This window comes from Amyelois transitella, chromosome 25 (assembly GCF_032362555.1).
Source record: "Amyelois transitella isolate CPQ chromosome 25, ilAmyTran1.1, whole genome shotgun sequence".
NCBI classification, from domain to species: domain Eukaryota; kingdom Metazoa; phylum Arthropoda; class Insecta; order Lepidoptera; family Pyralidae; genus Amyelois; species Amyelois transitella.
This window is the reverse complement of record NC_083528.1, coordinates 1,252,606-1,373,650: the sequence shown is the minus strand read 5'-3', so window position 1 is coordinate 1,373,650 and position 121,045 is coordinate 1,252,606. Positions and strand designations below refer to the sequence as shown.

The 121,045-nt window shown below is 36.8% G+C and overlaps 3 protein-coding genes across 3 annotated transcripts; 2 read left to right on the top strand and 1 right to left on the bottom strand.

Annotated features, from left to right (window-relative positions):
• Positions 1 to 13,156: 13,156 nt before the first annotated feature.
• Positions 13,157 to 22,978, top strand: LOC106142752 (sodium- and chloride-dependent GABA transporter 1). The gene is made up of 11 exons (XM_013344628.1): positions 13,157 to 13,227; positions 13,680 to 13,951; positions 15,985 to 16,086; positions 16,849 to 17,023; positions 18,921 to 19,111; positions 19,701 to 19,881; positions 20,359 to 20,483; positions 20,948 to 21,192; positions 21,729 to 21,932; positions 22,250 to 22,417; positions 22,883 to 22,978. Exons 1-11 carry the CDS (start codon positions 13,157 to 13,159, stop codon positions 22,976 to 22,978), a joined length of 1,830 nt encoding a protein of 609 aa, XP_013200082.1.
• An 8,946-nt stretch (positions 22,979 to 31,924) lies between these two features.
• LOC106142782 (fibrillin-1) lies at positions 31,925 to 58,343 on the top strand. Its single transcript, XM_013344686.2, has 28 exons — positions 31,925 to 32,131; positions 35,464 to 35,638; positions 36,631 to 36,709; positions 39,612 to 39,740; positions 40,559 to 40,637; positions 41,313 to 41,446; positions 42,732 to 42,855; positions 43,374 to 43,538; positions 43,902 to 44,084; positions 44,450 to 44,599; positions 45,223 to 45,325; positions 46,376 to 46,431; positions 46,997 to 47,125; positions 48,000 to 48,143; positions 48,453 to 48,612; positions 48,788 to 49,464; positions 49,804 to 50,013; positions 50,389 to 50,502; positions 51,168 to 51,344; positions 51,700 to 51,849; positions 52,675 to 52,832; positions 53,304 to 53,399; positions 54,097 to 54,224; positions 54,729 to 54,868; positions 55,170 to 55,314; positions 55,559 to 55,679; positions 56,035 to 56,159; positions 57,207 to 58,343. Exons 1-28 carry the CDS (start codon positions 32,080 to 32,082, stop codon positions 57,370 to 57,372), a joined length of 4,269 nt encoding a protein of 1,422 aa, XP_013200140.1. The 5' UTR covers positions 31,925 to 32,079; the 3' UTR covers positions 57,373 to 58,343.
• A 104-nt stretch (positions 58,344 to 58,447) lies between these two features.
• LOC106142766 (NACHT and WD repeat domain-containing protein 2) lies at positions 58,448 to 90,193 on the bottom strand. Its single transcript, XM_060951595.1, has 33 exons — positions 90,036 to 90,193; positions 87,570 to 87,688; positions 84,740 to 84,828; positions 81,029 to 81,174; positions 80,050 to 80,224; positions 79,371 to 79,515; positions 78,843 to 79,068; positions 77,850 to 77,960; positions 77,305 to 77,480; positions 76,782 to 76,936; positions 76,142 to 76,345; positions 75,416 to 75,555; positions 74,693 to 74,804; positions 74,160 to 74,258; positions 73,601 to 73,770; positions 72,845 to 73,008; positions 72,467 to 72,630; positions 71,484 to 71,653; positions 70,599 to 70,818; positions 69,734 to 69,946; positions 68,768 to 68,828; positions 67,161 to 67,313; positions 66,214 to 66,401; positions 65,011 to 65,140; positions 64,427 to 64,542; positions 63,853 to 64,004; positions 63,070 to 63,288; positions 62,467 to 62,671; positions 61,951 to 62,095; positions 61,364 to 61,526; positions 60,817 to 60,948; positions 60,155 to 60,379; positions 58,448 to 59,751 (listed from the first exon to the last, which is right to left on the bottom strand). Exons 2-33 carry the CDS (start codon positions 87,670 to 87,672, stop codon positions 59,607 to 59,609), a joined length of 5,016 nt encoding a protein of 1,671 aa, XP_060807578.1. The 5' UTR covers positions 87,673 to 87,688; positions 90,036 to 90,193; the 3' UTR covers positions 58,448 to 59,606.
• Positions 90,194 to 121,045: the final 30,852 nt, after the last annotated feature.

The window sequence follows — 121,045 nt, the reverse complement described above, 5'->3', positions numbered from 1 at the left end:
GCCATATCTATCTTATCTTAGAGATTTATATTTGAAAATTGACGTCCGGTGTAAATGCTGCAGTGTAGTTTGTTCCGCCGCTTCTTCTACACATGCGCATACATGGAAGCGGTAGTAGTTATAATTCGATTTAATTATTGTGACGTCAATTAATGATAACTTGTATCCAATTTTGAAATAAATCATTCTATTCTATAGATGTAAATTTTGAAAGAAATTTATTATTAATGTACATTATTTGTGCATAAATTAATTATACTATGAATAGGAAAGAGGCGTGATTTTAAATACGCCAATCCATAAAAAAATATATTTTTTATTATTTAAAAATCGTATAAGTCAATTTATCTTAACAATGTATTCTCTCGTCCACATTTCTTTTCTAAGTAGGTATGGATAATTGCGGAGTTGTCGTTGTTGAAGTAAATGCTGCAGTGCAGTTTGTTAACGCTACTTCTGCACTGACGCTTTGGAAGCGACAGTAAACTTAGTTTTAATTAGGTACTTAATTTATTTAACATCAACCAATGTTGTAAAATAAAAAGTTATGATATTGAAATGTCCCATAATAATGAACAAAAGTATTGAATGTGAATTATGAATATAACTAGTAGGGGAACCTTCATCGGAGCCCTATTTCGCGCCTTGGAGCCCTAGCAGCGGAAGGGAGCGCTCCCGACTTCCTACACATAATAACTTCCTATGTTGCGAGGTGCGAATCACGCGCGTGATGATGCAGGTATAAGTTCTGGCGATATATCTTGAGATAAAATTATTGTTTTCAAACGTTTGAATCTTGATATATCCCTTGCGGGGTAGACAGAGCCAACAGTCATCAAAAGACTGAAAGGCCAAGTTCAGCTGTTTGGCTTAATGATAGAATTGAGATTCGAATAGTGACAGATTGCTAGCCCATCCCCTAAAAGAGGAATCACAAGTATATAAGCCTGTTCCTTAGTCGCCTTCTACGACATCAAAGGGAAAGAGAAGAATCTTGATATGGGTGAAAATAATGAATTTTTTTTTTTCCAGCCTTTATATTGTATTTACTTATGACCTTGTTGTTAAAGCGTCGTTTCTCATCGAATGGCGACCACCATGATTAGACTTCTGCATGAAAGACCGTCCGGGCATATACCAGTTAAACCTCTTAAATTCTTCAGCCACGAGGTCTTTCTTCCAGGTTTAAGTAAACCCTGGATCTTCTCTTGTTGAATAAAACGGTAGGTATCTTTCCCCTCTCATGACTTGTCCAAAATATTGGAGCTTTCTCACTTTGATACAATCCAACACTTTTTACACTAGCCTGAAAGAATCTCAACAAAACTTAATGTGGTATTTTATCGCCATGTTCATCTATTTTCTATTTAGGTATCTTATAAAAAAAAGCTGACTGACTCATCAACGTCCAGCCTTAACTGTAAAAGTTATGAACTTCAAATTTGGACACTAGCTTTATGTTATCACGTAGTGCTGAAGTAAGATAGGATTTTTCCAAATTCACCCCTTAAAGACAAAAACAAATATAAAATCTTTGTATCTAGGGATTAAAAAAACAAAAAAGTTTCTCTGAACAATACCACCTTGGGCGTGAGATTAGATAGATAGATAAATAGATAATTCATTTATTTGATTTGCTACACATAACTTACAATTACATATGGAATACAAATTAATTAGGGTGTGAGTTGCAGCAATACAAAAAGCTCACAATTCAACGAATGTATTGCTATAGAGCAATACGCTGATTATCAGTTATGGCATAAGTGCTAGCGCAGATCAATCTGCGCACGTAATAAAAGAAACAAACAAAGACTATTACGCATGTGAAACCGCGCGCGGTAAGCTAGCGAGGAAATAATCTACGGATTTATCCTCGGATGCGGATCAATGTATGCGCGTCCGGGCCGTCATATCCGTCGCGGGAGCTCCCGTGGGATCGTCCGCCCCCTCGCAGCCCAGGTGAGACGGCGAGCCTAGTCATAATTTTACTTAAACTCAGCTGATAGTTTCAGTTTTTGATAATTCTCTTAGAGGTAGTATGTACGAATGAATTTTCTGCACTTCAAGAAATACGACATTACATTACATATGGTCACGTCTTTAACCCTTGCGGGATAGACAGAGCCAACCGTCTTGAAAAGACTGAATGGCCACGTTCAGCTATTTGACTTAATGACAGAGACATCCATGGGAAAGAGATGGAGTGAAGAAATTAGAATAAAATTAAATGTTTATTGTTCCCAATATAAGTCTTATAAACACATTGCCGTTTGCTAATTCGGCAGTGTACACAATTCTTAGGGAAAGTGCGAAAATATTTTTAAAAACTATCGCTGTTACACTTTTTATTATGAAGTGAAACGAGACAGGGATAGGTTTTCGCGCGATAAAGATGGCGTCGCGCGTGGCTAAGGAGTTGCTCGCTTTGGGCATTCTATATATTGTCTAGGTAGATAATGTAAAGAATGCAAGATTTCAGTTACATATATATTACTATGTATTAAAAGTGTAGGACAAATAGAGTGGGAAGGCCTAGACGAACGTACCTTGATCAAATCGGAGACATTGTGGCAAAAGGTCAGGTCAAGAGTACCCGAAACGACAAAGTGAAAGAAGCATGCAGGGATTCTGACACGTGGAAAGCGGTCTCTGCCTACCTCTCCGGGAAAAAGGCGTGATTTATGTATGTATATATACGTATTATGGGACTACTCATATTTAACATTCTTTATAATACAGCTTTGCCAAATCTTTTCACGGAGTAGACTTACATGCATTGTCAGTCGGCATACAACGAGCCAATCTCTTAACAAAGATGTACCCAAGTACTCATAAATAAACAAGAAATGCCAAAGAAAATAGAAGGATAAAAAGTTAATACGAAAAAACATCACAATGTACACAGTCATGGCGGCATTTTCCCGCCAAATTACAACATTCTGACGACTGTTAAGGCGACGACCGGAGGAATTGCGCGGATTTGGTTTGTTTAGAGAAGAGAGGTTAACTGACATTAAAAATAGGAGGTTTCTCATGGCTAACTAAGTATTTAACTTAGTATGAGTACATAGGTAAGTTAACTTAGCACACATATGAAAATCTTGATAATTTCCGCTCCAGCCAAAATAAAAAAGAACTCCATCTCTTTCCCATGGATGTCGTAAAAGGCGACTAAAGAAAAAGCTTACATACTTGGGATTCTTCTTTTAGGCGATGGGCTAGCCACGTGTCACTATTTAAATCTCAATTCCATCATTAAGCCTAACAGCTGAACGTGACCTATCAGTCTTTCAAGACAGCTCGCTCTAGCCGGGATATAGACGTGATTATACGAGTATGAATTAAAGAATAGTAACCGTATGTTACAAACTGTACCTTAACACGTTGACATAAAGACAAACAACTCTCAACCTATGAACCGCAGTGGTCATAAAAAGCCGTAAATGCAATAACATTAACCCTTAAGAATGTCCTGTGGTGTGCAAAGAGAAGTAGGTCAGGGATCGATAACAGCGAACTTGAAACTTAGCTGTTAGGGTGACCATCCGTAATGGCCCAGGGGGAATTTTTAAATTAAATGTGGTAATTCAGTTGTTCATACCCTCTTAAGACGGCCTCTGTGGCGCAGCGGTAGTACGCTTGTCTGTGACACCGGAGGTCCCGGGTTCGAATCCCAGCCAGGGAATGATGAGAAAAGAACTTTTTCTGATCGGCCTGGGTTTTGGGTGTTTATCTATCTAAGTATTTATTATAAAATATAGTATCGTTGAGTTGGTATCTCGTGACACAAGTCTCGAACTTACTTCGACGCTAACTCAATCCGTGTAATTTGTCCCGTATATATTTATTTATTTTATTTATACATCTATCTTCTGTGTAAAAGCGAAAAGTTATTTTTTTTTTATTACTTTTTTTTCTCACTGATCCCGAAATGTCAAAACTACTGAGCCAATTAATATTAAATTTGGCAAGAAGGTAAATTGTAACTAAGAAGAGGAGACATCAGCTAAGATATTTATTTTTGGAAAATCCCGCGGGATCGTAAGATTCGGGATTTTTCGTTTATGGACGGTGCCTCGGGTGCTCTCTAGTACTTATATAAACAAAATAACGCCTCTTTCCCGGAGGGGTAGGCAGTGACTTCATTTTTTTTATACGCCCCGATCCCTGCATACTTCTTATGCTTAATCTACACTCATAACTCTCTTCTTGTGAGTTTGTCGGTGAGTACTATTGATCTGATCATTTTCCAAGGTGTCCACGATTTGAACGAGGTGCGTTCGTCTAAGATTTTACATTCACACGTTTTAAGTGGTTCATAAAAGATTTTTTCTGCGCTGCAAATTCATAATTATAACTAGATGTTGCTAGTTCACTGACAATCTCTCATCCCCTCTTTTAAGCCCTTCTCATCCTTTTATCGCAATAAAAATGTCTCGTTATTTTAGTTAGCCTATGTTCTACCTCAGGGTTAACGCTTTTTCTGCACCAAATTTAATCAAAATCGGTTCTGTGGTTTAGACGTGAAAGCGTAACAGACAGAGTTACTTTCGCATTTATAATATTATGTAAGGATTTTCCTCATTTCATATTTTAAGGGAAGCTTACCTACTATACTTATAACTTTACTACTTATTTCAATGTCAGTATAAAAATGAAACTCAACCTTACAAATTATCCCAGACATACCTAACGTGTGGTCCCTCATCATTTCTGGGACATGACAGCGGCCGGGAGCAGCTGTCATCGGCAAACTCCCGGAATTAATGCTCATTCTGGATACGCGATCGGGAATACATACATACATACATACAATCACGTCTATATCCCTTGCGGGGTAGACAGAGCCTACAGTCTTGTAAAGACTGATAGGCCACGTTCAGCTATTTGGCTTTAAGATAGGATTGAGATTCAAATAGTGACAGGTTGCTAGCCCATCGCCTAAAAGAAGAATCCTAAGTTTATAAGCCTACCCCTTAGTCGGCTTTTACGACATCCATGGGAAAGAGATGGAGTGGTCCTATTCTTTTTTGTATTGGTGCCGGAAACCACACGGCACTGTATTGGTGCCGGAAACCATACGGCACTCATATCGGGAATACTGTTAGGAAATTAGATGATAAAAGTTAGGGAATGTTGGTTGACTTATTGGCTTTAATAGTTGTGTTGGTATAATCAAGATGATGGTACTGTAGCGGGAGCGATGATTATGGCTCGACCGCCACCAAAGGGAAGATCTTCCGTCACGCTAGGTGTTATACTTGGGGAATCGCGCGACAGACGATGTTGTTTTGGAGGTTGTATATAAGTATGCTCCAATCCGTGAAATCTTTGCTTGCGCGATTCAGACTTTTCGCTGTTTTTGACTAACAGCGTCGCGTGTTGGCTGTTGTGACGTGTGGCGTAGGAATATCGCAGGTCCTTAATGAAACACTTATTAAAAAAATCATATTCGATCTCTTAAACTCTCAACAATAACTTATTTATAAAGAATCTCCCTAACCTTAACTCACTTATCTAATCAAAGAACAACTACGTTAAGTTAGTTTGTTTGTTTGTATAAGTTAATCAGGGGTAAGTACGTACACCTATTTTATTATTGGGATTTTTCTTTAAGGCGATGGGCTAGCAACCTGTCACTATTTGAATCTCAATCATATCATTAAGCCAGACAGCTGAATGTGGTTTTTCAGTATTTTTTAAGACAGCTGACTCTATCTGTCTTATCTATGTCTATCTGATTATGTAGCCGTCGAAAATCTTTTGGTTTTTTAAGTTAATTATTTCAATGTACAGATAAACTTCAGTTTTATTATTATATGTATGGATACGAGATATGTTTGTGTAGGTAAGTACTTACCTTGCCAGACGGGAGCTTAATCTAACATCAAGCTTCATCAAAGCTCATAAAGTTACCGCGGGAGATAAAACTTGACAAAATGAGCTTAAATTTTCACCAAACTACACACAAGTCTGTAAGTACTTTAAAGTGAAATTTCTTGGTAAACTTAAAATAACTATTTATAAGTTCTTTACAATAAGTAGGTACATATACATACATACATAATAGTCACGACTTTACTCCTTGCGGGGTAGACAGAGCCAACAGTCTGGAACTGAAAGGCCACGTTTAACTGGATGACACTACGAAGATGGAATCGAGATTCAGACATTGTGACAGGTTGCGAGTCGCCTAAAAGATGAATCCCAAGGTTACTAGCGTTTCACCTGATTGACTTTATTTTGTTACAGAATATGTCTTTGATATATAGGTAGCGATGAGACGTACCTATTCTGTAAGTGAGCGACTTACAGAATAGGTACGTCTCTTCGCTACGAAGCCTGTTAGGTGTCTTTCACGTGTTTAAGATAGGAGTTGGATTATAGAATCGTGGTCAAAGCCGGACCCCGGGCTCCTCATCAGAGAGATGTGATGTGCACCCAATCGGGACTTACCCCAGAAAGATAATGAAAGTAGTAGTTGGTTCTAAGTAACCACATTCATAACGCATCCTCAATGCTTTTTATGTGCGTTGCATATTTGGTTACGGATTTTCCTTTATATTTTGGTTGACTGGAAGAAATCCCAATTGGGATTAGTCCGCCATTGTACGTACATGTTATTTTTTAAACACTAGCTGTGCCCGCGACTTCGTCCGCGTGGAATAGTTATATTGGGCATCATTGAAGCCCTCAAGGATGAATAAATTTCCCCGTTTTTTTTCACATTTTCCATTATATCTTTGCTCCTTTTAGTTGCAGCGTGATGTATATAGCCTAAATTTTTCAATTCGAACCAGTAGTTACTGAGATTAGCGCAATCAAACAAACAAACTCTTCAGCTTTATAATATTCATAAGTATAGATGTATAATATAACAAACGTGATTATATAGTACTGACTAGCAATTTTTCTCTTCTCTACCAAAATGCAAAAAACTAAGATTATCCTTTTAAAAGCAGACCCTTTTACCAGACAAAACAATAAACAACAAAGAGACTGAACAAATTGCATTCACGGTAAACATTCGACAAACTCAACACTCACTAATTAATGAAATTAAATCTTAATAGCTTGGAGACAAAGTCTAAAATTAATTGGTAAACAAAGAACAGCTCTTAGGTAAATTAGTGTCGTTAAACTTTGAACATTGATTACAGGTTTAAATTAGGTTTTAATTTAATGGGAGAAGGTTGACTTTCGCTTGAGTTTGAAATGTTACAAAGACTTTTTGGTGGTGCGACCCTTACCACGAAAGGAAAATAAAAAATTTAAATAAAAAAAATACTCACTTTCTTCTCAATCTTTAAAAGATAAAAAATACTCACTTAAATGTACTAATTATGATGATTAGCTATATTAATGAGGTTTTCGTATGTCGCGGGACGAGCTGCGATATTAAATGAATGTATTTATTGAACAAAAAAAACGCAATATTTTCTACATGCTACATTACATACATATAATCACGTCTATATCCCTTACGGGGTATACAGATCCAACAACTTGAAAAGAACGATAAGCCAAGATCAGCTATTTGGCGATTGAAATTAAGTTTCAAATAGTGACAGGTTGCTAGCCCATCGCCTAAAAGAAGAATCTTAAATTTGTGAGCCTATCTTTTAGTCGCCTTTTACAACGTCCATAGGAAAGTGAGGGAGCGGTCCTATTCTAAATCACATGACCTAGACAATATTTTGTACGTGAAACATTCTCTCGTGAGGATGAACCTCATGGCGTCACCTATTGCATATTCACGTCTCTAGAGAAAGCCAGTGTGACCTCCTCTCCGCCTCTGACCACAATCCTGAATTGGGTGAGTCGGGTTTTTACATGAACCCAACTACTGTCAGAATATGCCAGTTTCTTACCGTTAGGACTCTCTGACCGCCGCAACTTTTGCATTAACCGTGTGGTTCCCGGCCCTAACAGAAAAAAGAATAGGCCCACTCCATCTCTTTCCCATGGATGTTGTTAAAGGCGACTAAGGGATTGGCTTATAAACTTGGGATTCTCCTTTTAGGCGACGGGCTAGCAACCTGTCACTATATCTTAATCTCAATTCTATCATTTAGCCAAACAGCTGAACGTGGCCTATCATCTTCAAGACTGTTATTTTTTTGTTGGCTCTGTCTACCCCGCAAGGGATATAGACGTGATTATATGTATGTATGTTACATTAACAGTCTTCGTGAAACATTAGTAATGGTTTAAGGATAAACCTCCCACGCATGCGCCGTGAAGTCTGGTCCAGCCACCTCCGTCCACAAAGGAAGACAGTTTGCCGCCATCCTAACGTACACTCGTTCACATTCCACACGTAAGTCAAAATTTGAACTGAAATAATATTATTTTGTGAAATTTGTTATACTTATGTATGTTTTAATTTGATTGTTGTAATTAATTAATGTAAACATCAATAATTATGATGAATGTGTATTGTGTTGTGTATAATTGTGTAGTTTTTGTATAATTTTGCATGCCTCAATCGAATTGTATTGTGTCTTTTGTCTCAAATCTCTTTCATGCCTTGATTGTTGGTTTTGTGAACGTTTAATAAATGTATTTTTCTTTTTTGTGTATTTTCTGTGTTTTTTTCTATCGTTTTCTCGATGTTGTTTTAGATAATTAATATGTATTAAAAAAAATAAAAAAACCCAAACTATGTTGAGCGTTCCTGAAATGAGATGAGTTCTCAATTGACGATAGTATGTTTTATATGTAACTAGCGACTCGCCCCGGCTTCGGGCCCGGCTTCACACGGGTAGCATTTATACATACTTATAAACATTCCTCTGAAAACGCTCTTTCAAACATTTTAAACAGGAACGAAATCCTTCCACTACTTTATGGGAATAGCGCATACATAAATAAAATCACGCCTCTTTCCCGGAGGGGTAGGCAGAGACTACATCTTTCCACTTGCCACGATCTCTGCATACTTCCTTCGCATACATACAGATAGAGGAAATAGGGGGACTTTATAAATGTGTAGTGATTCACATATTCTTGACGTGATCCAGTGTGATAAGGAAAAGTTTGGTTTACATCATGGCCTGACTAGGAATCGAACGTAAGACAAATAGATTATCATCCATTGCGGATCAAATTCAAAAATTGACCTATCTAGCGTTTACCTTGTAGCTACTTTTTCAACAATAACTTAATAAAAATAACCTACTTATTTATATCTAGGTCTAGGTCCTGGTTACAATCTATCGTTCTATCAAATTTCATCTTCATTGGCTTAGTAAAGAGTGGCTTAGTACAAAGTGGTCTATCAGTCTTTTCAAGACTGTTGGCTCTGTCTACCCCGAAAGGGATATAGTCGTGACTATATGTATGTATGTATTGGCTTAGTAGTTTTTGAGTTTTCGTGATCAGTGAGTGAGCGTTTTTTCACCGTTTATATAATAACTGGCTGTTACCCACAATTCCGTTTGCGTGTTATTGAAAATGTTAAGGTTATTAAATTTACTCAAATCCACCGAAATAAATTTCAACGAAATTGAAGCATTAAATACCTAGGACACAATTTGATTATCCTACTAATATTATAAATGCGAAAGTTTGTGAGTATGTCAGGATGTCAGTATGGATGTTTGTTACTCTTTCACGCAAAAAAACTACTGAACCGATTACGATGAAGTTTGGCATGTAGGTAGCCGAAGACCCAGAATAACATACCTATAGGCTACTTTTTATCCCGGAGTTACTGCGGGATTTGTTCCACGCGGACGAAGTCGCTGGCGGCCTCTATATCGGTATAATAATAAAAAGATTGCTTTTTTGCTCCAGAGAAAAATAGGTATGAGCAATTTTTAAAGACATTTCCGTGTTCACGTCCAAAGGCTGTTAAAAGTCTTCTATTCCTGTCAATGTTTCTCGAGTTCGACAAGGGTAAGGTGTTTATCGTTAATGTAACATCAATTTCGGGTAACATGAGACAGGTTTGTAAACGGGTATTTTATGAAATGTACATACATACATACTTACACATGGTCACGTCTATATCCCTTGTGGGGTAGACAGAGCCAACAGTCTTGAAAAGACTGATAGGCCACGCTCAGCTATTTGGCGTAATGATAGAATTGAGATTCAAATAGAGACAGGTTGCTAGCCCATCGCATAAAAAAATAATCCAGAGTTGGCGTTGTCTTTAACAAAGTCAGTTTCTGTCTACTCCATCAAACATAACGACTGCAAAATACCCGTAATCTTTGCTAATTCGTTTGCTGAACTAGAAGAAATGAGCCGGCTCTCAAGAAAAATAAAATGGCATCTGCGTTTAATAACTCGATGATTAATCTATACTAATATTATTAAGCTGAAGAGTTTGTTTGTTTGAACGCGCTAATCTCAGGAACTACTGGTTCAAAGTGAAAAATTATTTTTCTGTTTAAGTAGACCATTTATCGAGGAAAGCTTTAGGATTTTATAGTCACGCTGCAACTATTAGGAGCGAAGAAATAATGGAATATGTGAAGAAAACGGGGAAAATTATTCATCCTTGAGAGCTTCAATGACGCCCAAAATAACTTTTCCACGCGGACGAAAACGGATGAAATATATATAAAATTCTGAACTCAATGTCGTTTGAATTAAACGCCACCTACAAAAGAATACAGGTTTTTCGCAAATCCCACGGGAATTATAGTTTATGCCGGGATGAAAGATACCCTACGTCCTTCTTTAGACTTTTAGTTATATATAAGCCAATTTCAAGAAGATTAGTTCAGTAGATAACGCGTGAAGAGATAACAAACAAACGAATTAACTAACTTTCGCATTTATAATATTAGTCGGGATTCAGAAAGCATTTCGTTGCCCAGTGGACAACACTTAATCTTTTATATCGTGACAATCGTCATTATCTTGCCTTTTGTCACGGTTGTATCCTCCTGGGCGAAAAGACCTGGAGCTTTGACCACAATCCATTTTGTTTGACGTAGTTACGATCATCATCAAATAATTGGAGAACCCCGTACTTCAATTATAAGATGATCTCGATTTAAAAGTTGGGAATGTCGACTACGGGACTCTGTCGAGGGAAACTTTATCCAACTTCTAATCAAGTTCCCCAGGGTTCTAGCTTGGAAAACGGCTTATGATTCAGTTGGCTACATAGGTTAGGTTTCTCACTATATTTTGTGTAACCTCAAGTGCATCGATTAGCATTCAAACCTAACTGCTATTAAAGATTATAACCTTAACCTGTGAACGCTTTGAAGTCTAGAGTTTCATCACGCGACTACCGCCACTGTGGTATCACGCGAATATACTCTGACAATCTCCATTACGGTATCCGCGGATCGATCCCCTTGCTTCCGGAGGGTCCCAATTGTCCCCCAACTAGGATTCAAACGTCCATAAATTCTTTCAACCACTGACAGTTGTGCCGTTCACATGTTTTAGATTCTGTAGTGGATGCAATGTTAACATTTGTCACCACATTCGCGCCGAAGCATGTGGTTTGGGCGCACGCGTGCGGCAGCCATTTTTGTTCCGCCATCTTGACGCCGCGAACCGTTCGGATACGCGTCCAAAACTTTTGTGTACGAAATGTTTTTTATGTGTAGTGCTGTGTCGTTATAGTGTTGTGATGCTGCTTGAGTGATTGATTTTAGTGAGTTTTTTTTTATTTTCATAAACGATTTGGTTTTTTTTAAAGTTTACTGTTTTTGAACACGTATACCAACTTTTCAAGTTGGAACAGAGTAAGAAGGAAGAACGGAAACGATAAACTTGTTGAGTTTAACTTCTTTCTTAATGGAAATTGCTAAGTTATGAAATTTTCTAAAATTTTTCGCTTTTAATAAATTATAGGTATTTCTACCCGCAGTTCCAGTCGCGCAAAAACGAAAAGTCTCGTTAAACTCCCATACAAATATTATTTTTTGGAATATCCTCTCTTAGGGCGTCCTCCTCCATTTTCCATAGGCAAACATACCTTCAAGTTTCATACGCACTATCCTACGCAACTTATGTACGTGCCAGTTTTTAAATATTACTTCAAACATCGGAAGACTTGACAATATCTATCTACTAATCCTTCGCACCTATGGTTGTTCTAGCAAATCTAATATCATAAAAAATATAGTTTGGGGCTATCTCAATCTCTGTGATATGTTTTTTACCCCATGGCGTTAGTCCGGGTTACAACCTCACCACCCTTGAGAGAAGTCCAGGGTTCGCCCTTGCTCATGGATCCTGGATTAGGTAAATCAGGTTTTTACACGAAGCAACTCCTGTCTTACCTCCGCAACCTTTGCGAAGAACCTTTTCTGAATCAAAATCCATTCTGGATCATGTTTACATATCCAGTTGCATGAATGTGCAAATTTGCTCATGATGTATTCAAACTAATGTACATACAAAGCTTCAAAAATAGTCACTGGTGCATGGCTGATGTGGGTGCTCACTAAAGTCCTTTGCAAACAAATGCAGTCTATAACAGTAGTTATGATATATATTTGAAAAACTAAAAATATATATTTACAGAAAATAATAGGCGGAATATAGACTAGGTACTAATTGATAAGGAATAAGGGTCTCAGTTGGGAGCCCTGGGGCACTATAAAAGGCTCCGAAAAAAATTCTTCAAGAGTGTCTAAGTGACTACGACTTTCCATGTATTAATATGCCCATCTGAGAATAAAGTGATATATTAGTTGCTGACTCTATCAAAAGCCTTTTGAAAATCGGTTTCACTTGGGCCTTAAAGGCTATTTTTGAGATTAAATGTACTAGGTATCCATATGTTGTCTAATAAGTTGTAAAGCTGATAATTAAATATTACAACTGAAATGCCTTGACCACAAAATGGTGTTGCAACCTGTCAATTCTGATGCCCCCTCATTCACCAGTACATCTTCCTCCTGGCGGCTGCATCCTCAGATTTACTGACTCCTTCAATATTCCAAATTCTACGTAAGTGCTCATATCTGCTTGTATTATTGTTGATATGTATGTATATGTTGATTTATATTTGTTTCAGATTGAAAACTGGCGGCGATCATCTATTCTAGTCCAAAATTATCACAAAAATGTTAATACAGTTCTCTTTACTTAAGTAATAATTAATCTTAAACGAAAAGGAATTGGTTAGAGAAAAAAGTAGAAATTAGAAGAGTTTAAAGATACTCAAATAGAGATGGACACAAAGAATGATGGACGTACGGATGACATCGAACTTAGCGCACAAGGAACTAGTAATAAGCCGAGGTAAGATGTAAAACCATTTGTTTTTAATCAAAAAACTCGTAATTGATATTTCAAAAAGCGAATAAAGTTGAAAATAGGACCAAGAGGCCTGAAACATTGCGATGGAGGGTGAAATAAGAGAGATTCGATATTCATTCTTTCAAAGTTACAGGCGAACCCCGGGCTCCTCTTTAAAAAGAGCATCCTCTTTATCTCTTAGGTGGCACCAGATCCAACAGTTTTGGAACGAATGAAAGGCCACGTTTCGCTAGAAAGTTAAGTGATAGAATTGAGTTTCAGATAATTACAGATTGCTAGACCTTCGCTTCAAAGAAGGAACCCAAGTTTATTGGACTTTCTCTTGATTGGTTAGTATCGCGTTTAGAACAGACTTCGAGGCTAACTTAATCTGTGCAGTTTGTCCCGTATTATTTATTTTTAGTGCAGTTCGATTTACATTATTTCTTTTTCAGTGATGTGGCCATCAAATCCGATCTGCCCGAGCGAGGAACCTGGGCCAGCAAGCTCGACTTTATCCTCTCTGTCATCGGGTTAGCCATCGGTCTTGGCAACGTCTGGCGGTTCCCTTACCTCTGCTACAAGAATGGAGGAGGCGCCTTCCTCATCCCCTACTTCCTCACGCTCATCCTGGCTGGTATACCGATGTTCTTCATGGAGCTGGCCATGGGGCAGATGCTTACTATCGGCGGATTGGGGGTGTTTAAGATTGCTCCCATTTTCAAAGGTATTTATAGTTAAAATTTCAAATTATCAATTTCGATTTCATGAAAATTTAATGTCCTTGTGAAAATTCTTCTTCTTGTTCTTAATGCGATAAGGTCGCCTTTTGTTCAATACTTTAGCATAAGTAAAGGATAAAGTTTTATTTTTCTAATTTCCGTGAAATAAAGGGTATTATGTCTATATATGTATATATAATCACGTCTATATCCTTTGTGGGGTAAACAGAGCCAATAGTCTCGAAAAGACTGAGAGGCGACGTTTAGCTTACGTATATGATATATTATAGTCTACAGAAATATTTGGATGGGTACATTATATAAGTGTTGTAAAAATATTTTCCTACGAACGACTGCAGCAGAAAATTATTTTTCTTTTCAGGACTTACTAATATAATGTATGTTTGTTCACCTATCAAACAAAAACTACTGTATGATATTTGATGCGGTTTTCATAATTTTAAAGTTGTAATAAAACGAGTGTTAATTTTATTAAAACTTTTACACGAAACTTTAATAAAAGTATGTTTGAAAAATACAAATTAAAGAATTCACTTCAATATCGCCTGACGCGAAAAACATATTTTCACTTGAGGGCTTACGAATGTAAAATATGTATATAAACAAAGCTACGTCTGTCATTTGTGCGGCGGGAAGTGGGTCAGGAATGTCGCCCCTTTTATGTAAATTGTAACTTTGTGAGCTTAGAGCTTTTAGGATTTCGGAATTACAAATTATTGGGTCAGTTTCATTTAGATTTGCGGTTTGGGAGACCTGTGTCAGTTAAGAGAATTCGTTATCAATATCTGTATTAAAATTGTATCTGAGTTATGTCTGTACTTAAAAGATATTTCCAAAAATGTTATATGGGGTAACTAAAGAAATTAATAATAACTTTCAAGGACCAAATTTCGAATGTCTTGAAAAAGGGAGATGTTAGGAGTACCCGTAATCGTCGAATATGCATGAAAAAAGCAACGAGTGTAGAAGAAGCGGGAGTATAATAATCCCAAGTTTATCAGCCTATCCCTTAGTCGCCTTTTACGACATCCATGGGAGAGAGAGGGAGTAGTCCTGTTCTTTTTTTATTAGTGCCGGAAACCACACGGCAAAAACTAATACAATAAAAAAAAGGAACATCAATCTCTAAACATTCAAAGATAACTATTTATAAAGAATTTTATAGGTATATGTATTCATCGTAGTGACAGAAAAAACGTTTAGAAGTACATAACGTTTATTGGAAATTTCAAAGGGAGCGGAGCATCTCGCTAAAATTAGTTGGTTAAATGAACACACATATCACGCTTTTATACTTAACGAGGTAGATAGAGCCAAACACAATACTTAAGTTAACGTTTTCTGTTTGATAATGATAACGTAATTGAAACTCGAAGTTAAAATTCAGGACGGAATAAATTTACTTACGATAAATTAATAAATAACATTGTTTTTGTTCTTTCAAGGGTCTCGAATACAATTTCAATAAAACTTCTAAGAGAAACTTGACAACGTAATGTAATGAAATTTCGTTAACTTTGTGCTCTTTGACAATGTACTTAACTCAATGTAAGCTCAAAGTACCTATGAACTAAATATCTTTCCAAGGCCTTCTTAGAGCTTCTTTTTAGCCTACATAGCAATGAATGCCGTGTGGTTCCCGGCACCAATAGAAAAAAGAAAAGGACACTCTTTGTCTTGGATGTCGTTAAAGGCGTCTAAGGGATAGCCTTATACCTACACTTGGGATTCTTTTTTTAAGCGACGGGCTAGTAACCTTTTACTATAAGAATCTCAATTCTATCATTATTATGCGAAGTACATAAAATACATACATACGTATAATACCGTCTAAGTATATACCTTGCGGGGTAAACAGAGCCAACAGTCTGGAATAGACTGATTGGCCACGTTCAGCTGTCTTAGAATTGAGATTCAAACAGTAACAGGTTGCTAGCCCATCGCCTAAAAGAAGAATCCCAAGTTTATTAGCCTATCCCTTAGTCGCCTTTACTACGTTCATAATAATTGTGTGCAGGTATCGGGTATGCAGCCGCGGTCATGTCCTGCTGGATGAACGTGTACTACATCGTCATATTGGCCTGGGCCATCTTCTACTTCTTCATGTCCATGCGATCAGGTGAGTGTAGGGTGACTTTTGGGTGACTTTTTAGATGACTTTTATGTGAATTTGCGGTGACTAGGTGACTTTCAGGTGACTTTCAGGTTTGGGTGACTTTTATGTGAATTTGCGGTGACTTTCAGGTGACTTTTAGGTGTCTTTTGGGTGACTTTTAGGTGACTTTTTGATGTTTTTTAGGTGATTTTATGTTTTTGAATACGATCTACACTTAAATATTTATAAGGAAAATCTTGTCTTTAAGGACATACATACATACTTTCACGTCTATATCCCTTGCGGGGTGGACAGAGCCAACAGTCTGGTAAAGATCAATAAGCCACATTCAGTTGTTCGGCTTTATGATAGAATTGAGATTCAAATAGTGACAGGTTGCTAGTCCATCGCCTAAAAGAGTAATGCAAAGTTTAAATGCCTATCCCTTAGTCGGCTTTAACGACATCCACGGGAAGCAGACGGAGTGGTACTATTCTTTTTTGTATTATTTAACGCGCAACAGCGTTTGTGCCGTGTGGTTCCCGAAGAAGAGGAGACTACATCATCACTACATAATATAAAACAAAGTCGCTATTTTAGTCTGTTTGTCTGTATGCTTAAATCTTTAAAATTACGCAACGGAATTTGATGCGGTTTTTTGTAACAGGTAAAGTGATTCAAGAGGAAGGTTTTTATGTATATTTTTTTCCGAATTTTGCACCCGTGCGAAGCCGGGGCGGGTCGCTAGTAGGTACATTAATAAAATAATGATTTTTATATCCACAGACGTGCCGTGGCGGACTTGCGACAATTACTGGAACACCGCAACCTGTGTCAACCCTTACGACCGACGGAACCTGACCTGCTGGTCATCACCAGTCGACATGAGCACCTTCTGCATGCTGAATGGGAAGAACATCAGCAAGGCGGTCTTGTCTGACCCTGTCAAGGAGTTTTGGGAGTAAGTACATACATACATACATAAAATCACGCCTCTACCCCGGAGGGGTAGGCAGAGACTACCTCTTTCCACTTGCCACGATCTCTGCATACTTCCTTCGCTTCATCCACATTCATAACTCTCTTCATACAAGCTCGGCGGATTCGGGTACTTTTGGGAGTAAGTAATCTTACACAAGTTTGTTTGTTTATATACATACATACATATGGTCACGTCTATATCCCTTGCGGGGTAGACAGAGCCAACAGTCTTGAAAAGACTGAATGGCCACGTTCAGCTATTTGGCTTAATGATAGAATTGGGATTCAAACAGTGACAGGTTGCTGGCTCATCGCCTAAAAATAAGAATCCCAAGTTTGTAAGCCTATCCCTTAGTCGCCTTTTACGACATCCATGGGAAAGAGATGGAGTGGTCCTATTCTTTTTTGGTATTGGTGCCGGGAACCACACGGCACATCGTACGGATACGTAATATCTTTATTGCATAGAAATTTATACAGTAACAAGAATATAGTAAGTACCTACCTACATAGTTATAAAAGAAACAAATCTCTTGCAATGGCGGACTTATCCCATGAAGGGATCTATTCCAGTCAACCGGCAAACAATAAAGGAACAAGATAATTCAGTAAAAAACGGCAAGTCAAGTTTTGGTAAGTCTGTAATTTTTGATACGAATAACACAAGTGGAGGTTAACATTCCCTGAGGGGTTAGTGCTAGTTTTAGGCACCCGATCAAACAAGTAGGTATAGAATAGAAAAGATTTATTTTCAAAATTGGATACAAGGTATCACTTAAAAGCGCAACGTGTAAAAGAAGCGGCGGAACAAACTACACTGTTGTAATTATCAATTTATCAAAATTAACATTTTTTTTTTAACTAGAAATTACTTAAAAATTATAAATATGGCAAAACAACGTTTGCCGGGACAGCTAGTGATAAATAAAAAAAAACAAATGATTTTGAATTAACCAAATTATGGGGAGATATTTTCTTTCGTGTTTTCTCATATTGAATTAAAAAATTATCGAGCAAAAATACATTACACCTCTGTATCAACCATTCTATTGATTTGCCATAAATAATATTCAATGGTGTATGAATAATTAATATATTCAAAACGTTATATTAATAATGGATGAGGCGAAGTGAACATCAATTCATCATGGTATCCTGAGCTTATCTGATTGTTTTTATATAAATAGGATAACGAGCCGTGTGGTTCCCGGCACCAGTAAAAAAAAGAATAGGACCACTCCGTTTCTTTTCTATGTCGTAAAAGACGACTAAGGGATAGGCTTATAAGCTTGGAATTCTTCTTTTAGGCAATGGGCTTAGACCCTGTCATATATGTGATAAATAGTAAATGTATCGTCACAACGTTACCAGTCACCATAACGTTTTATATATTAAATCTCAATTCTGATATCAAGATGTTTGTCAGATAAACCGTAAAGAAACTTGCTTATTACTGCAACACAACGAATTAAAAATTTCAATAGCTTTAAATACAATGTGGAATTTATATTGACTTAAATTATACCAAATTCTATACAAAGCATATGTTCTTGTTGGATTTACATTGAAAAATACCTCAAAATTTGAGAGCATAGGTTTACAAATACTCGTAGTTAACTCGACGCATAAGAAACATAGTTTTTGGGTACCAAAGAAACATAGTATTTGGGTACTAATCTATCGAGATTTGTACCCTGATCATTGGATCAGTTTCTCATGTGAACAAGTAAATAAAGATCATACTAAAATCGTTCTAGATGGACCCGGGGTTTCTCCAAGAAGAGGATGAACCTCGGAAGAATAATGATGATGTTACACTATTTTAAAGAAAGAAATTTACTGGAATGTAACCTAATTTAATTTGTGATTGTTTTTAGACGCCGCGCCCTCCAAATCTCGAGCGGTATAGAAAATATCGGTAACATAAGATGGGAGCTCGCCGGGACTCTGCTGCTGGTGTGGGTCCTCTGCTACTTCTGCATCTGGAAGGGCGTCAGGTGGACTGGGAAGGTCGTCTACTTCACCGCCTTGTTCCCTTACTTCTTGCTGACCGTTCTTTTGATCAGAGGTGGGTAGTTTCATCTTTATCAAGAGTTGTTTGCGGTCTCTTGGGAATTTCCAGAGATTTCAGTAGCTTGAGTTACTTTTGATATATCCTCTGTAATTTCGGGTGTGAGGTGGTCTTTTTAGCCACATTATTACCGTTAGTTTCATCTTTATCAAAACTTTCTGCGGATGTCACTTGGGAATTTCCAGAGATTACAGTAGCCTGGGCTACTTTTGATATATCCTCTGTGATTTATGCATCTGGAAATGCATGAGGGGGACCGGTAAGGTGGTCTTCTTAGCCACTTTATTACCGTTCTATTTGTTAACTGTTTTATTGATTAGAGGTTAGTGCCGTTGGTCTTTTTTGTGCTAGTTCTTTGCCGGCATAATCTAATTGGTTTCTCAGTTTGTTTTGGTCTTTCCAAATACTTAAAGGTAACAGAAGTCCATCATTAGGAGTGCCAGATAAATGCCTTGCTTAAGTATACAAAACTTTAGAGTTTATTACAATCTTTAAAAAACACTTGTTGTTAGAAGGAATTACTAGCAAACATTGCTAAACTTGATATAAAGAGCGCTCAACAAATTATTGCACAATTTCTTTGCAGGAATCACTCTTCCTGGAGCTTTGGAAGGGATCAAGTTCTACGTGATGCCCAACATGTCCAAGCTGATGGAGTCAGAAGTGTGGATTGACGCCGTTACTCAGATCTTTTTCTCGTATGGTCTGGGTTTAGGCACTTTGGTCGCCCTGGGCAGTTATAACAAGTTCACTAATAACGTTTACAAGTAAGTTTGCAATATCTTTAAATTTACTTTAGTCAGATACATACATACATAAAATCACTCCTCTTTCCCTCTTTTAGTCAGATAGGGAAAATTTTTCTATATCTTTGTCATTTTGTACAAAAACCAACACGACAATCTTGTCGTACAAAGTATACCTAAGTTCTTAATTTTGGAGTTATTTTTTAATAATATCTAGCAATAAAAAAAATTTAGTCCTAAATTTTTTATTTCCAAATTTATTGCAAAGTTCACTATGTACATCGTACATAAGTTAGGAAATAAGATTAGATTTTTAATATACATTTTACGGTTAAATTAAAAAAAATGTTTTGTAAGTAGGTAAGTATCCTAATTTTTAGTCCCGAAGAAGGCGTTCCTAATCGAGTTTTTCACAAAATTGTTAAGGCAAAGACAATATATTTTTGTTACTTAGCTCACTCTATGTAATTTTTCCGGTATTTATTTATAATTTTCCAGAGACGCGCTGATAGTGTGTTCAGTGAATTCCAGTACCTCAATGTTTGCTGGGTTCGTCATCTTCTCTGTCGTCGGATTTATGGCTCATGAGCAGCAACGACCAGTCGCTGAAGTGGCTGCTTCAGGTAATACTTTGCACCATTTTGTGTTGTTCCGTGTTTTGCATTTATTTATCAAACAATCTTAAAAAAAAAAACTTAAACTATTGTGGTAGATGATACTTAAACAGGTGTGTGCTTTTTGTGTTGCAGTGCAAATATATAAATAAAAAAATAACCTTTTTTTGGATACTGTACAGCGCCGACCCCAAATCTGCACTTCAATTTAGTTTTCCCTTCTTTCAAAGGTATCTCGGAAGAGATCATTGTCTAGTGATAAAGTTAACTTTTGCCATGTAATTTCTTAACGAACGTATTTGTAATATTTTGGAGATAATAAATATATTGTTGTTGTTTTCCAAACAATCTGACTCGGTCTTCTCCGGATCTCAGTTATAAAAAGTTACGGAGTTGATCACGTGTCACACACACGTAAGCAACAAAACTGCAATTTCTATTACTATTATCTTCACTTATATCATTTCTTTTAGGTCCTGGACTCGCGTTCTTGGCGTATCCTTCAGCAGTGCTTCAATTGCCAGGCGCCCCTCTCTGGTCATGTTTGTTCTTCTTCATGCTCCTCCTCATTGGTCTTGACAGCCAGTTCTGCACCATGGAGGGCTTCATCACGGCTGTAATTGATGAGTGGCCAAAACTGCTCAGGAGGAGGAAGGAGATATTTATCGCCATTACCTGTTTTATATCGTATTTGGTTGGACTTTCTTGTATTTCTGAGGTGAGTTGCAAATGGTTTTGTGTATTTTAAAGCTAAGAAAGAAAGATTTAGTTTTGCTTTAGATCTCCAATGAATGTAATATAGAGTTAAGCTATGGTGATATTTCAAATTGATTTTGAATTAAAGTTTTATAATTTGCTATTAGATTAAATATTATCTACTTTATCTCTAACTAATGAACTAGTAAGTATTATGTTAAACTCGTATACCCTTGATTATTTATTTATTTATGTATACAAAGTATATACGGGAGCATTTAATACAGTAATTATAGTACAACGATGCTACTTATTTCAAAAGAAATTTCTTCCAGAAGACCCATGAGAGGAGAGATGATTTTTTTTCATAGACTATCTTACACACTTACACACTTGCAATCCCGTTACAAATTTGTCGGAAACAAAATGTTTGTGAAATATTTACAATAAGCATATAAAATCTCTGCTCATAGCTAAAGCCTTCATATAATTTTAATTACAAATTATCTGTTAGGATAGTGTCAAGATATTTGTTAAAACAACACTCATTGTTTCCAGGGCGGTATGTACGTTTTCCAAATCCTCGATTCCTACGCTGTGTCCGGCTTCTGCTTGTTGTTCCTCATATTCTTCGAGTGCGTCTCCATCTCCTGGGCCTTCGGCGTCAACCGCTTCTATGACGGCATCAAGGAGATGATCGGCTACTACCCTACCATCTGGTGGAAGTTCTGCTGGGTCGGATTCACGCCTGCTATTTGCATCGTATGTGATTATATTTATTCCTGATTATTTAATTATAATAACCATTTTTTCGTTAATAATCTCTCTTTTTGTTAAAATGTGCATGTTCTTCACACATTTGATCAAACAATTCTTGTGTCATATTATTTCTTTTATATGTATTTTTTTTAATAATCTATCACTGGATATCGTTTTGACTTTACCTTTTACAGGCGTCTTCATTTATTATTTTATGTAAAAATATACATATCTCTCCTACACTATAAACTTTTATTTTTGTCTATCAAAGAGCAGATTTACTGTTTATAATCAATTTTATTACTTTAAACCTTTTTTAGAGCGTGTTCATCTTCAACCTGGTTCAATGGAAGCCCATAAAATACATGAACTATGAGTACCCGTGGTGGTCGCATGCCTTCGGCTGGTTCACCGCCCTGTCTTCCATGCTGTGTATCCCTGGGTACATGGTCTATCTGTGGAAGGTCACCCCCGGAACTAGACAAGAGGTAAACATTTGTTTTAACTATCTGTTAATCAATTTCACATTATTTTCTTTTCAAGTTCTATGAGTGTTTTTTTTTGTTGCAATTGGTGCAATATTTTGAGATAAACTAACTTGCTGTGAGTTTTTTTGTAGCATAGAAAACTGTTATTGAGTTCAATACCTGTTTTCTGTGCTGAATATTGAATATGAATTCTAATAATTCTAATAGCCGAGCTTGCATAAAGAGAGTTATGAATATGGATGAATCGAAGGAAGTATGCAGAGATCGTGGCAAGTGGAAAGAGGTAGTCTCTGCCTACCCCTCCGGGAAAGAGGCGTGACTTTATGTATGTATGTATGTAATTCTAATAGTTAGTTATTGATGGATAGATAAAACTATATCTAAGTAAATTTATTATTATTTTTTAGTTCCAAACCAATATCTAATATTTAAAAAATAATTATATACATATTTTTATCATTTCAGAAATTCAATAAGATCGTTCGCATCCCTGAGGACGTTCCAGCTCTGCGGACAAAAATGCAAGCGGAGGAGTTGGCGAAACATCATGGAAATGCCTAGACAGAGAGCCCCTTGTTACTTAAGTCCTTTAGGATCTCAGGGAGATGGCATAGAAATTATAATTTCGGCTCCGTGTGGTTGTATTTTCTTCTATAAATATCAATGAAGAAATACACAGTTGTAGGTTGTTTAATTAAATATAATACATATTTGCTGGTTGTTTTTGGTTATTGTATAAGTAATATAAATTCATTTAGACGTATTAATTATTAGACATTAATTATAACGTAGTAAAATACAACCATTGCTGCGGGCATTGATGAAAATTAGAAATTATATTCTAAAGAGCACGCACAAAAATAATTGCGATAAGCTATAACTAATACTTATAGAATTAAATCCATATATTTACAGAAATGAATAATATTTAATCTGTGTTAAATTTAAAAATGTAGTTATACATATATTTTATCTAAACTCTGAATTAAAGCTTTATATTAAATGATGGCCTACTTATAAATTTTCAAACATTTTTAGGTCCGAAAACGATGATTAAGTTTAGTGCCATTCTGGTAACGAAACTCTTACATTTTCAATGTGCCATGTAGTGATTTTAAGATTAATTTGATGACTGTATGGGTGCGGTTCGACGCGTTCATGTATGTTTAGATTTTACGACTTATTTTAAGATACAAAAGTTTTAAATTTAAGTGGACGAATGAATTGATTAATGTATAAAATGTTAACTATCTGATATAACTGTCTTCCATGTTGCTAATGCTTTAATTATCTTAACATTTAATATTTGTTATGTTATACTCATTTATATAGTCTATAATTCTATTTACCTGCTTTACAATGTAGTACATTTTTCTCAAATGATTATTATTATACAATTAATCACGTATGTTATGTGAAATATCACTATAATTTATACTAGTTATTCAATATGCCGTAAATAATATTTTTTATTAATATTATATTTACACTTCTAAAATTATAATATTTAATTTGTTATCCTTAAAGGAATTATAATATCTAGTGAGATATAAATTAGATTATTATTTGTGGGATACTTTTAAAGACGCAACAGGACGCGTAATTTGAATCTTCATGGTGTTTGATGCTAGGAATGTTTTGAATATTATAAGAATGTATGTCGCTTTTGATGTGAGAATTATAGAAATAATGCAATTAGAATATGTCCTTATGTCAAAACCCATTTAAATATTTGATTTCTTATAACGATGTAAGTAATGTTAACTATTTTATTTAATTTGCTTGGTTCATTAGCTTTATTGTTGTAATTATTATTTAATCGTTTTAAATCTAGTTAATTTTATTTATTTTTTGAATGAAGCGTTATTTTACACATACATAATTCGAGTCGTAGCTACATAAAGTACCAAAATAATGATAAGAAAAACCCTGTGTTCTATCGAGACCAAAATCTACAGTTCTTATATAAATCTACAATAAATATTATGTGTACTGGGTGTACTGTAGATTTTATACAAAATATTTGCAAAATTAAAAAAAAAATATTCAATAAAATTCAAACAAAACCACATCATGTACTAACAAAAAATTTGTAGGTTATAATAAAAAAAGATCGGCCAATTTTTAATCAAGTTTTTACAAATTACAAAAATTTTTCGATATATTTCAATATCATTAAATAAAAAATCCGATTTATAAACCATATTTACATACCAATTATATTAAGCTTATGTAAGTGTGTTCAAATAAATATATCTATCAGTGTCTATTTATGAAGTCAATTTCTATTATGATATAATAAATAAAAAAAAATTAAAAATATAGTGAACATTCGTAATTTTACTAAAAGTATATAAAAAAGAGCATTTAGACAAATTTAACATTAGACAATATATTAAATGTTTATTCAAAATACGTAGATAATTCTTGTATCGTGCTTAGTGTATAATTTTTAAGTGTTGAATGAAAGCATAAAAATGAGTGAATAATACATTTGTGTTAATTTATTTTATGAAGTAAGTGCAAAATTATATAAATAAAATTGATTTGGCCATTATGATTGATTGAATTTGAATTTTGAAAAAAGAAAACAAAAACATTTATTTACAATTTACAGACAGTATTTATTGAGAAATATAAATTCGTCTTTGTAATATTTAGCTTGCATTTTTCTAAATTTGTTCGTTCGTTCTTAAATTAAATTTATATAATTATATTAAATTGTAACTGAAAGTTGTGTGTAGTTATGCCAAAGTACAGCGTTGTTTAAGATATATTTGTGCTTCCATATAAATTAGGTTTAATATATTGATATTAGATATAGATTTAGTTGCCTCTTGATTGTACTTTAGTAAGTAAAGCATCCATTCTGGTAAAAAATAAAAGTGTGCATTTGAAACAGCATTTTGAAAAGACAAAGTAGTCTGAGGAAAATACGTAATTGATCCATTTTTTGTTGTTTTATATAAATAATGGTTTGCTAGATTTGACACTGGTTTTTTTTTAATAATTCCATATTAAAATTGTTTTTTTTATCAATGCAATTTTATTGTAAAATCAATATTATAATCAGTTTTTTTTTTCAGTAAGTCAGCAATTAACCGTTTATGTAATGTAGTTTTAGATCGTGATTTATTTATTTCATTAAAATAGTAAAAATACTTTGTTGTTTTATTTAAACTCTTAATAAGGATGCATGTAAATCCCTTTATAATTATATGGAATGACATAATTTATAGGAAAAAAATTGGAACAAGTACTAAATTTTTCTACTTATATAAAGCAGCCTATGGAACATTATCTTCCTCTAGGCACCATAGAGAAATTGTTTATGAGAGAGATAAAATTAACTTCGAAGATTAAATTTTTAAATAAATAATTATTTTTATCTTACTAAGTTAAGATTAGTTTGTTAGAATATCTCATAGTCTATCGCTTCCAAAGCGCATGTGTAGAAGAAGCGGCGGAACAAACTACACTGCATTATTTTCACCGGACGCCAATTTATAATTATATAGATATTTGATCTAAACCGTGGATGAATGTTTATTGTCATGGTTAATAGATAAAGGTTATACATATAATATAATGACGTCTTTATCCCTTGCAAGGTAGACAGAGTCAACAGTCTCAAAAAGACTAAAAGGCCACATTCAGCTGTATGGCTTAGTGATAGAATTGAGATTCAAATAGTGACAGGTTTCTGTCACAGACAAAAGTTAATAAATCCGTAAACTTTTGCAAAACTGTTTGATTATAAACTTATCTAAACGCATGTCTGGTTTTTAGCGATTTAGTGTAAATTGACAGTGCATGATGTAACATAGCATTGATCACTATGTGGTTGCAAAATCGCGAATTTTATAACCGGATAACGGATTAATTAAATACACATTTAATGGCTTTTTAAAGTACTTGAATAAATATATTTTATTGCATAATAATTTATACTAATATAATAAAGCTGAAGGGTTTGTTTGTTTGTTTGAATGCGCTAATCTCAGGAACTACTTACTGGTTTCGAATTGAAAAATTCTTGTGTTGAATACTCCATTTATCGAGGAAGGCTTCAGGCTATACAACATCACGCTGCAATTATAAGAAGCGAAGATATAATGGAATTGTGGTAAAAACCGGGTAAATTATTCATCCTTGAGGGCTTCAATGATGCCCAAAATAACTATTCCACGCGGACGAAGGGCACAGGTAGTATTATATAACTGCTTTGGTTATATAATACTAGCTATGGTGTGTGGTGGTGTAACGGTTAGGCGGCTAGCAATCAGTCTCTATTTGACATATATGTATATTTTAATTTCATCATATTGTTGGATCTGTCTAGCCCATGAGGAACAAAGACGTGATTATTTGTGTATATTATTATGTAATATACCTAGCAAGAATATAAATAAATAAATATAAACGGGACAAATTACACTGATTGAGTTAGCCTCGAAGTAAGTTCGAGACTTGTGTTACGAGATACTAACTCAACGATACTATATTTTATAATAAATACTTATAAAGATAATCATCCAAGACCCAGACAAATGTTAAGGGCTAAAGTCACGATGAATAAGTAAAGCCGTAGGACGCCCGCTGCCAAACATATACCTCCCCCAACTTGCACCTCAAATAAGTAAAGTGAAAATAACAAATTTCAAAACGGCCAAGTGAGAGTTGAATCCGCGTAAAGATGGTTCTTAACAATGCAAAAGTTCCCCACCCATCTTAAGGTCCTATTCATTTTGGTATTATTTTTTTTTACCAAAATGTTACAAAATTCGTATCTTTTCTCAAAAATATAACTAAAAACAATTAAATACCTAAATTCATGATTCGAACGATTGAAAGTCACTTTTGTGACCTAACATAACACATAATCACGTCGCTTTTTACGACATCCATTGGAAAGAGATGGAGAGGTCCTTTTCTTTTTGTATTGGTGCTGGGAACCACACGGCACCTAGTCTGATTTTGAGACCTAGTCGATGGTAATTTCTGTTTTAAATTTTTGTGTCCACTGTTTGCCCCCGTTGAAATAATGAATCATTGTTTTATACATTGATAGCAGTTTAAGATGGTCTCGCTTCAGGGTTATTTTTTATCTAAATTCAAGGTCGAGGCCAAAATTGTGCAATTAGGCATTGCAGGAAAATTTGCATTCATTAGCACCACTTCTGGGCGTCCTGTTAAAAGGTCAGGTCAAGAGGAGATACATGAGGTATTGAATTTGTCTCTTTCTCTCTATAGGTATCAATATTTCCCATGGATGTCGTAAAAGGTCACTCAGGGATATTGAATCTCAATTCCACTATTAAGCCATACAGCTAAACGTGGCCTTTCAGTCCTTTCAAGAATGTTTGCTCTGCCTACCTTTAAGGAATTTATATGTATGTATGTGTAGTCTTTATCAATTAATCTTGACAATGTACATTCGTCACTAGAATCATGGTGCAATAATATGGCATTTCAATAGTACCCTCTTTGTGGACGGGGGTTAAAAGAATCTGCAAACATTGCGGACTGCTCGTGTGTGTATGTATGTTATTTGTATGCAGGATGTTACCAAAGGGATTCATCAAGATGTTTATAGTCTAGGGGACAGTGGATTATTAAACTTAATTTTTTCGCAAATTAAGGAATAAATTAAAATAAGGACGTCCTGGTAAAGGGTCAGGTCAAAAGTACCCGAAACCGCCGAGCTTGCATGAAGAGAGTTATGAATGTGGATGAAGCGAAGGAAGTATGCAGAGATCGTGGCAAGTGGAAAGAGGTAGTCTCTGCCTACCCCTCCGGGAAAGAGGCGTGATTTTATGTATGTATGTAATTTTTTGTAATAAACATTTTGTTTTTCTGTTGAAAAATTTAAATATTCTACAGCAGCCTCTAAGTCAAATATTTTCGCGTCTTTTGAGATTACTTTACTTAATCTTTACTTTACTTTTTAGTACTTGATAGCGATAAATATAACTGATAACTTTTTCTCCCTATCTTTTCGGGTTTTCAGCATTCTCAATCTGTAGGGCTATTAGCTAAACTAATTTTTGCGTCCGTTCATACAAAATATTTAGAATAGAATAGAATAGAATAGATTTATTTTCAAAGTTGAATACAAGGTATCTGTTACGTATTGACGTCACATCACTTAAATCTAATTATAACTACTACCGCTTCCAAAGCGCATGTGTAGAAGAAGCGGCGGAACAAACTACACTGCAGCATTTTCACCAGACGTCAATTTACAAATAAGTATAGATCTCTTGAATCTAAATTGTGGACGAATGCGCATTGTCTATATTAAAAAAACATGAATGAATGAATTTAGAAGTTAGCACGACATGAAACGAGCTGAAATCTGAAGGCTCACAGAATAATAACTACGTCTGCGCCACATACAAATCGTATGTTTTTTGTGTATTTTGTTTTTTGTACCGGTAGAAAGACCGGACTGTGAATAAGTACAAAAATAGGTTTGCACGCGGCTCCGCCAGGGTATGATGAAAAATTCCGTAAATTTCTGTTACATACATACATACATATAATCATCTCTATATACCTCGCGGGGTAGACAGAGCCAACAGTTCTTGAAAAGACTGAAAGGCCACGATCAGCTTTTCGGCTTAAGATGGAATTGAGATTTAAATAGCGACAGGTTGCTAGCCCATCGCCTACAAGAAGCATTCCCGTTCCCTTAGTCACCTTTTACGACATCCATGGGAAAGATATGGAGTAGTCCTACGCTGATGTGTTGGGAACCACACGATACACCAACAGAATATAATACCGACATATATATAGATATAATAAGCAGTCTGTCTCCTAGTCTATCTCTCGGGCGACCTTCACAAGTCGAAATAAAATTTGATTGTCCATTCAAAAGGCACTTAGCATAATTTCAATACCTACACATTTTACGACACGTGGTCACGCATACTGATGGCATGATTAAATATGTCTGTAAAAAGTATGTACATAAAAGTACTAGTGACCTATCAAAGAAGTGTGTCATCTGAGTAAAGTTTAAGGTCTTTAAGACTCATCTGCATGCTGAAGAAAGGCTTTATATAGGAAAAGGAATATATATGTACATACATATAGTCTATATCCCTTGCGGGGTAGACAGAGCCATCAGTCCCGAAAATAATTGAGATTCAAATAGTGACAGGTTTCTGAGAATCCCAATTTTATAAGCCTATCCTTTAGTCGCGTTTTTCGACATTCATGGGAGAGAGAGAGAGAGATAGAGTGGTTTTATTCTTTTTTCTATTGGTGCCGGGAACCACCCGGTACGGAAATAAGGTATATCAAGACCCATATCAAATAAACATTGCATGTTTCTTTCTGGGTATTCTGAATGTAAACATAATGTGAAGATGGTGACAGGCGATGACAGGAGGCGAGCGTAGTGTTGAAATATTTGTTTAATTGAGTGCTCTTTGCTACGATAGACATATTAACATAAGACATATTGACGGCCTCTGTGGCTCAGCGGTGGTACGCTTGTCTGTGACACCGGAGTTCCCGGGTTCGAATCCCGGCCAGAGCCATGATGAAAAAAGAACTTTTTCTGATGGCCTGGGTCTTGTATGTTTAATCTATATAAGTATTTATTATAAAATATAGTATCGTTGAGTTATTATCTCGTAACACAAGTTTCGAACTTACTTCGAGGCTAACTCAATCTGTGTAATTTGTCTCGTATATAAATATTTATTTATATTTATAAGGTTGTACCTATTCGTTTGTTTGTAATATCTTTATCCTACTCATATTATAAATGCGAAAGTTTGTGAATATATCAGGATGTCAATATGGATGTTTGTTACTCTTTCACGCAAAAACTACTGAACCGTTTACGATGAAATTTGGTATATGGGTAGCTAAAGACCCAGAATAACACATAGGCTACTTTTTATCCCAGAGTTCCCGCGGGATTGAAAGGGTTTAAATGCGGACAAAGTCGCGGATGGCCTATAGTTGCACATACTAGTAAATTTACACATTTACAACAAATATTACATAGATATAAAAGAAATAAATCACTTGCAATGGCGGACTTATCCCATGAAGGGATCTCTTCCTGTCAACCGGCAAACAATAAAGGAAGTAGATAATTAAATTAAGTGTTTAAGCAATAATATAATAAAATAAATACAAATAAATTAATAATACAAATAAATACTTAATCAATATCAAATTAAATCAATAATAAACATACATAAACTAAGATATTAATCTATAATATGTTCATACATATAATAATCGTAAAGTTGGACTGATTTTAATGAAATTTTGAAAAAAAAAATTTTTTGAATTTCTAAAAATAGCCTATGTTTAAACCCAGATAGGGTTTAAACATAGGCTATTTTTAGAAATTCTCATGGGAATGGGAAAAACTGGAGTTTTTGTTTAACGAGGACGGAGTCGCGCGCAAATATAAATGCGTAAATCTGTCTGTTACACTTTTGCGATTAAACTGCTGGACCGATTTTAATAAAATTTGGTAGGTCAAAAAACAGACTACTTTTCTGCACACACCCACGGGAGCAAACCCACAAGGTAACTAGTAATAAACAAATGAGATCATTCTCAATATAATCTTGGTGTAAAATAAAAACTATTAGTAAGACAATATCTGATTACGAACCGTTTCGAATTCCATCAGAAGTTAATGACTTAGGGCTCATATTATCCTGAGGCAAGTTACTTGGATGCAGGTTCAGACTGTGGGAGGGAGACGGGTAGATTATGCGATGTTCAGAATGGACACATCGACCAATGACAGAGACAAAATAATTATATATAAAATGTACAAGGGAAATGCACATCTTGACTATTCTTAAAATCAATTGATATACCTATTTTTATACATAACAAATATCTATATGGACACATCTATATTCCTTGTGGGGTAAACAGAGCCCACAAGGGATCCTCCATGTCTTTCCCATGGATGTCGTAAAAGGGATGGGCTTTCAAACTCTTGATCTTTTTTAGGCGATGGGCTAGCAACCTGTCACTATTTGCATCTCAATTCTATCATTAAGCCTGACAGCTGAACGTGGCCTGTCAGTCTTTCGAGACTGCTGGCTCTGCCTACCCCGCAAGGGATATAGACTTGATTATATGTATGTTTGTAAAATTAGTAAACGAAACATACCTAGTAGCCAAGGACTGCGCCCGCGCACGCACGCACGAAACGGCCCCTAAGACCTATTCTTAGGGGAAGGAAGAAATATACCTAGGAATTTTAAAACGAAAACTTCTTATTAGTTAGTGGAAGTTAACAGAATTGATGATGTTAACATATCTGGCGTGTTAGTGTCGAGTTTTCTCACGATGTTTTCCCCTCACATTAAGTAAAAGTACATTAACTGAAATACTTAAGTACTCAATTAAAACTAAGAACATCCCTTTTTTTGGTTTTGAGCTACTGAACACCTTAAACCTTCTGTAAATATTAAAATCTTTGCCAAGACAGAGACGACTGCAGTATCGACGGAAATAGATTGCGCTGCGCACGCGTCGGCGGCTGACTCCTGCGCTCAAAGGATCTATGGATCGTTCCTAATTTAAAAATACCTTTCGCGCATCCTATCCCGCTCTAATGGGCGTGTGTGACAAGGACACCCTACTGTCATAGTGAATTGTTTGTGATAATGTGGTTTTCAGTGATTGTTTTATTTGTGTTTATTTACCGGGATGTGTGTGGTGAGCCTTATTTTAACTTGTTTTTATAAATATATAATTCTTTTTTAATATATATTTTTTTGTACTGTCGATGACCAAACTTTTACTTGGGAATCAGCTTCTCTAAATGTTTCCAAGAATAATTTATCACATCTGCATTCCGAACGGGGTGGACAGATCCAGAACAGTCCCTTAAAGACTAAAAGGCCATATTCAGCTGGAGAGGTTGCTAGTTCATCAGATTCAGTACCTGGGTGACCGACATCAGATAAAGCAATAGAATTTAGGGAATGGAACCTGGATACCAACGTGAAATGCGATCACGCTGACCAAGAGATCTGCGCGGGCGGCGCTGAAATTATCAAACACTAAGAATGTGAGATCCAATCAGATGGATTTTTGTCCCCGTGTGCAACCTACATATATTTCAATTTCAACAAAATCTTCAGATCAGTTTTCGAAATCGCGGGTACAAATATACATAAATATACATACCTACATACATATGGTCACGTCTATATCCCTTGCGGGGTAGACAGAGCCAACAGTTTTGAAAAGACTGAATGGCCACGTTCAGCTATTTGGCTAATAAATATTGCAGTACTTATAGAATTAGAGCTCTATGAAGGATTCAAACCTGAACACCACGAGTAACCAGTTTTGAGTCTAATATCTTAACTGCTCGACCGCCAGTGCTCTGCACTGCTGATAAATCTCAAATAAATTAATTGTGAATAAAACAAATGGCTGATCTAAATAACTCTACAATAACTGGGACAGATAATGGGGACATCTCACAGGAAAATTTATAACGGCTATAAATGCAACCGGCGATATGTTATCATCGTTATTTTTATAAAAAACTAGAGGCCGCCCGCGACTTCGTCCGCATGGAAACCCTATCAATCCCGCGGGAACTCTGGGATAAAAAGTAGCCTATGTGTTATTCTGGGTCTTCAGCTACCTACATACCAAATTTCATGGTAATCGGTTCAGTAGTTTTTGCGTGAAAGAGTAACAAACATCCATACAAACTTTCGCCTTTATAATAGTAGTAGGACTAGCTGTCCCGGCAAACGTTGTTTTGACATATAAATAACGTTTAACTATGTTTAGTTAAAAAAAAATGTTAAGTGTGGACAACCCTTATCACTAAGGGGTATAAAAAATAGATGTTGGCCGATTCTCAGACCTACTCAATATGCTCACAAATTTCATGAGAATCGGTCAAGCCGTTTCGGAGGAGTACGGAGACAAACATTGTGACACGAGAATTAATAATTAATATTAATATAATAATTAATATTAATAATTGTGAATTTTTTTATTAATTATTAATAAATAATAAAAATTTTCACAATTTTTTGATCGGGGAGTAAGAGGACATAGGTACATATAATCACTTCTCGTTCCCGGGGGAGTGAGGTCTCTGTGACGCAGCGGTAGTACGCTTGTCTGTGACACTAGAGGTCCCGGGTTCGAATCCCAGCCAGGGCATGATGAGAAACGAACTTTTTCTGATTGGGCCTGGATATTGGATGTTTATCTACATAAGTATTTATTATAAAATATAGTATCGTTGAGTTAGTATCTCGTAACACAAGTCTGGAACTTACTTCGAGGCTTGTGTTACGAAACGCTTTATGCTTTCTAAAAAGAAAAACATTAAAAAATTACATAGTTTCTTCACTATGTTTTCATCGCATCCATACCTACATCGCATCGGTTGGCTTAGGTTAGGTAGGGAAATCGTTTCTGATTAATTGTATAAGTTTTTATAATAATAATAAACTTTATTTATAGGATTTTAGAATAATAGAAAATTCAATTAAAGATGAGCTTTGTAGGAAAGGAGAAAATTACGGAGTATTATATTAATGATAAACATGTGTGGCCCGAGCTTGACATAATGGCCTCTTAAATGCTTGTGCATTTTTGACATGGTGTGGACATAATTTGTACAGTGTGTAAATATTTTATTTTACCTATCTTTATCTTTATTTATTTGACGAAATATTCGTATTGAAATAACTAGTTCTACATTAATTCATGTTTTTTAATGTAGACAATGTGCATTCGTCCATGATTTAGATTTAAGAGATCTATATTTTTAAATTGACGTCCGATGAAAATGCTGCAGTGTAGTTTGTTCCGCCGCTTCGTCTACACATGCGCTCTGGAAGCGGTAGTCTTTATAATTAGATGTAAGTGATGTCGTCAATAAGTGATATCTTGTATTCATTTTGAAAATAAATCTTTTCTTTTCTATTCTATACTTTATGACACGTTTCACACCGTAGTAACTAAAAGTTCTAAAAATCTAGGTACTATATTTACTCACAATTGATTAAGAAAACATTAAAATCTTTCCCAAGTTTTTGTCATAACATTTATAATTTTGCATAATCTTTGCAATGCCATGTATGTATAAATAAATTGTCTACACCGGGACACTAATTAATAAAACAAACACACAGACAGTCATACGATCTCTCGACATTACTCGTATGTGGCCGGAGTGAATTAGCTACTCACGAAACTGATGTTTCATGATGTATATTATTTAGTTGCATTATGATAACCATGTTAATTTCTACATACATACATACTTATAATCACGTCTATATCCCTTGCCGGGTAGACTTAGTGGTCCTATTTTTTTGCATTGGTGCTGGGAACCACACGGCACAATTTGAAGAATTAGTATACGTTTTTTTCTGTATATACTTAAGCGTGTCCCGCGCAAAAACTTAGTAAAGTACGGAGGTGTAAGTTTTATTCTTGGAGAGTTGCCGTGTGGATCCCGGCACCAATAAAAAAAGATAAGGATCACTCCATCTCGTTCCCATGGATGTCGTTAAAGGCGACAAAGGGATAGGCTAATAAACTTGGTATTCTTCTTTTGGGGCCATGGTCTGGTAACCTATCACTATTTGGATCTCAATACTATAAATAAATAAATAAATAAATAAATAAATAAATAAATAAATAAATAAATAAATACGGGACAAATTACACAGATTGAGTTAGCCTCGATGTAAGTTCGAGACTTGTGTTACGAGATACTAACTCAACGATACTATATTTCATAATAAATATTTATATAGATAAACATCCAAGACCCAGGCCAATCAGAAAAAGTTCTTTTCTCATCATGCCCTGGCCGGGATTCGAACCCGGGACCTCCGGTGTCACAGACAAGCGTACTACCGCTGCGCCACAGAGGCCGTCAATCTACTATCATTAAGCCAAACAGCTGAACGTGACCTATCAGTCTTTTCAAGACTTGGGTCGGTCTATAGACGATGATATGTATGTATGTGTAAGTTTAACATAAACCACACCTCTTCCAGCTGATCCTATGACCCTCGGCGAGGACGTTATCCAGCTGTGCTGCAACCAAGGCACCAGATACGCCAGGAACCACACGAAAGAAGAATGCTCGTCTTCCATACACCCAGATGTGCCGTCAAATTACGTATTGTACTGTATATATGCTATGGACAAGTGCTGTGGCAGTTACCACGAGTAAGTATAAAATTTCATATTAATTATTGCTAATTTAGAAAAAAAATATTCAAAATTTTTGAACTTCACTCAATATATTAATGAATTTGAGTATGATGTTTTTTCCTTTAATGGTTTGCACGTTTAGTAATTAAATTTAACATATGTATTAGATTGTATATCATCTTTCAATGTAGCCAACAATGGTAGACCAAATAAATAAAATAAAATAAAAAAGTTATCATCAGAGATCCGAATAGGTAGATTGATTTTATGTACTTGCATCATGAATTAAAAAAGAGGCTTAAAGAGGCTTAATTGCTTAAGCCTCTTTTCCGGGATTCCATTTCAGTACTTACACTTACAGTAAACTACATTGTCCGCGGGTAACATAGGACTACAATTTACGTGAACGAGGTCGGGGGAAAACAGCTACCACTAATATATTCTTCATCCGACTTGTAAAAATTCAGTAAAAAATCTTAATAATTTACAAATCCCGCAATCCCGGAGGCATGTCCATATTAATATATACGTTTCAGTTCATTGACCCCAATTCAATCTACCTATTCCGATCTCTGGTAATCATCCTTTCATCTTCCACCTGGATTTAGTCAAGGTGGCATCCTCACCAGTCTGGAGAGGAGCCCAGGGTATGCCTTTGACCATGGAATCTGGATTGGGTGGCTGGAGTTTTTACACGAAGCGACTCCAGTATGACCTCCGTAACTTTTGCAGGGGAACCTAACCCGTATTGGATCGATCATGGTCACACATGGATGATTGTGCCGTGTGGTTCCCGGCAACAATAGAAAAAAGAATAGGACCACTCCGTCTCTTTCCCATGGATGTCGTAAAAGGCGACTAAGCCATATGCTTACAAACTCGGGATTCTGTTTTTAGACGACGGGCTAGCAACCTGTCACTATTTGAAACCAGCTCTGTCTACCCCGCAAAAGATATAGGCGTGATTGTATGAATGTTTTTATGTAATTCTTCTATTCTTGTTTAAGGAAAAAGAGAGAGTGCGACTCTGCGATTGATATAGCATCCAGTTCCAACAGCTGTGATAGCGCTTCACCTTCATTACGAGTAAGTGTTTATCTATACATATAATAAAACAATAAAAATATTTTGTCTGTACATTTAGTATTTCTGACTGCAATGGATAGAGGGACACTTAGAATGAATAATATAAAAAAAAAATATTTTTTAAAATTTCTTGTCTGTCTGTCTGTCTGTGTGTGTGTATGATCACGCTTATCTCCGAAAGTACTGAGCCGATTCACATAAAACTTTCACCAATTGCTTTGTTTTAATTCAGAAAAACATTTAAAGTAATTAAGAAATTTTATCAAAATCGGTTCACTAAAAAAAGTTATCGTCATTCGAATGAACTCAAGGCATGAGTTTGCCTGCAAATAAGTTTACGCGGAAAAAATCGAAATTTACGGGGACGAAGTCGCGGGCAACAAAAGTATTCTAAGTTTGTATGAAGAGGTTATTTTATCGTAGCAATAATGATTATTTGTTTTGTTTATCAATTGTTTGTCATTGTATACGTAGATACCTATGTGTTGACTTTATAGTATGCGCATACATAAGATTAAAATCTTCCTGTTAATGTGTTTTTATGTAATTGTTAAGGTTTATGTTGTAACAAGTAAGTGAATTGTTGAAAAAATCAAATAATAAATTTGCCGTGTGGTTCCCGGCACCAATACAAAAAAGAATAGGTCCACTCCATCTCTTTCCCACGGATGTCGTAAAAGGCGACTAAGGGATAGGCTTACAAACTTGGGATCCTTTTTTAGGCGATGGGCTAGCAACCTGTCACTATTTGAATCTCAATTCTATCGTTAAGCCAAATAGCTGAACGTGGCCATTCAGTCTTTTCAAGACTGTTGGCTCTGTCTACCCCGCAAGGGATATAGACGTGACCATACGTATGTATGTATGTTGTTTAGAGCGTCAGTGGTCGAATCGGTAAGGTGCCCGGTTAAAATGCGTGATGCACGGAGAGGCAAAGATTCAAATCCCACCTCTGCCTTTTTCCTCTGACTATATTCAAAGTTATGTACATTAGTTTACATACTAACTGATGCTCTTATTGTGTGGGAAAAACATCGTGAGGAAACCTGCACATTCAGGCAACTGGATGTGTATGTGTAACTATGGATCCAATACGGGTGAGGGTTTACCTGAAAAGGTTGCAGAGATCAGATGGGACTAGCTTCGTGTAAAAGCCTGACTCACCCAATCCAGGATCCGTGGTCAAAGGCATACCCCAGCTCCTCTCCAGAGTGGTGAGGATGCAACCGGGACTAAAGCCAGGAGGAAGGATAAACATCCGAGACCCAGGCCAATCAGAGTCAGTTCGTTTCTCATCATGCCCTGGCCGAGATTCGAACCCGGGACCTCCGGTGTCACAGACAAGCGCACCAATGCGCCACAGAGACTGTTATTATTAAAAACTAGCTGTTCCCGCGACTTCGTCCGCGTGAAATAGTTATTTTGAGCATCATTGAAGCCCTCAATTTCTTCGCCCCTAATAGTTGTAGCGTGATGTTATATAGCCTAAAGCCTTCCTCGGTAAATGGTCTATTCAAAACAAAAATAATTTTTCAATTCGAACCAGTAAATCCTGAGATTAGCGCGTTCAATCAAACAAACAAACAAGCAAACTCTTCAGCTTTATATTATTAGTATGCGAGTAGATTACGCGTGATGAGGTAACAAATTTACTTTCGCATTTATGATATTACTTATATTTAAGATTCCAGTGGATGAACTTGGCAACAGAAAGGAATGTCTCACTAATGTAGAACATGGCATGCAAACACATTTGTCCGTCCTATCTCCGTCTGATAAGAACCCAATTACCTAGTTACCTACTGCATTATCATTGTCTTTCTCAACTGCTACGTTCTTGTTGGTACAGTCTACAGCATTAATATGTTTATAGAGCTGTAAATTCAACACAGATTTCGGGGTAGACAGAGCCATGAAGAAAATACCGAAAGGCCAAGTACTGCTGTATGGTTTTATAATGGATTTGAGATTCAAATAATGACACGTTGCTAGCCCATCGCCTAAAAGTTAACCCCAATCATATAAGCCTATCCCTTAGTCGCCTTTTACGACATCCATGGGAAAGAGATGGAGTGGTCCTATTCACGGTAAATTTATTTTTGTTTGTCAATATTTGAATCTCAATTCTATCATTAAGCCAACCGGCTGAATTTAGCCATTCAGTCTTTTAATGACTTTTGGCTCTGTCTACCCCGTAAGGGATATAGATGAGACTATATGTGTGTATGTATGTATGTAAAAATTATTTTAATTAAATGAAAAGTCATATCGCCGCTATGTTGCGCGGGAGTCATTGCATCAACAAAGACTTACAAATGTCACGACAGTATAAAAAAACCTGAAAAAATTGAATTAACTTATTAATGTAGATGCTGCAGTGGAGTTTGTCACCGCTTCTTCTGCACTGACGCCTTGGAAGCGGCGGTAAACTTAGTTTTAAGTACTCGTCACTTATTTGGCGTCGACCAATGTTATGAAACCAATAGATTTGACAATCATTAAGCGATATGAAGTATCCTATAATAATTAATAAAAATTTTGAATTTGAATTTTGAATTTGAATTATGTACACGAAATTATATATATATTACATACATTAAATAATAGTAATTCTAGTACAAAGGTGCTACTCATTTCAATAGAAACCTCTTCCAGTAGACCGATGAGAGGAGAGATGAATTTTGGAGCGGTATGGCGTGTGCATAAATATCGTTTAACATAATATTTAACTAAACATACATACATGCTAATACTTACATAAATAAACATGGAAAAATAGTAATTTTTTTAAATCTAATTAACGTATTTTAAATTTGACAAAACTTCTGTAACAACTTTTTTTAATTCATGTTGATGAAGATTCTTGAAAATGAAGAAGTTCATGTTTTTTTTTCAATTTTAGAGATGCTGTGAAGAATGCCTTCGAGGATCTTCAGCCGGCAACCGTGACGAAGCAGAATGCGAAGCTACTGTCTCCGGAGACAGTGCTGAGGAGTTGCTCCCAGCTGAAGCGTTCACCAAATGTTGTAAGGTAAGTGAAATGCCGTGTGGTTCCCGGCACCAATACAAAAAAATAGGACCATTCCATCTCTTTCCCATGGATGTCGTAAAAGGCCAACAAAAATGATACCTAATAAATTCATTTAATAAACAAAAAAAAAGCTGAACGTGGCCTATCGGTCTTTTCAAGACTGTTGGCTCTGTCTACCCCGCAAGGGATATAGACTTGATTATATGTATATATTTCGGGAGGTTACAAGCCCGTCGCCTAAAAGAAGAATCCCAAGATTATAAGCCTATTGGCTCCCGTATTGGCCTTTTACGACATCCATGGGAAAGGGATGGAGTGGTCCTACTCTATTTTCTGTTGGTGCAGGAACCACACGGCATTTTGCCCGAAATTTTGGTGATTATTCGAATAAGTAAGTAAGAAATCACCAGATATTTTAGAAACTTCTTCCCCCTGGATTTAGTCCCGGTTGCATCCTCACCAGTCTGGAGAGGAGCCCGGGGTGTGCCTTCGACCATGGATCCGGAGATCTATTCTTTTCTAAGTTTCTACTCTAAGATTCTATTCTAAGTTTAATTGATAGTGTGAAATATTGTGAAGTTGACGTTGTTGTAGAAAATGCTGCAGTGCAGTTTGTTACCGCTTCTTCTGCACTGACGCCTTGGAAGCGGCAGTAAACTTAGTTTTAAGTAATTTATTTGACGTCAACCAATGTTGTTAAACCATATGTTTTGACAATTATTAAGTATCCTATAATAATGAATAAAAATTTTGAATTTTGAATCTTTTGTGGACTGTGATGCTTAATATATATAAACATGGCTTTTTTTCATGTCCAGAAGGCTGTTAGAGAGAAGACACATGATAAATATATAGCATCGGCGCCTGATGCTGTAGCCTTGTCAAGACCTACCGAAGGTATGGATTTGATAGTAGATTTGGTAGCTGTCCCGGCAAACGTTGTTTTGCCGTATAAATATTTTTTAAGTAAATTCTAGTTAAAAAAAAAGTTAAGGGTGGACAACCCTTATCACTGAGAGGAATCGGTCAGAATCTATTTTTTCATACCGTATGAAAAAACCGTTGACCGATTCTCAGACCTACTCAATATGCTCACAAAATTTTATGAGAATCGGTCAAGCCGTTTTGGAGAAGTAGGGGAACGAAAATTGTGACACGAGAATTTTATATATAAGATAATGAGTTAATTTTTTTATATTTGGGATTTTTAGCCGTGTGTAACCCACCCATATCTTTCCCAGGCATGTCGTAAAGGGTGACTAAGGGATATGCTTACAAAAGTGGAATTCCTCTTGACGATGGGCTTGCAACCTGTCACTATTTGAATCTTGAATCTCAATTCCATTATAAAGCCATACAGCTGATCGTGGTATTTCAGACTTTTCGAGACTGTTGACTCTGCCTGTCCCACAAGGGATATAGACGAAAGCAAATTTTACAATCTTGCCGTTTCTATTGGCTAATGACTTAGCCAATAGACACGGCTTAGATATGTCGGCTCAAATCTAACCCAAAATAGGTCAGGTTACCTTGATGACATGGCTTTTACCTATATCAATTTGGCATTTCCAGCTATCCCATCCATTTGCGAGGACTACGCCCCGAACGAGCTGTGTGCCCACCACTGCATCCCCGTGCCAGGGTCCTATAAATGTGAATGTAACCCTGGGTTCATGCTGATGTCAGACGGGAGAAATTGTATTGAGGTAAGTCTTCAATCCTTACCATGTTCAAACTTTTATTGGAGAAGGTTTCATTGTAATTGTCCGTTTGTTTGTGTGTCTGATGATATGCGCGCCAACGCACTGAAGTCTGAGGACGCCGAAGACCAAGTGGAGAGAGGAAAGGAGGAAGGTGGACCCTGGGCCTAGAAACACTTCTGTGGAGGGTGTAACTGGGAACACCTAGAGATGAGAGAGAGAGTTTGTCTGTCGTATTATGATACGAGTTATATTTCAAGTCTATTCACAATACCAACAAAAAATATAAATGCTAAAGTAAGTTTGTTTGTTATTTACCTCTTCACGGCTTATCTACTGAATTAATCTTCTTGAAAGGTCACGAAATATATATAACTAGCGACCCCCCCCCCGGCTTCGCACGGGTGCAAAATTATAAATGTTATTATACATAAAAACCTTCCTCTTGAATCACTCTACCTGTTACAAAAAACCGCATCAAAATCCGTTGCGTCATTTTAAAGATAAAAGCATACAGACAAACAGACTAAAATAGTGACTTTGTTTTATACTATGTAGTGATTAATAGTCTGAAGAGGGCTATAAGGGACCTTTCATTCCGGTTAAAACGGTTCCCGTAGGACATTTGTTATTTATTTAGGGCGAAGCTGCTGATTAAAGACAGTATTCCTTAAGCGGTAGATGGAGCCTATAGTCACAAGACATGAAAGCGTAAGAATGGTTTAAAGATGTGATTCAGATATGGTGACAGTTATAATAGTTTATCGCTATAGAAGTATTGCTTTATAAGCCTTTTTCTTGATTACTTCAATTAGAAATGGGCCAGGATTTTAGTAGGCGACGGGATAGCGATCTGTCAGTCTCTATTTGCATCCCAATTCTTTCAGTAACCATAAAACTGAACGTCTAACTGAACGAACTAAGTCTTTTATTTATTTATTTAAATTTCATTGCACAAAATACAAATATATAGCACAATTGGCGGACTTAATGCTAGAAGCATTATCTACCAGTCAACCATTGTGACAGAGAACTTAATGTGGGGTCAAATTAAACAAATATATTTATACCTACACAAAATTTTAAATAAAATAATTATAATAAACATACATAAAAACTACAATAAATAAACAATATATAGGTGCAGCGATTACCGAAATGAGTGAAAAGGCTTATAGGTATTAAATACCCTCAAGAAAAACCAATTACTGTTGTTTTCAATACTGTTGGCTATGTCTACCACGCAAGGGTTATAAACGTGTTAATATGTAAGTACCTATATAAATTACAGGTTGTGAAGAATCGTTGTAAACCAAGGAATCCCTGCCAACACAAATGTAACGACAATGGAATCGAAGTCAAATGCTCTTGCAGAAGGGGATACGAGCTGATGCCTGATGGAAAGTCATGCCAAGGTAACAATACTACATTTGAACGTGAATTTATTTGATAATGATATTTGATTTCTTACTGAAATTATGGATTTTGACCAAAAACTCATTGAACAGAACATATTAGGAATGATTGATTCAATCATTCCTAATGTTCGTTAGAAAATTTGTATTTATCTTCCTATATGTACTCTTTTTCGTGCACTCTCTGTTGACACTGTCTACCCCGCAAGGGATATAGACGTGACTATATGTATGTATGCATATGTCAGTTTCTCTTAGTTGCCCACGTACCAGACACCAAGACAGTAATTTTTCGAAATATTGATGTAGTTATTAATTAAAATAAAATAATGTTACTCAATATTCAGGTATACGAAACGTAAAACCTTAAGAAAGTTTGAAGTCAGTCTCCAAATTCTTCTACATCAAAGATATGTACATACATACATACATAAAATCACGCCGCTTCATTCCGGAGGGGTAGTTTTTTTAGTTTTGCCATCAAAGATTTTTGTAAATAATAAATTTAATTTCCGTAGATATGGACGAGTGTCTCCTGAACCCACCAGTCTGTCACCCTGACGATGAGTGCGTCAATGTGAAAGGCTCCTACAAATGTATACCGCCAAAGAAGAACGTCACCATGGAAAAAGGACTCTGTCCACCCGGCTTTGCGAAGAACATAAAAAACAGCGCTTGTGATGGTAAGTACCTACAGGAATGAATCGTGAACCAATTGAGTAAAGATTTGATTTCCAAGACATTTAAGAGATTAAGATTGTGCCGTGTGGTTCCCGGCACCAATTGAAAAAAGAATAAGATCACTCCATCTCTTTCTCATGGATGTTGCAAAAGGCGACTAAAGGATAGGCTTATAAACTTGAGATTCTTCATTTAGGCGACGGGCTAGCAACCTGTCACTTCATATGAATCTTATCAGTAAACCAAACAGCTGAACGTGGCCTATCAGTACTTTCAAGACTGTTAGCCAGTCTAGCCCGCAAGGAATATAGACGTGATTATGTGAATGTATGTTAGAGATTAAAAAAATTCCTTTACACTTCCAGATATCAACGAATGTGCTTTACCACACCCGCCGTGCCCTTCGTACCTTTGTCAGAACACGATCGGGGCATACAAATGTGGGGGGGTGACGGGGAATCCCATCAACCTGTCCAGCACCACGAGGACGCCAGTGGAAGACAGATGCCCGCCAGGTTTCAGAGCTGGCATCAATGAAGAGTGCGAGGGTGAGAAGTGAATAAAGATATTGATGTGATTAGTTTAATTGTGCCGTGTGGTTCCCGGCACCAATGCAAAAAAGAATAGGACAACTCCATCTCTTTCCCATGGATGTCGCAAAAGGCGACTAAGGGATAGGCTTACATACTTGGGATTCTTTTTTAGGCGACGGGCTAGCAACCTGCCACTATAAGAATCTTAATTCATTAAGCCTAACAGCTGAACTTGTTCTTTCAACACTGTTGGCTCTGTCTTCCCCGCAAGGGATATAGACGCGACTATATGTATGTATGTATGTTCTAATAGCTTCAACTGTGTCCTTTCTGTCAGATAGTCCACCATGTTTTATGTAGTTAACATATCTTAATTACAGATGTAGACGAATGTGCAGTTCAGAAACACGACTGCAACACAATTTCTCAGTTCTGTATCAACACCCGGGGATCCTTCTACTGCCAGGACAAAGCCTCCAAGCATTGCCCGCCTGGGTTCAAAATTGATACCAGGACAAATAAATGCGAAGGTATTATCAACACTTTAGTATAAATAAATAAATTTAAATATATATGGGACAAATTACACAGATTGAGTTAGCCTCGATGTAAGTTCGAATATAGATAAACATCCAAGCCCCAGGGCAATCAGAGAAAGTTCATTTCTCATCATGCCCTGGCCGAGATTCGAACCCGGGACCTCCGTTGTCACAGTCAAGCGCATTACCGCTGCGCCACAGAGGCTCGATTGCGATTCAGAGATTTTATGCCCTTAGCAATAGTATCAGATTATTTTACGTAAGTATATAGTATTTAGCTTACTAAGTATGTCACTATAATCTGTTAATTTATAAAGACTAGTGTCGTAACATTTTTAAACTGTTTTATTTAGCTTAGCTCCGTTTGGCTTGTTGAATAAGACCACTCCATTTCCTCCAACGGATGTCGTAAAATGCGACTAAGGGATATGCTTCTATAGGTACTTACTCTCTTTTAGGCGATGGGCTAGCAACCTGTCACTATTTGAATCTCAACTCTATTATTAAGCCAAACAGCTGAACGTGGCCTTTCAGTCTTTTGATGACTGTTGGCTCTGTCTACCCGGCAAAGGGATAAACGTGATTATATGTTACATTTTCATTTGTTTCAACAGATATCGACGAATGCGAGGATAGCACAGACATTTGCCGACCAGACCAAGTCTGCGTGAATCAACTTGGACAATACGATTGCAAGTCAAGATTTGATGAGATGAAGTTAGTAAATAATACATACATACATATATATGGTCACGTCTAAATCCCTTGCGGGGTAGACAGAGCCAACAGTCTTGAAAAGGCTGAATGGTCACGTTCAGCTATTTGGCTTAATGATAGAATTGAGATTCAAATAGTGACAGGTTGCTAACCGATCGCCTAAAAAAAGAATCCCAAGTTTGTAAGCCTATCCCTTAGTCGCCTTTTACCACATCCATGGGAAAGAGATGGACTGGTCCTATTCTTTTTTGTATTTGTGCCGGGAACCACACGGCATTAGTAAATAATCTATACTAATATTATAAAGCTGAAGAGTATGTTTGTTTGAACGCGCTAATCTCAGTAACTACTGGTTCGAATTGAAAAATTCTTTTTGCGTTGAATAGACTATCTATCGAGGAAGGCTTTAGGCTATATAACATCACGCTGCAACTATAAGGAGCAAAGAAATAATGGAAAAAATAACGGGGAAAATTATTCATCCTTGAGGGCTTCAATGATGTCCAAAATAACTTTTCCATGCGGACGAAGTTGCGGGCACAGCTAGTTTTACAGAAAACAAATAAGCTGCCAGCCTTCTGGGCACACTCCCTCATGTTGAAGCTATGCAGGGACTGTACAATATAAAAACAAATAAGTATATTTTTTAAATTGAAGCATCCTTCTTCTTCCACCTGGCTTTAGTCCCGGTTGCATCCTCACCACCCTGGAGAGGAGTCCAGGGTATGCCTTTGACCATGGAGCACCCTCTTCTCTTAATTTTCCCATCGCTATTTTTACCTACTTGTAAAAGTAAATGAGTTTTAATTTTGAATCCGACACGATGGGGTTTTATAAACAATATAGGAGTGCAAGATTTGAAGTAACAGAGTATGATGAAGATCCATATAAAGAATATGACCAATCAGAACAACTTAAGAAACTTATCCAAAAAAAAAAAATTGCGCCTTGAGAGCTAAATATCATTCAATCTGACCCAACTCTGATTTAATTGGAGGTATATTATGTTATGTGAAATATTGGCCATTATTAATTTAATTATCATTACAGAAACGGTAAATGTCCGGATGGAATGAGAAAAAAGCCGGGGAGTACAATATGCGAAGGTAACGTTTACTAGTTTCTTCTCTAATACATACATATGGTCACGTCTATATCCCTTGTGGGGTAGACAGAGCAGGATCGCAGTACAGTTGTGTTATTTATTGGTTTCTTCTCTAATAATATGGTATATTCATTTAGTTTTAACACAAAGTCTATAACCCTTGTGGGGAAGATAAAGCCAACAGTCTTAAAACTGAAGGTTCAGCTTTGGCTTTAAGATAGAATTGAGATTTAAATAGGTAGTGACAGGATGCTAGCTCATCGCCTAAAAGAAGAATCCCAAGTTTATAAGCCTATCCCTTAATTACATAGTAAGCCTACTGATATAAAAAATTGTCAAAGTTTAGTTAAGTATTTTGATTAACCTTAAGAAAATTTAAGTTAATAGAAAGATTAAATCATACCAAATAATTTATGGGCTGATTATACTCCATGATATTTTTCTGTATCAACAACCCCCACATAAGTAGACTAACTGTTAGATAATACTTTAAACATTTATTCTGGTCTATTGTATATTAACAGAAAAGTTAATTAAACATCTCAATTTGTTTTCTTATTCTTCAGATATCGATGAATGCGTGGAAGGCACCCACCTATGTGATCTCCATCAGATTTGTTTGAACACTAATGGAAGCCATGAATGTCATTGTAAGCTCGGCTTCGAGTTGGATATCACGACTGGCGCGTGTATGGGTGAGTAAGCACTAACAGCCTTATTACATAAACGTTACTTAAATTTTAGACACACTTTAAGGTCATACTTTATATAAAAATCGTATTCATAAATGCTGTTTAAAGTTAAACATCTTCTCAAACACTTAAATATTGTTGTTTTGTGTTTTTCTTTTCTTCTAGTTAAGAAAGTTCGTTCGTTTTAAAATTCTCATGTCAAACGGCTTGACTAATCATCTCATGAAATTTTATGAGCATATTGAGCAGGTCTGAGAATCGGCTAACATGTAATTTTCGTACCCACAAAATAAAAAACAGCTAGTAAATAAATAAAAGTCTTTATTTCCTCTTCAAACAATTTGTTAATAATATAACGTAGAATATAAATTTGTAATTAGATATTTAAACTGATAGCTGTTAGTTCGTTGTCTCCTGAAAATTTATGATTAGTGAACCGTAGTTTTGTTAATTAATTTGTGATTTACAAAATAACGGTTGACTGGATGGAAGAGATTGCATTAGCTATAAGTCCGCCTTTGTACCATCTCTGTCTGTTTTGTATGTTTTACTCTTACATACATACATACATAATAATCACGTCTATATCCCTTGTGGGAGTAGACAGAGCCAACAGTCTTGAAAGGGCTAAATGGCCACGCTCAGCTATTTGGCTTAATGATAGAATTGGGATTCAAATAGTGACAGGTTGCTAGCCCATCGCCTAAAGATGAATCCCAAGTTTATAAGCTTATCCCTTAGTCGCCTTTTACGACATCTATGGGAACGAGATGGAGTGGTCCTATTCTTATTTTTATTGGTGCCGAGACCTCACGGCACTTTTAGTCTTATGGTGCAATAAAGAGATTTTTCTATCTATCTTTACCCAACATTTCAGATGTGAACGAGTGTGCAACAGGCCAACACAACTGCATCCCAGAGTCCCAACGCTGCGACAACACCGTGGGTTCCTACCTCTGTGTCAGGTTCCTGTCGTGTGGCACCGGCTATATTTTGCATCATGCCACTGGTGTTTGCGAAGGTAGAACTGCATTCATACATATCATCACGTCTTGGGGGGTAGACAGAGCCAACAGTCTTAAAAAGCCTGAAAGGCCACGTTCAGCTGTTTGTCTTAATGATAGTAAAGTCAAATAGTGACAGGTTGCTAGCCCATTGCTTGTGAAGCTAAGCAGTCAAAAGTACTGATTTTGATGACGGTGTACACGAAACAATCAATAAGTAATTTAAATTGATTAGCACATTAGAATCAACCAGTATTCTAGTGAACGTAAAGTGTTCAGCAAAGCAAAATAGAATAATAAGTGAAAGTAACTATCCTTCTTTTCAGATATTGATGAATGCTCGCTTGGTACTCATAACTGCGCCAGAGCAGGATCGCAATACAGTTGTGTTAATATACCAGGATCATTCAGATGTGTCAGAAAACGATCTTCCACAACAACTACCACGCCTCTGCCGGAGTATGAATATGAATACTATGATTCTGAGTAAGTATACACTAGAATAACTATAAATAAACGGGTAGGGACCGTGTAAACAGATTTTTCATAGAGAATTCCAAGAGGCCTGATCGGTCAGAAAAGACAATTTTACATTATAACCTGGTATAATTATAAATATTAAATCACACAGATTTGAAATTAATTACATGTTTGTTTTCAGGGAAGAAGTAAATGAAACAAATTCCGCGTCTTCACCAAAGCCTGATGAAGTGAAACCAACGTCAAGCACATCAGAAACACCAACTCCTCCACCACAAACTACATCATCAACAAAGATCTCAGAACCCGCTCCAACACCAGAACAACCTAAATTAGTAATTCTTGAAAGAGAACCAGAAAGCCCAGATGATAGGACAAATGAAATCATTCCCCCTCAACCTAAAGATGAGAATACTTCACCCAATTATGAACAAAAGCAAGAAACTACTCCAACTCAAACAATAGTGCAAGAACCAGAAAGGCCTGAAACTACAACCCAACCAACCCCAGAAGAAAGGCCGAATCAATTTGACCCTAACAAAAACGAGGAACCAGATCAAACAAGACCTAACGAACCATACCCTTCACCGCCAAATCCCATTGAACCTTCACCAAATAATGGTCCAAGAACTGAAACAGGTTCTCAACCAACAGAAACAGAAAATAGATCAACTACACCTAAAATAGTTGATGTTCGCGTTGGTGAAAAGACTGCAGAAGTAGATGGAACTGTCACTAAAGATGGAGCTGTCGTTGTTGATACGAACAATGTGCCCAAGAACGAATGGACCAAAATTAATGAGAAACCTATCACGTGTCAATACGGATTTGAGCTCAATGACTTCGGTGCATGTTTCGGTAATTTTCAAATTTATTCATATCACAAAATTATATATCATTGCAAAAAAAATAAAGCGTTTATAAATTTTCTTGCATTGGATTTCATCAATCATCTTTTAGGACGTATCCTTTTGACATTGTACAAACACATATTCTCAAGAGTCACCTAAAAGCGTAGTTCACATTTAAAAAAAAACCAAAGTTTCGTTTTATTTTCCCAAGGATAAGTTGTGAATAAGATTAATTGAGACTTTATCCCAATACAATGTATCACTAAAATTATTAAAGCAATTACCAAAGCAAGACTACGTTTCATCAAAACTAGTACTTACTTAACTCTCTAAAATTTCTTTACAGACATCGACGAATGTGCGACAAACCGTCATAGCTGCTCCGGCCTAACTGAAGTCTGCATTAACACCATGGGTGGCTACGTCTGTGAATGTGCCGATGGATTCCGCCGAGACCTCATCACTGGAGCCTGTGACGTCATACCGTTACCGACGACTACATCTTCAACTACAACAAGTACTTCACCACCGACTACAAGTTCCACAACGGAGCCACGTAAGTCTGAAGCAGCCATTTTGGTTTTAATCTAGTTCTTCATTTAGTTTCTTTGGTTAAGTAATTTAAGCAATACGTGCTTTTAAATGATGTTGGTTTTTTCCAAACTAACTTAGTAATAGGATTATAAACTTGGGATTCTCCTTTTAGGCGATGGGCTAGCAACCCGTCACTATTTCAATCTCTATTCTATTCTATTCTCTCAATTCTATCACTAAGCGAAGGAGCTGAACGTGGTCTATCAGTCTTTTCAAGACTATTGTCTCTGTCTACCCCGCAAGGGACTTGATTATATTTATGTATGAAAAGATTTCCCGTCTCGTTCCGTGCTCAATTCTAACTCAGGTTATGGACTAAATGGATTATTTTTTACAGCTAAATATTTCTGGGGTTATCCCGACTATCGTCCCAGGATCACGAGACCCTTCAGGCCTCGCTACTTGTGTGACGTTGGGTACCACCATAATTCGCAGACTGGGAAATGCGAAGGTAATTTTGTACAATTTTCTTTCCTTTTTTATTGGCACGATTTATTTTGCAATTTTGTCAGACTTGCTTCTTTTATTGAGACAATGGCTTCAAATTATTATTATAAAGCCTAAATTCCTCGGTAGAAACTACATACAAACATGGCAAATTCAACAAAATCAAGGAATATAATATAAAAAGTAACTATTCCGTTAATCCTCTCTTTTAGAGATGCCTAATCACAGAAACTTAATTCATCTGAATGACATGAAGGAAGATTTTTACAAAGAAACTCAGAGGAAAATAAGAAATACCTTAAAGTTAAGCTCATATAAAAAAAAAATGGTTTTCGGAACCAAAAGAAAATAGAATAGGACCACTCCCTCCATCTCTTTCCCATGAATGTCCCATGATGTCCAAAAGGCGACTAATTGATAATGTGTGGTTCCCGGCACCAATAAAAAAAAGAGAAGGAGCACTCCATCTCTTTCCCATGGATGTCGTAAAAGGCGACTAAGGGATAGGCTTACAAACTTGGGATTCTTTTTTAGGCGACAGGCTAGCAACCTGTCACTATTTTAATCTCAATTCTATCATTAAGCCAAACAGCTGAACGTGGTCTTTAATCTTTTGGAGACTGTTACCCCGCAAGGAATATAGAAGTGATTATATGTTTATTCTTACAGATATAAACGAATGTGTGAACGGACAAGCCAACTGTGCAGCGATTGAGATTTGTGTGAACACCGATGGGGGGTACCGGTGTGATTGTCCACCTAACTGGAGACTGGACGAGGTCAGGCAGAGATGTGTGCAAATACGGAACACCACTATGTTCCCGCCTGGATATGCCAATGAACGGGGTAAGTTGGAGACGTTAAGTTCGAAGTAAAGAGTTGCGGTCTCGAGTCAGAACGGTCAATCGCCATCAGCCAACAGCGAAGAGTCTAAATCGCATGCCGTCTGGTTCCCGGCACCTATACAAAAAAAGAATAGGACCACTCCATCTCTTTCCCATGGTTGTCGTTAAAGGGATAGGCTTAAAAACTTGGCATTCTTTTCTAAGCGATGGGCTAGCAACCTGTCACTATTTGAACCTCAATTCTATCATTAAGCCAAATAGCTGAACGTGGCCATTCAGTCTTTTCAATACTGTTGGCTACTACTACTACTACTACTACATTACTGATAATGAAAACATATTGCTTTTTGACACAGAATATCCACCGACGAATCCAGAAGAAACGATAAGTCATGGCGCTATTGGTCATCAGTTTGTAGAACCTGAAATACACCAAGTGGAAGACAGGGGGTCGGTCATCAAGTGTCCCTGGGGATACAGACTGGGTGACGATAACACGTGTGAAGGTAAGGTACATACATACATACATATAATCACGTCTATATCCCTTGCGGGGTAGACAGAGCCTACAGTCTTGTAAAGACTGATAGGCCACGTTCAGCTATTTGGCTTTAAGATATGATTGAGATTCAAATAGTGACAGGTTGCTAGCCCATCGGCTAAAAGAAGAATCCCAAGTTTATAAGCCTACCCCTTAGTCGGCTCTTACGATATCCATGGGAAAGAGATGGAGTGGTCCTATTCTTTTTTGTATTGGTGCCGGGAACCACACAACACGTACGTACGTACGTTACGAAGGTAAGGTTCTCATACTTTTTTTCTGATTGATTTTTAATAAGGCTTTTTTCAATTACCTTCATGGATTTCATGGGATCAGTCTATTAAAGCATCAAGTTGTCATCATTTCGTACTGTTAATTCCATGCAATTAAGTTTTAACCATGTCAGTAAAGCTATCTAGTCTCGCTATGACTTCCCTGGGTTGATAAACTCATATACATACATATAATCACGTCTATATTGCCTTGCGGGGCAGATAGAGCCAACAATCTTGAAAAGACTGATAGGCCACGTTCAGCTGTTTGGCTTAATGATAGAATTGAGATTCAAATAGTGACAGGTTGCTAGCTCGTCCCTAAAAGAAGAATCCCAAGTTATTAAGCCTTTAGTCGCCTTTTACGACGTCCATGGGAACGAGATGGAGTGGTCCTATTCTTTTTTTAATTAATGCCGGGAACCACACGGCACTATAATTAAAAATAAACTTACCTTTAAAGTTATCTTTGAACCTGGATTTTTATTTCAAAAATAATCACCACTTATCCGCACCAGATATAGACGAATGCGCCACTGGTATCGCCACGTGTGGTCCCCTGCAGATTTGCACCAACTCGCCTGGTGGGTACTCCTGCAGCTGCCTCAAGGGTCACAAGCTGGTGGGAGACCACGAGTGTGTGGACGTGGATGAGTGTCAGATGGCTGGCAGCGTGGTGAGTAAATTTTCGATTTAGTGTATCAGGATTTTTATCACGTCTATATCCCTTGCGGAAAAGACAGCGCCAACAGTCTTGAAACGTTCACGTGTCACGTTCAGCTGTTTGGCTCAATGATAGACTAACTTCATTATAACTCTAACTAACTAAATTATATACAAGTACCACTTATATAACTATAGATAACTTATTTTTTCAACTGTGTAATTCTATGTGAGAGAAGGAAAATAAAGATTATTTTATTATAGAATTGAGATTCAAATAGTGACAGGTTGCTAGCCCATCGCCTAAAAAAGAATCCCAAGTTTGTAAGCCTATCCCTTAGTCGCTTTTTACGACATCCATGGGAAAGAGACGGAGTGGTTCTATTCTTTTTTGTATTGGTGCCGGGAACCACACGGCATGTTTTATTTATATTTAATTTAATTATATTAACTTTATAACGAATATTTATCTTTTCTTTTTTAGCCAATCTGTTCTCAAAACGCGGACTGCATCAACACGGTTGGGTCATACAAATGCAAATGTCACTCTGGATTCAGATCGGCACCGGTTAATGAAATGGTAAGTTTCGAATGTCGTTAATTTTATTTGTCACGTGTATAATAATTGTGCCGTATGGTTCCCCGCACTTTAGAATTGGATCACCCTATATTTTTCCCATGGATGTCGTAAAAGGCGACTTGGGGAAAGACAATAAACTGGGGATTCTTCTTGTAGGAGATTGCGATTCTTCTTAAATCTTCTCATGACTGCTGAAAAGCCACGTTTAGCTGCTGGGCTTAAGATGGAATTAAGATTCAAATAGTGACAGGTTCCTAGACCATCGCTTACAAGAAGAATCCCAAGTTCATTAGCAATTCCCTTAGTCGCCTTTTGCGACACCCATGGAAAAGTTATATAGTGGTACCATAATAAATTGCCAAGAACCACACGACACTGTAGAGCTAAAGACGTGATATATACTTATTTTTCTACCAGATAATAATTTTGCCGTGTGGTTCCCGGCACCAATACAAAAAAGAATGGGACCACTCCATCTCTTTCCCATGGATGTCGTAAAAGGCGACTAAGGGATGGGCTTACATACTTGAGATTCTTTTTAGGCGATGGGCTAGCAACCTGTCATTATTTGAACCTCAATTCTATCTTAAAGCCAAATAGCTGAACGTAGCCTATCAGTCTTTACAAGACTGTTGGCTCTGTCTACCCCGCAAGGGATAGAGACGTGATTATATGTATGTATGTATGTTTCTACCAGATATGCGTTGACGTGGACGAGTGTGAGGAATCCAGGTCCGGAACCCTTTGCCAACAACAATGCAACAACGTCTGGGGAACCTATAGATGCTCCTGCCATAGAGGTTATAGACTCAATGCAGATAATAGGTATGTAATGTATTAATTACATTCTTCCTCCTGGCTTTAGTCCCGGTTGCATCCTCATCATTCTGGAGAGGAGCCCGGGGTATGCCTTTGACCATGGATCCTGGATTGGGTGAATCAGTAATGTTTTAATTTCATTGAACTGAGAAAAGACGCAGAGAAGAAGAAGTATGCAGAGATCGTGGCAAGTGGAAAGAGGAATTCTCTGCCTATCCCTCCGGGAAAGAGGCGTGATTTTATGTATGTATGTATGTAACTGAGAGAATTTCTCCTAAGAAGTTTTGTCCTTTGAAGTTATAACAGACTTGGTGATAAATATTGAATAAAAGGTATACCATAAATAATCGAATTTAGAAGAAGTTAGTAATTGAAAAAAAAGGAAACAAAGACACATGAAATTATTTCAACAAAATTGCTTTGTCCAACTTGAAACAATACAATAAGATTAACCCATAGAGTCCTTAAAAGATTTGTGTATTTGTTAAAAAAAGTTATCGTTTATTTTAGAACCTGTTCCGATGTGGACGAGTGTGAAGAGTTCAAATCGAAGATGCTGTGCGTTGGGCGCTGCCTGAATGAGCCAGGAAGCTATCGCTGTAGTTGCCCACCAGGGTACAGACTCGCTGAAGACAAGAGAAGTTGTATCGGTATGTGCTGGTCTTTTTATACATCCTGGTGCCCCTTCTTGAAATGGAAATGAAATGTGATGGCGCTAAGTCACTACCCTGTGCAACACCATAAATTATAAAGAAAATAAAAATTGTTTTATTTCAAAATGTATTGATGAATGCGAAACTGTAGAAGCTTCTTGTGCTAGAGGTGACTTTTACAGCTTCACGGTATTAAATAAGATAAATTTATAAATCGTTTAGGCCTAAATTACTACCGTGTGCGACACCATTATATTATATCAAAATATTAATCAAATTTAAATTGTTACTTCAACAGATATCGATGAATGCGAAACTGGCGAAGCTCCTTGTGCCAGAGGCGGCTCCTACGGCAGCACCAGCGATATATGTCAGAACACTAGAGGAAGTTACCGCTGCCATCGTATCGTTTGTCCTAAGGGATATTCATTAGAAAACAAAAAGTAAGTACCTAGCTCATGAAACTGAACAAAATTCTAAAGTTAGTAAAGTTATCCTATCTATTCAAAGTTGCTAAAACCTCTAGAAGAAAAAGAGAGAGGAAGAAATAAATAAATGTGAATATAAAGGTATAAAATGGTGTTTAAAATTCTGTGACATTTGACTTATCAATAATCGACTGCAACATTTCATAGACTAAAATTACAAAATTTAATGCAAAAAAAATCATTTTTATTTTCCTTTCAGTCGTTGCACGAGAACAGAGAAGCATTGCCCCCACAACGACTGGGATTGCTCCCATCAGCCCCACACCTACTCTTACAATTACATCACCTTCGTCTCCAACCTATACATACCTGAGTCTAAGGTCAGTGTCTTCTTCTTTATTTTCTTTAATATAAATAACATCGTACTTTTCATGTAGATCTACCCATTTTTGATACATCCGGTTTCTGTGTTGGAGTCCAAATCTACAGATTTTCATTTGATGAACTAGTTTTTTTATAAATTATGGAATAGGTGATCACTGACCAAGCTCATTCTGTCCAGAAATTTACGAAAAAAGTAACATAGTTTAAATTAATTTTAATAAATATCTCGGGTCTGCTGGAAGAGATTTCTTTTGAAATAAGCAGAACCTTTGTAATTTTGTTTCTTGTGTTTATCAGTCTCGATGTTTTCTGTGTACATAAATTAGTAAATAAATAAATATATAACTTCAGGTGGATCTATTCACGATGCGAGGACCATCCAAATTGCCCAACGCTCAGATGAATTTCCAGCTCAAGCTCATAGATGTAATAGCGCCACCGTCAGTCAAGGAAAAGGCAGACATTAATTACTTTTTGTAAGTGTTCTTTCGAAGTCAATTCAATTTTGAATCTGAATTTTTTTCTTGTATTGTGCCGTGTGGTTTCCGGCACCAATACAAAAAAGAATAGGACCACTTCATCTCTTACTCATGGATGTCGTAAAAGGCGACTAAGGGATAGGCTAACAAACTTGGGATTCCTTTTTAGTTGATGGGATAGCAACTTGTCACTATTTAAATCTCAATTCTATCTTAAAGTCAAATAGCTGAACGTGGCCTATCAGCCTTTACTAGACTGTTGGCTCTGTCTACCCCGTAAGGGATATAGACGTGATTATATGTATGTATGTATTGTTTTCATCATGAACATTCTCCTGGCTTTAGTCACTTCTACTTCACCTTTCAGTACGAAAATCCGAGACTCATATATAACTATTGACAGTTATTATCGCGCGAGAAATTATCGCTGTAGCGTTTCACGTTATAATAAAGAGCGATGCAATGATAATTTTTCGCGCGATCAAAACGACGTCGCGTGTGCTATGGCTACTGGGGTTGGATAAGTCAGGTTTTTACAAGAAGCGATCCCCGCCTTAACTCCACAACATTTTCAGGAAATCCTAATCCATATACCACATATCTAGTTGCCTGAATGTGCAACTATCTCCTAGAAACGTCGATAATAGACAATCGAACTTAATAATATGTAGCGGGAGCGATAGTTCGCGATATTCTTGACCACAATGGAAGATCTTCCTGTAGGCTGGTGTGATGCCTGGGGAACCGCGCGACAGACGATGTTGTGTCGGAGGTTGTATATATGGTTCAATCCGTGAAATCTGCTTGCGCGATTTAGACTCTTCGCTGTTATTGGCTGATAACGTCGCGTGATTGGCTATTGTGACTTATAGCGTAGAGATGTCGCCACAAATATAACGCAGCAAAAGAGCTATTGCTCTTATATTACAGAAGTTTGATTATAAATATTTATAAGTGAATAACAACAATATCGTTTTTTTTTAAATCATCATTGCAGAGATTCTGATACATATCATGATAACAAATAATCGCTTCATTCCTCAGATTGGTGAAACAAAACGCTTACCAGGTAGCAGTGTCTCTGGTTCAACCGCTCATGGGCCCACAAAGTATAGAGCTGGAATTGTCTATGGAATTATACAGCCGGGAACATTTCGAGGGTATAGCGGTCGCGAAGTTGTTCATACATGTTTCAGAATATGAGTTTTAGAGCGCAGCATAAATAATAAGAGCGTTTTTATATTTGAATAATACGTTTGAAAATAAACAGAAACAGCCAATAATGGGCGTGCGATATTTATTTTGAAGTCACACCATTCACCGTAACGACGACGTTTTGCCGAAAAGTGTTTTTTATATCTCTATTTACTCAAGGTCCCAACATAACCTAATTATGTCAAACAGGACTTAATTTACTGACTATTTTAATTCAAATTTACTTAAATATTATGTGGAACTAAAAAATTTTTCGCTGAAATTTCCTTTCGGTGAAAAGTGGTAAACTTTAGACCTGCAATAGCAAAACTCGGCCACTCTTATTATTTGACGTTGATTTTCAAAAGATAGCGGCCATATTTGAGGTAGATATTAAAAGGTTTTCTGTTTATTTTCAGCAATTATTTTACATCAAACATCTATAAATTTATGTCATAACAATTTTTGTTTTTAATATAATGTTTAATACATTATATTAAAAACAAAAATTACTACTGTTCACGATTATTTCGACATTTTACAAAATGTTTAAAAAACGTATTATCTTACGGTTGTGAGTGGCTGTACTTAAATGCTTTTTAAACAATAATAAAGATTTTTAAGAAGTTTTTATACATTGAATTTTTTTTAATTGTTATTGCCATTTTAATTTTCTCCAAATTTTCAATACAAGGTTTATTTGTAAGTTAAATATTTGCAAGCTGTTTCTTGAATTAATTTGCTTCAACTTCCAGTATTATTACAAAAATATCATGTAGTTTAAGACATAAAGTTAATTTAAGTGCATAATGTATCTAGAATCGTGCCATATTCATTGTAAATAAGAAATTTATTGTTAATAGAATGTTGTAATTACACGTACCTATTATAGTTATCCTGTAATTTTATCTGTCTACAACTGAATAATCGTGTATTTTTGATGATTCAAATACAAAAATTAAACAAATATTATATATATCTAATTATTTTTATTTATTAAACAACATTAAAACAGCTACATTTAAATAGGTTGACATGTATTGTATTGTTACTACCGAGTAAAATTACATTTGAATAAAGACATATACTTTAATAGATTTTCATTTTATTTGTACTTTTTGAATGGAGGACTAACTTGTACTACCGAGTCTTGAAGAATGGTATAATGGTAATAATAGAAATCATAATAACATTATAATTTGGTATTCTGTCGAAATACATTTTTATATAATTATATTTTTTTTTAACAAATTACAAAGATTGCGTTAGCCTCGAAGTTCGAGACTTGTGTTACGAGATACCTACTTACTCAATGACACCAATATTTTATAATAAATACTTAGATAGATATACATCGAAGACAAAGAACAATCAGATAAAGTTCATTTCTGATCATGCCCTAACCGGGATTCAAACCCGGGACCTCCGAATATCTCATCGATTTTACCATATAAAAATGTGCACACCATTTTTTATAGAAGAATTCAATAGAAGAATTTTACATAATGCAATGATTATGTAATCTAATAACTAAATTACGTCTGTGTAAAAAATACTTTTTTTATATCTCAATAATATAATTGTGCTGAAATTATTTATACTATCAAATCACAAGCAAATCTAATAAACATACTAATATTAATGATTTCAATCACAATAAATTAAATATATTTTTGAATACCAACTACAAAACTAAACTACAATACTACGTAAGAGATCCAATAAGAAATGTATTTCAAAAAATCTTTCGTCTTTTCAGAATATCACAGACCATCGTTTTGAGTTATTTTAATCAAATAAGAAGCAACTATAAAGGTACATGAGTTATATTAATATGTTTATGTTAGTTAAAAAAATAATCGAAGGAACTCTCAAAAGGTCATTATGGCAAGATTAAAAATGGCATGTAAGAATATAAAAGACCAAAAGATCTATTCAATGAGTGAAAATGGGAACTTCGGAAGACCTTGACAAATGTACTCTTCGATAAAATCGAAGAGGTTATCGTGCTATATGTCTTTACCTTTTTTTAATTTTAATTTTTTTAATATAGGGTGCCTTTAATCAATCAAGTTTTTTTTTAAAGCAAAGACATGCATGGTTTGTTGCAAGTGAAAAAAATTTGCCTCTTTCTACTGCTTCTGGAAGGAGGCGTATGTGTATATATAAAACACGTAAGACTATTTCAACGATACGTGTCAACTTATTTGCTTAAAATAACTCTGACATACAATCATTTAACGATTTCCTTTACTCGTGGGGATCAACAATATTCAGAATGGTGAGGCAGCCATCTTGTGATCCTATAGCTAGCGCTTTGCCCCCGTGTGCGCTCGCCACGCCTGTCACTTCAGCCGGAGCCCTGTATTCGGCTACTATTTTCCCGTCAACCGTTCTATAGAAGGCAAAACAATTTCAGTCAAAAATATGGTAGTGAAATTTCGACACTTATAAAGGCTAATATAGGCTTAAAGATAGAATTGAGATTCAAATAGTGATAGGTTGCTAGTTCATCGCCTATAAGAAGAATCCCAAGTGTATAAGCCTATACCTTAGTCGCATTTATGTCATCCATGGGAAAAAGAGTAAGTGGTCTTATTCTTTTTTATATTGGTGCCGGGAACCACACGGCACGGTGAATTACAGCAAACAACTTATTAATAAATAGAGGGTATTTTCCAGGAACCATTTGCCACCTATCAAAACCACTTTATAGTACCAAATATTTTTAACGAGTTGGTGAATTAAAATGTTGACCTTAGATTAATTTTGGCAACGCAGAATCAAATTTTACTTACCTGAAAACTCTCAGGGTCTTCCTTCCGCTGTGATAATAGAACACGTACTGATCATCGGAGCTGAACATCGTGATGATGGAGAATACACCTTCAGCAGCTCTAGAGATGAGTGGTTCGACGGTAGTCCCTCGTTTTAGTTCTATCAGGTCAAGTCCACCTCTTGAAGGCGCGCAGAGTCCAATTTTTCCATCTTTGGTGCATAGTCCGTTCCAGCGTGGGACTAGCCTGGCAAGTTTAAATTATATGATGCAATATATTTTTATATAAACATTATTCACCGAAAATACGTTTCGTAGAATTTTATTTCTATAATCTTGTTTAATTGTTATTATCAGAATTTATGTTGGTAATTAAAAAATATCAATTTAAAAAAATATTTAGCTATTTATGAAAAATAGAAAAATTTCGGCGAAACATACTTGCAATGAAAATAACTAATTTATTGAAAAAATTAAGTTTAGTTAAGTTATTTACAAACAAAAGAAAAAATTCGGCGAAACGTATATATCACAGACCATCGTTTTGAGTTATTTTAATCAAATAAGAAGCAACTATTAATGTACATATGAGTTATATAAATATGTTTATGTTAATAAAAATAAAAAAAAACAACAATAAAAAATTATGATTTTTTAATTGTTGTTTTTTTTTTTCATACAAACCTGACATGTCTCTTGGTCTTGATGTCCAGGATGCCAGCCTTGTCATTCCCCACCACGGCCACCCACAGCGGCTTGTGGGGCAGCGCCACTATCGACTGGATATCCTTAATACCACTGTTCTTGATTGGGATCCTGAAATAAAAAATGTTTTATTACAATCAAATTAAATTTTGTATACCTACATATGTTATATATAATATAACTTTGTGTTGAAAAAAAAAGTGCCGTGTGGTTGCCGGCACCAATAGAAAAAAAAGATAGGACCACTCCATCTCTTTCCCGTGGATGTCGTAAAAGGCGACTAAGGGATAGGCTTATAAACTTGGGATTCCTCTTGTAGGCGATGGACAGGTAGCCACTATTTGAATCTCAATTCCATCTTTAACCCTAACAGCTGAATGTAGCCTATCAGTCTTTCAAGACTGTTGGCTCTGTCTACCCCAAAAGGTATACGGACATGACTATGATATACGTATAATATTTATTCTCCATCGTCATCTCCCTCAACGTCTCGGATCATTCTTCATTCCTACTCGTCAATACTCACCTGTGCAATCTAGCACCAGTCCTGGCATGAAACACGTGGAGACAGTCCCGACTGGACTTGTCCACTCCTGGAGCCACGACATGATGCTCATCCAGAGACACCACGGCTGCTCGATAACCCATACCTCTGACCTCGTACTCCGCCGTGTAGATTTTCTCGCCGTCTGTTCAAAATGTGACAACAATAATATGAATGTCGCTTTATAGTATAAAGCATAGTAGCTTTCCGCACCTGTACCTATGAATGTATGTATGTATGCTTGGATCTTTAAAACTAAACAAAGGATTTTGATGCAGTTTTTTTAATAGACTGACTCACTCAATCCAGGATCCATGGTCAAGGGCTTACCCCGGGCCCTCTCCAGAGTGGTGAGGATGCAACCGGGCATTTGACTGTATGTACGTATGTATGCTCAGATCTTTAAAACTATCCAACAGATTTTGATGCAGTTTTTTTTATAGCTTGACTCACTCAATCCAGGATCCATGGTCAAGGGCTCACCCCGGGCTCCTCTCCAGAGTGGTGAGGATGCAACCGGGCTTAAAGTCAAGAGGAAAAATTTAGATAAAATTTGAAGAGTTACCCACCGGGTATCGTCCTGGCTACAATAGCAGCCATAGTTACATTTTCAACGTTGTCTGTGCTCGATTTCATTGAGATGGTAATGAACTTTGTGCCGTCTTCTAGAAGGAGGACCTGCTTCACGCCCTTCTGTTCTTCTTTGAATATTACCTGAACGAAATAAAATCTATATTTTTTTACACAAAGAAGAAGCATAAGCATAAGAAGCATAGTGCCGTGTGGTTCCCGGCACCAATAAAAAGAGAATAGGACCACTTCATCTTGTTCCCATGGATGTCGTAAAAGGCGACTAAGGGATAGGCTTATAAACTTGGGATTCTTCTTTTAGGCGATGGGCTAGCAACCTGTTACTATTTGAATCTCAATTCTATCACAAAGCCAAACAGCTGAGCGTGGCCTATCAGTCTTTTCAAGACTGTTGGCTCTGTCTACCCCGCTAGGGATATAGACGTGATCATATGCATGCATTCATGCATGCAACATTTAACATTATGATCTTTAACAGACGGAATACAACCGACCTGCTTTTCAGTAGTATCCCAAATAACAACATTCCCAGATTCAGCCGTAATAACATTTTCTCCGCTCGGCGTTATCACAGCGTGGGTCACTATAGCTCCAAGTGGGGCGTCAGCTAACTGAGCTATCAGCTTCCCAGTGCTGGTGTCCCAGAGACCCCAACAGCTTCGGGTCACAGTCGCTGCTAAGCGTTGATCTCTGGCTAGGCTGCAATTTTCAGCATCATTTTCAATATCATTCAGCAGTCATCAATCAAAAGATCATCAAAATACCTATCTACCTCCATTGGCGTTCGCTTAAAAAGTCAGAGATGATTTGAAAGCTGTGCTTTTATGATATTGAAATTTAACGAAAGACCAAAATCCAAAAAAATTCATAATTTTTTATTCATTATTATAGGATGCTATATATCGCTTAATAATTGTCGTATGGTTTAACAACATTGGTTGACGTCAAATAAATTACTTAAAAACTAAGTTTACTGCCGCTTCCAAGGCGTCAGTGCAGAAGAAGCGGTAACAAACTGCACTGCAGCATTTTTGAGCACCAATATTGCTAATAACAACTGCTAGACGTTGTTTGCACAATAAATTTTAAATAAATACCTTATGGAATCAATCGGCAACTCCTGCCTGTCAATCTTGTGAACCATTTCGAAGATATTGTCTATGTTCCAGATCTTGACAGTCCTGTCTATGGAGGAGGTGATGACGTTGTTCCAAGACCCCACGGTCAACGGTTCCAGTTGCACTATCCTACCGAAGTGAGCGTCGAGAACTTTGATCAACTTTGTCGTTTCCAAACTCCAAACGTATAGATTCTTTCTGGAATACATTCATGAACAGAACTTGAAGTCATTCATATACTAATATGTACTTTCTACTTCGAATAATTTTATACAAATTTACAAGGGATATAGACGTGACTATGTGTATGTAACATATAGTCACGTCTATATCCCTTGCGGTGTAGACAGGTACAACAGTCCCAAAAAGACTGAAACGCCACGTTTAGCTGTACCTATGGCTTCATGATTAAATTGAGATTCAAAATAGTGACAGGTTGCTAGCCCATCGCCTAAAAGCATCCTTAGTTTATAAGCTTATCTCTTAGTCGCCTTATACGACATCCATGAAAGAATCATTAGGCCGAATACAATTTTAATTCTAAATAAGCCCAAACGTCAAGAGTACCCGAAACCGCCGAGCTTGCATGAAGAGAGTAATGAATGTGGATGAAGCGAAAGAAGTATGCAGAGATCGTGGCAAGTGGAAATATGTAGTCTCAACCTACCCCTCCGGGAAAGAGGCGTGATTTTATTTTTATGTTTTTTTTTAATAAATTCAAACCACTGGATTTAGAAGTAGAATAGTATTTAACAGCAGTACCTGACGCCAGCGACGGCATAGACATTGTTCTTGCTGATCATAAAAGAGTTGGAGAGCGTCATCTTGGTTGAAATGTTGCGAATTGTATGCGGTAACTTCAGAACTATGCCTTGAAAACGCTGGTCCTTTTCTTGAAAATCCTGTTTTTCTTCCTTTAAATCAGAGATTTATTAGGTATTTATTATTCATAGTTAAGTACAAATTCTATTGATGACATCGTTCGCAGAAATTTAATGTACGCGGCCCAAAAAGATGACAGAAAAGTAACATACCTACATACATACATATGGTCACGTCTATATCCCTTGCGGGGTAGACAGAGCCAACAGTCTTGAAAAGACTGAATGGCCACGTTAAGCTAAAATAGTGACAGGTTGCTAGCCCATCGCCTAAAAACGAATCCCAAGTTTGTAAGCCTATCCCTTAGTCGCGTTTTTCGACATCCATGGGAAAGAGATGGAGTGGTCCTATTCTTTTTTGTATTGGTGCCGGGAACCACACGGCATTTGTACTATGATGATGACTGTAAACATAATGTGGGCATCTGCTGTGGCGACCAAATATTCATACTGACCTCTTCTATATCTTTCTTATGTTCTTCTCCTTTCTTCTTTTTAATCTCTACTTCGTGCTTATCTCTCGGAATTGTGTTATCAAAATCCCATACCACAAAGCTGTAAGTTGTTGTTGCTGAAAACACGTATTGCATAATTTATATTTTTGCCGTGTGGTTCCCGGCACTAATAAAAAAAAAGAATAAGACCACTCCGTCTCTTTCCCATGAATGTCGTAATAGGCGACTAAGGTATAGTCTTATAAACTTGTGATTCTTCTTTAAGGCGATACGCTAGCAACCTGTCAATATTTGCATCTCAATTCTATCATTAAGCCAAATAGCTGAACGTGGCCATTCAGTCTTTTCAGGACTGTTGGCTCTGCCTACCCCGCAAGGGATATAGACGTGACCATATGTATGTATGTTTAATCTTTTGATTTATTATGTCACTTATGTTTTAAGTCTTTATTTGGCGTTCTAGTTTGTTTGCAATTTAATACCATTCAAACTAGTTGGCCATGTAAAGTTTAGGTTAGTGCGGACCTTGTTTGCTTTGTCATATCTTGGTTGAGAAAGGAAGCTCTATAAGAAATATGTCTTACCAAGTAACATCCTATCTCTCCTCCCACGTTTCAGTTGTAGCATGGCTTCGGCTGTGTCGGTCTCACGATGTTGCAACTCCTGACACTTCACCCATTGAGATTCTTCAGCGTTCAGCTCAAATATTGTTATCTAGAAATACATAATATGATGTGTGGTTCTCGGCATAAATAGAAAAAAGAAAAGGACCACTCGATCACTTTCCCATGGATGTCGTGAAAGGCGACTAAGGGATATGCCTATATACTTGAGGTTCCTCGTTTAGGCGATGGGCTAGCAACGTGGCCTTTAAGTCTTTTCGAGACTGTTGGTTCTATCTACCTAACCTAACCAGATATATCTCAACATACATACATATAATAACGTCTATATCCCTTGCGGGGTAAACCGAGCCAAAAGTCTCGAAGAGACCAAAGGGTAGGTTCAGCTGTTTGGCTTAATGATAGAATTGGGATTCAAATAGTAACAGGTTGCTAGCCCATCACCCAAAAGAAGAATCCCAATTTTATAAGCCTATCCCTTAGTCGCCTTTTATGACATCCATGGGAAAGAGATGGAGTGGTCCTATTGTTTAATTGGTGCCGGGAACTACACGGCACAAATATACAGATATCTCAAATATTCAGTGATTATAATTAAACTGTTATAAAGGTTTTTTTCTGATGCAAATGTATATTATCTGATTCTCTGAAAGATCTGATAAATGAGACTAGTTAATACACCCTCATATCAGTTTGTAAATACATTGGATGTGTCATCTTTAAATCATTATCAATAATACATACATAAAATCACGCCTGTTTCCTGGTGGGGTAGGCAGAGACTACATCTCTCCACTTCGATCTCTGCATACTTCCTTCGCTTCATTCTTAACTCTCTTCATGCAAGCTCGGCGGTTTCGTGTACTCTTGACCTGACCCATTACCAGGACGTCCTTAATTTGATCAAGATACGTTCGTCTAGGTCTTCCGTAATTATCAATTAATTTATACATACATACATACATACATAAAATCACGCCTCTTTCCCGGAGGGGTAGGCAGAGACTTCCTCTTTCCACTTGCTACGATCTCTGCATACTTCCTTTGCTTCATCCACATTCATAACTCTCTTCAAATGCATGAAGGCTCGGCGGTTTCGGGTTTAATTTTTATTATTAATTTTTCATTAATTATCAATAATTCTTGTAAAAAGTCAAGGCTCACCTGATATCCTCTATCAGGGTCACTGGTATATATTTTAGTCCAAGTCTTGTCCAATGCCATGGCGCCTTTACACCTCAGTGGCTTCATCCAAGTACCATCTTTGCAGAACTGCACTAGTAATCTATCTTCGTCCAAATCTCCACTCCACATGACCAGAACGAAGTTATCCAGGTCACGAAATTCCATTGCTGAGGGAAAAAATTAGATTATAAATAAATATATATGGGACAAATTAGATTACATATTAGAGAGATAGACAAATTAGAGAGATACTAACTCAACGATACTATATTTTATAGTAAATACTTATATAAATAAACAAACAGCAGAACGTGGCCTATCAGTCTGAAGTTGGCTTTGTCTACCCCGCAAGGGATATAGACGTGATCATATGTATGTGTGTATGAACCCCGCGTCTTTATTCCCCGATACCTAAAACTTGGGGATATTCAAGAATTTAGCATAATCAAGGTCAAATAATCTTCCAAATGTATGTATGTATAAAGAAAGTATTAATCTTCTACATAAGCGAACTGTAAAAAATCCACCAAACAGCTAGACGTGGCCTCGTCAGTCTTTTCAAAACTGCTGGCTCTGTCTAACCCGCAAGAGATATAGACGTGATTATATTAATGAATGAATGAAATAAATGTATTTGTTTGTGCGTATCTATCGGATATTATCGATAATTACAATATCACCAACTGTTTTCCATTGGAATGTTATGAATGTGAATGAAGCGAAGGAAGTACCTATGCAGAAATCGTGGCAAGTTGAAAGTCGTCTCTGCCTACCCCTCCGGGAGAGAGGCGTGATTTTATGCATGTATGTATGCATCCTCACCATTCTGGACAGGAGTCCAGGGTATGCCTTTGACCATAGAGCACCCTCTTCTTCTCTTCTCTTATCCTTCTTCTTGGATATTTTAAAAATATCCAAATACTCACAGAGTATTTCCCAATTGGCGTCATCGTACGGCGCCGCATCAGGAGCTGGTGATGTCTTCTCGTGTTCCCCTCTCATGGAGTACTGCACCCAGGATCGAGGGCCGTAGATCACCATGTGGTGGTTCAGGACAGCTACACCTCTTACTGTTTCCCCTGATAAGGAAGATTAAAGTTATTAGATACTAGCTGTGCCCGCGACTTCGTCCGCGTGGAATACTTATTTTGGGCATCATTGAAGCCCTTGAGGGTGAATAATTCTCCCCGTTTTTTTTTTCACATTTTATATTATTAAGTTGAAGAGTTTGTTTGTTTATTTGTTTGTTTGAACGCGTTTATCTCAGGAACTACTGGTTCGAATTGAAAAATTGTTTTTGTGTTGAATAGACCATTTATCGAGGAGGGCTTTAGGCTATATATATATATATATATGTATCATATCACGCTGCAACTATTAGGAACGAAGAAATAATGGAAAATGTAAAAAAAACAACGGGGGAAATTATTCATCCTTGCGGGCTTCAATGATGCCCAAAATAACTATTCCACGCGGACGAAGTCGCGGGCACAGCTAGTATTGAATAAAAAAAAGAACTTTTAACACAGATCGAGCCAGCTCCAAGGTTTAAGAAAATTCCTTAGTCATCTTTCTTTGGAGAGAATGAGGGTGTAAAAAGAGACTTAGGAACACGCATAATTAAGAGAGAAAGAGAGAGAAGAGTACTCGATTTTGCTACAGTATAATTCTATGTGTTTTGGCCGTGTGGTTCCCGGCACCAATACAAAAAAGAATAGGACCACTCCATCTCTTTCCCCTGGATGTCGTAAAAGGCGACTAAGGGATAGGCTTACAAACTTGGGATTTTTTTTAGGCGATAGGCTCGCAATCTGTCACTATTTGAATCTCAATTCTATCATGAAGCCAAATAGCTGAACGTGGCCATTCAGCCTTTTTAAGGCTCCTATGTTGGGCACGGACTTTTTAATTATTATGACATAGCTACATATAGTACATTATTTTTAAGCTAGATAGATAGATAGATACATAAAAGATTTAATCACTATCACAATACATTTGTATGTTACATAAATAAATAACAGTAATAAACAATGTGAATGTGCAATGTGCGTGCATGTACCACGAACAATGGTGGACCGTGAAAATGGTCCTAAAGGTATTATACATACTAAAGAGAAAACTGAGAATTAAATAGCAAGTCTTCACCATTTTTATTAAACTTACAAAGCTGGGATTTTTTATTAGGCGATGGGCTAGCAACCAGTCACTATTTGAATCTCAATTCTATCATTAAGCCAAACAGCTGAACGTGGTCATTCTGTCTTTTCTTGAAAAGACACAGCCAACAGTCTTGCCTGTTGGCTGTGTCTACCCCGCAAGGGATATAATGTAGACGTGATTATATGTATGTATGTCGAAATAATATTGAGCCTTTGTTGGCAGAGTTGTGTGGCCAATCAGTCTTTTCGAGACTGTTGGCTCTGGCTAACCCGCAAGGGATATAGACGTGACCATATGTATGTATGTATGTATTTTTATTAAATTCGAAGTTGCTATCTATCACTGTACAGAATTTCTTTATCTAAATTACCTTCATCAAGTGGATTGTTAATTGTGATGTATTCACTGGTCAGCATATTGAGCAGCATTGACTGAAACGAAATTGATAAAATTTATTTATTCAATCTATACTAATATTATAAAGCTGAAGAGTTTGTTTGTTTGAACGCGCTTATCTCAGGAAATAATGATTCGAATTGAAAAATTCTTTTTGTGTTGAATAGACCATTTATTGAGGAAGGCTTTAGGCTATATAACATCACGCTGCAACTATAAGGAGCAAAGAGATAATGGTAAATGTGAAAATAACGGGGATAATTATTCATCCTTGAGGGCTTCAATGATGCCCAAAATAACTATTCCACGCGGACGAAGTTTCGGGCACAGCTAGTACTAAAATAAATATAAAATAATTACTACCTACGTTTTCCCTTATTATGCCAAAATTAATACTCAGGGATATGTTTGTTACATACGACTCGTACATACACACATATTATCACGTCACTGTCAATCCCTTACGGTGTAGACAGAGCCATACAGCTGTACATGGCCAGTCGGTCTATTCCAGACTGTTGGCTCTGTCTACCCCGCAAGGGATATAGACGTGATAACATGTACGTATGTATGCATGACGAACTACTTTTTTTTAATTAATTTTATTTGATTAATCTTTTGGTTTGTTATGTCACATATATGTTTTAGCTTCTATTTGGCTTTCTAGTTTGCTTGCAATTTTATACAATACTAGCGACCCGCCCCGGCTTCGCACGGGTGCAAAATTCGGAAAAAGTCAATATGTTTATTTATCAAAATACATAAAAACCTTCCTCTTGAATCACTCTACCTGTTACAAAAAACCTCATCAAAATCCGTTGCGTAATTTTAAAAATTTAAGCATACAGACAAACAGACTAAAACAGCGACTTTGTTTTATACTATGTAGTGATTCAAACTAGTTGGTCATTGTTTTGCTTATTTTGAAGACGATACTTACAACAGAATTATTAGTCGACGCAGCGGCCCACTTATTGTCCGGGGAGAGCTCCAAATTCTGCATGATGCCTTCGAGCTGAGGACACAAGTCCCGGGCCAGGTCCGAGGTGGACAGGTCCCAGGATATCACCCTGCTGGATATGGAGACCACGTAACGTTTGTCCGAGCTGAGTCGGAAAGCGAAGACCGCGAATTGATGGCCTTCTAGAGAATACTGTAATGGAATTTTATGATCAGATTCGTTTAGTGCCGTGTGGTTCCCGGCACCAATAGATAAAGAATAAGACTACTTTATCTCTTTCCCACGGAGGTAGAAAAAGGCGACTTAGGGTTAGGATTATAAAGTTGGGATTCGTCTTATATGCGATGGGCTAGCAACCTGACACTATTTGAATCTCAATTCTATCATTAAGCCAAACAGCTGAACGTGGTCTGTCAGTCTTACAAGACTGATGGCCCTGACTAACCCGCAAGATATAAAGAAGAGTGCCCGAAACCGACGAACTTGCATGAAGCGAGTTATGAATGTGGATCTTTGCAAGTGGAAAGACGTGGACTCTGCCTACCCTTCCGGTAAGGAGGCGTGATTTATGTATGTATGTATTTTAGTTAATCATGCCATTTAACGAATATTTCATTAATTCATTCATAAAATCACTTCTTTATCCCTTGCGGGTTAGACGGGGCCAGCAGTCTTGAAAGACTGACAGACCACGTTCAGCTGTTTGGCTTAATGATAGAATTAAGATTGAAATAGTGACAGGTTGCTAGCCGTGGTCTTAGTCTTATTTGTTTCTTGGCGCCGGGAACCATACGGCACAACAATAAATAATACAAAGTCTAAGCATTAAAAAGACCAGTCTTACCTTCAGTGGCCCTCCAGGTGTATGCAAACAATGATGGCTCGGCAGCAAAGCGCAGTGGTTCTTCCCTTTGTCGTGACACTGCTGCAGTAGCGACGCTACCGCTGGATTGTGGGGTGCTTCAGGCAGCAGTCTCCCCACTAATTGTGGTGCTAACATGTCGGAGTATGTCCCGAGTATCGCGCCTCCCAGGCGGAGAGCGTCAGCTACCAGCATTAGTTCTCTGGAAGTGAATTATGAAGAATGGGAAGAAGTAAGTTGTTAGTTTCTTGGCCATGTTATATTTGTTCTTTGTTCTTTGTATTTGAAACGAAGACTGTTAAGATTTTATTATGTTAGGTATTTAAGAATTCTTTGCTAAATACTTTAAGATGTGAACTATAATACCGTTGTATTATTGGCGTACCTAAATAAATAAATAAATGATTAGGATCTTCATCTTGGCTTAGCTGATAGATAATGATATGGCCCAGTTAGGTATATCCATTTTAAGCTGGGCAGGGTCTACTAGGGAAAATGACGAGGTTACCTGTTTTTATTATTTAATACATACATATAATCACGTCTATATCCCTTGCGGTATAGACAGAGCCAACAGTGTCGAAAAGACCATTCGTCCACGGCTAGCTGTTTGGCTTAATGATAGAATTTAAATTCAAATAGTGACAGGTTGTAAGCGCATCACCTAAAAGAATCCCAAGTTTATAAGCCTATCCCTTAGTCGCCTTTTACGACATCCATGAGAACGAGATGGAGTGGTCGTTTTTTTTCTTATTGGCACGCCACACGATTGACTTTTTTTAACATTAACGTATTCTGTTTTTTCTTTTTGATACCGGGAACCACACGGCACACTAGGAGAACACCGTTCAAAGAAACATTAGGTACCTGACAGCATCCTTATGGACATGAAGCTTGGCGTCTTCGAAGTCAGCCAAGACCGCCTGCAGGGGGCAACAGTTCAGCTTGGCGTGGAGCCACTCGTAATTGAACAACACTTCGGCGTACAGGTCTTGGAAGCGCTTGGAGCGGACCAGGTGGAAAGGCAGCTCACCGAACTGAAGGGGTGCAAATAACTATGTATATATGATAGCTAGACTCGTTTTAGAAAACGTAAGCAGAGACTACAGCTGTCTGCTTTTCCAGACCCTTCATACTTCTTCTGCTTCATCAATATTCTTACATACTTACATATAATTACGTCTATTTCCTTGCGGGGAAGACAGAGCCAACAGTCTTAAAAAGACTGATAGGCCACGTTCAGCTGTTTGGCTCAATGATAGAATTGAGATTCAAATAGTGATAGGTTGATAGCGTGTCGCTTAAAAGAAGAATCCCAAATTTATAAGCCTATCCCTTAGTCGCCTTTAACGACATCCATGAGAAAGAGATGGAGTGGTCCTATTCTTTTTTCTAATGGTGCCGGAAACCACACGGCACACGTCAATATCAATATTCTTCCATGATCTTGAAAGGATGCATGAGCATCGGTGGTTGAAAGGTTTTAAGGTGTCCGTTTTAAATGCGTTTGCGCAACAAGGCACAGGTTTGAATCCCACCTCGGTCATGTACCAATGACTATTTTCGGAGTTATGTACATTAGTTTGAATACTAACCGATGCTCTTATTGTAAGGGAAAACATCGTGAGGAAACCTGCACATTTAGGCAACTGGATGTGTAACCATGATCGATCCAATACGGGTTAGGTTCCCCTGCAAGGTTGCGGAGGTCAGACGGGAGTAGCTTCGTGTAAAAACCTGACTCACCCAATCCAGGATCCATGGTCAAAGGTATACCCCGCCAGAGTGGAGTGGATGCAACCGTCTACGAGTGTGTCCAAAAGTTCTGATAAACAAAAGTGAAAAATTACCTTTCTCAAATTATATCTCTTAGTGGCGCCATCAGCTGATGTGAAGACCAAGGGTTGGAGGGGCACTTTTCTATCAGCAACACCCTCCTTGTCGGCCAAGTTGAACCGATGACGCTGGATCTCTGTGTACTTGAAGGGTTTTGGTGTTCCACCGCCCCAAATACCTGGATGATAGTGCAAAAATTAGATAAGACACCTGTCACTATTTGAATCTCAACTTCATCATTAGTCTCAATTCTATCATTAAGCCAAATAGCTGAACGTGGCCATTCAGTCTTAACTGAACGTGGCCATTCAGTCTATTGAAGACTATTGGCTCTGTCTACCCCGCAAGGGATATAGATGTGACCATATGTATGTATGTAATAATAAACTTACCAAGATAATAATCAGCTATCATGGAATGGAAGTATATGGCCATGTTCATGTTCTTGAAGTACCTCTCCCGAGCGGTGTCTCTGAACTGGCGATGGTACCAGTTCATCACGGAGACGCCGTCAGCTTCCCGCTCTGATAAATAGTTGGGGAGGTCGTTGCGAATCCTGGAAAAGATTTTTTTTTTTAATAGATTTGAGTGGGCTTTACCTCCATCTGCCTGGTGGTAAGCAAGCTCAAATAGTGCCTGTTCAATCTTGCCTTGAAAATACATACATACATACCTATATAAATATTATAGGTTTTTGCGCAGTGTGGTTCCCGGCACCAATAGATAAAATAATAGGACCACTCCATCTCTCTTCCGCGGATGTCGTAAAAGGCGACTAAGGGGTAGGCTTATAAACTTGGGATTCTTCTTTTAGGCTAGCAACCTGTCACTATTTCAATCTCAATTCTATCTTAAAGCCAAATAGCTGAACGTGGGCTATCAGTCTTTTCAAGACTGTTGGGTCTGTCTACTCCGCAAGGGATATAGACGTGATTATATGTATGTATGTATGTAAGACTGAGCTAGCAGTCTTGAAGGAGTGATAGGCTACGTTCAGCTGATAGGCTTAATGATAAAAATGAGATTCAAATAGTGACGATGGTCCACCTTAAAAATTAATTGTGGACTGTTACAATTGTATTTTCTTTAAGCCATTTCGGGACATTTTATCATATTGAAGTCCCTCTAGATTATAAATTACTTTTGACCTTGTCCAAAGTAAAGGTGGTATCCTCCTGACTGGTGGCAAATGGTACTGGTACACGTCGTCCAGAACCTTATCGTCCAGGGATATCAAGTCTTCCAGCTCAGTTTCCGAGAGGCCACTCCGAGCTGCTGTGATGTAAGCCAACGCGTGGAAGACCAGAAGACGGCCGTGCTGAAATACGTGACAAATCATAAGAAACTCCTTTTCCAATGACCGATTATATGTTTGAAGTTTGACGGCCTCTGTGGCGCAGCGGTAGCTTGTCTGTGTGACCGGGTTCAAATTCCTGCCAGTGAGACAAAAACTTTTTTGATTGGATGTTTATCTTTATAAGTAAAAGCTCTTATTGTAAGGGAAAACATCGTGAGGAAACCTGCACATTTTATTGATTGGATGTTTATCTTTATAAGTGAAAGAGAGTGGAGTGCTCAATTGTTTTTTATATTAGTGCTGGGTACCACACGGCAAGAGATGATGATGAAGAAAGAATAAAACAAAATTTCCATTCCATATACCTTCCAAGTCATTTCTATACGGACATAAAGTTTTTGATTACCTACCTGTTTTTCAATTCTTTCAAACAGCATCATAATTGAGTCCATGACAGTGGAAGCCAAGTGGGTGTCCGCTGGTTTGGTGTAACTCCTCCAACGGCAGACCTAGAATTTATTGTGGCTTTCAAAGAATCAATAAAAACAATTCCATTTACTTAATTGAAACTGCAAGGATACTAAATATTTTGGACAATAACCATCCATCAAGATACAAACAAGAAATTCATAAATCTGTATGATTAAAGAAAGTACATACATACACATGATCACGTCTATATCCCTTACGGGGTAGACAGAGCCAACAGTCCCGAAAAGACTGAATAGCCACGTTCAGCTGCTCGGCTTAATAAAGGAATTGAGATCCAAATAGTGACAGGTTGCTAGCCCATCGCCTAAAAAAAGGATCGCAATTTTATAAGCCTATCCCTTAGTCGCCATTTACGACATCCATGGGAAAGAGATGGAGTGGTGCTATTCTTTTTTGTATTGGTGCAGGGAACCACACGGCACCAATTAAAGAAAGTAAAATTGAGTTTTACCTCTGCGAAGACCAGCTTCACAAAAATGGGTAGCGAGCAGGAACTGATAGCGTTGGAGACCAACCGCCACTGGTAATTTGAAAGGTCGCGAGCTGCTGAAGCCATCCAGAGTCTGCAAGATACCAACACATTTTGTCACCACTATCCCAAAGTCATCTCCAAAATTGAGATTTTAAAAATTGTACCGTATGCCTTGTAAAAAGGACCATTTAATATATGTATATTGTCCGTGGATGTCGTTAAATGGCTCTATTTCTAAGAGGTAAGAATGTAAATGGGTTTAACACCAATCCCCGTGACATGACACGCGCGACGCCGTTTTTATCGCGCGGAAAAACTATCGCTACCGTGTTGTTCCCGGCACCAATACAAAAAAGAATAGGACCACTTCATCTCTTTACCAAGGATGTCGTAAAAAGCGACTAAGGGATAGACTTACAAACTTGGGATTCTCTTTTAGGCGATGGGCCTGATCCTGTCACTATTTGAATCTCAATTCTATCATTAAGCCAAATAGCTGAACGTGACCATTCAGTCTTTTCAAGACTGTTGGCTCTGTCTACCCCGCAAGGGATATAGACGTGACCATATGAATGTATGTATGTAAAAGCTATCGCTGGCTAGAAAAAGGTAGCGAAAGATGTTGAGAAATACCTACATTTAAAAATCTCTCTTACTAGACCAGCAATGAATTAAACCTTACCGTAAATTTTCGCAACTTACTTCAAAACCTGCATAGCTAAGTCTTCGCCCAAAGCTGTGACCTCTAAGAAATTCTCCTCAGAGTCGATCATGCGCTTTAGAACCTCGTATTCCTTTGAAACCTCTGGATTGGTCTCTTCACGAGCACAAGTCACCATAATCTGCAAATCATTCAATGTTGTTACGGTCTTCTTCCTCCTGGCTTTTAGTTCCAGTTGCATCCCCACCACTCTGGAGAGGAGGCTGGAGTATGATTTTGACCATGGATCCTGGATTGGGTGAGTCAGAGACATTACATTAGAATCCTCAAAAATAACAGTATTTCTCCACTATTTAATGGATGATATTATACATATAAACCTTCCTCTTGAATCACTCTATCTATTGAAAAAAACCGCATCAAAATCCGGTGCGTAGTATTAAAGATTTAAGGGACATAGGGACAAATAAAGCGACTTTGTTTTATACTATGTAGTGATTTATTATTATCGATACATTTGAATGTGCCGTGTGGTTCCCGGCACCAATACAAAAAAGAATAGGACCACTCCATCTCTTTCCCATGAATGTCGTAAAAGGCGACTAAGAGGTAGGCTTACAAACTTGGGATGCTTTTTTGGGCGATGGTCTAGCAACCTGTCACTATTTGAATCTCAATTCAGTCTCTACAAGACTGTTGGCTCTGTCTACCCCGCAAGGGATATAGACGTCATTATATATATGTATGTTGAAATGATGCGATCTTACTTTGCAATGTGGCGGTAGTCTTGTTGGCAGCCAGGACACCTTATTGTTCTCCGTGCCGATGCCGGTCAGCTGGTCCACGGAGTCGAGGAACAGGAGTAGTGGCTGCTGCTGGGTAGCCATCGTCAGCAGCTGCTTGAAGTGGGCTGTTAGTGGCACCAGGTCGTCTGGTATGCTCTCGAACGGCAAGGCGAAGTTGTATGATATCTGAATTATGGATGAGAAATTAGAAATGGTTCCTTCTATTGCGACATTTGAATTAAGGTCTAAGTCATTTATTTAGTATCGCCTTGTTAAATTTCTGTTTTTCACGTTCCCGTGACAATTTCGACAAAAAAGTCTGTTACTCCTCAAGATTTATATATCTGTGCCGTTTCGTCAAAATCGGTTGACAGAGCCAACAGTCTTGTAAAGACTGAAAGGCCACGTTCAGCTATTTGGCTTTAAAGATAGAATTGAGATTCAAATAATGACAGGTTGCTGGCCCATCGCCTGAAAAAGAATCCCAAGTAAGTAAGCCTATCCCTTAGTCGTCTTTTACGACATCAATGGGAAAGAGATGGAGTGGTCCTATTCTTTTTTGTATTGGTTCCGGGAACCACACGGCACTAGAGTTTATTAATATTTGTGTGGTTCATGTTACCTGTTGGCAAATAGAGATGAGAGTAGGAGTCAATGCGCTGGAGTCTGGTGTTGTGCCCAGGAACCTTATGATGTTGGTCGGTCTGACATCAGCGAACCATTCGTTCAGACACATCGCTGAACTTTTTGACAGCAAACTGGTTTTGCCACAGCCACCTGTAAAATTAAATTACCATATTTTATCACCCATACTATACATAGCTTTTAATTTTTGTATAAAACAAGCTGTGCCCGCGACTTCGTACGCGTGGAATAGTTATTTTGGGCATCATGGAAGCCCTCATGGAGCAATAATTTTTTCCCGTTATTTTTTTCTCGTTTTCAATTATTTCTTCGCTCCTAAAAGTTGCAGCGTGATGTTATATAGCCTAAAGCCTTCCTCGATAAATGGTCTATTAAACACAAAAATAAATTTTCAATTCGAACCAGTAGTTTCTGAGATAAGCGCGTTCAAACCAACAAACAAACAAACTCTTCAGCTTCTTCATAATATTAGTATAGTTTTGTAAAATGTGTCACCTCACCTTCGCCATACAGAACGAGCGGCTTGTCAGAATTATTCTTGATATAATTTTCGATGAATTTCAAATCTTCCTCTCTCCCGTGGAATACTTTTACGGAATTGTTACACGCGTGCAAATGCTGCAGTATTTCAGTTACTATCTGTCCTTGTGCGCTACTGTCTTCTTTACGCATAGCCCTATAAAACATTTAGAAAAAATACATATTATACATACATATGGTCACGTCTATATCCCTTGCGGGGTAGACAGAGCCAACAGTCTTGAATGAACTGAATTGCCACGTTCAGCTGTTTGGCTTAATGATAGAATTGAGATTCAAATGATGACAGGTTGCTAGCGCCATCGCCTAAAAAAGAATCACAAGTTTGTAAGCATATCCCTTAGTCGCCTTTTACGACATCCATGGGAAAGGAGTGGTTCAATTCTTTTTTCTGCTGCCGGAAACCACACGGCACTCTGGTGCCGGGAACCAGACGGCACTTTATCAAATATACCTACTATAAAAACAATCAAGACACAAGTTAATAGAGAAGAATGTGAATCACCTGTCGACTAATTTGACGATGTTCTTGTAGAAGTGGGTGATGAAATGGTTGAGGTACTCCCCGTGAGTCTCAGTATCGAGACCCTCACGTCCGATCCATTCTACGGTGTATCTGAAATTTATTTAACCCTTCTTTGCATGATGATGGAAATTTCAATCATAACATTTACTGAAGAAAAAAAGGTACTCAAAAACTGTAAACTTTAAATTTGTTGTTCCTGGCAACTTTATAAATGACTATTGCGTACAACAAAACCCTAGTACCAGTCTACTGGAAGAAGAATTACAATAAAAAAAAAGAAAGGTCACTTCGGTGTAAATTTCCCAAATGTAAAGGCTATTTCACAATTTCGTGTAATCAATGTGGAGTAAATTTGTGCTTGAATAAAATAATAATTGTTTTTTAAATTATCATTTAGAATATAGGAGAATAAGTAAACAATATCTTTTGACTTATTTAGTACTGAGCTATATATGTAACAATGCATAATGATGTAAATTTTCATCACTGTTTTTTAAATAATTCAAATTCTTATTTATACTAGGATTTTTTTAAATATTTTTCCTTTAATCTAGAGCATTAATTACATCAACCTGATTTATTTTAAAAAAATAGGAAAAATCATGCAATTAAGGGTTAATCTGTAAAAAAAATGGACGCACCCTGTTGCTGATACATTTGGGATGCTAAACTTTTTTCAAATAAACTCAGCCAGAGTTTAAGACAAAGTTAATTTCTTATTCAGCTCTGAGGCTACTAACGGAAAAATATTTTCAGCAATCCACCCAAATCAATTATTTAATTGATTAACTTTTGTACATCCTCTACAGCATAAATCATAGTGATACTTTAAAGACATGTAACAGATCCGTACTACTTACCTATGTTTTACAATAAAGATATTTGAATTTGAATTTTGAAAAAGTCATGAAGCTAAAAAAAATTTTTAATTAAAAATATAGTTAATTAATTGCTAAAATTGTGCGATCTTACTTCTGAATGTTAGTGGTTTCAATTTTCTCCGGCAGCCTGACATCCCTCAGGTCGGCCAGGAGTTTGGAAGCCTCGGTGTCCAAACTCCTGTTTAGGATGTCCACAAAATTGCTGGCTTTCTTCAGGTTCTGAAGGTTGATGTTGTTGATGTATCTGACGTAGGCAAGGCAGTGGTTCTTGGTGTTCTTCACGTTGAGCACCCCATTTATGACCTCACGTTCCGTCACTGAAAAAATTCAAAATTTGGTGCCGTGTCCTTATCTACTACTACTAAAAGAGAGGTACTAAAAGAAAAAATGAATAGGACCACTTCATCTTTTTCCCATGGATGTCGTAAAAGACGACTAAGGGATAGGCTTGGGATTCTTCTTTTAGGCGATGGGCTAGCCACCTGTCACTACTTAAATCTCAATTCTATGATATAGATAGCCAAACAGCTGAACGTGGCCTATCAGTCTCTTCAAGACACTGTCTACCCCTCAAAGGATATAGACGTTACTATATATACATTGTGTATGTATGTATTACCTGACATAAAATAATTGTGCATAGTATCTTTATCTATCTTCCCTGCGTTGTACAGTTGGAGTGAGGACTTCCTGAACAGCTTCTGCATCTTGTTGAGCGTGTCCCACCACACTGCTTGATCTTCGGCTTGTAGTTTTGGTACTCGCTGGAAATATACATACACATACATAGATTTATAACAGATTTGAAATAGTGAAAATAAAAAAAAAGAATAGGACCACTCGATCGCGTTCCCATGGATGTCATAAAAGGCGACCAAGGCTTATAAACTTGGGATTCTTCTTTAAGGCGATAGCTAGCAACTTATCACTATTTGAATCTCAATTCTATCAAGCCAAGAAGCTGAACGTGGTCTATCAGTCAGATATACACGTGATTATATGTATGTATATATACATACGTACATAAAATTACGCCTCTTTTCCGGAGGGGTAGGTAGAGACTACCTCTTTCCACTATGTATGTATATATGTGGGAATGAAAGTAAAACAGTGCGGAATTATATCGTAAATCTTCTTATTTTATTGGACTTCTTAAAAACACATCTTATAACGTCTTACATAGTACCACAGACTCACTATTCTATCTCTTAATGTTACCAACGTAAAAATAAATAAGAGGTCAGCTAACAAAAAGGATTTAAATAAAAACAAAACTTCTTCCACATATACATATGTACCTTGTTATTAAAGTTGATAAGGATAGATGATATGGGTTGGAGAACGGACACCGGTGGCACGGCGTTCGAGTCCTTCTTATACCATGTGTCCAGGAGTATCACATCTACCCCGCCGGCGACCAGCTCGTCCCGAAGCATCTGCAGTTCTGATGATAGCACATAGGTTGGGATTGGTCTGGAATAAATTATTTATCTTTTTAGACTTGTAGCGGGAGCGATGATTCGGCTCGACCGCCACCAAAGGGAAGATCTTCCGCCAGGCTAGGTGTTATGCCTGGAGAACCGCGGCTCCGACGATGTTGTGTCGGAGGTTGTATATATATGATGTTGTGACGAGTGGCGTAGAGATGTCGCCACAGACTGTTTGGCGTAGTGATAGTATAGAAACGTTTGAGTTGTAAGGTGCAGGATTCGATCCTCGGTCGGGTCGTGATGAAAATTTATAAAAGAATACATACATCCATAAAATCACGACTTTTCCCTTATCTAAAGTAATATTATAAAGCTGAAGAGTTTATTTGAACGTGCTAATCTCAGGAACATACATACATAAAATCACGCCTCTTTCCCGGCGGGTTGACAGAGACGACCTCTTTCCACTTGCCACGATCTCTGCACACTTCCTTTGCTTCATCCACATTCATAACTCTCTTCATGCAAGCTCGGCGGTTTCGGGTACTCTTGACCTGACCCTTTACCAGGATGTCCTTAATTTGATCAAGATACGATCTCAGGAACTACTGGTTCTATTTGAAAAAATCTTTTTGTTTTGAATGCACCATTTATCAAGGAAGGCTTTAGGCTATATAACATCACGCTGCAACTATAAGGAGCAAAGAAATAATGGAAAATGTGAAAAAAAAAACGGGGAAAATTATTCATCCTTTAGGGGTATCAACCCAAAATAACTTTTCCACGCGAACGAAATCGCGGGCACAGCTAGTAAATAATACAGGTAAAAAAACTGAGTTGTCTTCACCTGTATCCATACTTCTGCCCCAGGAACACCACGAAGTTGGGCCCCATGGATAGTCTCTGGCAGTTCTTGATCTCCCTCATGCACAGCTCAGTGGTCATGTGATCGTCTGTAGCCTCATCTCGAACGCCCCATCGCATGTCTACCACCTTGATGGAAAATAATTTCAGGATTATGAGAAATTAATATTAAAAAAATATTTAAAAAGTTAAATATCCATTACTGCTTTTGGGTTTTATTAAAATCTCAGTTTTGGCGGAGAAGCTAACGGAGAACATGCATACATATAATCACGTATATATCCCTTGCGGGGCAGACATACAGTGTAACAGTGATGAAAAGACTGATAGGCCACGTTCAGCTGTTTGGCTTTAAGATAGAATTGAGATTCAAATAGTGACAGGTTGCTAGCCCATCGCCTCAAAGAGGAATCCCAAGTAAGCATAAAGCCTTAAACGACATCCATGGGAAATAGATGGAGTGGTCCTATTTTTTTTTTACAATTGGTGCCGGAAACCACACAGCACTACATCTTATCTTTAATTACCCTAATGTTATTTGATGCGATGTAAGACCCACTCTCTTTGAGTTCTACCATTGCACGGGCCGAGGGTCTGTTAAGTCTTACATACATACATACATATGATCACGTGTATATCCCTAGCGGGGTAGACAGAGCCACCAGTCTTGAAAAGACTGATAGGCCACGCTCAGCTGTTAGGTCTTGTCTCAATTAAAACAGAATTTTGCCTGTTCAAGGTGCCTCTTATCGCCGACAAAAGTCTTAGTTTCGACTGTCCTTTTGTTTTCATAAATCTGTCAGTTTTGGTCATCTAAAAAGTCAAGTCAGAGAGTCTGTTTTTCCATGGAGGCTGAACGGCCGCCACAACCATGGTACATACATACACATACATATGGTCACGTCTATATCCCTTGCGGGGTAGACTAAGCCAACAGTCTCGAATAGACTGAATGGCCACGTTCAGCTATTTGGCTTAATGATAGAATTGAGATTCAAATAGTGACAGGTTGCTAGCCCATCGCCTAAAAAAGAATCCCAAGTTTATAAGCCTATCCCTTAGTCGCCTTTTACGACATCCATGGAAAATAGATGGAGTGGTCCTATTCTTTTTTCTATTAGTGCCGGAAACCACAAGGCATAACCATGGTCTTCGAAGCCGAGCTCGTTACAAAACTAGCCATCTATCCATTTCATGCAACTTCCAACCCGCTACCCGACGGCCCTAAAGCATCTACAAATAGCTAGGAAACAGGTCGGTTAGTTGTAAACTGTAAACATTTACAAAAACCCAGCTCGATCTATTTCTGGGCGGCGGAAACGCCACATGTACTGTACAGTAATTATAACGTTGTATACATTACTTGTAGCTGAATTAATCTCTAGTGAGTTTAGTGAACTTACAATTGCCCCTATCCTTACCGTTCTGGAGAGGAGCCCGGGGTGCTGATTTTGACTGGTATCCTGGACAGGGGTCAGGTTTTTGCACTAAGCGACAGTATGCGCAATCTTTGCAGGAGAATCTAACGCAATGAGGGATCATGGCAAAAGTTATAGTAGATACATAGATACATATATCCTATGAAAATGCTGCAGTATAGTTTGTTCCGCCGCTTCTTCTACACATGCGCTTTGGAAGCGGTAGTAGTTATAATTAGATTTAAGTTATGTGACGTCAATAAGTGATACCTTGTATCCAATTTTGAAAATAAATCTATTCTATTCTATATAATCACGTCTATATCCCTTGCGGCGTAGACAGAGCCAACAGTCTTAAAAAGACTGATAGCCGTTCAGCTGTTTGGCTTATTGATAGAATTGAGATTCAAATAGTGACAGGTTGCTAGCCCCTCGCCTAAAAGAGGAATCCTAAGTTTATAAGCCTATCCCATAGTCGCCTTTTACGAAATCCGTGGGAAAGAGATGGAGAGGTCCTACCCTTTTTTTATTGGTGCCGGGAGCGACTAAGGGATAGGTTTATAAACTTGGGATTCCTCCTGTAGGCGATGGGCTAGCATCCTGTCAGGATTTGAATCTCAATTATATCATTAAGCCAAACAGCTGAACGTGGCCTATCAAAGACCGTTGGCTCTGTCTACCCTGCAAGGGATATAGGCGTGATTATATGTATGTACTTAAATGACGTATTGCCGAAAATGTAATTTCGTGAATTAAACTTCATAATTCGGTATCCGGGAATTACAGTACATGACTTATATGCTGTAAAAATATTTACAAAGTTCTAACGCCCGACACTTACCACTTATAAACTTGGGATTCCTCTCGTAGGCGATGGGCTAGCAACCTGGAATCTCAATTGCATCATAAAGCATCCCTACAGCTGAACGTGGCCTTACAGTCTTTTCAAGACTGTTGGCTCTGTCTACCCCGCAAGTGATAGCCGTGACTAATAGGTATGCATTTAATAGTTATGACAATTTTCCCCTTTAGGCATGCATTATATTTTATCATTGTTTATACTAACGTTAGTATAACCCATCTTATGAAAATAATACAGACATAATTAGTTTTCGAAGTTTAAACATTATTATAAGTAGGTATCTACTCGTAATATGATTCTTCATTGTACGAGTAACATTTACAATTTGTAAAGTTAAATAGACTGACTTAACTTAATGTTAATAGCATAATATAACAGACTGGACAGAACATTTACATATATACTAGCTGTGCCCGCGACTTCGTCCACGTGGTACAGTTATTTTGGGCATCATTGAAGCCCTCAAGGATGAATAATTCTCCCCTTTTTTTCACATTTTCCATTATTTCTGTGCTCCTTGTAGTTGCAGCGTGATATTATATAGCCTTAAGCCTTCCTCGATAAATGGTCTATTCAACGCAAAAAGAATTTTTCAATTTGAACCAGTATCTCCTGAGATAAGCGCGTTCAAACAAACAAACTCTTCAGCTTTATAATATTAGTATGAATATAAAATTCTCGTGTCACAATGTTCGTTCCCGTACCTCCTCCGAAACGGCTAGAACGATTCTCATGAAATTTTGTGAGCATATTGAGTATGAACCCTGAACATTTTCTTTTTAACTAAAAATTACTTAAAATTTATTAATATGGCAAAAAAACGTTTGCCGGGACAGCTAGTTCCTTTATATTTTTAAAACGCACCCAAAAAAATAAACATATCATAATAACTCCTTAAACAACACGCTTACTCTTTATTATATAAAAATATGAGAATTCTCAGAAAGAAACGTTTCATCTAAACCATCTTTTGATAATTTCCTGGAGATTTTTTTTAATATCGGATGTTGTTAGAAGGACACTAATAAATATGACAGATTGATCCCAAAAAGATTATATTCGGAAAAACAGTGTTACTTGGAAATTGAGATAAAACGTTTCATAAGAATCTGATGATTCCGTGTTTTAGTTGACACTGTAAGCCGTTGATCCTGGAAGACTTTAGATAATTTAGATCACTCTGACGAGTTCTAAAGTACAAATAAATCACGCATTGTTCCCGGAGGGGCGGCAAAGACTACATCTTTCCACTTGTCACGATCCTATACTTCTTTCGCTTCGTCCACATAGGTCATAGAATTTATGTATTTTTTTAGTTTCATGATTCATTGCTTCATATTTTCTCATATTTTAAAGGTCAATAACGAATCATTCAGTCATTCATTCATTCAATCGTTCAATCATTCAATCTTACTTGAAATTCCAGTCCGTGTTTCTCTCGGCAGTAATCCTTGATCCGCGGGTAGCATTTCGCCATCAATGTGTTCCTCTCCATAGTTGTATCTGAAAATAATTATAGAATACAAATTACTAGATTACGATAGCAGAATTATGGCTATGACTTATGAAGCATGTCTGCGAAGGCTTTAAACTTTTGCAAATTTAATTTGGTTGACTGGGAGAAATCCCAATTGGGACAAGTCCGCCATTGTACACATTTTTTGAGCAACCTTTAAGTTAAGATTTGAATCTCAATTCCATCATAAAGCTATACCTGCAGCTGAAAGTGGCCTTTCAGTCTTTTTGCCACTTGCTTTTGTTTGTAAGCCTATCCCATCGTCGTCTTTTACAACATCCATGGGAAAGAGATGGAGTGGTCCTATTCTTTTTTGTATTGGTGCCGGGAACCACACTGTACTAAAGTAGACTAACAAACCAAAAATGTTTTTCGTGAGAATATCGCATGTTATGTGCGGCAAAACCAAAATATTATCAAACTGATTTTCTCTTATATTTATATGTTGTAGGTATTATGCTCGTCTTAAAATTTTAAATTTCGTAACTTATTTGCAGGCAAACTCATGCCTTGAGTTCATTCAAATGACGATCATTTTTTTTTAGTGAATCGATTTTGATGAAACAAACTTTAAATGTTCTTCTGAGTTAAAACAAAGCAATTGGTGAAAGTTTCAAGTAAATCGGTAATCAGAATTATGTCTATGACTTATGAGGCTTGTCTGAAACTTGAAACTTGGCAAATATTGTCTTTGAAAACAGACTCGACTCGATTGCAGTATGACTCAGATAGGACGACCTAATTCTGACGTCGAATCACTGCATTCCGTAATGCAGTGTTTGACTAAGTAGTTATGTATAAGAATTTGTGCGTTACGAAGATCGGCTAACTGTTTTCTCAATGGATTTATTTATTATCGGGCCGTGTGGTGCCTGATACTTGAGAAAAGGATATATATAGCATATCTTTGCCATGGATGTTGTGAACGGCGACTAAGGCAATGGCTTATAGACTTGGAATTTTCCTTATGTGGTCAACAATTTAACTGTTGGACAACAGATGAACTGTTAACCATGAATGTCGTAAAAGACGACTAAGGGGTAGGGATTGGGATTCTTCTTTTAGGCGATAGGCTAGCACTATTTGAATATCAATTCTATAATTTAGCCGAACAGCTGAACGCAGCCTTATCACTTTTTTCTTGATTGTTAGCTCTGTCCACCCCGCAAGGAATATAGACTATGAATATTATGTATGTATGGACATGGTCATGGATTCTGCCTACCTTACATATGTATGCAAATCTCTTAGTATTTTGTGGACCAATAAATTTCATAACCCATCAAAATCGGTCATTTCCATCGACACTTACATGTGCTATCCTCATCATATCCTTTAGCACTTCAAACCCTAGGTCTTTAACCTCCATAAATTGAACACTACAATATTTAACGTCAACTGTTTGAGACAGGTGGAACGAATGATTCTAAGGGTCATGTTACACGGTTCATGCAGAAATCCTACTAATATTATAAATGCGAAAGTTTGTGAGTACGTCAGGATGTCAGTATGGATGTTTGTTACACTTTCACGCAAAAACTACAGAACCACATATAGGCTACTTTTTATCCCGGAGATCCTGCGGGATTGATAGGGTTTCCACGCGGACGAAGTCGCGGGCGGCCTCTAGTAAAAAATAATTCTAATGCATGCTCCCATTATGATCAGCAGGACACGCGCGACGCCGTTTTTATAGCGCGCGATAAACGATCGCTGTCCCGTTTCAAGTCACATTAGAAAACGAAATAGTAATAATGATATTTATAGCGCGGGAGTGCAGTATGGTTCCCGGTACCAATAAAAAAAATAGGACTACTCCATCACGTTCCCATGGATGCCGTAAAAGGTGACTAAGGGATAGGCTTATAAACTTGAGCTTTCTTCTTTTAGGCGACGGGTTAGCAACCTGTCATTATTGGAGTCCCAATTCTATCATCAAGCCAAACAGCTGAACGTGGCCTATCAGTCTTTTCAAGACTGTTGGCTCTGTCTACCCCGCAAGGGGTATAGACGTGATTAATTTTATAAATATTTTAATTAACAAGTGGCAATCATAGATTCCTTAATCTCTAATAGTATTCTCAATAATAATTATTCAATGTTGACTTTCTGCGATTCGTTCTGTGTAATGAAAACTTTATTTTCCTAGAAATAAGTTACGACTTACGACTGACTCTACACATTAAGTACCTACGTACGCGTGTTTTAGTGGCACTGAATAGGAGTTCTAGTAATATTAACTACCTATAATAATATTGACTTCCTATAACTTTTGACTTGTGTAAATCTATTCATATCCAATGGGAACAGCGGCCTCTGTGGCGCAGCGGTAGCTTGTCTATGACACCGGAGGTGCTGGGTTCGAATCCTGGCCAGGGCATGATGGGAATAGAACTTTTTCTAATTGGCCTGGGTCTTTGATGTTTATCTATATAAGTATTTATTATAAAATATAGTATCGTTGAGTTAGTATCTCGCAACACAAGTCTCGAACTTACTTCGAGGCTAACTCAATCCGTGTAATTTGTCCCGTGTATACTTATTATTTATTAACCGCCCCGTAGCACCGCACGCGCAACTCCATTTTACATTGCGCGGAAAAACTATCGCTGTCCCGTATCACGTCATAATAAAAAAACGAAACAGCGATAGTTTTTCGCGCGGTAACATCTGCGCCGCGCATGAATTATGTTACTAGCCCTGAAGGATAATGCTGAGAACCACATACCCGTGAAGGTGGAACTGGTGAAGATCCTCACGATCTTGGAGCTGACTGGAGGCAGGGACTTCAGCGAGCCAGCGAAGATCAGGTCTATTGTGTGGTCGTCCATAGCGAGGCTTGGTTTCCTGGATAATATTGATAATGGTTATTTCTTTTTTTTTCAGGATGTTATTATCGCACGCCTAAAATTATCTCAAATTTAACATTAAGCCAAACAGCTGAGCGTGGCCAGTCTTTTCAAGACTGTTGGCTATGCCTACCCCGCAAGGGATATAGACGTGAATATATGTATGTATCGTACGCCTGATCATATTAGAATATAAAACATATATCAGAATATTAAAATAGATATTTTCATAATTTCCCTTGATCACATTTTAGATGATAAACTATGTAAGATATAATAGCATATATTTATTTGGTAATTTTTACGTAACGTTTCAGCATACTTTATAGACTTTAAAGTAGACTTTGTAAATGAGCGAAAATGTTTATAGAGCCCTTTAATAGTCAAGATCGCTAAACGCCATAGTAGCAAAACGTCTGAATCTTAAGTCTTCTATATTTAAGAGTTATCTCTTATCGGTGGAGTTAAGTTGATTATTTAATAAATTTGTTTTTTTTTTAGAAAGAAAAGTTCTTTTCGTAAAAAAATGTGTTTTGTGAAAGCAAAATTTGGAAACAAATTTTTTTATTTACCATACACATTAAAAAGTTTATTAACTGATCGGTTTTAGAACTGCCATTATATGTAAAAATAAAATCGCTGATTTGCTGTATGATTTTATTGAAATCCACTCAGTTTCTTCGTCTAGACATACGGCAAAAATTTCCTTTACTAATAGAAACACGCTCTGTATAGGTATAAAAAGACTAGATATACAAAGTCAGCGTAAATAGATTTTCGCGCGATGAAAACGGCGTCGCGCGTGCCATTCTTAGGGGTAGAAGGGCATGTCGATAAGTTTTGGACATGTTGAAGGGATGGATGTATGGAGATTGGAAGAAAGTTACGAAATTATTGGTGTGGAATCAAAACCAAAAATATGTATAAATACATATATACTGATTGGTGGTTCCCGGCACCAATACAAAAAAGAATAGGACCACTCCATCTCTTTCCCATGGATGTCGTAAAAGGCGACTCAGGGATAGGCTTACAAACTTTGGATTCTTTTTTTGACGATGGGCTAGCAACCTGTCACTATTTCAATCTCAATTCTATCATTAAGCCAAATCCGCATGGGATATAGACGTGACCATATGTATGTATGTATGGAGATTGGAGGAAGGTTACCAAATTATTGGTGTGGAATCAAAACCAAAAATATGTATAAATACATATATACAGAACAAATTACACATATTGAGTTAGCCTCGAAGTAAGTTCGAGACTTGAGATAACCTAACGATTGGTAGGTACTACTCGTATTTTTATAATAAATACTTATATAGATAAACATCCAAGACTCAGGCCAATCAGAAAAAGTTTTTTCTCATCATGCCCTGGCCGGGATTCGAACCCGGGACCTCCGGTGTCACAGACAAGCTTATTACCGCTGCGCCACAGAGGCCGTCAAATGTATGGCCCAGACTGTTATCATGGCTGGAAGCTTTTATATACCTATTGATATTGCAGTGATAACAGCGTGAGTGCACTGATAACGTATTAGTTCAAAAGAGATTGATTTTCACAACATACAGTACCTCAACCGTGTGGTTACCGGAACTTTGGATAAGGACCACGCTATATCTTTCCCATGGATGTCGTAAAAGGCGACTAAGGGAAAGGCTAACGAACTTGGGTAAGCGATCTAATGGGTATTGGAATAATGTAAAAGTTCTCTTCCGATTTACAACAGCGTCGGTGGTAGAATCGGTAAGGTGGCCGGTTAAAATGCGTGTCAGGCACAGGTTCGAATCCCGCCTCGGACATGTACCAATGATTATTTTCGACGTTATGTCATTAGTTTTAAATACGAATCGATTCTCTTTTAGTGAGGGAAAACATACATAAAGCCACGTCTATATCCCTCGCGGGCTAGACAGGGCCCACAGGCTTAAAAAGACTAACGCCACATTCAGCAGTATGGCTAAATGATGGAAATGAGATTCAAATAGTGACAGGTTGCTAGCCCAACACCTTAAAGAAGAATCCCATGTTTATAAGCCTATCCCTTAGTCGTATTTTACGACATCAATGGGAAAGGAGTGGTCCTACTTTTTTTCCTATTGGTGCTAGGAACCACACGGCATTACATTACAGATAACATTATTGTAGAAATTACATTTAGCAAAAGCAATTTAAAAACTGGGAACTTAAGAAAAATGTAAAAAGTACTGAGTAGAATAATTCAATTAACTGCAGACTTCAGTTGTAAATGTTTATTACTCCACAGTAAAATGCCCGTAAAACGCTACGTCTCAGCAAATTACGTAAGTATAATGAAATAGACAAACATAGATTCTCACCTGCCCTAGTTTCAAGGCCTGAAACCTTAATCAATACAATTGCACTCAAATGTTAAGGTCGCGGCCATTATCGATTAAAATTTCACTTTCAAATATGTCGATTATCGATTTTATTTCAAATTCTATACGAAAAGACTGGCCACGAACAAAGATTTAAAAAAAATTAAGAGAAAAATCTGATATCGGCTTTATTATTATATTCAAAATTGAAACGCGTTGTGTTCTAATCTTGAATCGGTGTGTACTGACATTTCATGCAAGTTTGAAAAACGAATCTTGTTATTTTGTATCTAAGCAACGTTTGGAACTTAATTCCTGATTGGACCGTTTTAAGATTTATATTTGGATGTGACTCCATTCTTTTCTATGAAGTAATTTTATGTGGTTTAGTCTCATCACGCGATTACAAAATCTGTGTGTCATATAAATAGTTATGTATATGACAACTGATTATGAAATTGAGGGGCACTTTATTATAGGGAATATATTGCATGCGTGTCTTCATAGCTAAATTGTTTTAATTTGGTACTAAGTTCTTTGTTTTATGTTACATTACCGTGTGGTTCTCGATGATTTAATATAGGATCACTTTATATCTTTCCCATGGATGACGTAAAAAGCTACTTTTGGAACTTTTGTCTGTCTGTCTGTTCATGACTTCGAAACTACTCAACAGATTTGAACACGGTTTTCACGGGTGGTATATGTCATAAGAATCGTTGTGAAAACCGGTAAAATTTTAGACAACGTTCTGAGTGTCTGTTTCCTTTTTTTTCCCTTAACCGATTTTCACGTTAATTTATGGTCAATTGAAAATTTTCTTCAATTTGCAAAACGGCTTTGTAATTTTTCAACAGAGTTTAATGCGGTTTACATAAACGTGTATAATTTTATAAGCTAGAATTACTACCTACTTTGTTTTGGCTATATATTTATTTAAAGATTTATTACACAAAAAAAATTACAAAAGGCGGACATAATGCCGTTTGGTATTCTCTACCAGTCAACCAGCTGACCAAACAGAAAAACTTTAAGTTGGTGGTGCGATATAGTGCACATGCATACTGCAAAAATACATACATCACAAAAAAAACTATGACAGAATTGAAATTAAAACACTGACTTCCCTCAGTCGCCTTTTACGACATCCACGGGAAACATATAATGTTGTCTTTTTCCAAAGTATAGAAAACCACACATCACTATGAAGTCATCGAGTTAAACTCAATATCTCTAAGTAGCAATAAAGCGTTGAGGGAATCCTAAACAGTAGTGGTTTAGCAAATGCATAAGGCCATGCCCACAAGCCACATAAAGTGATGATATAATAAAACACAAAAAGCAATCCATTAGGAACATTGTATGCAGGCCACACCTACCTTGCGGCTCACAGGGCGTAGTCTTTAGGCTGTGGTGCGAGTGATAAGCGGAAGGGAGTTTACAAATCATGACGTGTTAGGCTAGCGTGTAAAAAAAGTTACATAGTATGTACTTTTTTTTGATGCTTATTAATTATACGGTACAGATTGCACAAATTGAGTAAGCTTCGAAGTAAGCTCGAGACTTGTGTTACGAGAAACTCACCTCAACGATACTTATGTTTTATAATAAATACTTATATAGATAAACCAATCAGAGAAAGTGCTTTTCTCATTATGCCCTGACCGGGACAAACCCCGGTGTCACAGACAAGCACACTACCGCTGCGCCACAGAGACCGTCGTCAGATAAATTAATAAAATATACCTACATATAAATACGTCGTCATATCCCTTCCGGACTTGAAAAGGCTGAAAGGCCAATTGAATTTGATATTGGAATTGATATTAAAGTAAAAACAGGTTACTAGCGCATCAATAAAAAAAAATCTCATATTTATCATTAGATGATGATATTTATAGGAACTTTGTACCTGTTAGGTAGATTTCAGGTACTCCATATCATTCCCGTGGAAGACGTAAAATGCGTCTAAGGCGGCACATACATACATACAATCACGTCTATATCCCTTGCGGGGTAGACAGAGCCAACAATCTTGAAAAGACTTATAGGCCACGCTCATCTGTTTGGCTTGATGATAACATTGAGATTCAAATAGTCAGAAGTTGCTAGCCCATCGCCTAAAAGAAGAATCTCAAGTTTATAAGCCTATGGGAAAGAGATGGAGTATATAGACGCGTTCGCAAGATCTATGTTCGCAGCAAACAATTAGTATACTCGTATGTATGTTTGTAACGCAATAACTTTCGAACTTGTGTTCTAAGTATTACAGTAGTAAAGTTCGTGGGGCAACAAAATCGGTCAAGTCGTTTTTGAGAGATTCACATTAAGTACATATAAAGACGACGCTTGCGGGTCAGACGGAGCCAACGATCTTCAAAAGACTAACAGGTCAAAGGAGATTCACAATTTTATAAATAAAAAAAGTATTCGCGAATTCTCACTTCGTTACGAATGTCTAGTTTATGTAAATACCTAAAACAGAAAAAAATTAGGCCACTCCCTTCAAAGTCAAACATTATCGCTTCCGCTTATGCCTTAACCCGCTTCTCAACGGAAACGCGTCTATTTTCGTTGTGATTCGTACCTGCTTTTCCACGATTAGACCAACCATAAACGGGGTTCCGGCGATAAATTTATTTTAGACACAGTTTATGCAAAACACTTTGGACGTCTGTTGGTGATGGTGATGATGATGGTGGTGGTGGCCAGATATATAAATAAATAAAAAAATTATAAATATATCTATCTAGTGCCGTGTGGTTCCCGGCACCATTAAAATAAAAATTGGACCACACCCTCTCTTTCCCTATAGCCGTGTGCTTTCCGGCAGCATTAAAAAAGAATAGCTCCTATACACCTTATCTTTCTAAAGGATGTCGTAAAAGGCGACTAAGGGATAGGCTTATAAACTTGGAATTCTTTTTTTAGGCGATGGGCTGGCAACCTGTAACTATTTGAATCTCAATTCTATCATTAAGCCAAACAGCTGAACGTGGCCTATCAGGCTTTTCAAGACTGCATGTATGTATATATAAAAAATCGCTTTTTGAAATTTCACAGGCAAAAGTAACGGAAAAACGCTTCAAATTTCAAAATCAAAATCTTTATTGCATATCTTTAAGTACCTACATCAGTTGAATTACAGTTACTGCTTATAAATAGGAACAATACTGTGCCCGCGACTTCGTCCGCGTGGAATAGTTATTTTGGGCATCTGGTCTATTCAACACAAAAATAATTTTTCAATTTGATCCACTAGTTCCTGAGATTAGCGCGTTCAAACAAACAAACGAACTCTTCACCTTTATAATATTAGTATAGATATGGAACTTCTCTCTCTTTCTGTCCTTTGAGTGAACCCCTACAATACATATATAGGGTAAACCGTATAGCTATTGCCCACTTAAGGACTTCAAACACTTTGGCTTCAAACAATAAAAAAAGTATTACAAGTTTCAACCATTTATAATTTTTTTCTTATGTCTAAATAAGATCTCCATCAAAGTGTTAACAGTTTTTAGTTAAAACTTACATGGCTTAGAAAATAAATAAACAAATTTAAAATTATCCAAAAATGTACAGTTATTGCCCATTGCTTACACTAATTGCCCACATCACAGCACAGTAATTGCCCAGTACCTTAAAATGATAAATTAGACTTTGAACTTTTGTCACTCCTTCTGATGTTCTTCAAAAATGCCTTCCACCAACCATCACCTGGCCTATTAAAAAAAAAAAAACTAATTAGGGCGCGGGTTTTCTTCCAAAAACTTTTGCACGGAGTCTAAAATGTCTATTTCGAGGAAATCCTTTTCTAGCCGATATTATTATCCAATCCTCCAAACGACTTTCTTCAGACAGTTAATATAGGTGACTAGCTGTGCCCGCAACTTCGTCCACGTGGAATAATTATCTTGGAATTATTGAAGCCCTCAAGACTAAATAATTTTCCCCGTTTTTTCACATTTTCTATTATTTCTTTGCTCCTTATAGTTACAGTGTGATATTATATAGCCTAAAGTATTCCTCGATTAATGGTGTATTCAACGCAAAAATAATTTTTCAATTCGAACCAGTAGTTCCTGAGATTAGCGCGTTCAAACAAACAAACAAACTCTTCAGCTTTATAATATTAGTATAGATTAGTATAGATGGTCCTGTAGCAATAGATTTAAAGCTTACTTAATTGAAGTTGAAGCGCAGTCAGAGTAAGAGAAGAGGGGAAAGGATATAAGATAAAATGAAAGATTTAAATTACTTTTTAAGTGTATAGGAACAAACGGGCCAAAAAATACAATAAACTTGACTCTTGTCAAACAGACATTTTAAAATTTACTTGTCCACCGAATTTATGGCGGGACGAAGGAGTTCCGCGTATGAGATTTTATACATACGGTTGTCCGTTTGTTACTAACATAAAATTTTATTTATTTATAGTATTTACAACTATTTAAATGTGATCCCTACATTCCTAAACTGGTTTTATGTCCCAGATTTTTAATACAGGGTGACTTTTGATTCAACTGCATAAATTTAACTGTTAAGTGTACTCATCTTAAGGATATTTAAAAACTTTAAAAGAAAAATATCGGTTCATATTTCAGAAAGTACGAAAAAAAATAAAAGTATCAAAATCCACGATCCTAAATACGTAATATCACCCCCGCCGGCGGAAAAGCGACGCGTAAGATTCAGAGGTCAACGACACAATTCATTCAGCTGAGCGATCTCGACAACTCTGTACTTTACTCGATCTTGATACATACATAAAAAATAAAATCATCTTGATACTAGAAAAATAATTAATTTTTAAGACATTTATTTACATGTTTAGTTTTAATTTCTTTTTGTAGTATTGGTCTTTAATAAAGCGTGTGTTTTTGAGGGTTTTTTTAAATGTGAAAATGATGATTTTTAATTTAAATAAAAATAGGTTCAAACGGCTCAGAAGCATGGGTATAGTCTATGTTTAAAAGGATGCAGTTGTTTTATGTCACCCTGTATAGTAGCGGACACTGGACCTCGGATCACAGTATTTTTCAGCAATTTGCCTTGTAGACAAATTGTTAGAAGCATCTTGAAGAGCCTCGATAGCTTTCTGTAAATTTTCTTTACTATATTGCACTTTTGGTGTCTTTGGCATACCTACTGTAAATAAAACAATACTAGCCAATAAGATGTGCATAGCGATTGGCTACCCGCACCCACGAAATAATGTTAACAATATTTGCTACATTGTCAATATTATTGCGTGTGTTTGGCAAAAATATTGACAATATTATTGTAACAATATTATTGCGCGTTGCATTAAGCTAATAAATGTGACGGCAACATTACTGACTTAATCAAAAAATTACCGATAATGATTGCCCTGGGCAATAACTATACATATTAACCATGGCAATCACTAAAATTATGGTGGGCAATAACTAAAAATATGCCGAAATACGTACAGCGATTGCCCACCATTAAAAAACCGTTCAATCTAATCTGATTGCAAATATTTTCATTAAAAACATAACATAATACTTATGCTTTTGTCATAACCATACACCAATAATGAAATATCAAATAAAATGAAAAAAAAATTAACCTCTAAGCAAGTAATTCCTTAAGAAAATTGCTAAAATGCTTACCTGTTTGAGTAACACGTTCACCCGTCTTGACAAAATCTACCATTACTGTTTTTTTTTTTCAATGTTAACACTTATCAATTTTAAAATCTACTATAAATTGACCATAGAGTAACCTAGTAAATTATATTCGAAACAAGTGAGAACACAAACTTTGATTCAGATTTTTTTTCTAAAAACGGGCAATCACTGCCTGTGGGCAATCACTCTCCGGTTTACCCTATATATATATATGTACGTACGTTCGTGAAACCTCGCCCGCCTGCCGGAACCGCAAGGCAAAAAGCCTTGGCATAAACAAAATGCCATTGTTTTATGTCTAATTTATTGCAATATAATTCAACAATACCTATAATTAATTTAACGTTTCGTGAAAAAGCCATTCACTCATTAGTATTATTGACTAGAGGCCGCCAGCGACTTCGTCGGCGTGGAATCAATCCCGCGGGAACTCTGGGATAAAAACTAGCCTATATGTTATTCTGGGTCTTCAGCTACCTACATACCAAATTATCATCATCATCATCGTAATCGGTTTAGTAGTTATTGCGTGAAAGAGTAACAAACATCCATACTGACATACTCACAAACTTTCGCATTTTTAATATTAGTAGGATATATTCAGGTACACCTTTAGGTTAGTCTTTTTAATGTCATGAACCACACGGTACCAATATTATTAAATAAAAAGAATAGGACCACTCCATCTGTTTCCCCACAGATGCCGTAAAAGGCGACTAAGGGATAGAATTATAAACATGGAATTTTTTTAGGCGACGGGCTAGCAACCTTTTTGAATCTCAATTCTATGTATCTCAAGACCGCTTGCCCTGTCTACCCCGCAAGGGATATAGACGTTATCATATGATTAGGTTAAGCTTTTGGTCGGGTTAATCAATAAATCAAAAATCAATATTCACCGTATCTATAAGTTATAACAACTAAGTCTTTAATGGTACTCCTCATCCTACTTACATCCTAGAGTCGTGAATGTAGATGTAGCGAAAGATTGTTGCAAGTGGATAGATGTAGTCTCTGCCTACCCCTCCGAGCAAGAGGCGTGATATTAAGCCTGTAAACATTGTGATTCTCTCAACACTTTTAAAGTAACGGATGTCAAATTAATAGTTCCTAGAATTTGAATTTGCGGAATCATTGCGATGGTCTAAATAAAAAAGGTTGAGAAAAAACAGCTGTCCAGTGTCATTGAACTGTTTTGGTCGTTCGTATCAGCTGGACGGGGCGCGTGCTCATTGTTATCCGTCACGATTCTATGAATTTAACAAACATACATACTACCCTCATGTACATAAGCACATTGAGTTTACAAAATATTTTTTTTTTGCTGCCAGTTAGGATATAGATTAAAGTTAAAAGGTTTGCCGTGTGGTTCCCGGCACCAATAGAAAAAAGAATAGGACTACTCCATCTCTTCCCCACGTATGTCGTCGGCGACTAAGGGATTGGTTTATAAACTTGAGATTCTTCTTTTAGACGATGGGCTAGCAACCTGTCACTATTTAAATCTCAATTCTATTAAAAAAGCCAAACAGCTGAACGTGGCCTTTTAGTCTTTTCAAGACTGTTGGCTCTGTCTACCCCGTAAGGGATATAGACGTAATGATATGTATGTATGTACATATGTTAAAAAGATATTAAGGAACTGTCAATAGAATATTCAAGTTCGCAGAGCAACAAAATCGGTTCGAACCTAGTATTGAGATATTCACAATTTTGTAAAAATAAAAGTTTCCTCGAAGCTGAAGTTCGCGGCGAAAGATTAGCGTATGTAAAATCGTGTGCCAATGGAACCCGGGTCCGTCAAGTCACGCACGAAGTCGCCCGAGTCCGCTAGACATCCGCGACGCATTACAGATTCAATTTGTGACTATCGGAATTGCTTGTACAGTTCTTTGTTCTTACCCGGAGATTCTCTCCCGTGGGAATTCCGGGTTAAGAATACAAATTCAATTGTTGTATTAATTATCATGTGCGTTTTTATCATTTGCCGTGTGGTACCCGGCACCAATATCAAAAAAGAATATGACCATTCCATCTCATTTCCCATGGATGTCGTATAAGGAAACTACCTTAAATGCTTATAAACTTGGGGTTCTTCTTATAGGTGATGGGCTGGCAACCTGTCACTATTTGTATTTCAATTCTATCATAAAGCTAAACAGCTGAACATGGCCTATCAGTCACTTCAAGACTGTTGGCTCTGTCTGTCTCGCAAGGGTTATGGACGACTGTATGTATGTATGTACATTCTTTTCGTGCAAAGGGCCCAGACTAAAACTTCCCCGACTCGATCAAACTATTTCTATCTAATCTATCTACCATACAGCTAAACTTTTGGGTTTTTAGGTATGTAATTTGAAGAGATAAAGACATTATCTGTGTGTAAGTATGCGAATGAGAAATGAGAAATGAATATTTTTCCCCGTTTTTTCTTACATTTTCCATTATAACTTCGCTCCTAATAGTTGCAGTGTGTGATGTTCTATAGCCTAAAGCCTTCCTCGATAAATGGTCTATTCAACACAAAAAGAATTTTTCAATTCGAACCAGATTAGCGCGTTCAAACAAACAAACTCTTCAGCTTTATAATATTAGTATAGATTAACGAGGAAAGAACGAATGAGGATGAAGCAAAAGAAATAATCAGGGATCGTGGTGGACACGTAGAAAGATGTATTCTCTGCCTACCCCTTTTGGAAAATGGCGTGGTTTTTATGTGTCCCATTGCGCCATACAAGTCGTCAACCACTGTTTTATCTATACTAATATTATAAAGCTGAAGAGTTTGTTTGCTTCTTTGTTTGTTTGAACGTGCTAATCTCAGGAACTACTGGTTCGAATTGAAACATTCTTTGCATTTCATAGACCATTTATCGAGGAAGGCTTTAGGCTATATTATTATAACATCACGTTGCAACTTAGATACAATATAAGGAGCAAAGAAATAATGAAAAATGTGATAAAAACGGGGAAAATTATTCATCCTTGAGGGCTCCAATGATGCCCAAAATAACTATTCCACGCGGACGAAGTCGCGAGCACAGCTAGTTAATTCAGAAGCAGTTGTCTAATAAATCTCAAGCGTGTTAATATTTCAATCAGCAAAGCCATTGTGAGACATTGATTTATAAATTACGAAGTTCATTAGGCAATCAAAGGTTGGAATGAAATAAGGCTTTATTTTCAACCGACTTCAAAGAAGGAGGTTCTCAATTAGGCGGTTTTTTTTTTATAATCAATGAACTAACGATTACATAGTCATTCTTATGACATTCTTGTGGCAACATGTTCTTCATGTAAGTATTATATTTTTTTGTTAAGATATTTTCTTTCCGTTAAATTGAGGATTTAATCATATTTTTTTATGTAATGTATGTAAATAAAACATATTGCGTATTAAATGAAAAATATTAAAAGCATTGCCTCCATACTTATATTAGAAAGAAAAGAGATTTGTATTTTGTTTTTAATTAATATAATTTCGCATTATCAATAACTACGTGTCTGATTTTGATGATATTTGGCATAGACATAAAATAAACCTTAAGTAGGTAGTCTATCTTTCTGATTTTTTTTTTGGAAATTCCCACGGAAGCGTAGCTTCACACAACACCTAGTTCACGATAAATCACAGAAGTGTTTACCGATATTTGGACCTGTCATTTATTTATTTGTTTCTAAATAATTTTTAACAGTGACTGAAACTGCAAATAAATTAACCTTTTTTTAAATTAACATGCTAAACTTATAACTAACTTATTTCATGTGCAGTAGAATAAAAAATCCAAATTAATCAATTGCTTTTATTCGTAAGCAAGCGTAAACACAATCACAAAATATGATCTATGACTTAACAAGTATTGTAATTCAACGCACACGCAGACCTGATGACAGACAGTGAATGTATTATTTATCTTAGCGCTAATGCAGTACAATAAATCAAAATTTTATCACGAATTTTTGCGGAAGTGAATTGAACTTGTACTATAAATTTTTGTTAGTTATATGAAATTCAAGGAATTTCGGGATAAAGAAGTACCGTGTGGTTCCAGGCAAGAACAGAGAAATAATAGGACCACTCCGTCTCTGTCGTCGTACTTCGTAAAAGGCGACTAAGGGATAGGCTTATAAACTTAGGATTCTTTTTTTAGACGATGGGCTAGCAACCTATCACTATTTGAATCGCAATTCTATCATTAAGCCAAACAGCTGATCGTGGCCTATCAGTCTTTTCAAGACTATTGGCTGTATCTACCCCGCAAGGGATATATATATGATAATATGTATGTATGTCTCTTATTACCCTTACTTGCAACGTTTTACTTAAATGTCACAATGTGTACCCTATGGTCCAGGTTATGTGCGCAGGTAGACCACGCATTCCTCCTGGCTCTAGTCCCGGTTGCATCCTCACCCCACTGGAGTTTATTGAAATAAGTACGCGGGTTCAATCACCACGGATCCAATATCTGTTAGGTTTACATGCAAAGGTTGCGGAGATCTGATGGGAGTTGCTTCGTGTAAAAATCTGACTCAATCCATGGTCAAAGGCATAACCCGGGCTCCTCTCCAGAGTAGCGAGGATGCAACCGGGACTAAAGCCAGGAGGAAGAAGGTAATTCAAAGGTGGCTTAGTTAATCCCTTCGTCCCTACAAATCCCTACAAAAAATCACGCCAAAAACCAATGAACCGATTGTGATGAAAGGAACAGACGTATGTATAGTTGACTCTGAATAACATAAGGTACTTTGTTTATTGCAAAAAAAGAAGGAGAAAGGGTTTAAAGATGATATAAAAAATTGTCAGTGAACTTCCACGATGAGCAAAGTCGCAGGCAACAGCAAGAATAGAATAGAATAGATTTATTTTTAAAACTGGATACAAGTTATCACTTATTGACGTCACATCACTTAAATCTAATTATAACTACTAGGTACCGCTTCCAAAGCGCATGTGTGCAAGAAGAAGCGGCGGAACAAAGTACACTGCAGCTCGGCTGCAGCTTTCATCGGACGTTATTGACGTCAATATACAAATATAGATCTCTTAAATCTAAATCATGGACGAATGCACATTGTTCTACATTAAAAAACATGAATGAATGTAGAACTAGTTATTTCAATACGAATATTTCGTCAAATAAATAAAGATAAAGTGAATACTGATAATATTAACCATTTATTTAATAGTGAAGAGTATTTACCCTTAGGCTAACTAAAATAAAGCAAGTTACGTAAGTTAGTAATGTTCAGTAAACTTGTGTTGTTTTCCCAAAATCACATTAATAGTAGTAATAAATTAAGACAGCTGTATCCCTATTGTAAACTAGGGTGTAAGAGCATAAAATAACGATTTACAGAAGTGGATATTCCTGCCTAGGCAATATTTTATAGAATTACTGTATTTAATGCTCCTGTATATAATTTGACATACATAAAATCACGCCTTTTTCCCGGAGGGGTAGGCAGGGACTACATCTTTTCACTTGCCACGACCTCTGCACACTTCCTTCGCATCATCCACATTCATAAGTCTCTTCATGCAAGCTCGGCGGTTTCGGGTACTTTTGACCTGACCCTTTACCAGGACGTCCTTAATTTGATCAAGATACGTTCGTCTAGGCCTTTCCCTCCACACTCTCCTTGTATATCTGCTAAGTCAACCTGCTTTCATTCATCCTCTATTTTGTATATAATTTTGTGAACATAAATCTTTATAATATAAAATTCTCGTATCACAGTGTTCGTTCCCATACTCCTCCGAAACGGTTCGACCGATTCTCATGAAACATGAGCATATTGAGTATGTCTGAGAATCGGCCAACATCTATTTTTCATACCCTTTAGTGAAAAGTGTTGTCCACCCTTCACATTTTTTTTGAACTAGAAATTACTTGAAATATATTTATATGGCAAAACATCGTTTGCCGGGACAGCTAGTAAATAAATAAAATAATAAATAAATCTTACATGTTTACAGCACATCAGTTTATTTATTTACTGATTAAAATCACTTGCTTATCGATAAATAATAATCGTACCTATATGTTACTTGTTCGTTACTTTACTTGTACCTATGTTAATTATTAGTTGTGACATATTTTTTTACTATTTAATTATGACGGTATAGGTAAAATTATTTCATTTTTCGTGTGAAATGTTCAATTGATTATTACTATTAATTATATCTACGTATCAAGTTTCAACACAATGTAAATTGTTTTTGTAATAAATGAATATGAATTGATATTCAAATAGCGGCAGGCCTAGCCCATCGCCTTTAAGAATTCCAAGTTTATTAGTATTTCCCTTAGTCGCCTTTTACGACATTCATGGGAAATAGTTGCAGTGGTACTATTCTTCTTGCCGTGTGGTTCACGGCACCAATATAAAAAAGTCTATTTAGTTCTTGGTCAGAAAATAAATTGTTCTGTGTTCTCGTTATTTTGCAACAAGGGTGTAAAGAACTTTTACTAGTATGCGTACAACAAATTACATTAATTAAGGTACATATAAATAGATCGTAAATTTTGTTAACGTGTTAAAATTTTCAGTTATACATACGTACATACATATGTATAAATATATACAGGACAAATAACACATATTGAGTTAGCCTCGAAGTAAGTTCGATACTTGTGTTACGAGATACTAACTCAACGATACTATATTTTATAATAAATACTTATATAGACAAACATCCAAGACCCAGGCCAATCAGAAAAAGTTCTTTTCTCATCATGCCTGGCCGGGATTCGAATCCCGGACCTCCGGTGTCACAGACAAGCGTACTACCGCTGCGCCACAGATGCCGTCAAATATAATAACGTATAATCACGTCTATATGCCTTGCGGGATATACATAGCCAACAGTCTTGAAAAGACTGATAGGCCACGTTCAGCTGTTAGGCTTAATAATACAATTGCGATTCAAATAGTGACAGGTTGCTAGCTCATTGCCTAAAAGAAGAATCCCAAGTTTATAAGCCTATCCCTTAGACGTTCTAGTTATGCGTAGGTACACGGGAACAAGGTACAGATATAATTATGTGCCGTGTGGTTCCCGGCACCAATAGAAAAAAGAATAGGACCACTCCATCTCTTTCCCATAATTGTATAAAGCGACTAAGGGATAGGCTTCCAAACTTGAGATTCTTTTTTAGGCGATAGGCTAGCAAACTGTCACTATTTGAATCTCAATTCTATCATTAAGCCAAATAGCTGAACGTGGCCATTCAGTCTTTTCAAGACTGTTGGCTCTGTCTACCCCTCAAGGGATATAGACGTGACCATATGTATGTATGTATAATTATGTAATATTAGTGTCACAATACAAAGTTATACCACCTGAGGCTCGAACCACATAGAAATTAATCAAACCTAATTGGTTAACTAAATTTATCAGAGTAACGCCTTTAGAGGCCAGTGGTTCCAAACTGTTAAGTATTTTTTTAATAGTGCACAAAATATTTCATCTAATCCTAAGATCCTTATGGGCCTGATACGATCCATTTGATTTTTTTTTCAAAAAGCATTCGTGCCAAATGGCTATGTCGATGAGTCGAAATTTTCATATTTTTCATACAATCTTTGACCACGCTTTCAGCTTGAATTATTATCAATTGAATTATTATCACTAATACACTTACTAAGTTTTTATCCGTAACTGGGCAGGCATAGTCAATAGAAATCCGTTTCGTAGCCTCCGGGCTACGACATCAAACACATTCACATACATACATATAGTCACGCCTATATCCCTTGCGGGGTAGACAGGGTCAACAGTCTTGAAAAGACTTCACGTCCACGTTCAGCTGTTCGGCTTAATGATAGAATTGAGATTGAAATAGTGACAGGTTGCTAGTCCATCGCTTAAAAGAAGAGTTCCAATAAGACATCCAAGGGAAGGAGATGAAGTGGTCCAATTATTATTATTTTTTTTGGTGTCGGAAACCACACGGATAAAAGAAAAGATTAATATTTTAAATCTAAGTTACAATTAAGTACATAGAATCTTAATAAGGTATAGTAGAGGTACATTAGATTTGGGGGACTGGAGACTGCTGTAGGCAACACTAAAAGACTTTGAACTTGACAGAGGTTGTTTTGAAGGCAGAATAAACGAGTAATTAAAACTAGCTTTTGGAAACAGGTCCGCTCTCGTCAAATGAAAATTCCCTTTTATTGTGTTCTGACGGAAGAAATTAGCCTATGTTTGACTTCAGATAATTAACTGTATTCACACCAAATTTCGTCATTATCGGTCCAACGGTTTAACCGTAAATGTTTAACAGACAGACTGTCGCATTTATAACAATAGTGCAGATCAAAGAGAAATAGATTTATAAGAAAAATTCTTTAGACTTGGACTTGAAGTATTTAGCAAAGTAATTGATGGAAACAAACATTGACTTTGAGAACAACTGTTCTTCCACCCTGAAACAAATGAGTGGAGAACAAACATGGCGTCAGTAGATAATTAAATGTTGCCATCGTAAAACTTTATATAGGTACTTCGTCCTTCATTCGCTGTGAGCAATTGAATGAGATTTTATGGGATCTTTTTTAAAATGGTAAATGAGTTTTTCCGCTTTTATCCAAGACTTCTCTTCGCGTCCAGATTGAATAAATAAATATGTATAGAGGGGACAAATTACAAAGATTGAGTTAGCCTCGAAGTAAGTTCGAAACTTAATGCGATAATTTATTTTACGAAAAATACTTATATAGATAAACATTCTAGACCCAGGTTAATCCGAAAACATTAGTTTCTCATCATGCCCTGACTGGGATTCGAACTCGGAACCTCCGGTGTCACAGACAATCGCATTACCACTGCGCCGCAGAGGCCGTCAAAATTGTAACAACTATCAATATGTCTTTATCTGAATCTCAATTCCATCATTAGGTTAACCATGGAGACGAAATCATCATCATTATGTCACCTTCAAGTATAAATTTCCGGAAAGCCTTTTTAACTTATCAAAGATAAAAACTGTATTATACAGTTAGCGCAGAATGTAAAAGTCAATCAAGGGAAAGGCTTATTAACTTGGGATTCTTCTTTTAGGCGACAGGCTAGCAACCTGTCACTTTATATTAATCTAAATTCTATCGGTAAGCCAAACAGCTGAACGTGGCCTATCAGTATTATCAAGACTGTTGGCTTTGTCTACCCCGCATGGGATATAGACGTGATTATATGTATGTATGAATAAATTATTTTTACTTTACTTAACTTACCTTAACCACAGACTAAACAGAGGCAGTCACAGCAAAAACATAGCACAGGAAAATACGTCACTTCCTGCGAAGGAAACCGACAGAATAATAAAGGAGAACTATTAACCTCGATGCAAGTGCGATGTATATTATATATATATAATGTAGGACATACAACAATGTGTATGACATCATCTCTGCGGTGATACAAAGGCGTGTTAATTGGACATTACATTTTGGTTGTTTTCAGTCTAAAAGACTAGGTGCTGTTGTCTCTGGTCTGTCTAGGCAATACTGGGCTTCCCCGAAAAGAATATGACAGAGCCAACAGTCTTGAAAAGACTGAAAGGCCACGTTCAGCTGTATGGCGTTATAATGGAGTTGAGATTGAAATATATTGACTGGTTGCTAGCCCATCGCCTAAAAGAAGAATCTCAACTTTACTAGCCTTAGTCGCATTTTACGACATCCATGAGAAAGAGAAGTGATTCTATTCTTATTAACCTATATTTGTATTTGAAACTAGGAATTTGTCGTCGTCTTGCATCGCAAGCTGTTTTCAGCACAGTTGTGAAGCTGTCAAATAAATCATAGAATTGAGACGCAGATTGTAAACGTCACGGTGTGAAAACCATCAGTTGTGACGTCACATTGAGCAGTACTTGTCACTTCTACGATCTCAAAGTATTCTGAATACTATGCATAAATTTTTAATATCATATTATATACCCCATAATCTGACCTTTGACTAGCAATAAAAATTTTATCAAATTCCACAATTTTATAACTAAAATAGCTCCCTGTGAAAGGGGCGGTAAGGCCCCATAAGACCATAGCTCATAAATACTATAGAAATGGCGCCATCTTTTACTCACTGTTGGCTGCCTTATAAGTGCCTAAAATCCTAATTTTTTTTATTGGTATTGGAATAAACATTTTATACTTGTTTGTTATTTTTTAATTAAGGCAATGTAGTTACATTCGTCCACGGTATAGATTTAAGTATATTTTTAAATTGACGTTCGGTGAAAACGCTGCAGTGAAGTTTGTTCCGTCACTTATTCTATACTTGCGCTTTAGAAGTAATTTAATTGTACTCAAGTCGTTGAGTGACACCTTATATTATACTTTGAAAAGAAATCATTATTTATGTAATTAGACATATCACAGCTACATGAATTTGGGGCTTAAAATTCCTAGGGCGGGACGGCCCCCATAGCTCATAAAATACTACAGAAGTGACGCCATCTTTTTCCAAAGTTAACTGTCTATTAAGTAACCCACATGGAAGGAATAGTCGCATTTGGACGCCATTCGTTTTTAGAAGGGTTGGCATAATAAGGCCGTATCTAGAACTTCTTTGACGCAATCAGCGCTTTTCTTTAGATAAATTGGACTTTATTTGTGTGGAACAAAGTTATTTTTAGAAGGTCATAAGAAGGAAAGCGGGGTTGTGCATTTAGGTAACGAGCCATTTCTATGATACCTCAGAGGCTATATAGAAAAATGTATTTTTTTAGATATATGTCGGTTTTACATTAAGATTTATAGGTAATACATGTGAGGGATAGGCAGATACTACCTCTTCTTGCATTATTCTTTTGTAATCTCCAGGTTTATCATTATCTTCAAAATAAACTCATAAACTCGTAAGGTCTTCTTCCGTGTCATGTACCTGGTATACTTTAAATAGGACTATTTGATCTCTTTCCCATGGATGACCTTAAAGGCGACTAAGGGAAAGGCTATAAACTTGAAATTCTCCTTATAGGCGATGGGCTATCAACCTGTCCTATCTCAATTCCATCATTAAGCCATACAGCTGAACGTGGCCGTCCAGTGTTTTTGAGATTGTAGGCTCTGTCTACCCCTGTTAGGGATATAATGTATGTAGTGTGTGTCTTCTTCCTCTTGCCATAGTCCCGGTAACATCCTCACCTCTCAGGAGAGGAGCCCAGGTAAAGCCTTTGCGATAAGTCTAATACTCCTTTACAGCTAAACCGACTTCTGTGATATTTTTTTATTAGCTGTGCCCGCGACTTCGTCCGCGTGGAATAGTTATTTTGGGCATCATTGAAACCTTCAAAGATGTATAATTTTCCCCGTTTTTTTTTCATATTTTCCATTATTTCTTCGCTCCTAATAATTGCAACGTGATGTTATATAGCCTAAAGCCTTCCTCGATAGATGGTCTATTCGATTTGAATCAGTAGTTCCTGAGATAACCGCGTTCAAACGAACAGACAAACAAACTCTTCAGCTTTATAATATTAGTTTAGATGAATACAGTTAATCCAACGTTACTCTTTGTCTCGAAATTCCCACACGACCGGAGCCGGGGCCAAATCTAGTATTCAATAACTCTGCACACATCTATCTGAGAATGCCATAAAATGGCATGCGGTAACGCCGTAACATTTACAACTTATGAGGTCATAATACTCGTAATGAATGAAAATATAGAATCGGGGCGCGTCTATAGGTTTTATGATCTACTAGAGACGGCACTCAGTTTGTTTTATAAAAACACCAGCTGTTGGCCGTGATTTGGTCCGCTTAAAATATTTACTCACTATATTATAGCAATGCCCAAGCTATATACATATATGTATATACAAAGGTTTATTAAAATGTTTGCCGTGTGGTTTCCGGAAATAAAAACAAGAATAGGACCACTCCTTCTCTTTCCAATGGATTTCGTAAAAGGCGACTAAGGGATAGGCTGATAAACATAGGCTTCTTCTTATACTTAGGCGATGGGCTAGCAACCTTTCACTATTTGAACCATGAACATGGCCTATCAGTCTTTTCAAGACTGGCACTGTCTAACCCGCAAAGGATACAATAAAGAGTTTACAAACAAACTTCTTTCGCTTTCTTCCACAGTGAGGGTAACTGATTGTTCCACATTTTTCTCTTCATCCAAACCTTCATCCAAACTCATCTGTATTTGTACCGGATAAGCTAGATCTGATCATCAAAAAAAAATTACAGACCTAAAATAAAAACAAAACAAGGTCACGCATAAACAAAGAGACGAAGAAATTACGATGTTCTATTTCGTAACAACATTTTTTATACTCTTCAAAGTCTTCAACGATCTTCTGAGTTCTTCATAAATCTTCTCTGTTGACCAGCCGGCACTAACACACCTGAAAGTTTGCTCACCTCAAAAGAGAATAGGTTAGAGCAAGCATTCAGGCGCATCAGTGTACCAGACCATCTTCTTTCTTCTGTTGTCTTCTCTTCTTTTGGCGTGAACATTCTTCTTTCTTCAAATTAATAATAAGTATTTGGTCTTAATCTTTGACGTTTAAGGGTTCTTTGGCGAATTAAATACCCCTCTTAAATACTTACATGCCGTATGGTTCCCGGCACCAATAAAAAAAAAGAATAAGACCACTCCCTCTCATTTCCATGGATGTCGTAAAGGCGACTAAGGAATAGGCTTATAAACTTGAGATTCCTCTTTTAGGCGATGGGCTAGCAACATGTCACTATTTGAATCTCAATTCTAGAATTTCAATTCTACCATTAAGCCAAGCAGCTGAACGTGGCCAATCAGTCTTTTTAAGACTGTTGGCTCAGTCTACCCCACATGGGATATAGACGTGAATATATGTATGTATGCTAAAATACTTTCAGTTGTCTTTTCTTTTTGCAACAAAAAATATCAAAAGGAAATCCCATAAATCCTTTGCCAATAACTTCGAGCAGCAACAAGAAAAAAAAAGTCATCAGACAAAATGTATCTAAAAATTTTTCGTAATTAAATTCATTTGTTATTTCACCAGGGTTCGTGGTATTTCACCAGATATCACGTGACAGCCCCGAGTCACGTGACTCCGTCCGTGTTTTAGCGTAATTAACAGAAATAATTAAATTTCCTACAACATACCAAAAGGCGTCACAAAGTTCACATTGGGCTAGTGACTTAGTTGCAAGTTGCATGTTTAGTTAGAAGAGAGTTATGAATGTGGATGAAGCGAAGGAAATATGCAGAGATCGTGGCAAGTGGAAAGAGGTAAGGTAAAAGCACCTATTACGGAGGTATTTCGCAACATTTGAAAGTAAGAAGCAAAAATAAGCATAAGTAAGTATTTTTAAAGGTTCCAAACAAAATTATTATCTAAAATGGAATTTAAATTTTGTATTGCTGTTGAGTCTAAGTATCCTTTCATGCGATTTCTTATTTAAAAAAAATATTTAAAAAGGCAGGTCGATTTTCCCTAATACGGAGGTATGATTTTGGTCAGAGCCTATTACTGCGGTAGACGGCTCCTAATACGGAGGGTCAGGAAGTACATTAATTTAGGTTCCGCACAAATAATATGTATAACAATAATAGAAATGTGTAAGTACCTTTATTGTAAGTTTTTCGTTCATTGACTATTTAATTACATTATTTCACTTTAATGAAATTAAAGACGACTTTGAATTTAAAGTATATTATTTATTTGAAGTATATATATGTATATATTATTATTTAGTGTTTTCTACACGCGTGTGTACAGCTTTCACGGATTTAACAATATAAAAAATGCAGGTTCATTTAGGAATTAAGTTTTATTTTTTATTACAATTAGTTACTTTGGCTAAGAAATAATGACGAACAATAACAATCATCTTAAATCTTTCAAAAATCAACACTTCGTAGAGGAACAAAAAGTAACAATAATGAAATATTTATTACATCAGTCTTTCAAAAACTAACACTCCGCAGAGGATAGTAAACTGTAACTAAAAGTTTTACATATTAAAAAATAATCACTTTAGTAATGGTAAGTGAACTTAATATAAGATACCTAAGTAAAGTTTAGGGTCAATTCAGGCTGCAGTTACAGTGGTCGACAGCAGCCCGAAGAGCATTTACAGCTTCGGAAGAATTTTAAACGTTCACTACTAGACTAGCTTCGCTTCAAAACTGCTGGCTGTCGTCAGCAACCGACGCCGCATCAGCCACCAACAGTTTTATTTTTTCGAGCGATTACTGGTCTATAAAATAATGAAAATAAAGTTTAAAACTCTTTTAAAACTTGCGTCAATGCTGCCCGCTGCCACTGCTGCCTGAATTGAGCTATGAAAAAATGAAAAGAACAATTACGTAGATTGCATTAATTGATATTAAAATATTTAATTATTTCAATGTTTTTGATTTTACAAAAAAAAAAAACATTTATAAAAAATAAGAATCAGAAAAAAGACGATTTTTTTATTTATTTACGAAACCGTTAAATCTTGTGATTTTCTGTTTAATTAATAAAGCCATAATAGGAAACCATATTACCTAATACAGAGTTACCTGGAAATAACTACCACCGTATTAGGAAAACTACTCGTGTTTTTAATAATCCTAATTCTGACCCATCAAAATTCCGATTAACAAAAGAGTGTAAATTTTTAATCAAACGACAACTATTTTGTGGCTAAGATGTGTAAAACTGAAGTAAAAGTTATACACAGGATATTATTTGTGATAAATTAAAACAGACCTCTCAATTTTTACCCCTCCTAAGAAACTAACATTTTGTACTCAACAGTTTTATTATTTAACTAGATTTCTAATTGAGAACACATACCTCAGAATATGGTTATTAATTTATGAGATTAATAATTATTTCAATTGAACTTTTAACTAATTCAAAAACTTAATAATTTGAAAGTTATAAACAATTAAATTTTATCAGTATTTTTCCTATTATGGAGTTATACCACCGAGTTAGGATTAGTCTATAAAATTCGTATCCTATTACGGCGGTATTTTATTTCTTATTTTTTGGGTAAAAACTGAGTTACAAACGTGAAACAAGCTATTTAATTTAAAAATTTAAAAGTAGGGAAATGCTATAAGTTATTCATAAACAAACTTGAACGGCCTATTAATACGAAAAATTGCCTTTGTAAATATTAGTGTGCTTACTTTTGTTGTTCCGCGTTTGTATGAAAACACCTGTCCCGTCGATGCCGTGACACAAACTGATTGATTTTGTTGTGTTGCCAATGTGTTGTAGTTGCAAATGTCAGTTAAGTCGTGCCGTAATAAATTTAGAATAACACATTTGCGTTATGATGTACTTACACTGAATAGAACAGGAATAAAACTAAGAAATATAAATACCACCGTAATTGGAAGCGATTTTGACTACCGCCGTATTAGGAGCTTTTACCTTAGTCTCTGCCTACCCCTACGGGAAAGAGGCGTGATTTTATGTATGTATGTATGCAAGTTTAGTTGCTGGCTTACGGTCTTGAATGGCAGCGTTTAAATTTTAGAAATTAATCTGCTCATGGTCTTGAAGTATTTAATAAGAAAGTAGTAAAAAATACACGTGTTTTGGGCCTTATATTTTCAGACTATAATCTTCATTAATTTTATAAGACACTACGACATAAAAATATAAGGTTTCGCAAACATCATGTTGGTATTCGTCTCATGGTACACTTTTAATCTCATTTAATGAGAAAGTAAGTCTATTAATTACACAAAATCTAACCTAGCCATCTTTAGCCAGGTTATGTAATGGTTTTTAATAAGGGCACTAGATGAAAGTATGCCATCTATTCTCCTCCGTAGCATGGAACGCGCGATGCAGTTTTTATCGCGCGAAAGACTATCGCTGTCTCGTTTCACGTCATAATAAAAAAGCGAACACCGATAGTTCTTCGCGCGATTAAAACGGCATTGCACGTGCCAAGGTTTGGGGGGTAATCTCAATAACTGTTGAAATAAACTATTGAAGGCACGAATAAACGAGCATTATTTAGCAAGATAGTCTTAAGTAGCTACTTAAGACATTCTTGCTTACCATCATGCAGATTGAGGTCAGACTCATGATTTTAATGAATTCCGATTAGTGAACTAACGAATCAATTAAATCAAATCGAGTAACTATTTTTTGGAGTTACAAAAGACAAGTTACTCGACCAATGTGAACAAGTCCAGGACGAAATAAAAGTATTTATAGATCCCCGCCCGTTGGGTCAGTATTTCTGGGAAGTCGGCCGAGTTTTGACCAAAGTTAGGCCGGCCTAAAATTATTTTAGGCCTTGTATGGGTCGACCTTAGTTGTGGAATACATCAGAAGATATCTGAGGTTATGATAAACTATTGGAATAGTTGTTCCTGTTAGAATCTTCATAAATATAAAAAACGAAGGACATCAGCCTTGTGCTTTGGGTTTGGTTTGGGTGATTAAGTCAAAGTTAGACGACATATAAGCACAAAAAGAAAGTTGAGCTTAGATGGTTGATTCTTCTAAATGATCTATTGAAGATCATTGCGAAAAGAAATCTTTCCACTTCTTTTTCTAGTGAATTCTAATTCGACGAGATTGCATGAATATTGATGAATGTAAAAATATAAATATTCAAGAGAAAAGTAAAAAAATGTAGGTAATATAGTGATTGGCTTACCTTCCGGGTTATCGGCTATCAGACACACACGCTCATTGTACCTTCCATCATGAACTGCTGTGCAAATTATATTATGGTGGCATGTGTGCTAGAGAGGACATAATACTTCCTTCTCTTTCACTCTTATACATATGCGTATACGTCAATATAATACTCAAAACGTCATAACGTCTTTAGTGGGCCCTGAGTTATAAAGGAAACAGCTGATAATTTTGTAGATAATTGCACTGTAATTAAAACAAAGAGAAAATATTCTATGATGAAATAAATTATCACGAATTTGAGACCCTGTCGCTAGTTTGATAAATATCACGACAGGCCACACAGACTAAACGTGCTCCAATAAAAAAAAACCATTAAAACGAGTAAACTATTGAGTTACTCATCGTAAATCCGCCATAGAAAAACACAATAAAAACTCACACGTCCCATAATAAAACAAAAAGCACTATCTCAAATCAAAATCTACATCATTATGTCCCGTAGACAAGTATGGCGGTCGCGTAAAATGGCGCGAAAAAGCTAGCGATTTGACAGCTGTCAATTAGAACGCGGGAAAAGTGCGCGGTGATAAATGACGTTCGGATACACGGCTAGGGCCGTCGGTGTTAAACAAAACTGATACGATATGAATATGTATGTATGTATAATATAAAGTTTATTGTGGTATTTAAATAAATAATAATAAATAATAAATACGGGACAATTTAAAGTAGCGATTCTTAGTATTCATTATAGGTTAATTATCTTTCGTCGAATTTTTTACAATTTTTAGCACCCTTACTAATGTAAGATGCTTATAAAATGAGTGATTCAAAGAGGTATCACGATATTAAAAAACGTCCTTCAATTAAAACTAAAAACGGATAATTTATTGTATAAGAGTTTCTGTCAACTACATATGTAGGCATATCCTAGATACAGAGATCAAAATGAAACAAAAAAAACGTCCTCACGACATACGATATTTGACATTTAAAATTGGATCTTAAGTTATTGAAATAAAGCACGGTATACACAAATATAAAACCAACTCTGCTGAAGTTGTGTGTATATAGATGCAAATATTATTATGAAAAAAAATATGCCAAACTCATTAGGCTAAATTAAATTAGGATAAAAAAGTTATGCGAAAAGAAGATAGATAGATAAAACTCTTTATTGCACCATAAGAGTAAAACAGCACAAAACAGTCAGAGATGGTACAAAGGCAGACTTATCACTAATGCAACCTCTTCCAGTCAACCTTTGGGTGGAAGGAAACCAAACAGGAGATTGGCGTTGGCGCAGAGCAAGATAAATAAATGTTCTATATAGATACTGAGTCGATATATAAAAGCAAATCTTTTCTCAAACATATTGTAGAATAGATCAATATTATTTTAACAGTAAGTAACCCTAAGTTTCACCCTCATTTCACAGTGTTCATTTCGCGATATGAAAACCACTGTATTTTATCATCCCCTCTATCAGGCGATATAATAAGCATTTTTACTGTCAAAATGTAAGTCCACAAATTGATAACAGGAAAACCGTTATCGTTTGGGAGATTGATAAAATCATGTTCCCTATTATTTTGAATCATTTTAGATACTACATACATATAGTCACGTCTATATCCTTTGCGGGGTAGACAGAGCCAACAGTCTTGAAAGGAGTGATAGGCCACGTTCAGCTTTTTGGCCTAATGATAGATTTGAGATTCATATAGTGACAGATTGCTAGCATATCGCCTAAAAAAAGAATCCGAAGTTTATAAGTACATTATATTCCAAAATTCACTCGAGAGCGAAGCATCGGAACGCAGCTTGTACTATATGTAAATATGAAAGTTTGTAAGGACGTGTGCGCATATCTGTTAGTTACTCTTTAACGCAAAAACTACAGAACGGATTTTCATTGAACTTTGCTGTATAGAATCACATAATAAATTTGAAGATTTTAAGGGGAATAAGTCGCGGACAACAGCTAGTAGTCTACAAAATGGCCACAAATTGCCATTAGCTCACAGCCTATACACTCCCACATCGCGTGACCAGCTGACTACGTACGTTATCCTTAATTGAATCAACTAATATCACTTTCAGTCCATCCACTTAACTACTCGTATCTTTCGTTAGACATTTAGTTAATAGTAATTGAGTAATAACTTTATTGGATGGTAGTAAATTAATGTAGTATGACGTGTTAACATATATATTTCTATTTGAATTGAAGTCTACATATCATTCCCATTGATGTCGTAAAAGGCGACTAAGGGACAAACTTGGGATTCCTCTTGTAGGGGGATGTGTGACAACCTGTCATTATTTGAATCACAATTCCATCATAAAGCCATACAGCTGAGCGTGGCCTTTCATTCTTTTCAAGACTGCTGGTTCTGTCTACCCCGCAAGGGATATATGTATGTATGATAGAAACTTGGTCTGTTGAGAATTGACAGCAGACATTTCCGGAATATCAAAGTTCCCTTGGGACCTTGTTGATTAGCGGAAATTGACGTTATGTTAATTTCGAATGACAATTAGATTACAAATTGATATCAATATTTTTTTATTAAATTAAAACTAGCTTTTACCCGCGTGAATTTAGCACTACTTACCTATAAAAAGCGACAAATTTAGCACCACTACAAAAAGCGCCGAATTTAGCGCCGTGTAGAAAAACCGACAATTTTAGCGCAATCTAGATGAGCGATGAATTTTTTTAGCGCCATCTACAAAACGCGACGAGTTTAACGCCACCAACAATATGTGGTCACCACAACACCAACACCATCATACAACCATGCAGCTCATACGTGGGCTTTCAGTCTTTTTTGTGACTGTTGACTCTGTCTACCCCTCAAAGGATATAGACATGACTATATGTATGTACTAGAGGCCGCCCGCGACTTCGTCCGCATGGAAACCCTATCAATCCCGCGGGAACTCTGGGATAAAAAGTAGCCTATGTGTTATTCTGGGTTTTCAGCTACCTACATACCAAATTTCATGGTAATCGGTTCAGTAGTTTTTGCGTGAAAGAGTAACAAACATCCATACATCCATACAAACTTTCGCCTTTATAATAGTAGTAGGATGTGGGATTGCTCAGTAAGATTTAGCAAAACAAATACATATTTCCTTCAGTTTCTTTAATAGGTTTTTTCATCTTACAAACTTCAATGTCTAATCCTTTCTCTTTGACATTTTACATCAACTTACTCTTCTAAAATAAAAAGTGCCAGTCTTAACAATAACTTAAAATAACGAAACAATTTAAATAAAAAACGTTCACAACCCATATGTATGTATACGAGTAAGCTCGTAAGCTTATTCATTTTTGTGCGTTAGACCATTATGATCCCTTCAATATATATATTGTGACAACAAATTTTATTGAGTCCATAGATGACAATGATTGATGATAAAATCAACACAACTAGTCAACAATACTAACTGCATGTCAGTCTGTCCGTCCGTTGAACGACCGAACAAGCTTAGCTTATAACGGTAGATTAGATTTTGTTAAATCATGTAAGTAGGTATGGTTTGACAAATTTGATGCAATTTGTGAAAAAGAAAATTACACAGATTAAACATTTTAGGACACAGGACATTTAGAAAAAGTTATTTTACCATTGTGCCGTGTACGTATTATGCCGTGTGGTTCCCGGAACCAATATAAAAAAAAGAATAGGACCACTCCATCTCGTTCCCATGGATGTCGTAAAAGGCGACTAAGGGAAAGGCTTATAAACTTGGGATTCTTCTTTTAGGCAATTGGCTAGCAACCCGTCACTATTTGAATCTCAATTCCATTATTAAGCCAGACAGCTGAACGTGGCCTATCAGTCTTTTCAAGACTGTTGGCTCTGTCTACCCCGTAAGGGATAAAGACGTGATCATGTATGTATGTAGGTATGTATTTAACCATCTTGACTTGACTATGAATCAAAGGCAAAAGGTCAGGTCAGGAGTACCCGAAACCGACGAGTCTGCATGAAAACATTAACGTACATACATACATACACATAATCACGTCTATATCCCTTGCGTGGTAGACAGAGCCAACAGTTGACCTACCAGAACATTAACGTCTTTCGCTAAATCTACATTTAGCGAAAGACGTATGCAAGCGGATAGAATCTAGTAATGTAGTCTCTGCCTACCCCTCCGGGAAAGATTGCGATGATTTATGTATTTATGTAAGACCTAAACGGGGAGCTATCCTGGGATTTATTCATTAAAGGCAACAACAAAACCATTACTTTTGAAAGACTATCTGAATTGCATAAAGACGCATTTGGAAAATTGATTGATACTGATAAAAACCCGCATATTATTAAGTACTTTACTTGAATTTTAGAACACAGCACTCCACCTCTTTCCAATGGATGTCGTTAAAGGCAACTAAAGGATAGGCTTCTTAACTTATTCTTTTAGGCGAAAGGCTAGCAATCTATCTAATTAAAACTCTGTTCCATTAGCTGAAAGCGGCCTTTCAGTATTTTCAAGATTCCGGGCTTTGTCTATGCAGTCAGGGATGTCATTATATGTAAGTTTGCCTCACTCTACACACCCATCTTTATGGACAAGGGTTAAAAATACAAGCTCATAGCTCCAACTATACTGGTCATGAGTCACGCGCGAAGTGGAGTACGCCTAATTTTAGTAATAAGTGCAAATTCGATATAAGTTTTTGGGGCAAAGCAATTACTCAGAGTGGGCCGTTTTTATGACTAGACAGCGGATTGGCAGAACTAATTTTCTCCAATGTCCCACTTACTGCCGTGTGGTTCCCGGCACTGTGCCGTGTGGTTCCCGGCACTGTGCTGTATGGTTCCCGGCACTAATACAAAAAAGAATAGGACCACTGAGCCTATCAGTTTTTCAAGACTTTTGGCTCTGTTTACCCCGCAAGGGATATAGATGTGATTATATGTATGTATGTAGTATGCGGGGTAGACAGAGCCAACAGTCTTGAAAAGACTGATAGGCCACGTTCAGCTGTTTGGCTTTATGATGGAATTGAGATTCAAATAGTGACAGGTTGCTAGCCCATCGCCTAAAAGAAGAATCCCAAGTTTATAAGCCTATCCCTTAGTAGCCTTTTACGACATCCATGGGAACAAGATGGAGTGGTTCTATTTATTTTTTTTATTTGTGCCGGGAACCAAACGGCACATATGTACTTATTTAACGTTTAACCAAAGATGGTCAAGTGATAAGAATTAAGGTCAACAGCCTATTACTGGGGCCGCTGATAACATGACTCACGTAGCTCGGAATAGTAAAAAAATTGGCTTAAATAACTCACCAACACACAGACTGTCTGATAGCACGCCATTTTGAGTTGTAAAAAAGGAAATTAAAGATCTATTTAAAGACTAAGGTCGTAACATGAATCTTCATGCTTTTTACGCGGTCTTAAATAACAGATTGATTTTTAACGGTTACGTTAAAGTACAGTCGACAACGTTAATAAGTAAATAGAACCGCAATTACAACGTCAAAAAGAGAAAGGAAACTAATTATTAAAAAAAAAACACGAAATTCTAACAAAAAATTTATAATATACATACATTTTGAAGTGTGAAAAGGCACTTATAAATTTACATACATAAAGTCACGTCAAACCAACAATTTTGAAAAGATCACAATCACCTATCTTGCTTACCATATATCTACCAAACACATTGAAATCACTAGATATTATAAAGTCCATATTTTCTCTGTCTGTACATAGACGCTAACCTCGGAAAATTGTGGGCAGATTTTGTTCCTGCCTACCCCAATGGGAAAGATTCGTGATGGTGTGTATGTATGTATTATTTGGGATCAAAACATTGAAGCGAAAGAAGTATGCAACGATTTGCAAGTGGCCAAATGTAGTCTTTGTCTACCCCTCCGGGAAAGAGGCGTGATTTATGTATGTATATACTTACATATGTATTAAACAAAAGCTTCCTTCGTCTGTAAATTCAAACTTTACAAAACGTCTGTAAAAAAAAACAAACAAGAAAATTCAGTTTAGTGCGAGCGAGAAAGGAGATGCAGGCAAAAGTTAGTTTCAAAATGGACGACTACATCAATCCTGGGATGGAACTATAAAAACGGACGTAAATCCAGCAGATTGACGGACTATCGACGTTGGACTATGAACGTACGCGCCGTTTGATAGACAAGGCCCAACAATGAATTGTGTGGCGCAAGTTTCAAATGAAAAGCGATTCAGGATATTTTTTACATACATACATACATACATAAAATCACGCCTCTTTCCCGGAGGGATAGGCAGAGACTACCTCTTTCTACTTGCCACGATCTCTGCATACTTCCTTCGCTTCATCCACATTCATAACTCTCTGTTACTTGACCTATGTAGACTTTAGCTTATACACGGCTAATGGCAAATTCTTTCACGATGGAGTGAAATTATTTTAGCATACAAACGGCGTATTGGTATTTAATATTACCATAAATACATAATTCCCTCGGCTTCCAGCTAATAAGGTCAAATGGAAAGAATACTGTATAATTTCTACTTTGTAATTTTTGTCACTGTATTGTTTGAAATAAAATTTGTTGAATTTCAGTTGTATTTTTGAACAGGATTAAACATACATATAGTCACGTCTAAATTCCTTGCGGGGCAGACAGAGCTAACAATCTTGAAAAGACTGATAGGCCACGTTCAGCTGTTTGGCTAAATGATAGAATTGAGATTCAAATAGTGACAGGTTGGTAGCTCATCGACTACAAGAAAAACCCCCGAGTTAAATAAGCTGAAGAGTTTGTTTGTTTGAACGCTCCAATCTCAGGAACTACTAGTTCAAATTGAAAAATTATTTTTGCGTTGAATAGACCATTTATCGAGGAAGGCTTTTGGATATATAACATCACGCTGCAACTAGAAGGAGCAAAGAAATAATGGAAAATGTGAAAAAAAACGGGGAAAATTATTCATCCTTGAGGGCTTCAATGATGCCCAAAATAACTATTTCACGCGGACAAAGTCGCGGGCACAGCTAGAATTTTAATAAAAACTAATATGAAAGGAATTCCCGCACATTCCTCTCCCATTATCAACTTAACTTACTACTGACAAGCATGAACTCGGTAGGTACCTTACAAACAAACAAATCCAAAATCTATTGACCTGAACAGACAGACAAAATTATGTCCTATGCATACTAATGTCCATTCAGGACATCGAACCCGGTGCCTTACAAAAGCAATACATACATTCATTGACCGTTATCCACTGATTTCAGACGACTGCACATAAAATGTACATACATATGTATGGTCACGTCTATGTCCCTTGCGGGGTAGACAGAGCCAACAGTCTTGAAAAGACTGAATGGCCACGCTCAGCTATCTGGCTCAATGATAGAATTGAGATTCAAATAGTGACAGGTTGCTAGCCAATCGCCTAAAAAAGAATTCCAAGTTTGTAAGCCTATCTATCCCTTAGTCGCCTTTTACGACATCCATGGGAAACAGATGGTGTGGTCCTATTCTTTTTTGTATTGGTGCCGGGAACCACACGGCACGGCACATAAAGTGTAATGTTATGTATGTAGGGTTTTTGTTTGTTTGTTCTCATATAAAAATTGAGAGCTTGTTAAAAGGCTCGTGGCGAGTGAAGGGATGTAGGCTTTGTCTGCACCTTCGAAAAAGAGGCGTGATGGTAATCATATGCATACATATAATCACGTCCTATTCCTTACGGGCTTACAGAGCTAACAGTCTTATGATAAGGTTTTGACCACGTTCAGCTGTTTGGGATTCTTTTTTTGGCGACGGGCTAGCAACCCGTCTCTATATGAATCTCAATTCTGTAATTAAGCCTAACAGCTTAACGTGGCACGTCAGTCTTTCGAGAGTGCTAGCTCTGTCAACCCCGCGTGGGATACAGACGTGGTTATATGTATGTATGTATTAAAGGCCGAAGGGAAAGGTAAATAAATCTGGGATTCTTGTTTTAGGCAATGGGCTCAAATTGTCACTATTTGAATCTCACTTCTATTAATAAGCCTAACAGCTGAACGTGGCCTATTGGTCTTTCAAGAATGCTGGTTCTGTCTACCCCGCTAGGGATATAAACGTGATTATATGAATGAATGTGTTATTATACCCGAGTTCCAAGGTGGTACTTTATTCGTCACATTAAGATCTGATGATAAACTTGACAAAAACGAAGGAACCCTTAATTTTATTATTTTATCAATACCTTACGAAAATTAATTCGCTACCTACATACATAAAATCAAGCCTCTTTCTCGGAGGGGTAGGCAGAGACCACATCCTTCCACTTGCCACGATCTCTGCATACTTCCTTCGCTTCATCCACATTCATAACCGCTACCTCTTATGTTTTAAACTATAGACTTGACTTGGATCGAACTCACATTATTAATATGTATATTTCTGGCCGCCAGATTAATATTTTTTGGCAAAACCTCAACGTCTGACCGTATCCAGATTGCCTCAACCGTACAGCATTTAAAAATATTAGTTTCATCCACACTAATAATCCACACTAATAATAAAGAGGAAAGATTTGTATTTTTATATGTTTGTGTGGAATAAACTCAAAAACTACTGGTCCTATTTTGATAAAATTTGGCACAGATATAGAATAGACCTTCGAAAGTGACATAGGCGTAAATTTGTTTTGAAATAAATTTATTTCAAAATATAAAACACAAAAATATGTCCACCCGTGCGA

Coding starts and splice junctions, on each gene's coding strand:
- LOC106142782 (XM_013344686.2), top strand. CDS start 32,080: ATGTGGTTTTCAGTGATTGTTTTATTTGTGTTTATTTACCGGGATGTG. Junction 52,833..53,303: donor GTCAGATGGCTGGCAGCGTG/GTGAGTAAATTT, acceptor TTTCTTTTTTAG/CCAATCTGTTCTCAAAACGC. Junction 55,680..56,034: donor TATACATACCTGAGTCTAAG/GTCAGTGTCTTC, acceptor ATATAACTTCAG/GTGGATCTATTCACGATGCG.
- LOC106142766 (XM_060951595.1), bottom strand. CDS start 87,672: ATGGACGACCACACAATAGACCTGATCTTCGCTGGCTCGCTGAAGTCC. Junction 73,771..74,159: donor TTGAAAGAATTGAAAAACAG/GTAGGTAATCAA, acceptor CACGTATTTCAG/CACGGCCGTCTTCTGGTCTT. Junction 60,949..61,363: donor ACTGGTGCTAGATTGCACAG/GTGAGTATTGAC, acceptor TTTTTATTTCAG/GATCCCAATCAAGAACAGTG.
- LOC106142752 (XM_013344628.1), top strand. CDS start 13,157: ATGGACACAAAGAATGATGGACGTACGGATGACATCGAACTTAGCGCA. Junction 13,228..13,679: donor GGAACTAGTAATAAGCCGAG/GTAAGATGTAAA, acceptor TTTCTTTTTCAG/TGATGTGGCCATCAAATCCG. Junction 22,418..22,882: donor CCCCCGGAACTAGACAAGAG/GTAAACATTTGT, acceptor TTATCATTTCAG/AAATTCAATAAGATCGTTCG.